The sequence below is a fragment of the Haliotis rubra genome, unplaced genomic scaffold (assembly GCF_003918875.1).
Source record: "Haliotis rubra isolate DU_JTF1 unplaced genomic scaffold, ASM391887v1 Scf173, whole genome shotgun sequence".
NCBI classification, from domain to species: Eukaryota; Metazoa; Mollusca; class Gastropoda; order Lepetellida; family Haliotidae; genus Haliotis; species Haliotis rubra.
The window spans coordinates 264,517-381,159 of record NW_025765703.1 but is presented as its reverse complement, the minus strand read 5'-3'; the positions used below and the strand labels follow the sequence as shown (position 1 = coordinate 381,159).

Sequence of the window (116,643 nt, the reverse complement as noted above, 5' to 3'; positions counted from 1 at the left end):
AGTGACACCTACTTGCTGTTGTTGATGGCGGACTGACATACTTGACATGTATGACAATGAACACAATTCACCTAATTATGCAGTCTCACCTTGTTAGCTTTCAATCAACCAACTGAAGCTCCCAGCACCACTCTCCTAGAGTGCCATTATAGAGCGTATCCCCCGGAGTATTTGTATCACGTTCTCCTTCAAAGCAAGCAGGGTGGTTCTGGCTCGTCATGCTCCAGAGGTTGTGTATAAAACGAGAGCTACTTTCATCAGGCTTTGATACAGCTGTGAAATGTCTCCGTAGAAACGATTGACATTATTGTGTATCCCTGGATGAATTTAGAATTTGTTTGAGTTAGTGGATCCATGTTTACTGTCACAATCTGTAACAAGATAACTATTACCTGTGTATGTTGCCACTTTAATTACTTGTGTATGTTGCCACTATAATTACCCATGTATGTTGCTGCTATAATTACCTGTGTATGTTGCCACTATAATTACTTGTGTATGTTGCCACTATAATTACCTGTGTGTTGCCACTACAATTACCTGTGTATGTTGCCACTATAATTACCCGTGTATGTTGCCACTATAATTACCCGTGTATGTTGCCACTATAATTACCTGTGTATGTTGCCACTGTAATTACCTGTGTATGTTGCCACTATAATTACCTGTGTGTGTTGCCACTACAATTACCTTTGTATGTTGGCACTATAATTACCTGTGTATGTTGCCACTATAATTACCTGAGTATGTTGCCACTATAATTGCCTGTGCATGTTGCCACTATAATTACCTGTGTATGTTGTCACTATAATTACTTGTGTATGTTGCCACTATAATTACCTGTGTATGTTGCCACTATAATTACTTGTGTATGTTGCCACTATAATTACTAGTGTATGTTGTCACTATTATTACTTGTGTATGTTGCCACTATAATTACCTGTGTATGTTGCCACTATAATTACCTGTATATGTTGCCACTATAATTACTTGTGTATGTTGCTGCTATAATTACTTGTGTATGTTGTCACTATAATTACCTGTGTATGCTGCCACTATTATTACCTGTGTATGTTGCCACTATAATTACCTGTGTATGTTGCCACTATAATTACTTGTGTATGTTGTCGCTATAATTACCTGTGTGTTGCCACTACAATTACTTGTGTATGTTGTCACTATTATTACCTGTGTATGTTGCCACTATAATTACCTGTGTATGTTGCCACTATAATTACCCATGTATCTTGCCACTGTAATTACCTGTGTGTTGCCACTATAATTACTTCTGTATGTTGTCACTATTATTACTTGTGTATGTTGCCACTATAATTACCTGTGTATGTTGCCAGAGAGTTGTGGAGGGCAGACTGTCCTCAAGGCCAGTCCCACTATAATTACCTGTGTATGTTGCCAGTGTGGTGTAGTTGGCAGTGGATTAGCAGGGCTCCTTGGGGACTGGCTTGGAACCAACACAGTGGCCTTGGAAGGACCTTCCATATCCCTGGGGCTCCAGTCTGACTGTGTTCTTGGTTTCCCATATCCTCCTGGGTGGGGCTGCAGGGAACACAAGCCTTGTCCCTCTGTGTTTATTGGATGTGAGTTTGCCCACTGTCCTTGACTTGGAGCAGTAGGTTTGGTTTGTTGTATCTCTCCATCTCTAGACTGAGGTGGTGTGGGATGCTGTGTGTGTCTTGCTGAGATGGAGTGGGTGGGGCAGGGGTGGGCGTGGGGGGTAGGGGTGGGAAGTGAAGCCCATCCTCCCTGTACTCGTGATCGCTCACGTCGACGCCTGACAACATTGTCACTGTTCTGCATCTGTAACCAATGTTCACCATCCTTCTGTAGCTGCATGATATTTAAATAATAGAAACTGACACAGCATGCAGAGTAGGCGACTGTTTCACACATTACATATAGACATTTATCCTAAAATAAAGAAGTACAACAAAAAGCTGAAGAAAACTGGTGTTGAGGACACACATAACATTGTGGTACCTAATAATATAATTGGTTATTGGAGAGTGTCACCGTTACACTAAATTTTATCAAAGAGGTTACAAGTTATACATTACTGATGAAGTATTTGACATTTTCCTTATCAGAAACATTCATAATGAAACTCAAATCTGGGGTATGGTTTTGTATGTTGAATCTTGCATTACATGCAGGGATGAAAAACTCAATAAATAATATTGCCACTGATGATTATCTAATAAATAATATTGCCACTGATGATTATCTAATAAATAATATTGCCACTGATGATTATCGAATAAATAATATTGCCACTGATGATTATCTAATAAATAATATTGCCACTGATGATTATCGAATAAATAATATTGCCACTGATGATTAATATTGCCACTGATGATTATCTAATAAATAATATTGCCACTGATGATTATCGAATAAATAATATTGCCACTGATGATTATCGAATAAATAATATTGCCACTGATGATTATCGAATAAATAATATTGCCACTGATGATTATCGAATAAATAATATTGCCACTGATGATTATCGAATAAATAATATTGCCACTGATGATTATCGAATAAATAATATTGCCACTGATGATTATCGAATAAATAATATTGCCACTGATGATTATCTAATAAATAATATTGCCACTGATGATTATCTAATAAATAATACTGCCACTGATGATTATCTAATAAATAATCACTGATACTGACTACATGTACATGAATGCCAGTCACCCATCACAGGCGCTACACTGGGTATCATACATGCCCTGAAACCACAATCACAACTCATCAGTATGTATACCATGGGGACGTGGTGGGCAAGCTGTCTAAGGTGCCAGGTGAGTGATCCAGCGAGCTTGGAGGTGCCTGGATTGAGCCCATCTGTGACCCGGTGTAAAAACCTTGGAGTCAACTTTGCTTGCAGACTCTTTCAGTGTTGTCACAACCCCTAGTGTACAGTACACAACCCTGTGCACTTAAAAGAACCCACACATCCATTGGTATATGACCAGATGGTGGCCACATGAATATGTGCAAACACCTAGTTGCGGGTACAGCAACGTGCAGTAAAACTTGGACAAAGTACTTTGACTATGTGTCCCAGTCCACCCAGCTGTGAATGGGTACCTCCGTAAGGATGGGAAAAGCCACATTAACTCGGTGCGCCTAGTGGCTGCAAGAGTTGTATGATCCCCAGGGAGTTGAGATTGATAATAAAATGTGCCATTTGAGATTGACATCCAATGATTGAGGGAAAAACAAAGCGCCTTTGAGCAGGTGATCTGGATATTGGCGCTATACAAATATATATAAATATATATAATATACATACATACTGATTATACATATTTACTGTAACATATACATCTTGTCCAATAGATGCTGCTAGGATAAATGCAATCCCGTGATAAAAACACATTTTCTCAACGAGCAGGAACCAATTTGAATATATCTTTATAAAAAAATACCTTAAACGCCGTTGATAAGATATTTTACCGCCGCTTCATCAACCCATGAACTGATTGTTTGAAACTAAATCCACCGTGGAAAAATGCATAATTTTAAGTAATAACGTAACAATCCAAATGACCACAACATGACACGATATACATGTATATGAACGCAACCAACCAAACCTTAGACATGTCAACTGGTAAATCATCTTACACAGTGTGTTGCAATCAAATCTGCCAGCTAATTCAACAGGGGAGGTAATCTACTCTCTATATTGCCTTTGGTTACCGCTAGACAATACCACAAACGACAAAAAGAGATTGGACTCACAGGCCCTCGTGTCTTTGCGAGGATTAAAGATTTATAAAATATTGTTTTTGAGATGACCCCCGACTCGAAATGCTTTACAGTACATACACATCATGGGTATCATAAAATGCCCTGAAACCGCAATGTATTGTAATGTGAAGCATTTCGAGTCGGGGGGTCATCTCATAATTTTATATATATATTTAAAAAAAAATCTTTAATCCTTGCAAAGACACGAGGACCTGTGCATCGCACGGGACCGGTGAAACATATCGGTTTAGAGGGATGTTGGTTTACAGGAATTTTTTAGAAACTCAATCCAAGATGAAACCACACACAGACAAAATTAAACGAACAGTGAAATGTACAAGTATGTTTATATCAATGGCTCTTAATAACAAATATCGTCTGTGTAATAAACAAATGACAAAAGTTGTAATTATATTTAATGATGAACAAAGAAGTCAGTCATGGTGGTTTGGCGGGTGGTAGGAAGTTTTTGCTCAAGGGCACTTGGGCACAGCTTTTGAAATGTCGGTTTAGAGAGAGTCATGTTTGCACTAAGAACATGTTTTTGGACCGGATTTGAGTGTCGGAATTCAGAATAGAGGGATGTTGGATTAGAGGGAGTTTCTTATATCATATTAATAGGGACAAATTCGGAACCAAATAAATATGTCTGGAGTGAAGATACTCCAAATATCAAAACACAATTCTAACTAAAACAAATTCAACTTTTACTAAAGGTATTAAACTACACAATTTACTATCTTAATGCTTTTACACACCTTTGTGTTTTAAGTCCACTTTTATAGGTGAACAACTAAGTTGCTTTTTTGCAACATTTCTATTCTAAATTCCCGTATTGGAAATGAAATATTATTACAGTCCGTTTGAGTCAGAAACGGAACGATGAATTGCAAATTTGATCATTGTACAAAATTGCCACAGAAATATAAATAGTACACATCATTTACTAATACCCAACAGCTTTCTTATATTTGAAAATTTTCCGGACTCCACCAAAAAAAGTTGTTTAAGAAACTATCATTGAAAACGCAAAAGTTGTTATCAGATTATAGTTATAGCTAAATATTTTTGTGATATAGCGTCATTGTTTTTGTCATTGCATTATCCTATGTCGAGATGTTTCGACTTTTACCGGCAGTGTTGCCAGTATCTACTTGATTCAGTTTCATGCAGCTAACACCGTAAAGAGTGAAGTATTTGTTCACTGCAGTAATATTTTCAAGCCAGGGCCCTGTTTCACAAAGCTCTCGTAAGCCTAAGATTTCGTAACTTTTATCGTAGCATTCGTACCTCCTATGTTATAGCATAATAGGTACGAATGCTACGAGAAAAGTTACGAGATCTTAGGCTTACGAGAGCTTTGTGAAACAGGGCCCTGGACCACGCTGTCAAGTTGTTAATAATATAAGCAACGATTCACGACTACGGGTCACGGTGACACGCAATCACTGTGGCCGCCCGATCCTCATTAGTAGTTTCTGACTTGGCGTTGCATGTGTTTGTGACTGGTGTCACCAGTGGGGCAGGATAAGCTGACCTTTTCGCGAACACCATCTATCAGGGTTTGTCGAAATATATTATGTTGTAGACACTTCAGGACAACAACGACTAGAAAACCTTCCTTCTACGAACTGATTTAAGACTAATCGACTCGCCTCGTCGTTGTCTGCCTGCTTCTACCACTAGTGCTGTTCCCATGATTCACGAGAATCTCGTGCCTTACTCATGACATTGAACTGTGACACACACTGGGCATGACATTGAACTGTCACACATACTGGACATGACATTCAACTGTGACACATACTGGGCATGACATTCAACTGTGACACATACTGGGCATGACATTGAACTGTGACACACACTGGGCATGACATTCCCACGCCTGTGTGACGTGCTGTGTGGGGCCTGGCATTCTCCTGTTGAAACAACTCCCTCTGGCGATCAATGATTGGAAGGAGGTGTGGGCGTAGGATTTCGTCACAGTACCGTTGAGTTGTCAGGTTGCCCTGGATCATTACCAAATCAGTTCTCCTACGGCAGGTGATCTCTCCCCACATCATAACACTGTCCCAGCCGAATCTGTCCACCTGGGGAACGCAAGCGTCGGCGAAACGTTCACGTCGACGTCTGTACACCCGCATTCGTCCACTGCGTCGTTCCAATAGAAATCGTGAGTCATCACTGAACCAGACTCTACGCCAATTCGGTAGGTTCCAGGCCAGAACGTTGGTGCACCATTGTACTCGATGTCTACGATGTTGTTGTCGAAGCACAGGGCCAAAATAAGGTCTTCTGGCACGTAAACCAGCCTCTCTCAACCTGTTCCTGACGGTCTGTGCAGAAAGCCTCCTCAATCCGGGTATTTGTCGAGCGGTACTGGTCACCGTAGCTGTTCGATGACGCAGGTGATGTACCCGGATGTAGCGATCCTGAGCCGCAGTGGTCGCTCGAGGTCGCCCACTACGAGGGGCGTCTGCTACAGCATTCTGCCGGCGATATCTCTCCCAGAGCCGTGAAATGGTGCTTTGGTGAACATTCATGCGTCGGGCAACTGCACGCTGAGACTGGCCAGCTTCAAGCAAACCAATGGCGATAAGACGGTTGGCTTCACTCAGACGTGACATTTTGCGTTCGTCAACAATATTCCAAATACAGTGCATAATCGACAGACAGCGATCAACCTTTTATACATCATTGAGACTATCTGATCCCTAACTTTCACGTGCATTGCATGTGATTTGTGTATTCTGTGACACTACACGCCGAAATTGAACATCATGCTGTTAAATACGGGTATTTTACGGATGGTGCGTTTTGTTGTGATGTTTCAAAACATAAACACCATAGGACTCATAAACAGAGCAAAACCTTTTGTAAAATGAATCACGTTTTTATTCATTGCTACATGAAATTGCTATTTTCATGATGCGTTTCTTTTTTTTTGGAGAGTATATTTCTGTTCGTTCCGATTTCTGGGTTAACCTTCGCCAAACTCGGTAACTAATTTCTGCAGAGGAAAGATTACCAATGACAGCTGATTGTGGCATTGTCTGCAAAACACTGTGATGCAATTACAATGGGGCGATATATCCCTGGGAGACATAATAATATTGCTCGAATTCACCCAACCGGTATCTGCAGTGGAGGCAGTTTTGACCGCTAAACAAACTTATCCCTCGATCAATACAAGCAGCGCGTGAATATTACACCCTGTGGCACAAACAGCTTAACTGTTTCTGAAAAACTCGTTTTAATTAGGCTTTATTGTATGTATTAATTGACAAATATTGAAGATCAAATGAGGTTATTGTGATGTTGTCAGCTCTCCGTCTACAGTTTCAGTTTATTCTTTCTCAACATTCGAGAACATTCACTCAGTAGGCTGTGGTATCATACAGCTTGTGTAGGATGTTGTATTAGATTTGCTATTTCTACTACATTTACATTTTCATTTCCATCTGTTGCAAAATAACAGGTAAGAACCATTACATAAATTAGTAAATGTACATGCTAAGACCATATGCTTCCTAATATTTGTCGTTTTCTAAACCTGAATTAGAAGAAATCATCATATATATATATATATATATATTTCTGTAGATGACCAAACCATCAACATCTTACATGTTTTCAAAGTGTAGATACCAGAGAAAAATTGGGTACAGTATCATAGACATGCCTACTTTGGAGACCGGAAGTCGACCGTGTTTATACGATGCACCTGCATGATAATAAAAAGTGTCTCAAAACAAGGGACAGCAAGACCTCACAAATCAAATTCCCACTGTTGAAACAGTTCAAGAAACCGGAAGAGGATGTTTCAGAGAACTGGGAAATCCGTTCAATTTCAAAACCCTACATTTTAGTGACATCAAAAGTCAAATTTGTTTCGGCGAAACTGCAACCATACGCAAAACTTACAGTTTTTAAATCTGCAAGTGGAACAAGTATCGCAACAACCCATAATTTTAAAGGTATCAATATGTTACCATTAACAATAGCAAAGGAACCCATCCAAACCTTAATTTAACTTTCTTGATAAACTGGAATAATTAAAGGGCACCTGTAAACGTAAAATGCACGAAACACTATTTATAGAAGCAAACATGGCAAAAAAATGAGTCATTATGTAGTGCTGATAACCATGATCGTTTGACGTTAATAAGTGCAGTCATTTTCAAGATTCCAGCATACAAAACCTCAAGAAATCATACAATTATCAAAAACCGAGCACAGTGTCAATAGCCAACTGCAATAACATCCCTGACCCTCCTCCTCATCACTGCATCAGACATCGAATTTGACGCTGGGGTATTGCGTTCCATTTTTTGTTCCAATACATCAAGATTTTGTAGTGGAGGATCTCTATGGCGTATTCTGCTACACATAATGTCCCAAACACGCTCTAAGGGATTGTGATCAGGATTCCTGACGGTTCAAGGTAGAGTTGCTACCAACAGCACGATGCGGATTACATTGTTGTCTACGGAGACTGGCCTTGTATTCGGAGGATGATCATCGACATGTGGTACACGACCCTGTCTATGATGTCAGTGATGTACCGTTGTCCATTCAGATTTTGTCCCATCGTTACAAAGTGAAGTTTACAGTCATGGAAGAGGCGTCCTTACAGCATCATTGAACCCCCGCCAAATGGTACTTGCTCCAAGATATTCCGTTGTGTATGCATTCTTCCTGCGGCGCGGTTATCAGTCATGAACAAAAGAAATCGACTTTCGTCCGACCAGTAAACACTTCCCCGTCACTTCAAATTCCAGTTAGTCGTGTTGCTTTGTGTTCTGGGGATGACAATGGCTTTCTTATAGGTCGTCTTGATCTATACCCGGTCGATTTTCAGTCATTCTTGCTTTCATGGAAGCTGCAAATTACGACAAAGGCGTCCTGATGTCTCTTTTGACAGCATTTGAAGGTCATGTGGGGTGTCATGAAACTGTTAAACAAAAACTCTATTACAATAAATGCCAGTTAAAATTCGTTTATTTCAAACCATTGTACACGATCGTATGGACGGAATATTGACAATGTACATAAAGAGATGCATAACCGTCTTAGACCGCTGGGTAAGACTATCTATCAGTTACAGTATTTAAAATGTCTTTGAATAAAATAATACACGTCAATTGAGTTGTGAGTTGTGTGTGACTTATGTTCAGAACCCAAAATAGGATATGACGTCAAATTGCACTCTGCAATTCCGAGAAACCAGGTGTTGAGAACATATTGATGTGAATCATTTAACGGCTTGTATTTTAGAAAGACCAAGAATTCCGAAGAAACAGAATATAAAGAGTTGCCCCCTCTCTTTCGCAAAACATCGGCAATAAAAGCAGCATGATGAATTTTAGATATTTGAGTATAGAACACTTCATATTATCTTATTCCTGAATAGTTGAATTTATCGTGTCAGTAGAGTAATTTTTCGCTTGACTTTTGTAAAAGGGGATTTGTGACAGCTAAATAACCTAATCAAATTATACAACCACGTCAGTTTCTGATCCAATCCCCGGCATAGTTTCTGGTATGTGCGGTGAGGTTCATATTTCACAAGAACAAAAATGTTGGATATGAAACTCATATCCCTGTCCCATGCCTTGAATGACTTCTGGCCTGGTCCACTACATCCCATGCAGGAGTTTACACGTGTACGTCGTGCACGCCGACGATGTAATACACGTGTATTGGAAAGCTGAACACGTCTCCAGGGTGAAGCAGTAGTAAGCACATCCGGTCTCCGAGGCGACATCTATCTGAGCTATCTGAAAACTCGCCGAGGGAAGGGCAGATAACACCGGTGGTACCAGTCTCTCGAACAGCTGAAAGTGGTCGCTTACTGCAGAATGGTTAGCGATCGAACTGGTTGAGTACACCATCGACAAAGCTGTTGAAATATAAAAAAGAGATTTTGTTATAAACAATTCATGTTCGCAAAACCGCTATCGACATATGGTCAGACATGTTAAGAGAATGCTGAAAAAGGGAGACTTTACAACATGCATGTTTGAGCGACATGGATGGCTCCCAAGGGACCACCAATAGATTGGCAGAGTTGCGTCCCCTAAGCCACCAGGATCCGCAGTATGTTGGTTTCATGATTATTGAGTTGTCACTGCAGTGGGTTTCACTAATACAGCACGTAGATCTGACCTTTCAATTCGCTTTAAGCTAACGCTCTCACGTCTACCAAACGCTCTACTAAAGGAGGTGAGGTGAGGTGAAATTGGTTTTTTACGTCGTGCTTGAGAATATTTCGCTCATATGACGACGTGCATGCGTGTGTATGTGTATGTGCGGCTGGTTGTACTAGCCCAGACTTAAGCTGGTTTTATAGTGCTAGCCCACTGAGATACCATGCCGCAGTGAAGCATGAATACCCCACTCAGACACATTATACTGACTCCGAGCCGACCAGTCCTTGTTGTACCCATTAATGCCGAGCGCCAGGCAGGGACCAACAAGTACCATATTTTAACGTCTTTTTGGTATGACGCGGCCGGGGATCTCTACTAAAGGAACGATAAATGGATAGATCACCTGATCGGAGACGTCCATGCCTAACCGAAGGGAGTTTCAGGTGTGCACGTGCATTCTAGTGTGTAGGTACAATATGCACACATTGCTAATATTGTTTGTTGCTTAAGGCCGCACGCAGCAATATTCCAGGTGTATGACGGCGGTCTGTCAATAATCGAATAGGGTGATTGACGTCGATCAAGAAAAGATGCCGTGTATCAACAACGTCAGCGAGACTGACCATCCGATCCCGTTAGACGCCGCTCACAACCTTCACTGGTGACATTCGGTGTATGCCATTTACAGTCAACATATGGTGATCTGGCGGGATGCATCCAACAACGATGTTCCAGCTCCAAGCGTGGGGAGTATAGTACCACATAGTATTCAAACAAGGACCTCAGATTTTAGAAGAGCATAAACATGGGGCGACGTACCTTTCTTACACACGTAGGCCTGAGCATCCATGGTGCAGTCGAGGAAGGCGTAGTTGCCAATCCCTTTCAACGCACCACATTTGTTTGTCTTGTTCCCGGAACTTCCTGTTCACGGAAAAAGACAATATATGAAACTGCTGTTACAACAGTGTATGTTTGAGCGACAGAACCGATCGTTCCGCAACTGTTGTGAATAAGTCTGAAACAGCAAAGACCACCTGCACTAGCTAGTACTGCCAACCGTAATTGCAACAATAACAGTTTAATTCAATATTTATATACCAACCGTCAGTTGTAGTTGAGATGAGTTGAGTTGGGTTTTACGTCACATAGGCATTATTCCAGCCAGTTGTAACATGGAAAGATTAAAAATGGAAAGTTGAATATATTACTTTGGTGGAATTGAGAAACTAAGGTGTTCAGACTGTTTGAAAATTGATAAATAAAATGAAAAAGTCAAATTTGTTAAGAATGTAGATACCTGTAGTGCCTAAAACAGGACACGATATTACTGCTTGCTTTTGCGTGACATACTTTTCTTAATCAGTGTTGTTATTTATAAATAACTGCCTACTCTTTTGCATTATGTTTTGTTGTAAAAGGTATAGGAAACCTGCTTTCTAACCCCGGAAATAGTGTACATCAGCCGGTGTACATACGACGGGGCGCTATACACAACACACAGTGTCTGCAGAAACAAAAACAGCTATTGATTTCCTCGTTGCATCTACGTTTGCACAGCAATTAAATACATATACATTAGTTGTATGGACAAGACTTTAAGAACAACAAATATATCTTTCCTGATAGTCAAGATCATTGATAACGCTGAACAGCGCCAGGGAGGCCAGTCATGGGACCGACACCTCCCTGTCCTTACACCTGGATCGATTCCACCTCATCCCCTTCAACGCGGCCAATCTGCGAAGGGCGACTTGGGGGACTAGCACAGGGGCGGACCCAGAATTTTACCTGAAGATCATTTCCCCCCTGGCCTTTGGACTTCTTCATGAGCTATGTGCACACCCTACTTCAACTTTACATCCATTAAAGGGGATATACGCAATTTGTGGACGTGAAAGTGGAAACGAAATACAACGTTCGCATCAGAAATACTGTATTCATTTAAGTGAGTGAGTGAGTGCCGATAGGCTCATCACAACCTCGGTTCACCTCGGGTATGTATAGGTTAAATAAACTCACCCTAACAAGGGTATATGTAGTTATTTAAATAAACTCGGCGAGGGCTTTAGCCCGAGCGGTGTTTATTTAAATAACTACCGTAGTGAGGGTGATTAAACGGCTGACGCCACGAGGGCATACTCATTTAATACGCGTGTAATGCATTAGGCATGATGAAGATTATCAAAATAAGTACAATTTTATTGTTTTTAAATAAAAATAATTGCCCTAGGGCAGTTATTCAGTTATGCTAGTAAAACACTTCCAAGAACAATGGACATAACTTTCCCTAGAGGTTTACGCCCAAAGCAAAACACAGGCTTCGTATTCAAACCGAAGTGCAGAAACCTTTTCACAAGTTGAGATGTCGTACAAATGGTGGATACAATTGAAGTGTTATAATGATGGTTCGCTAATACCATATTATTTGTCCCGTCTCTTGGAGAAGTGACAGAAAACATCCCAGCCCCACTCCCCAAGGATATTACACAGTCGGTCTCTAACGGGTCTACATATCCCCCTAACACAGTATCGTCTCCCTGGTTGTACGACTAGATGTGACACGTGAGTCAGTACCTATCGTCTCCCTGGTTGTACGACTAGATGTGACACGTGAGTCAGTACCTGCCACCGCTGTAGCTATGTGACTTGGTTTATATTGGGAGCCGTCACGCCACGCCCAGTCGTTGTCTGCAGTACCGTAGAGACCGTGCCAGACAAACCCGTCCCGTGGGGCCTCGGGCTGAAAACATGGCATCACCTTGTTATAATGATAACATTCATGCAAAAACAAATCATTAAACAAACAAGCACAAATTACTCAGATGTTTGATATACTGCATTTTATGATGATATTGTTAGCGTACTGTTCAACCGATGTTATGTCCATTTCGATGGAGGATATACACCAATTGCTGTTATTGAACATATTTATGCAATAACTATTGAAAACAGGTTTCATTGAGCTAAATGAGCAAATGCCGATTAGCGTATTTTCACCCTGACTTTTCAAAACATTTTTAAAATAATAAAATTTAACTGACAACAATAATTGTGAACAATTCTAATCGATACTAAGTATAGCCCGACTCTAGTAACGGTATTTCACACTTGCTACCCTTTTGTTGGTAATTCTAAGATGCCTAGCGGTTAGAACAATCGAAAAAAACAAACATTATCAGACATTCTAAGATGCCTAGCGGTTAGAACAATCGAAAAAAAATACATTATCAGACAATAAAGGTATAGTTTTTTGATGACGTAACAATTGAATGACGTTATCCCGTCACTGCGCCATTCTAGTGTGCCCCCTCGTAATCGAACCATTTTACATTACGTCACAATGTAAGCGACGTCACGATGCATGTCAGTTGTCATCGCCTCGTACGGCCTCCTTCAGTAAACTACACCGTTGCATCCAGTTTCTTGGTTTGCTGTTGCTTCACGCAGCTAACATCACTGGTGGAAACATTACGTTTATGTTTTACGACGGTTAAAATGTGTCATTTCGACTCACAAGTTTTCAGCGACACGGTAACGTTCGTAATGTTTACATTCCCACAATGCAATTGTGGAATGTCGTTTGACTACTCAGCTTCATCTGGATGTACTGATCTAAACTTACGTTGGTAGTAGAAATGCGACGTTCATATTACCCCATGTGGTTTACGTTAACGGCAGATGTAATTAAAATAATTCAGAGAAGATATTTAATCTGAATAAACCGTCATCAAACTGTTATCATTTGTTTTTTGTCTGGTAACGTTCGTCTTAACGTGGGGAGGAGGGCAGACACATCAATACAAATAGAGCAGCGCGCCAGTTAGCCCTGTGCGAGGATTCTTAATTTAGGTCACCGACACCGTCGTTTGTTTTCTGCCATTAATCGTAATTATCCTTCGAAAGTATTAAATTTGGCATCTTAGAAAAGAAATACAGTTCGCTCTACCACCATGTATATAGTGTAATAAGCGTCCTTGTACTTTAACTATAATAGTTCAGGGCGAAAGTGTGTTTTATTACACTATACATGGTGGTAGAGCGAACTGTATTTCTTAATCAAAATGCAATTATTCATAACAACCAGTAAATAAGAAGGAGATTGTAGTCACCGGTACAATAACGCTGGCACTATGCTCATTAAGCTAAGTATGTCATCAACTTTAATGTGATGGAAATCCAAACTAGTTTTCCTGTCTGATGAGAGCATTTACTGAAATAACTTGGTAGAATAGTTTCCTAACGACGGGCTGGTAGAGTTTATTACTGAACAAACCTGACGTCATTTCCTCCGCCGAGACTCCCCTGTAAGCACGGGGATTGAAAGGGGATGGACCAACCGCCACTATCGGCGGCGTCTGGGGTATTAGATACATTTCTCGACGTTTATACACCAGCATCAGTATGCAGACTGTGCACAGAATTACAGAGTTGATACAGAACATTCGTCTATATTGATTTCTGTATTGAAGCATGAACCATAAATCGTCAGAACATGGCGATTTCATATAGAATCCTGAGAATGAATATACAGTGGAACTTCATTAAAATCACTACATCAGGGCTATAAATACTACTTCTACACATCAGAATCTATTACACTTGCGGGGTCGAATATCGATGGCATTTTACTACACACGCACGGTACATCAAGCAGGAATTGATTTAGAGAGTGAGATTGGGTTGACACATCCTTGGGCTTCATTTATATCAAGGCATCATTGTTAAGGTAGACCATACGCAACCTAAATGGTAAAATTTTACTTCTTTAGGGAAATGAATGAATGTAAGACATAAGCGCTAGATAATAAGCAGTTTCAATGAAAGTTACTTGAGTGGAACAAACACAAACGAACAGTAAAGAAATCGAGTGTTCGCAAACATATGCATGATGCTAACAAATAAAAGATAATACTCTGGAGGACTATGGTAGAGCATGGCGATCCTGGCAACTAAACGGGGGTAACACTGCAAAGCGAGTCTCATCTTCTTACACCGACGGACATCCATGTCCCATCAATGCTAAACGTGACAGGTGGTTAACACCTTCAAGGCTGACTCGTAAAAATGAGAAATTAAAGTTGGCTTAATAGTAGTTCCATTTAAACTATCAACATTGTCTCCATGGAGACTGTTGCTCGAGTGCGTGTATGTACTAGCTTTACCAAAAGTGAACATAGCGAGATCGCCTAAAACAGTATCACCTATGTGTTTATTGTGAACATAGCGAGATCGCCTAAAACAGTATCACCCATGTGTTTATTGTGAACATAGCGAGATCGCCTAAAACAGTATCACTCGTGTGTTTATTGTGAACATAGCGAGATCGCCTAAAACAGTATCACCCATGTGTTTATTGTGAACATAGCGAGATCGCCTAAAACAGTATCACCCATGTGTTTATTGTGAACATAGCGAGATCGCCTAAAACAGTATCACCCATGTGTTTATTGTGAACATAGCGAGATCGCCTAAAACAGTATCACTCGTGTGTTTATTGTGAACATAGCGAGATCGCCTAAAACAGTATCGCTCATGTGTTTATTGTGAACATAGCGAGATCGCCTAAAACAGTATCACTCGTGTGTTTATTGAGAACATAGCGAGATCGCCTAAAACAGTATCACCCATGTGTTTATTGTGAACATAGCGAGATCGCCTAAAACAGTATCACCCATGTGTTTATTGTGAACATATCGAGATCGCCTAAAACAGTATCACCCATGTGTTTATTGTGAACATATCGAGATCGCCTAAAACAGTATCACCCATGTGTTTATTGTGAACATAGCGAGATCGCCTAAAACAGTATCGCTCATGTGTTTATTGTGAACATAGCGAATAGAGAGATCGCCTAAAACAGTATCACTCATGTGTTTATTGTGAACATAGCGAGATCGCCTAAAACAGTATCACTCGTGTGTTTATTGTGAAAATAGCGAGATCGCCTAAAACAGTATCACTCATGTGTTTATTGTGAACATAGCGAGATCGCCTAAAACAGTATCACTCATGTGTTTATTGTGAACATAGCGAGATCGCCTAAAACAGTATCACTCATGTGTTTATTGTGAACATAGCGAGATCGCCTAAAACAGTATCACTCGTGTGTTTATTGTGAAAATAGCGAGATCGCCTAAAACAGTATCACCCATGTGTTTATTGTGAACATAGCGAGATCGCCTAAAACAGTATCACTCATGTGTTTATTGTGAACATAGCGAGATCGCCTAAAACAGTATCACTCATGTGTTTATTGTGAACATAGCGAGATCGCCTAAAACAGTATCGCTCATGTGTTTATTGTGAACATAGCGAGATCGCCTAAAAACAGTATCACCTCATGTGTTTATTGTGAACATAGCGAGATCGCCTAAAACAGTATCACCTCATGTGTTTATTGTGAACATAGCGAGATCGCCTAAAACAATTATCACCCATGTGTTTATTGTGAACATAGCGAGATCGCCTAAAACAGTATCACCCATGTGTTTATTGTGAACATAGCGAGATCGCCTAAAACAGTATCACCCATGTGTTTATTGTGAACATAGCGAGATCGCCTAAAACAGTATCACTCGTGTGTTTATTGTGAACATAGCGAGATCGCCTAAAACAGTATCACCCATGTGTTTATTGTGAACATAGCGTGATCGCCTAAAACAGTATCACCCATGTGTTTATTGTGAACATAGCGAGATCGCCTAAAACAGTATCACTCGTGTGTTTATTGCGGGTTTGGAATGGTTCATACGTCCAGCTAAGTAAGTTATGTGTGCATGTGAGCGTGTGTGCGTGCGTGCATGCGTGCGTTATATATGTACAGATGTGAGTGAACGAGAGTTGTGGTATCCGTATATATCACACTTTGGAGTTGAATGTGTACAAACTTGACAAGAATCTGAAACTGAAAGGCGCGGTATCCCAGCTACATCGTGAGACCATCTACAAAGACATAAGCATGAAAAGTCATATAGTTTCTAGTACCATTAGTTTCTTCAGTCAATATTCTGTCATATCTTAGTCAGCTGAAAACGGCACCATCCTAAAGTTCACTGACTACGGTGGGGGTCGGTCAGATCGATACATCGATCTACACTGAGGAGAACGTTTCCTAAATGTGATTGAGATTCACAAGCAAATCCTCCTTCATGGTCTCTCCCGCCTGTTTGGGGAGACTGCTGCCAGCCTGTGGTGTAATTGGCCAACTAATCGTACTTGAAGGGAGTCTAATCAACTTACAGAGACTATGCTCTAGGTGGCTATGTCTGAATGAAACATGGCGTACTTAACTCGGTCGTCGTTTGGTTCTGACAGAATCAGTGACGCCTGTCGTTATAAACACGGCATATATTATCATTGTCTTTCGGTCATGGTTTCTAATCAGCAATTTTATGAAGGACGTATTTGTGAATAGATGTGTGAATTAATGTGGGCGTGCTGAAGTTTTAACTATGTCCTTCTTTTCTATGATGTACATCGTGAGTTTGAAATACAAACTAAATAAAGATATATTGACTAACGAAATATGGGGTTTGAATTATTACAGTGATATTGAAAGAGTTCAATTGAAAGCATGTAAAAGATTTCTTGGTGTTAAATCCAATACGATGAATACAATGGTGTATGGAGAATGTGGTAAATACCCGATGCATTTATTTACAAATATCAGAGTTATAAAATACTGGTTAAAATTACTGAAGATGCCTTCTTATAGGCTACCAAAGAAATGTTACAATATGATGATGCTATTCGATAAAAATGGACACACAAATTGGGTTTCTGCTGTTAGACATTTTCTATTCTCGAAAAGGTTTGGTTTTGTATGGAACGATCAGTATGTTGATTCTGAGGGTAAATATATACATATATAAAGTGACTAGGTATTTACGTATTATATTCATAATATGCCTAAAACTAAAAAGAACTCTGAACAGAGTGTTTTCTAATGAACAAACCATTCCATGTTTTATGGCCAATACAAACATGACCACTGCGTCATAACTATAATAATTGGTTATTAAGGGTGTTCATATTGCGAGACTTGACCCGGGGTTGAGGTACATGGTCTAACAAACTCACCGGGTGTGTGTCAGGTTTTGACGCCCGTATGCCATGGGCACTGACTAACGAGAGAATACTCAACAACCTACACACAGCTTCAGAGTTGGCCAGGAGTACGAGAACCGTAGCTCGAGTCAATAAGGGCAGTCGATATGTCTAACATGAGAACAATTTAAGAAAATCACGTCTAAAGAGGAAATCCCTTTTCTAAATCAAATCGTTTAGTGTCCGGCTATCGTGCCGCGGGCATCACGTTCCGAGCAATGGCTGCGTAAACACTGTTCTGGAGCAGGGACAGTGTCGGGCTGCTCTTGGGCTGAAATATGATATAAATAGAATGCCATTTTATTAGCTTTCCTTCGCCAAATTACGGTTCAAAGCAAAATTTCCTTTTATGTATTCTCGAATACTCAAGGTTTTTCAAGAACTGTCCTCCACAACCTTTCGATATTAAAATTTTCTTTGAAACTAGCCATTATTTCCATTGACAGTCAAGGATTGGTCGACAATGGCTGCTGTGGAAATGGACTTGGAAATCAGAGAGACGACTGAGTTAAGTTTGTTACCCTCATACCGTAATCTATGTACAGACACTTCAAATATTTGGCATTTCCACAGAAAACCTGTATAAAATAAGGATCACTTCAATTTTTCAGAAATCAATTTTCCCTTCGTGCCAGTCAGTACACCCTATGACCCGGAACATTTGGGTCCACATCTTACACTTCTTGGGAACATCAGTATCTGGAAATATTTGCAGATGCAGATGCGACATTTCATTTTGAAAATACTTCAACTGCTCTGTTGCGTTTCCGAGACATGGCGACCTGCATTACCAGGGACTCTCAGTTTCCAGATGGCATTTCCGACCTTGTTTGAAAATATCGTCCGATTGTCTAAGGCCTTCAAGTTTTGTAACGAATTGCGCGCGTTTGTCATCCTCAGGAGATTTCACATGTCTAGGTTGACTTTATCTTCTCTCAAGGCGGGTGTTTACCGTTGGACAGGGCTCTATCAAGCTTTAACTGAACACCCGATGTATTAATTGTAAATGTACAACGCCACCACAACATATATGTTTCACGTGTCAACTTCCAGAGCCTAGTGTTTAATGTATTCATTTACATCAGTATCGATGTCCAGTTCATACATATACACTTCTACCAGACCCAAAGTTCCTATGAATTTGAAGAGTCCGTCTTGTTTGGACATGGTCTTTCATGTGGAAAGATAGGAAGAGCAATGCCATCAATTGATATGTGTAAGTGGAGACGCATCTCCCCTATGTGTCTGGTTACTATTGCTTATAATGGAACAGGAATAATTATATTTGTTTCTGCGCGGAATCTGTCCTCCTGTGTGGTGGGGTCACATGTATATGATACTATTTAAACCTGTTTTCATATCACGAAACGGAAGTTAGTAGTTCAGTGTAGTAAATCCATCAACTTTCAACAGTGCATAAATGTCTTTCTCTGGGTATTATTAGGAGTGGTTGCCTTCCTGCACTCCGCACAGCTCGTTACGTCAGGAGGGACAGGGATATACCGGCTATAACGCCACGGCTGAGGACTGGATAATATGGATATGTGTGAAGGAATGAGGCTGGCAGAACGACGTCCGGCAGTTCCTATTGATTCCCTGTAAGGAGTACCCGAACTGCCAAATAACACTCAGTATCATTCCCAGATAGACGAGCCCTCTAACAGAAAGACGTGCTTAAGGGGCTCTTTTCAGTACAAATTATTGCAATATTTTTATTTACTGGCGTTCTGAAGATATAATTACACATTGGGCAATATCAACGGAGAAATCGTTTTTGCATAGTATTTTAGTGATGTTTTTAGTTGGGTGAATGAATATTCCAAACCACGCACAGTGCTACAGATATGATGGTGGATCGTCATATAGCAGTCTGTTGTGAGGGCATAGTTGCTGAGGGCATAATCTCACAGTCTCTCAGTTTATATTTTGACACGTCTACGAGCGCACGTGGCAATCGGCCGTTTGTTCTTGGAGTATTTAGAATTACACAGGAGACAGCTCGTTAGTTACCTTTATCTTCATTCTACCTACAATTGCTAAAAGGTTATCACTTGTCATTGTAGCTTATTGTGCGGACTTGCAGAGATGTTTTATCTGGACATTAGCTGATTAAATATTTTTACTTCATTCCCTAGATTTGTGCTGCAAAGGATGATGTTTTAGAAGATACATTGATGGCTGACACAGGAACTGACTCCCTCTGTATCACTACGCACTCGCACTGTACCCCTCCGCACTTACCTTCCACAGTTTGTCCACAACAAAGTCCCTCTCCTCCCCACCCCACAGACTGGCCAAGTGAGCGTCTTTCCCACTGCACGCGCTGATGGCAGGTGCCACATCCCCCTCCAGTATACCGAAGTAGTAGCAGTGGTGGTGCAAGGCCACCCAGCCATCGTCGCAGCCGTCGTGGGACAAACCTGAGTTACAGATAGCACAATATACCTTTGACAGATAGGCATCTTTGTATTTACTGAAGTGAACAGATGAAAAGGATGATACCACCAACATGGGTAATGGTGATGGTGACATCCCGGTGGGATTAGAATTAATGTCATGTCTAGGTGATGTTTCTGGATTCTGTACACGTACTGAATATGAGAACGTGAAAACCTTTCCAATGACAATATGGCGACCCAGGGTCCGTGGTTTCTGATTGTAACAATGTAAACATGTATAATACGACCAGTTAACATCTTCACGACAACAGTTTCCCTTATGTATAGGTAGCATAATTAGTTCCTTTATACATGATATATTCGTTTGAACAGATAGCACGGCGAATGAACTATCTTTTAGCGAAATCACTTTCCTTCAAGGAAAATTCTGATTACGCATACAATTAAAAATTAAACAATGAATAATATCAAAAAATACTATTTCGACTTGAATGCAGTGATTTTGATATCACTCATGACTTCACCAGGAATTAAGAATCTGATTTTCATGTTGAGGTTTCAAACTCAGAAATATCAATACTCAAACAATAAAAATAAATTGATCTAAAAATAAATCTTCCTATAACAAGCAGAACTGATCAAAACCATTTAATCAATACCAAGAGGCCCCTTGTTGAGCCGAGGGCTAATGTAATTGGACCCAAGACCTTGTACACGTGACTGACAGGGAATCTTTTTAACTGATTGCAAGAAGATCCTATCGTTTTGCGTTTCATTTTGTTTCCTTCTGCTTTAGGTGTTCGTCTAAACTCACACTGTCCTATTCTGTTCTTCTGTAGCCACACATGGTCGTTGTGGCATTTGGTCGGGGAAATGATTTGATGAGGCCTATTTCAAGACTCCCAGGAACAATAAATAATCTCCTTTGGCCAAGATAACGAGACTCAATGCTAACAATCGTTCCCTTTATTACAGTGTTCTTGATTACAGCATCAAACTTCCATTAATAAACGGGACTACACAAAGTACCATATCTGTCAGGAAAGAAGATAACATTGACCCGCTTGTCTCTCTGCGCAGTCATAAACTTCTTCATATGAGTTCTGTTTGTCAAACAAGAATTTTAAAGATTTTCTCTTCATGAAACCCAATATAACATCGTTTGGAGTAAAATGTGGAGTATAAGAAATGGTTATCAAACAACAGATGAAGGAGTAGAATGGAAACACATGAACACACGGCATTACCATATACACATCATTAGGAACTGCGGCCGATGTAGGCTGTAGCTGGCGCAACCAGTGTTATGGGGATATATTGTTCGATGCCGTTACCAGCAAATTGATGAGGAGCGCATTAGAGTCTGTTTCGCAACCATAATATAACACTAATATGTCGTTAACACCGAAACTCTTAAAACGATCATAAAACCACCAAATCCTGAACTCAGACAATTCATGAACGTCGATAAATACCTCCAAAATAATTTAAAAATATACAATGGTCGATCAATATTGGTAGTTCCAATAGTTTAAAGTAAGCCAATGTGAGCCATGAATATACGACAAGAATCAATGTAAACTGAAGGATTGTTTGCCGGCTGGGGATACTGGAATGGTAACTTACCCACTGCAGTAGTCCACAAGAGAGAGATGAAAGCTAGCGTTCCCTTCCCCATCCTTACCATGGTCTCCCTCTGCAGGGAACTCGCCCTGTACTCGACCCCTAACACAGCTCCTTACCGCATGTATCATTGCGCGGTGGCGTGCCATCAAACCTCACAGATCGATACAAATACGGCCGCTCTTTCTTCCACACTCCACATGGTTCACCCCGCTATACAGACAAACATTCGGACTCGAATGTTTACCACTTTAAATCTGTGACGTCCGCGCATTGAATGTACGCTTAGAAACGTCTTCAATTAGAAGATAGAGTATGATTTGAAGGAAAGCTTATAAACGAGAATGAAATGTACTTCACTGGAGAAGCAGTTTTCTTGCCTGAGTTGACACCCGTCGGTATGCTAGTTTCGATTCCCCATAAAGACCGCCACAGGTTCCGTTCCCAATGTAATTTCTTCTTGAAGACTTGGTGATCAACATTCAGTTGAAGTCCTTTGATTCCAGCCACTGTTTAATGACCCTGCGACAAGAAACGCCGTGGGGTTATCAAGGATTCTCTACGTGACCTGCCTGTGTAAATGTTCCGCCGAAATCGTCATCAATAGATACGGCGTTCTGAAGTATTTAAGATAAATGGAAAAGACAGCAGCCTCGCAGACTCCGGCGGCTATAGTTCCCTAATCTACTACCTCGTCGAAGCAGCGTCTGAGTTAATGCCAGTGCAGTCATGTTGACTTGACTTCGCCAACATACACACGCTAATTGAAGTCCTTGTTGGGCAGAAGTTGTTTTGTCAACATAATACCCACATGAGTGAGCGGGTGAGTGAATTTCTCACTGCCTTGAACTTTATTTCAGGAATCGTAGATCGTGTCAGTTTAATGTTGGAGGAAAGCCATGAGAACGTGGAAATCGAATCCCCGATCATCGGATCCTGTTCCGCCTCAGGGACAGAACTCCAAACTGCGCGCGTTGGTCATTTAGCCTTCGAGAGCGATAGTTGCGGTTGCGGTTGGTTCAGGGGGGTTCGAACCGCATTGAAGTCACATTGAAGTTAATGTTTGGCATTTGCAAATTGCTGGATCCGCCTATGTTGGTCATTTAAACAACAAATGCCACACGACTCTCGTCCTGAATACACAGCGCTCCTCTGAAGCACCACTTGTTGCAATTACCAGAGGTATGAATCCGACAAAACATTGATGGGTAATATCATTAGAACCTGTCACAGCATGTGATATATCATTGTCTGTAATGTCCTGTGACACGTGGTGTTCCCCTGACTTATGGAATCATGCAGTACATTCATAATACAGGAACTTCGTGCGCCTATATCCGCGCTGCATTTGAACTATAATCCTGCATATTGTATAGTTGCATATGTGCGTTTTGTGCGATTGGATCTTTGTAATAGGTACATTCGTAATGCACGTGATTAGAATTAAATCCTGAAAATTATATTTGCATTGAATTAGAAAAGGCATTGCAGTATTTCCTGTTTTTAATTATAGCGATGACATAATATTATTATTACTAACATTGACCATATGTTTTATGCTGACATTGCGTGAACACCCCATGACAAGTAAACCATCAAGTCATTACAGATATTCTACAGTAGAGTGATGTCGTAGCTGTATTTTATTTCAAGAGTTAGTGAGTGAGTGAGTTGGGTGTAACGCCACTGTACACAACATTCCAGTTTCTTTTGCTTTATATGCAGCTTTACGTGGGAGGAAGTGTTGTACAAGATGTTACACAAGTGTTCTATACGATAAAGTCAGTGTAGCCATAACAGTGGAACTGGCTCGGTGACACGGCGGGAACTGTTTGTTCTTCACGGTCAATATATGGCCGACCTTTCGATATTCGGGGGATTACAGCCGGAACAGCATGTTTCTGACCGTTAAATACACATAAATATCTTCCACAAAAACATACAAGTACATGATGCTAATAATTATGTTTATTTAGATTTGTGTTAGTGCAGCTGCAGCTGAACACATTACCAGTCTCCATGGAAAGTCTCAGGCCCACACTACAAATCAATCTGAAGACCTCAAAGCCTACCTTCAACCCCAAGACCACATGGCCACTACTGGCTATGGCTAGGGATACGACAGTGCCATCATAAACTCTGAGTAGTGTACAAAAATAGTTTTATGGTTGACGTGGGTGTTTGGAACGCTCGATTTCAAGGCGTTTGGCTGATATTGATAAAAAGTTCAGGTTTATTTTAGTATGAGCTTGTCAGTATAGTAATTCGTTTGTAAGTTATTTATGGAGAAGACAAAACATGACAGGTCAATAACACAGGTTTACTGCATTAGGGGTATCTCTGTATCCACACAAACTGAAAAAGAGAAATTCAAGAAAGTCCGCAGAATAGGTTGGTACTAAGGTCATCAACTAATTGCTGTTGTGCCATGTCCTAACCGTAGCATGTGGAAAAAACTAACAAGAGGCCGTGAATCCTTGATCTCAATACTACTGAATATTATCACTGAAGACTCGTCGCTGTTCTCAACCGGCAAGGTACCAGAGAATCGCATACTAATGCAGGGGCTTATGTAGCAATAAATGCTTTCCGTGGTAAGTGCATGTTAATTTTTGGAACCACTGATTATTGTGATCAGTATTGCATATGGATTCAGAAAAAAACATGGTTCCATTTTTCTGCTGATTATAAGTGTCATTCTGGGGTAACTGAACGTCGGTACCCATAATCGAACTGCAACACCAATGTGAGAAAAACATATTTTTATAAACCTATCACAACATAGGCATGTAGTATATCAAAATGTACCTTGTGATGGGTGTTTTACAACTATCGTTATATATCATGAATCTCAATAATATATGCATGCATAATAATCACTATGATCATAAGTGATCCTGCCAAAACCGAAGGTTTGTTGCAGAGGGTATGCATTCAACCCTGTTTGTGTGTGTATATGTTTATGTGTTAGCATATTTACTCAAATACTGCTTGATGGATTTCAATGAAACTTTCTGTGTCTCTTGGGTATGTCCCCAGGACAAATCAATTAGATGTTGTAAAAGTAGACTCTTCATAAAAAAGAAACGCAAAAGCAAAATATCATTGAAAAATTTGGTCTTATTCAATTATGTAACTCAACGAAAATAAACGATACAGCATTGAAATTATGTAGTGCAATATATTGGTATCTCGTGCACATTTCGCAAGAATGATAGCCATCGTAGTCATTACTGCTGTCCACGAGGTGACGTTGACGTTACTGCTTTGTATGGCCACCTCTTATTGCTAGAACACCTCCTTGACACAGACTGAATCGGTTGTTGGATGTTTCGTTGTGGAATCCTTCTCCATTGCACCTGCAGCATTTTAAACAACAGTTACTGTTAAAGCCTCAATGGCTGATAACGACGTTGACATTTACGTTTATCCATCTGATCCCACAGGTAATTAATTGGTTTCAGATCCGGGATCTGGAGGGCCGGGGGAGGACATTGATGTTGTTATTGTCCAGGTAGTCCACTGTAGCAAGTGCTGTGTGAGGTCTGGCGTTGTCCTGTTGCTACAGCTTCCTTTGGCGGTCGACAAGACGATGCACGTGAGGACAAAGAATCTAATCGGTATATCTCGCGGCCGTAAGATTGCCTTGGACGAGCACCAATTCCGATCCGTAGGTGTATGCGGTGGCTCCCCACATCATCACACCATCTTCACCATCTTGCCTGATGCATTTGGATGCACAATGTTCATTGCGTGGTCTGTAGACACGTTGTCTTCCGTCACGTCGCTTGAGGTGCTACCTCGATTCATCACTGAATCATATGTGCCTCCAGTTTCCAAGGTTCCATGGCTGCACCGCGTTACACCACCTGACTCACGGACGTTGATGTAATCGTGTCAGTGAGAGGGCAACGTCTGGACGTCTGGCACGCATACCTACCTCTCGGAGACGGTTCCTGATTGTCTGGTCGGACATTCTCCGGGCTCCAAACCGTTCTTGTGCTGTGTCCCGGATGTAGCGATCTTGGGCTGTGTGGTGACTCACGGTCTTCCTGGTCTTGGATGGTCATTTGTCGAAATGGAATGCACAAAACGATCCCACTTCGAGTTATTGTGCTGGATGAATGCTGAAGGTCCTCGCCACGACACTCTTGGATTCGCCAGCTTGTAATCGTCCAATGGGCACCGTTGAGACGTCCCATTTTCTCATCCAGTATTTGCAAGGGTCTTGGATGAATTTGCGAGATGCATTTGGGTCTTTTATAGTCATAGGTTGCGCGCGAAAAGCAATAATTGCGGCTTTTCGTTGTGTTCCATACCAGTCAAGCTCATCATGACAATCATGATCGATAAAACCATTCAAAATCGTTTATGGTTGCATTCGCTCACGCATGTTCTTCTAAACCACACCAACAACAATATTCAACCCTCAAAACATGCTTAATTTGACATTTGCGTACAAAATTTCATTTTTTCAAATTTTATTTTGAGTCTCTTTTTCTTTCTTTTTTGGAGGAGTGTATGTTAAAGTACATGCACACAGAGGTACTTTGAAAATAATCGCAATGTTAAATAAATGGAGAATATGAATAATATCTCAATAAGTTATGGACGGATTTGAATGAATCTTAGTGGTTATGTTAGGTATAACACAAGGGCTATCTGCGTACGGTTTGGTGAAAGTACATTAAAGTACAAGTACACAGTAGTACTTTAAAAACGTAATAGTGAAAGGAAATTGCTGTGCAAGGCGGAGACATGTTCTCTAACGAGGGCCCTTCTAGTTTCCAAATTAAGAAAAAAAAAGAATTCATGCTTGTGTTTGGATGATAAATAATGTCGAAGCTTGCATTTCAACAGCATATTTTGTTCTTGCAGGTTAATGACGGATTGATTGACTATGCAAGTTACTTAATAATGTGAAAGTTAAAATAAATATACTAGTGAACATTATATATTTCACTTGCATACCCCACTTGTAACATGTAGTTATCTGTTTACTGTGATATAATTTGTCACTCCTGTATTAATACATTCAGTTTGTATTGACTGCAGATTTGGCTTTATGTCATTTGTCATTTAATTACCCAGGCACGAGTGTCAGTGTGTCAATTCTGACTGTACTGGAAGTCCTGATTTGGCACTTGTGCACGACTATATGATAGTCACATTAACCTTATCTGGGTACTATTAGTACTACGTACATAGGTGTGTCATGGTAGTATATATTATGAAATGGGAGAATACATTAATTGAATAAATGGTTTTCATTAATATAGGCCAATACTTACAATGTTGGTGTCCGATGAAGGAAAGACAATATTTGATTAATTCACATGATAATGTCATATTTTATGTCAATATATTGAAATTAGAAGCATATTATGTGGTTATATCTGTGCCCTACATCATAAGCTGCCTTGTGATATGCTACATGACTATGTTGTGATAGGCTTATGAAAACATGTTTTGTCTCGAAATAGTGTCGCAAGCAATTTTGGGAACTCATATTCAATCACCCTACAAAGACACTTATAGCAAACAGAAAAAATGGAACCATGTTTTTCCTGAATCCATACACAACATTGATTACAATTAGTATTGGTTCCAAAAATTAACATGTAATTCACACGGAATTACACAAGCCCCTGCACTATACGCGGAGGCTTCAAAACTGGGAACTCGCTTTGGAGGATGTGACATCTTCAGAACCCTTCCTGTAGACACCTCAGAACAGTTTGGGGTAACATCATCAGAACCCTTCCTGTAGAAGACACCACAAAACATTGTTAGGTAACATCATCAGAACCCTTCCTGTAGACATCACAGAACATTGTTGGGTAACATCATCAGAACCCTTCCTGTAGACATCACAGAACATTGTTGGGTAACATCATCAGAACCCTTCCTGTAGACATCACAGAACATTGTTGGGTAACATCATCAGAACCCTTCCTGTAGACACAACAGAACATTGTTGGGTAACATCATCAGAACCCTTCCTGTAGAAGACACCACAGAACATTGTTGGGTAACATCATCAGAACCCTTCCTGTAGACATCACAGAACATTGTTGGGTAACATCATCAGAACCCTTCCTGTAGACATCACAGAACATTGTTGGGTAACATCATCAGAACCCTTCCTGTAGACACCACAGAACATTGATGGGTAACATCATTAGAACCCTTCCTGTAGACACCACAGAACATTGTTGGGTAACATCATCAGAACCCTTCCTGTAGACACCACAGAACATTGTTGGGTAACAACATGGGAACCCTTCCTGTAGACACCACAGAACATTGTTAGGTAACATCATCAGAACCCTTCCTGCAGACACCACAGAACATTGTTGGGTAACATCACCAGAACCCTTCCTGTAGACACCACAGAACATTTTTAGGTAACATCACCAGAACCCTTCCTGTAGACACCACAGAACGTTGTTGGGTAACATCATCAGAACCCTTCCTGAAGACACCACAGAACATTGTTGGGTAACATCATCAGAACCCTTCCTGTAGACACAACAGAACAGTGTTGGGTTACATCATCAGAACCCTTCCTGTAGACACCACAGAACAGTGTTGGGTAACATCATCAGAACCTGTCTGGTACATACCAGTGGGCCTCCATCGCGAGTTGTTTACTGTATGCATATATGTGTTATTGAAATAACCCCTTCTATACCATCTGAACATTCCTACATTACTTGTATGTTAGCGTTACTTGTTTTATCGCTGTGTATGTAACACTGGGGATATAATAATCAGCTTGTCTGTCTGCCCATCCGTCTGTTAGTCTTCTCGCTCGTAATTGTTTTTGTCCGGGTCGCATGTCTATTCTTTCATGAATGAACACGTATATCTTCAATTCTGACCGTTATTATTGATATGTAAATCTAATTAAAGATATCGCTAATAATTCTGAACATATCTCCCTATCAATTATTATATCAAGTAGCAATATAAGTTACAGGAAGGAATTATTCCGATCCCCGAACAGAAGGGAAATAGTTTTAAGATATCCTTAAATTGTCCCGGTTCCTAATATGGCGGCAAACGGTAACTCTTTACACATCACAAGTTGTGGAAGCGCACACTGAGTCGGGAAGCAGACATTCCGGCTTGACAACGGGACAAGAATCAGTGTCGAACGTTCTTATTCATAAAATATGTCATTATTGTACTTCCCAATTTCTGAAATGCCACTCAAAGTTTCCAGAGCATGTCTCCAAAACTTACCATTACTACTATTATACCACTTCACTTCAGTGCGCTTATAATGACCAAAATGTTCACTGCTGCTTGGAATCTTTGACAGAACTTCAGGTAATGATGACATGTTCTAACTCATATCTTTGCAAAATCAATGATATTACTTACAAATATATAGTTCCAAATCCCAAATTGTATTGTTAACTTTTTTTGTGAACCGACAGACATATGAGACAGGATTATTCTCATTCTCGAGGACTTGCTGTACCAATGGGATGATTTGTTGTCATATTTGTACTTGGACATGGGATAATTTGGACCACACAATCCAGTGATGAACAACTCTGTACTAAATTCGACTACAATGACACACAATCCACCAAGTAAACGTGCCTGATCATCTGATCTGCTCGTTGCATGGTACCTCTCTGATCCGGAATCCCCTTAGGGGGACAACCGCTATAGGGGTTCCAAACATAACTGAAGAAGTGGTTAACGCTGCAGTCAGCAATATCAATAACGTGCCAGGAGAATCAGTGACTTAAAGCACAAGAACCCACACCATCTGGGCTTGAGTACACGCACGCAAATGCAGCCATAGTTGCCGATCACATTCAGACGACAAGCTGGGGTAACTGGGACCACTTCTTCCCTGGAATATTCAAAGGGTTTCTTGCCATGAACAACTAGCGTTTAACTCAGAAAACCAGCCCTGCAAATGTGCATGCAGTGGATATTACCATAACAGAAGTTACTGCCATATTTGGAATATTATTTATATCATCGAGACCATGCTCGATACTCCAGCTAATGACATGCCTGAAAACATGAGAATCATTTCATTCTACATCCCTCCGAGGTTAGGTGGACTTGGGTTTATGCAGTGCTCATGACTGTTACATATCAACAAAAAAATGTGCGTGCGTTTGTGTGTGACGTATGCCAGTGTTATAGTGCTAGCCCCATGTCAGAATTCAACATAGTCGGGGCACTTTGCCACGGTATGCAACTCCGAGGCGACCAGTTCTTATTCTAGGCATGGTAACACCCCTTTGACGCACAGACACATATAAATACATCATAACAATGTGCCATTTGATGTGACTAACAGTTCTGATTTATAGAACTGTTACCAGAGGGAAATTCAAAATGTTTTCTGAATTCATTCTACCTTTAATAATGTGTGTAAGTTTTACTTGTAAGAACACATTTAGGCACAGGTGCATACCAGGTAAATCGGGCATTTAGGCACAGTGTGCATACTAGGAACACATAGGCAGGCACAGTGTGCATACCAGGTAAATTGGTTGAACACATTTAGGCACAGTGTGCATACCAGGTAAATCAGATGAACACATTTAGGCACAGTGTGCATACCAGGTAAATCGGATGAACACATTTAGGCACAGTGTGCATACCAGGTAAATCAGATGAAAAATCGGATGAACAGCATACTAGGTAAATTGGTGAACACATTTAGGCAGTAAATCAGATGAACACATTTAGGCACAGTGTGATACACATTTTAGGCACAGTGCATACCAGGTAAATCAGATGAACACATTTACAATGTAAATCGGATGAACACATTAGGCACAGTGTGCATACCCAGGTAAATGAACACATTTTAGCACAGTGTGATACCAGGAACACATTTAGGCACAGTGTGCATACCAGGTAAATCGGATGAACACATTTAGGCACAGTGTGCATACCAGGTAATCGGATGGATGAACACATTTAAATCAGATGAACACATTTAGGCAGTATGCATACCAGTGTGCATACCAGGTAAATCGGATGAACACATTTAGGCACAGTGTGCATACCAGGTAAATCAGATGAACACATTTTAGGCACAGTGTGCATAAATCAGGTAAATGAACACATTTAGGCACAGTGTGCAGGTAAATACCATTTAGGTACCAGGTAAATCAGATGAACACATTTAGGCACAGTGTGCATAGTGTGCATACCAGGTAAATCAGATGAACACATTTAACACATGAAACACATTTAGGCACAGTGTGCATACCAGATGAAAGGTAAATCAGTGTGCATACCAGGTAAATCAGATGAACACATTTTAGGTAAATCGGATGAACACACAGGTGTGCATACCAGGTAAAACCAGATGCATTTAAATTGAACACATTTAGGCACAGTGTGCATACCAGGTAAATTGGTTGAACACATTTAGGCACAGTGTGCATACCAGGGTGAACACATTTAGGCACAGTGTGCCAGGTAAATTGGATGAACACATTTTTAGTGCATACCAGGTGTGCATTAGGCCAGGTAAATTGGTTGAACACATTTTAGGGCAGTGTGCATACCAGGTAAATCAGATGAACACATTAGGCACAGTGTGCATACCAGGTAAATCGGATGAACATATTTGCAAGTGTGCATACCAGTAAACAGTGTGCATACCATAGGTAAATCAGATGAACAATTTAGGCACAGTGTGGCACTAGGTAAATCAAGATGAACACATTTAAGCAGTGCATACCAGGTAAATCAGATGAACACATTTAGGCACAGTGTGCATACCAGGTAAATCAGATGAACACATTTAGGCACAGTGTGCATACCAGGTAAACACATTTAGGCACAGTGTGCATACCAGGTAAATCGGATGAACACATTTAGGCACAGTGTGCATACCAGGTAAATCGGATGAACACATTTAGGCACAGTGTGCATACCAGGTAAATCGGATGAACATATTTAGGCACAGTGTGCATACCAGGTAAATCGGATGAACACATTTAGGCAGTGTGCATGTGCATTTAGTGTGCATACCCAGATGTAGTGTGCATAATCGGATTAACATATTTAGGCACAGGTGATGCATACCAGGTACCAGGTAAATTGGATGAACATTGGTTGAACACATTTAGGCACCAGGTGTGCATACCAGGTAAATTGGTTGAACACATTTAGGCAGTGTGCATACCAGGTAAATCAGATGAACACATTTGATACCAGGTAAATCAGATGAACACATTTAGGCAGTGTGCATACCAGGTAAATTGGTTGAACACATTTAGGCAGTGTGCATACCAGGTAAATCGGATGAACACATTTAGGCACAGTGTGCATACCAGGTAAATTGGTTGAACACATTTAGGCAGTGTGCATACCAGGTAAATCAGATGAACACATTTAGGCACAGTGTGCATACCAGGTAAATCGGATTAACATATTTAGGCACAGTGTGCATACCGTTCTTTCATGTCTATATCTCACTAAATGCACAACATATTGAAGTCCACTCAGTATATAAATATGTCAACAATAATAACCACACAGACTGAATATTTATTAAACAACATATAAACATCTGCTGATGATAATACAAAATCAGCACCTTATTGAACACATTCTGTTATCAGCCAATAAAAATCATTTGGCTAGAGGGCATGGCTTGACTTTTTCAGCTCATAGCAAAAAGAATGGCTTGCAAGATATAACTTGAAATTTTCTTATGTAAAATTGTATGCATACAATTAACAGTATAAAATGCTTGACACAAATAAGTGGCATGTGTAATTATCACTGAGGTAATTACAGTAACAAACTTTAACAGTGCAGGTTCATACTGGCAAAATCATTAGAACTGTCAATAACATGGGGGAATTGGTATACACCTAGACCCACATTGAATATGACGTGATAAGACATACCCTTAGAAATCTACTAACATAGTGGCACTTTGAGCATAGTACACACACCACAAACACACTTGCTATCATTAGCCTTCCTAACCAAACCCGATACATACACAAGAGCAAACACCCAGACACAGACATTCACAGATGCAGGTACACACATTCTGCTAGTCAGGTAGATTCAGGTACCATCAGTAACACCTAAATCAGTACAGTGCACCATGGTCATAATGCCAAACGGATATAATGCCATTTGCCAATGTTTTTTGGAACAAACGTCATTTTCCCCTGGTTATAATGTCAATTACACTAGCTGCATCTAGTATACATACCATAATTGGTTAATTGACATAACCCAGATTAATTGAACAAACTCATTAATGCTTTAAGTAGTCAACACATGCGACAATACACTTCCTGCCACCTACAACAACAAGTCACCTGCAGCCCCTAGATGCTGGGATTATCCAGTCACCTGCAGCCCCCGAGATGCTGGGATTATCCAGTCACTCAAGGCTCATCACAGGAGACATGAGCTGAATCACCTTGTTGATGGCATAGACAACACCGTACCACCAACAAGCCTGTTGATCATGATGTCCTACCTGGTTACAATGCCACCCTGGATATAATGCCACCCTGGATATAATGCCATATTTTCTCCTGGACAAATGGTGGCATTATAACCAGGGTATACTGTAATTACAAGCTGACACTGAAGATGTCAGTATAACTGTCATACGACACCGAGTCTACAATGGAAGTGCCATCATGTGAAAGTGAGGCACACACAACAGAAGACCATGACCGTATGAAGATGGGGAATCAGTTTTGATTTTGCAATATTCCAGGTATATGGTGGTGGTTTGTAAATAAAGGAGTCTAGACCAGACAACCCAGTGATCACACAGCATGAGTATTGATCTATGCAGTTGAGATATGACTCAGTGAGTCTGACCACCTGATCCTGTTTGTCGCCTCTTAAGACAAGCGGGATTGGGAATCAGATAAAAATAGGTTTCATAACCATCATTATTTCAACCACTACAAAAAGACAAAATATAATATATAACTGAACATGAATATACCATGCCAAAGAATAAACTGTCTCGACTACCTGAAACAGATTCCACTGTAAGAAATAAGAAAACTTGGGGGTAAACTGAACCTAGGGACCACTGAAACTCCAGGTTGGCACCAGGTGTTCACTAAAAGGGCCAGCATGTCCTGCTCTACCTCCAAGTATTGCAAATAATCATCAGACTATCGCAACAATCAGCTGTCAAAGATGTGCAGATTCTTCAGCCAAAACGATACAGATCTATGTCTACTAGTCACAGATCCTCACAATGATTTTGACTTAAATCTAAATACTACTCCAGTTTTCAGGAAAGCAGGAATCAACATGGCCTGTTGTGTAACTGTAGTGGGATTTTTAAACCATGGACCTTCTGATTGGACGCCTTGTCCACATGACTAAAGTGGGTAACCCTGTCGGCAAACTCACAAGCTAAGGATGTCATCTGTGGGATGCCTCCGCTCCCCGCTACAGATCTATAACTTATACACATAAAGAAGAAAATGATTCTCATAAAAGCAAATTATCAAAATAGCAGAAGTTGAGAAAGTAATTCTGTTTTCCTTGAACATGAAATTAACAAATTGTTACCCAAGATAAGACATACCAAAAAGACCGTGACACAAAGTATATATTCTTGAATACTGCTCTAGAATTATTAAAATTAATTCAGTTCTCTGTCAATCAACTATCCATCTTCAAGCAGTCTGCGAGTCGTGCCTTGAGGTCACCTGTTGAAAACACCCCAAACTCGGTGATGACGCCCCCAGTGATGAGGCTGGCAGGGGTGATGTCGAACCCTGGGTTCCAGCAGTTAATTCCTGGACAACAAAAACAACACCGGTACAAGGAACTGACCACTTAGTGTTTGTGGAGGGGAACAGAATATCTGCTCTCTGCTTGAGGCTTTACATCACACTCTGTGTACAAGCAAACAATTGTAAATATACTGTAATATTTCATAAGCTGAAATGTTTGGCAGTGTCTGACCTTCACCCGACATGCAGATACTATTTTCTACACACTATGTAAATACTTTCGGCATCGTCAGTCGCTTCCATTTTGTAGTCATAAGTACAGGGGAGATAACATGAGAGCAAAATCACTTCCATGTTTTGCTTTGACAATCAGTTTCCATAGGAAAACTAACTGGTAAATGAATTCCTGTGTAGATTTTCATTTAAATGATACAAATGATAGTGAATCTGGTTCAACTCTTAGACCCAAAATACAAGGACACAGAAAATAAATATTGCAAAAGGCATTGTGTATGTATTGTTGTATCCATATATATACCGGAGTGTTGCAACTTTCAGGACATGAAGCATGTCTGGCGAACAACATTTTAGCATGTATCACATGTGGAAATGTATTTTATCCACGTACTTGTCATTACCTTATCTTCTTACAACAGTGTCTCCTACTCACCAAGAGCTGCAACTCGGACTCCCTTCACACTAGTCATCTCCTCGCTGGCTCGTTCCTCTATCTTAATCTCCTTCCCTGAGGCTAAGGTCGGGTCAAAGCTTGTTGAAGGACAAGCAACATAGAATGGCACGTTGTGATGCTTGGCCACTAAAGCCAGTTGATATGTCCCTATTTTGTTGGCAGTGTCACCATTGGCAACAACTCTGTCTGCACCAACAACAATGGCTGAAATATCCTGTTGCTCCAAGAGTAAAGCTGCCATGCTGTCACAGATTAGAGTTGCAGGAATCTTGTCGTGGACTAACTCATATGCAGTTAGCCTTGAACCCTGGTTGTAGGGTCTGGTTTCAGTGCAGTATGCATGTGACATCTTCTCTCTCTCATGAAGGGCTCTTACTACACCTACAATAAATTAGAATGTCTCATGTCAACTGTGAATTCTTTCAGTCAGTTCTGTGAAGGAAGGAAGGAAGCAAGCCTTGTGTTCCTGGCCTGAAACAGATGTCTGCGATGGTTGGTAGGTTTTCCTTCTGCTGCAAAGGAACTATTCACCATCAGGGAGAGCTGACCTTCGAAGGAGGACTAGTTTGGGGTTACCATTGTAGTTCATAGCAGATCTGAGTCAATTCAATACAAGTTTCCTCGGAATATATTGTAGACCATCTGCTTTCAGAAAATAGCTGCTCACATTGCAAGCAGGTGACATACACAATTCAAAAACACATCCCTTCCCAGCAGTTATGCCCCTTTGAAACCACTAAATTCAACCCGCTACAATTTGACGATAAACCAAAGTGTTTAGACACTTGTGTAAACCATAACAATTCTCTAACAAACCTATGAAACAAATAAATTCAAAATAAATACATTTTGGATGTAACAACCATCTTTTAAAAAATCCATTTTTGTTCTCATCATTTCATATTGCAAAAAGTCAGATATAAAATCACAAGTTTCAATGTTGTTGAGTCTCAGGTCACATATACTAATAACAAGTATCAAGGTTACGTTAAGACTGAAGCACCTACCCAGCGCTGTTCCATAGCCTCCAGTAGCCAGGGAGCCAGTGTTGCAGTGGGTGAGGACTTTCACCGGTTGATTCTTGGACACTGTCAGCAAGTGGTCAGCACCATATTTTCCAATATTCTTGTTTACAGCAATGTCTTTCTCCAGCATATCCTCACATTCTTTGATAAACCTGCAGACAAAACATATACATATACGTCCTTTCACACTATTTGTTAACAAAATATACTAAAATTGCTAAAATTCATTGTTATTTGTGCTGATAGGGTACTAGTACTACAGATATGTACCCTGAGAACATTTCTGTATTTAGAAATGTACCCAGCAAAAATCATAATACAGAGGAGTACCTGGTGCCCTAAATGAGTCCATATTCCTCGCCCAAACTGAAATCAGTTCATGATGGAGTTCAGGCGTGACTGATTATGAGTAATGGTGGATAAAACTGTGCATCTTGGAATATGAGCACTGTATCAGCACTGAATATGCTTGTATAGTCCTCTCTATGTCTCTTAAACTTTGCTATGATAGTTCCGATCGGCTGAAGAAGATCTTCCCTGTCCTGAGTCCATGAACTGGACCCGCAGTGCCGACTCATCCTACTGTAGCGTCCTGTATCCTAGTTCCTCTTGTCTTGGGTACACATACAGAGATGTACCTGGGATACATACCTGTAGTGCATGTGCTGACAACAACCCCTGTTGCAATATTTGTCAGAATGCTCAATGTTTGACACAATAGATTAAATGGTGTTGTCGGGTCAACCTGCCTTTCTCTCAGAGTGTCCACTGTTTGTCCAGACTCCGCTGCCATGTCCTTCACGAGGCTGGTCAGCCTCTTTGAAGCCTCCCCCATGTTGACACCTGTGGGGCGAGCTGTCACCAGATACTGCAGACGGTCACAGATGAAGTGAGCCAAGTCACCGACTGTGCTGTGTTCCCCATCTTCTGCCAGTTCCACGGCCAGACTCAGACAGCCAACTATTGCTATAGCAGGTGCACCTCGGACCTTGGGGAGAAACATCATCAGCATAAACAATGAACAAACATTTGCTGATATACATCCTCTTGAGCTGCTGACTAATACAGATGGCTTCGTGTAACAGCTCAAAATTCCAGCTATATGATGACATTCTCTAGATTATCAAATCTGGACCATTCAATCCAGTGATAAACATCATGAGCATCAAAATGATTGGGATTTGGATGACATGTTGTCTACCTGAGTCTGACCACCCAATTATTAAAGTCTCCTCATTGGTTCCTATAGACCTATATTCTTCCACGGGATCTTTACTGATTGATGTAGAGGTGATTTTACTAATGAAGTGGAACACTTTTTATGGATAGACAACTTCTTTGTTGCAGTAGTAGTTGCGACGTTTCGGTGTAGATCCTAACACCGTTATCAAGTATCATCATTTGCTTGATAACGGTGTTAGGATCTACACCGAAACGTGCAACTACTACTGCAACAAAGAAGTTGTCTATCCATAAAAAGTGTTCCACTTCATCATACCAGCTTCTAAATGCCACTTAAGGAAGATTTTACTAATGCTTTGATCCTTGATGGCAGTCTGCAGAGTAACACCACCACTGACGTGTGAACTGATTATGTCTTAATACCTGACAAGATATGTTAGTTTGTTACTATGCATATATTTAAAATGTTCATGCTGTATACAAGCACTGAGGAGGGGGACAGTACAAGGCCATACCAAAATCATTGCTCCTATAACCACATATCACGGCATAACGTCATAGATGTCTTATTATGAAAAAAGATGAGAGAATGTATTGAAAATTATCGATGTTACTGTTGCGAAATATGTGCCTGAAATATTGCCTTCAGAGGATTGGGAATAGCTTTGTGGTTAACACATTTAACTGCTTTAATCCAACATGTGTACGACCATACACGTTATGTTTTTGCATTTAGATTTATACAATTAAAAATAACTGTGTAGATGCATGCATGTACATGGTCATGCTCTCATCTATTTCTACAATATCGATACCAAACGGATCAGTTATGCTAACGGGAAAAATAAATGTTTTGAGTTGATATCAACCTTAAACTTTACGCGTTATTACTCATAATTTTTAGATGGACGGGGGATGGTTGTGGTTGAAGGGTATTAAATTTGATACATGCATGTTCGAAATTAACAAAATAATCATTTTGATAACGCCATCTCAGAGTTGACATTGAACAGATTGTCATTGTACAGATTGACTTGACTTGAGATGGTTTCAACGGGCAATAGTGGTCGTCCCTGTCTCATCTGGCAATACTGCACAATTTGCCTGTACAGTATCGGGATTGGGCCTCTTATATGTCATACATGATGATATTATCTCACCTGCATTTTCTTGATGACATTCCAACCATCCTCGGAGTTGGTGACTGGAATATATTTGGATTGCGTGGGCAACAATAACTGATCTAAGATGTCCAAGTTGCCACGAGAATATTTGATTGAGAGCAGTGCCATTTTGTCAACAACGACACGCGTTTGGGTCATGGAACATTAGAGTTACCTCCCATGGATCATATTTCCGTTGTCCTTCAGATAATAAAAGAACTGATCCTAATGTATCGTTCTTTTGGTAGTAGCGTTTGAAACACAAATTGCAATTAAGAGTATGTAAAATGTGGACACATCTTTATGATCAGTGTTGATTTTTTTCCCTGTTTGTCATTGTTGCGGATTTTAAACCCAGCTAACACATATGTCTTCATAAGGTTTCAAACTGGCTTTTTTCAAAAATATTTTCGTCAAAACGTTTTCGTAACGTTATAAAAATGTTTCTCAACTATTTCAAACGTTAATGAAATTTTTTTAAATACATTTTTTTCACTCCTTTTTTTCACAGATATTGTGAAGTCAATTATGTTAACAAGAAGACAAAGTCATCAATATCCCCCGCAATGGCAAAATACTCTTCATGGATGTGTCTGCTAGTTATGATTAAGTCAAATGTTTTGGTGTGTATATAGCAAAGTGGGAGGAGAGTATTAAAAAGTTTTTAAGTTCTGCTATAGAAAGGAGCCCTACCGCCAATTTCAGTGGAAGCAAACTTGTTGCCATGGAAACACAAACAATATTTTATTTAGAAATCCAAAACTACGAAAGGCACCAGCACACCACCAGACCAATCTATGTGCCAAGTTTGGTGAAGAAATATTGAACAGTTTCAACGATCTGCTCCGGAAAAGAGCACTACCACCAATTTCAGTCAAAGTCAAACTTGTTACCATGGAAACGCAAAACATATTTTATTCAGAAATCTAAAACTACCAAAAGGCACCAGTACATAACCATATCTATCTATGTGCCAAAGGTCGTGAAAAAAAATTGAACGGTTTTATAGTTCTGCTCCGGAAAAGCCGAATGTGCACGGACGGAAGGAGTCCATTTTAAGGGCAAGTTTACACGAAAATTAACCTTTTTGTCTTCCACTTTTTCATCATAAGAAATGTTTGTCAAGTAGTTTTATAGCCAAAACAATACAGATATCAGAAGTAACTAATTTATGTTTTGCGTTATATCCATTCAAAGTTTCTACATTAACCGAGAGTTCTATGTCCACAATGAACACACCATGGCTGTTTTACTCCACCTGTTGCCTGGCCGTCAGCTGGTTATGTGGTCGGTTCCACACTGTTACATGGTACAAAATGTAACCAAATTGTATAACATTCAACCTGAGTCGGTCGTCTTTCCAACCAACAGTGAAAGTCACATGGATCGTAAATCTAGCCAGTCTTGACACTAAATCGTAATTTATAAATGTCGAATTTCACTCGGAGAATCGATTTAAAAAAACAAAACAAAAACAACAACAACAAAACCAAACAAACACCCCTCCCAAAAACCCCAAACAAACAAAACAAAAACCCCAACAAAACAAAACAAAAAAACAACAAAAAAACCCCACCCATATCATTGTGATGACCTGTATATTTGTTGTTTGGTCGAATCACCAATGCTCGTTCTGAAACGTCGTCGATGAACCGCGAATCGCTGAGAATGTTTAGGAAAATACACGAACGTGGAATTAAGTGAACTTTCAGCCAGAGTGTTTATAAAATCACGTCACACATTTTGCATTTTGGTAGTCGTTAAAGCGTTCGCTCGTCACGCCGAAGACCCGGGCTCGATTCGCCACATGGGTACAACGTCTGAGGCCCATTTTTTGGTGTCCACGGCCGTGATATTGCTGCAATAATACTAAAAACGGCGTAAAACCATACTCACTCACTCCAATTCATGTTACGTTCTTAGCTGACAGCGGTACGATAATCTGTACCGAAACGTCGCACTTACGCAATTAAATAATTTGTTGTCCATTTTTTTTCTATATTGTATTGTGAAGGGGTGAAACAGTTTGAAATACTACTAGATTCCTTACAATGAAAATCAGTGTTAAACCAAGAATAAATCAATTGTTATCCATGGGCTTTTCGAAATTTCGATATTTTACGTGCGCATCAGTGACGAGTTAATTCCCTTGAATAGAAGGAATTGTGGGAAGGACATGTGCTCTTCCTTTCCGGTTCAGCCATTACGAGGCATAGGTACACACGTTTGTCCCGCGGTCTGTTCAGTCCATATTTCATTTGTTATTTAAAAGTTTGATGATCTTAACTCACAGAAGACATGTTTGTCATTCCAGGTCGAACATAAGACGTCAAGATGCAAAACGAAGCAGGTGAATTCGTTGATATGTACATCCCCAGAAAATGGTAAGCGAACTCTTTTGAAAATGAGGTTCTTTGAAAGCCCTATCAACATATCTCAGGGCAGTTATCGTTCAGAATTGTTTAGAAATATATATTACAAAGTCCGGAAGTCTCACAGTGCCACTTATTGATTTCGGCTCCACAGATCGCACCACGCTACTACAGCAAAATTAATCATGACCCCAATTCGATACTAATTTGGTTGAGAGCACATGTAATGAACACGCATTATCCAATATACTGTTTACTGCCAGAAAGTTTGTTGCAGAGTGAGCACGTCAATTCAGAGGTCCAATTTCATATTGGCCTCACATGGTTTAAGTCTGTATGAAATCATAATATGAAAAAAATATTGTTATGTACAGATTTGTATGACAAAATCAAGACGAAAAGAATCCGTGAAGATCCAGGTTATAATTGATCTTTAGTAACCCATGGTTGTCGTAAGACTAAGAGGCGACTAACAGGATTAGGTAGGGAACCTTGCTGACTTGGTTGACAATTAAATCATGTCATCATATCCCAAATGTGTCGGTTGATGCTGATACTGTTGATCACTGGCTTGTCTGGCACAGGCTTGATTATTTACAGACTGCCACCACATAACTGGATTATTGCTGAGTGTGGCTTTGAACAAGAAACAGAAGATTTGTGATACTGGAATATTGCTGAGTGTGGCTTTGAACAAGAAACAAAAGATTTGTGATACTTTCGCAATGCAGTATGATATTAATCACATGGTTACCTGTAAAGGTTCCAAAAGTACAATAACACGAACACAACATTTGGTCTGGTCATGTTCATCACAGGCTAGAGGGCACTTTACCAGACGCAGCCCTTGCGAATCGGTGCAGAGCAATTATCACGCTATATAGCACCCCGTGCACTAGCGTTGTATGGCTATATCACGGTAATTGCTCCGACTGCTTTAACTGCTAGTCTACAATCAACATATATGTACATCAACATATATTTGCCAGATCACATTTACTTGTGAATATTATCAAAAACAATAATCTATACACATGTACCTATCAAACATATGAGACCAAGCACCATATTATTTTACATCACATGTTTGTCAGTGCACAGATAAAACTTATTAGACAGTCACTTGAACATCATTTTCTCTTTTCACCTTATTCTTGGCATACAGGTAGCCATCTGGAAGGGTGATCGGAAAAAAGTCATGTGAAAAATTAACTATTATAAAACATCCTGTTCTTCAGTTATATACTTTGCTTATACTGAATTTTATAAATACTATTTGTTTATCTAATGAAATGTGATTATTCACCACTTAACTCTAAAGTTGCCACATTTATCAAAACTGGACTTTGTTAATGTTTTAATATGTATCAATATGCTGTATGTTCTCTGTGTGACAATATGTGATTTTTAGAATAAAATTTCGGTTCTATTCTGTTCTGTTCAGTAAAAGGATTAGTAATATGTTACTATACTCAGTAGTGACTCTGGGTCAGCTCATTAATTAAATAGGGGTGGACAGCATGGCTCAGCTAATTAGTGTACTCATTCAGCCTGTCTTATGGGAGGTCTGTCTTTTGGGAGTGAACCTTAGGGTTAGAGTTAGGGTTAGGTATCCTTTCTGATTAATTAATCTCAAAAAGTATGCCTGGAAAAGTCCACTACTCCCTCATCACATAATAGAGCATGCTGATCTTGTTACAAACTTCACATTGGTACACAATACATTGCAACAGTAAAATTGAGTGAAAGTAATTAAAACCTCAAATAGCTGCATTGGTTCACTTAGGTAGCCAGGGTTGATCCCCAGTGAGAACACCAGGTTTTATTTACTTTTACTCTAGTAATAAGGGTGTGTGATTGATGGACTGACATGTCATGATATGACTGAAATACTGTTCAAAACAGTGTTTGTTATACCCTGTAGTTTGCTGACCTATGACTACAACAAATGTTGAAGTTGACATGTTGAACCTTGAAAGGGATGAGTGATTTTAAATCTATTCTTCTACAGCTCTGCAAGCAACCGCATCATTGCTGCTAAAGACCACGCCTCCATCCAGATCAACGTTGCGAATGTGAGTGAAACTACGACTGGTAGCCGCCATTGTACTCGTATAAGATTGGGACAGAAGTAGGCTGACACATCTTTGTTACTGATAATAGACCAGAGTTAGGCTTTGCAATTTCTGCATATAAATTAAGAGAAAGTTATGACTGGAGAGACAAGAAATTGTGTTTTTTGTAACAGGAAATGATGCAATATGCTTTCCATCGTTGAAAGATCTCCAAACGTACCTTTATGGATTGAATTTAACAACTCACTGCTGAGAATGCCCCCTGATTCTTGGTATCTGAAGACAAAAATGAAATATAAAGAGTGTTGAAATGTGAGAAAATAAGAATTATTTGTGATTTTTGTCCCAGGTGGATGCTTCAACTGGTCGCATGACAGGCACCAACACCACCTATGCTATCTGTGGGGCCATTAGGAGGATGGTGAGTAACCTGGTGACATTGGACGCACATCACTGCCTAGGGGTACACACCATTGTGAAACCCAACAAGGTGGAGGAGACTGAAGTCAGAACTTTGGTCATGTAAAATAACTAAATATTGGATAAAACAAGTCCACCGAGCAAGTTACTAGTCTTAGGACCAGTGGCCATATCTGTCCTAACTGGTATTGTCAGTACTACGTTTGTGTGTATAGATTACCTTCCTGCACTTCTTAGAGAAGATGCATTGTTATTTGTCTCACTGTGTGTATGCCAATCGTGAGTGGATGGGTGATCCACAGGAGTACCATCTTTGGGTGATCCTCATGAAAATCCATGCTTGGATGTGGGGTGAACCATGAGGAAGACATTGGGTGTATAAATGATCAATAAGAAATACAATGTACCATCCATGGGCGAAAAGATCATCTGAGGGACAGACCCATCCTTGGCTTTATGAGAGATCCACAGGAATACCAGCCTTGGGTTGTGACCTGTTGCCATTTGACAGGACTTGAAGTGGAATTGTATTTTCAGTATTCTTGCAACCCATGGGGATTCTGGGTAATTATGCAGCTCTCATCCCTGGCCTTGTGCTACACTTACAGTAGACTGTCTCAGATTGCAGATGGAGTGACTTGGTTAATTGCGTATCATCCCAATTCTTTGGCTTGATGCTCATGATATCAATCACTGGATTGTTTGGGCTAGACACATTATGTATAGATGTTGTCATTCATAAGTCATGCCGTAAATAAAAAACAACAACAGATGATGCAGATTTGCCATTAAGCTAATGGTAAAAGTGGTTGTTCACAAATGTGTCACTAGCTTTTACTGAAGGCATGGTCTTGCAGACACATGCTACTTTCAAACTATGCTCCTAAGTACTTCTATTGTAACCTGATAGGATTCTTCTGCTGGACCAGACTGTGTTGTCCTGGAAGTGACAAACTGTTATTATCCTCTTGATGGAGTGAAACATGATTTGTATAACTGTCTGAATGCAGCAATGAATATGGTCTTGACATTCCAGTAAGCACATGCTTTGGATGTTTGTTGATGGATGTTAAGTGTTGTTTTGAATGTGACAACAACTGTAAGCTATATATGTTCTGTTGTATAACTTGTGGTTTTGTTACAGGGAGAATCTGACGATTGCCTGAACAGACTGGGTAAGAGGGATGGCATCGTTGCAAAGTGAGTAGTAATTAATTTTCTTTCAACATGATTTCCATGTGAAGCCTACTCTTGTTGTCCCCACACGCCGAAAACCTGTGTTCAATTCCCCACATGGGCACAATATGTGAAGCCCATTTCTGGTGTCCCCCGCCGTGATATTGCTGGAATATTGCTAAAAGCGGCGTAAAACTAAACTCGCTCACTCCTGTTGTCCCCCTGCTGATGTATTGCTGGGACATTGCTTATGGCAACATTATGCTCTGCCATGTCAATTTGGTCGGTCAATCTCACGCTAATGGTAAATCATGAGAAGTCAAAGAAACCCCCACTAGCCTTCATCTGCCCACAGCTGTAACCAGTCATCAAGTACATGCTCGCTTCGAATAGTTGCAGTATTGCTGATGCAGCTTAAATAAACATTTACTCAAGTACATGTTGGTATGTTACCATGGTTAGATAAAACACTCTTGCTGTTGGCTGGAAAGAATATTTGGAGAAACATTTGTGATTTCATAATTCATTGTTAAAATATGTATCTCCAGTTGTGAAGATGATACATTTTTTTGTGGAATGTAGACTTCATTTATCAATATTTACGATATGGATTAACATGTCACTTACCTTAACTAATGATGTGTGGTGTGACTAATTCTGGTCTTTGTGTTTTCAGGAACTTCTGAAGGTTAAGAAAGGGGGAGAAAAAAAACAAATGCCTGTAGTGTTGTTAATGAATAAAACATAACAGGTACAAAGGACTGACATCATTGTTTTCATTCACTTCATCAGTTACAAAGTCATGGAATGTATAGCACAGTGTTGCATTTTGATGAAATTTAGGTTTGGTTAAGTATAGACAAAGTCCAATGATATGTTCAATTTCGTTTTACAAAATACCCTTTATTTTCTTGTCTCTTATTATTATCCCTAGTATTTCGGCTTGAAATAAAAATAAATATGTATAGATTGGATCACCCTGTCTACAGCACCCCACTTTGTCTTAGACCGTCTCTGTGGTGTAGTGGTTACAGCGTCCGCCCGGAGAGCAAAAGATCGCGGGTTTGATCCCTGGCCTCGTCATACCGAAAGATGTTAAAATATGGTCCTTTTGGTCCCTGCCTGCCGCTCGGCATTGATGGGTACAACAAGGACTGGTCGGCTCAGAGTCAGTATAATGTGTCTGAGTGGGGTATTCATGCTTAACTGCCGCATGGTATCACAGTGAGCTAACACTATAAAATCAGCTCAAGTCTGGGCTAGTACAAGCAGGTGCACATACACAGGCATGCTGGTCGTCATAATGAGCGAAATATTCTTAAGTGCGATGTTAAACCCCATTTCACCTCACCTCACTTTTTCTTACTTAAACGGGCGGTGGGGTAGCCTAGTGATTAAAGTGTTTGCTTGTCACGCCAAAGACCCGAGTTTGATTGCCCACATGGGTACAATGTGTGAAGCACATTTCTGATGTCCCTCGCCCTGATATTGCTGGAATATTGCCAAAGGGGTGTAAAACTAGACTCGCTCACTCTTACTTAAACATACATGTTCATACCTAACTTGATACCATTTGCTCTTTGGAGGAACTGTGATAGGGTGGATGCTCTTACTGACAGTGTACTATATTAGCAAAGCTGTCATATCATTCCAGTGTGATGTCACTGACTCCCTGGCCAGGACCAGCGAAGATCTGGGTTAGATTAAGAATTGGTCTTCAGTATTCAGAATTGACAGTTCACACAAGATCTTAGCAGTTGGCATAAGGTCTTGACAGTTCACACAAGATCTTGACAGTTGACATAAGGTCTTGACAGTTGACATAAGGTCTTGACAGTTGACATAAGGTCTTGACAGTTCACATAAGATCTTGACAGTTGACATAAGGTCTTGACAGTTGACATAAGGTCTTGACAGTTGACATAAGGTCTTGACAGTTCACGGTTCATACACGATCTTAAAACAACCGGACAAAATAATTGTAATCCATGTTGACTGTAGGATGGTAATTGCTCATTTAAAAACAACCCCACCGATGTTGATACAAAACCATGTCTGTACAAGTATGGCCCTGAAATGTTTAATGTTGAATTGATAGGTGAATGTGAACATTCAAAATGTCACTCTGCGTGTCTTACACGATTCAAGGTCAATACCGAGTGTAACCACCATGTGACTGTATGACAGCCAGCACTCTCCTCATACCCCCTGTCAGCCTCCTGATCCTCTGAAGGGGCAGTCTAGTAGACGCCCTTCCTCGTGTAAAGCAGCTTCCAATTGGGCCAGGTTCTGTACAGGAGGATCCCTTTGTTGCACACGACGACCAATCATGTCCCAGATATGCTCCAAAGGCTTAAGATCGGGGCTCATTCAATCATGAGATATATCAGGGGGTGCTTATCTAAGTTCTCTGTGTATATGTTGAGCTGCTATTGTTAATATGGTCCTGATTCCATTCTGTGTGAACCAGCCTTTTTTCTAGTTTCATTTTATAGAACTGAGATAAGCTGTTGCGGTGTAACATGGATACCCAACTCAGAATACCAACCAATCCTTGTATCACTTTCTAGGGGCGGTGGGGTAGCCTAGTGGTTAAAGCGTTGGCTCGTCACGCCGAAGACCCGGGTTCGAATCCCCCCATGGGTACAATGTGTGAAGCCCATTTCTGGTGTCCCCCGCCGTGATGTTGCTGGAATATTGCTAAAAGCGGCGTAAAACCAAACCTCAGTCAGTCAGTGTATCACTTTCTGCTCTCTGGACAGACGTTCTCTCCACTGGTCCACAGAATGAAATACTCTGGACAATCCCAAAAGACTGAAAGGACTTTCATCATGCGACAATGAAGGACATGCTGGTTTCATTTTCATCCCTGTAGGGTGTTCTTCAAACTTGGCATACAGCTTCTTATTGACCTGTGCAACATAATTTCAACCGATTTAAACAACACTGAAACATCCATTGTGTTTGTATGAAAGACCTGATGTCAGAATTTAATTATGCACAAAAAGCATTTTTCTGGCACACTTTTCTTGAAAATGTGTGGCTGAGTTTGCCATATTATTTCAAGAGCCATCTTGAACAAAATGTCATTATCATTTACGCGCAGTATTTGTCGAACATTGACACGAATCCAAAACGCGGGGTGTCATGATGAAAAACAAGTGATTTTACTTCGATGAAATCTGATGTCGCGACCGCCTCCGTGGTGTACTGGTTAGAGCGTCCTCCCGGAGAGCGGAAGGTCGCGGGTTCGATCCCCGATCGCGTCATACCAAAAGACGTTAAAATATGGTACTTGGTCCCTGTCTGACGCTCGGCTTTAATGGATACAACAAGGACTGGTTGGCTCGGAGTCAGTATAATGTGTCTGAGTGGGGTATTCATGCTTCACTGCGGCATGGTATCTCAGTGGGCTAGCACTATAATACTAGCTTAAGTCTGGGCTAGTACAAGCAGCCGCACATACACATACACACGCATGCACGTCGTCATATAAGCGAAATATTCTCAAGCACGACGTAAAACCCAATTTCACCTCACCTCACCTCTGATGTCGCTGCGCTGGGAAAGTTCTGTTTCGTCAGGAGGATCTTCCAGTACAAAATCTCGATGTATTGGAACAAGCCCGCCAGCAAGAATGGAATGCAATAACTTTAAATTCAACGTCTGATAAGTCTTTGAGGAGGAGAGTCAGGGCTGTGTTATTGTAGTAGGCGTAGGTTACACCAGATATTGCCTTCATTCTTGGTTAGTGGCAACTACAAACTATCAAGACTTAAAATCTGTAATGTTCTATTTCAAATATGCATTCAAGAGTAGAAATTAAATGTGAATCTTTTGTTTAATAGATCCTATACTGTGCCATGTACACTTCATGTATATGGGCCTATGGCCTTCAAAACATTTGATTTGATACTAAAAAGATGTCTTGAGGATTGTTTGCCAGAATCTTCAACATGACCTCACCTGTAAACGTCATACGATCATAGTTATCAGCACTACAAAATGAGTCAATGTTTTTCTGGTTGCTTGTCTAAATAGACTACATGTTTTCGTGTTTTCTTTCCGTTAGACTTGCGAGTTAATTACTCCATGTGGGCCAATTAATCCTGATATAGTTAAAGTCAGGTTTGGATAAGCTCTTTTGCTGTGGTTAATGGTAACATATTGATACTATTTTCCGTCTGTATATTAAACATCGGACAGATGTCAAGGTTCCCAGTAACCAAACTGTATCTCTTTTGGGGATTCCGGGCCAGAATAGGTCCCCAGTAACCAAAACTGTATCTCTTTTGGGAATTCCGGGCCAGAATAGGTCCCCAGTATGCAAACTGTATCTCTTTTGGGAATTCCGGCCAGAATAGGTCTCCAGTATGCAAACTGTATCTCTTTTGGGAATTCCGGGCCAGAATAGGTCCCCAGTATGCAAACTGTATCTCTTTTGGGAATTCCGGCCAGAATAGGTCTCAAGTAAGCAAACTGTATCTCTTTTGGGAATTCCGGGTCAGAATAGGTCCCCAGTATGCAAACTGTATCTCTTTTGGGAATTCCGGCCAGAATAGGTCTCAAGTAAGCAAACTGTATCTCTTTTTGGGAATTCCGGGTCAGAATAGGTCCCCAGTATGCAAACTGTATCTCTTTTTGGGAATTCCGGCCAGAATAGGTCTCAAGTAAGCAAACTGTATCTCTTTTTGGAATTCCGGCCAGAATAGGTCTCAAGTAAGTAAACTGTATCTCTTTTGGGAATTCCGGCCAGAATAGGTCCCCAGTATGCAAACTGTATCTCTTTTTGGAATTCCGGCCAGAATAGGTCCCCAGTATGCAAACTGTATCTCTTTGGGAATTCCGGCCAGAATAGGTCCCCAGTATGCAAACTGTATCTCTTTTGGGAATTCCGGCCAGAATAGGTCTCCAATATGCAAACTGTATCTCTTTTGGGGATTCCGGCCAGAATAGGTCCCCAGTATGCAAACTGTATCTCTTTTGGAATTCCGACCAGAATAGGTCTCCCGTATGCAAACTGTATCTCTTTTTGGGAATTCCGGGCCAGAATAGGTCTCCAATATGCAAACTGTATCTCTTTTTGGAATTCCGGGCCAGAATAGGTCCCCTGTAGGCAAACTGTATCTCTTTTGGAATTCCGGCCAGAATAGATCTCCAATATGCAAACTGTATCTCTTTTGGGAATTCCGGCCAGAATAGGTCTCCAATATGCAAACTGTATCTCTTTTGGGGATTCCGGCCAGAATAGGTCCCCAGTATGCAAACTGTATCTCTTTTGGGAATTCCGGGCCAGAATAGGTCTCCAATATGCAAACTGTATCTCTTTTGGGAATTCCGGCCAGAATAGGTCTCAAGTAAGCAAACTGTATCTCTTTTTGGGAATTCCGGGCCAGAATAGGTCCCCGGTATGCAAACTGTATCTCTTTTGGGAATTCCGGCCAGAATAGGTCTCAAGTAAGCAAACTGTATCTCTTTTTGGGAATTCCGGGTCAGAATAGGTCCCCAGTATGCAAACTGTATCTCTTTTGGGAATTCCGGCCAGAATAGGTCTCAAGTAAGCAAACTGTATCTCTTTTTGGGAATTCCGGGTCAGAATAGGTCCCCAGTATGCAAACTGTATCTCTTTTGGGAATTCCAGCCAGAATAGGTCTCAAGTAAGCAAACTGTATCTCTTTTTGGAATTCCGGCCAGAATAGGTCTCAAGTAAGTAAACTGTATCTCTTTTGGGAATTCCGGCCAGAATAGGTCTCCAATATGCAAACTGTATCTCTTTTGGAATTCCGGCCAGAATAGGTCCCAGTATGCAAACTGTATCTCTTTTGGGAATTCCGGCCAGAATAGGTCCCCAGTATGCAAACTGTATCTCTTTTGGGAATTCCGGCCAGAATAGGTCTCCAATATGCAAACTGTATCTCTTTTGGGGATTCCGGCCAGAATAGGTCCCCAGTATGCAAACTGTATCTCTTTTGGAATTCCGACCAGAATAGGTCTTCCGTATGCAAACTGTATCTCTTTTGGGGATTCCGGCCAGAATAGGTCCCCAGTATGCAAACTGTATCTCTTTTTGGGAATTCCGGGCCAGAATAGGTCTCCAATATGCAAACTGTATCTCTTTTGGGAATTCCGGGCCAGAATAGGTCCCCAGTATGCAAACTGTATCTCTTTTGGAATTCCGGCCAGAATAGATCTCCAATATGCAAACTGTATCTCTTTTGGGAATTCCGGGCCAGAATAGGTCTCCAATATGCAAACTGTATCTCTTTTGGGAATTCCGGCCAGAATAGGTCCCCAGTATGCAAACTGTATCTCTTTTGGGAATTCCGGGCCAGAATAGGTCTCCAATATGCAAACTGTATCTCTTTTGGGAATTCCGGCCAGAATAGGTCTCAAGTAAGCAAACTGTATCTCTTTTGGGAATTCCGGGCCAGAATAGGTCCCCGGTATGCAAACTGTATCTCTTTTGGGAATTCCGGCCAGAATAGGTCTCAAGTAAGCAAACTGTATCTCTTTTTGGAATTCTGGGTCAGAATAGGTCCCCAGTAAGCAAACTGTATCTCTTTTTGGAATTCCGGCCAGAATAGGTCTCCAATATGCAAACTGTATCTTTTTTTGGGAATTCCGGGCCAGAATAGGTCCCAAATATACAAACTGTGTGTCTTTTGGGGATTCAGGTACATGATTGCGTGTTATATTAACACAGCTGCTTGAACACCCTTTTCATTTCAAATGTTGCTGCCCCGTGTTATTGCAGAGCCGTCATACGTCGAGTATGTATAACTGAATTACCGCGTTTATTCGAACTCCATCGTGACAATGCAATTTTGCTCAAAGTGAGATGGAACACGCATTAACACAACCACCACCCCACAAAACAGCCCGTCCCCAAAACCAACCAAACAAAAACACAACCAAAGCCAAAACCAAACCAACCAAACAAAAACAACAACAAAAAAGAGAAAAAACCCCAATAACCCAACACTCCCCAACCCCACCCACCCCAAAAGACAAAAAACCAAAACACCCCACAAACCCCAAGCAAAAAACCCCAAACAAACCAAAATACACACACAAAAAACCACAAACAAACAAACCCAAAACCCAAAGACAACAACAAAAAAACAAAACAGAAAAGAGAAAACAAAAAACAAACAAAACAAAAACAAAACAGAACTAAAACGAAACAAAATACCCAACATCATTATGAACATAACGGAATCGAGCCTCCATTGCCGTGAACTACTCCTGGGCCAAATGTAGAGATAGCATCAACATCAGGTAATATGATACATCCAGCCTTATCACCTATAATGCATATCTTGACCATGTAAAACACCGGTGCTTTAGATCATGTGGTTAATACTTATACAGTTCGCCTATGAACTTGTGGACCACTTTTTCAACAGTGGGGTAAACCTTGTTTGTTTTTAGTAACCTGGTACATTATGTGGCTAGTTCAATATCAAAAAGATGTTTTGGAGCGTGGGAGGTGTCATACTAATTACTGGATAACACCTTTACTGCTGCTGAGAGATCCTGAAAGATAGGGACCTTTTTAGCATTTGGCCTAGGACTGAAACGATGACACTTTATGTTGAATATAAGACGCTATCCACTGCCGCAGCGACCTCGACTGTAGTGACGTCATTAGGGTCTTTGTCCTTGCGGAACTTCCACCCAGACAGTGGAGGCCATGCTTTCCCTCTTTACACGATTTTTATAGATAATAGCTGACTGGAGAAACTTGAAATTGAAACGCTGATCCCCTTTACTGAAATATGGCCACAAAACCAACTCAACGTCAACCAAACGTTACATATAATCCAATTTGTCCTTCAGAGTTGTTGCCAGAAGTGACAGGGTATAAGAAGCTGATTGTTGTCCCCTTCTTCAGGCCATGTGCCACAGCGTTGACGCTGACAACGTCGGCGAGGTATTAGTAAATGGCGACGGCTTTTCGCATCTCACTAGTTTCTTATATCTGGTGAGAGTTGTGTGACAGGATATTTGACTGTTTTTTTGGAAGGTCTGATCAACCACCTCAACAACGGAGAAGTCATCTCGACATTCTTTAGCACCCGTCACTTTTTCACAAACAGCTTCTTATATTTGGATACTGCGCTGGGGATTAGATATTAACCAACTAAACTTCTGTAAGTGCCCCATCAGTCAAGTAGTGTCACAGGGGTCAGGGTAGTTCCGGGAGATCAAAGCGCCGTTATTCCATACCATCGTCCCTCGTCCCCTGCCATGTTTCTATTACCATGGATCCTAGATTCACCCTGAATGGTAGAACGGCTAGTATGGGTTTTCCAAGAGTATGGTAGTATGGGTTTTCCGACCTGTATATAGTCGAGTTGGATACCATGCCTCTGACACGCAGTAATATAACAGAAATGTTTACCAGAGCGACGTTAAATCCATCCCACTCTCACTCTGTCATATGAATAAGTCTAGCAGAGATACCATTTGCAGCAGAAGAAATACTCTCCAGAAGCCTTTCCACTTCGCACTCAAATGTATGCACATGCAACAAAGAAACGCAACACCCCATATTTTTCAAAGTATGAACATGTTACTAATATCCATAGCAAAGGCACTCATCCAAACTTCAATTTAACTTACTGTCGGGGTAAATTGGCTCGCAACCCCACACCATCAGTAAAACCCTGCCAAACGGTACTTACTCCAAGATATTCCGATGTGCATATACACTGTTTCTGCTTCGCTGTCATTCATGAACAATCGACTTCCGTCCGACCAGTCCCCATGTCTTCCAGCGACGTCGAGCCTGATACCAACGTCGCCGTACTGCTTTGTGCTCTTGGGATAACAACGGACATCTGATAGGCCGTCTGGCTCTATACCCAGCAGGTTTAGGTTTCAGGGGGTTATTGGCTGTGTTCTACATCAAATCTTCCAAGCGCAGACAAAGCGTCTTGTTACTACAGACATCATGTTTGACAGTCTGAATACATTTGTTGTACTAACATTAACAAGCGTAGATTTCAGAAGCTCTCCCCGACAGACGATCATTCCTGTCTGTCCGTTGTATGAAGTTGCCAGGCGCGTAGCAAGCCATTTGTGTTCGTGTAAACCCGATAGTTTGCAAACCTTCATATTTAGATAGTATTGAGGGTTTGTCCAACCTTTTAGCAACAATCATGTGTAAGCCCGGGCTTTTTTAATGATGGTAGCTACGCCCCTGGTTGTCCGCAGCTGATCTTTCGTTCCCTAATATAAGAATGTATAACCTTCCTCCTTTCACAGATTAGTCTCATTTATTAGCACAGTAAGCTCTTATTGTTTAAGTCTTTGAAAGTTAAGATATACATATTTTTCAATTCCAATAAGGAACATCAGCATGAAAAAGCAGTGTCTTGCATATATTAGACATTATCGCGAAAACTACCTTTTATCGTTAAATAATATCACAGCTATTGTTACATATTTTCCTATTACCTTATATACCGTACAGAAACACTTTCTGACATATGTACTCTTAAAAAAAATAGGGGAACCTGAACTTTCAATTTGTATAGGAAGTATAAGCGTTAGGAAACTTTCCAAAGACCTTCATCTTATGAACGCATCACCATTTCTCTTTATCACTATCCCGAAACACAACGCATAGCATGCAGGTGCACCATGCAGTAGACCCATACACGTGCATGGGATGTCATTCTCGATTTTTTACGGTTTTCAAGAATGTCGATAACACATTGTAGACCATGAATTTTGACAATCATCTTGCATCACACAGTTGTTAGTGTTTGTATCTAGCTGGGGTTTTTTGGGTTTGAAAATGAAAATCGTACACATGCAAATTCCACTTCATACACCAATCATCTTTGAAGAGCGATTACCGTACAAACAACTATGGTCATAAGGAAGTGCAAGTGGTTATGCACTCTCAAAACATTCTTTATTATCATGTCAACATTGATTGACTCCGATATATCTCCCAATTTTTCAATCGTAAAATAAAAATGAAGTTCCCCTACTTTTTTTCAAGAGTATAATTTATCATGAAGGATACTTTCTGCGTTACCTGTACACATTACACCAGTTCGAACAAGGCCTATCATGTGCCCCAAATTTATCCGCCAATGAAATTAGCACGTGCATTTGCTGCTGCACGAGCTGTACCTCTATAGGTAGCGTGTCATTGTTCGTTAATTGAACAGAATCTTCACTATCGCCAGTCATGGCCTCTGGGTTAAACACACGTAAAAAACAAGTGTTCAGATTGTTAATCGACGACTTCATCTAATACTGTGTCAATAATGGATCGTTGTGAAAGCTGGTTTGGTAAACGATCTCTCCGAAGCAGCAACCATGAGCAAGGCAACTTTAAGGACCGGTTCATCCCTTATCGCCCGGAACTCAATGTGGAAAGCGCACATATGCAGCTTTTTTCCCGTAGCCCAAATGAGAAGAGTTTGCAGGGTGGGGTCGAATCTCCAGGGGTGAAGGAATACAGTCGGCGCTTATCCGTGGTTCTAAATGAACAACACGGAATTCTACCCACCCACGGATGTGGATCAACATGCAACTCGCCATCGCGACCCACCACCACAAGACGTAAGTACTGACCACAGATTGGGTTAAACAAGGGTCGTTACACGCTCCCATGGTAGGAGAAGAGCAGGGTTGGGGCTAGTGTGTCTGTAGAGCTGTGCCACTAACGTCACTCTCTTTTTTCACATTCGGACATTTTCTAGTTGATCGGATATACTACAAGTAAATGTTTAACACCATTATGAATAACTTAATTTGTTGACACATTCATAGTTTCCAAACGGAAAGATTTCCGCCCATAAACCCCGTTTTTATCATTCTATGCCTAAAAATAGATGGTTTGTTTTATACAAAGCCCACCCTAACCCTAAACCTAACCCTAACATAATGCTAAATCTAAATCCTGAACCTAAACCCTAACCCTTAGACAGGTTGGGGAAACCTACCGATCGGCCTATAAAAGGCCGAACGGGATGTTATAGGCCGTTCTGCCTATTTTGCTATAGGCCGATCAGGCTATATTTGACCATTATTATTAACAGTTCACAAACTATCAATTTCCGCACGAAATGGTTTTATTAAATCATAGAGATGAATAGTTAATGGACCTGCTCAGCTTGAAAAAAATAAGTTTTTGGACAAAATGGAAATTTATATAATGTTCAGGAAAAGATGTTTCATTTAAAAACACAATTTTGCACAGATTTTCATTTTGACAACTAAAACTGAATATCTATGTCATTAATTTTCAGTGAAAATTGTCAAAAATATTACAGTCTTATATTTAATTAGCAATTTCCAAACCCCTTTATTACGTGATGAAAATGCTCAAAAAGGGTTTGAATGAAAACCTTTGGACATCAAAACTTGAATGATGTTAATATCCTCATGCGGAAATGCACTACTTCAAATTTATTTGATAAATATCATAATTATAGGCCAATCGGCCTATAGCAAAATAGGCGGAATGGCCTATTATATCCCGTTTGGCCTATTATAGGCCGATCGGTAGGTTTCCCCAACCTGCTAGAAATCATCATGATAAATAGAATACATTTCAAGCGGGGGTTACGGGTGGAACTCTTACACATTTGGTTTAACCTCGGAAATGTTTGCCAACTGACTTGGATGTGATATTTGATTGAGCGCATTAATTGAACTGTCGCTATCCCTGACATACCGAGTTATAATCGGAGTGTATTCACCAGGCAATGCTCGTTGAGTGTGATGTTCTATCTAGACGCCACGTCCTTGGCTAGAGCATGACAAATTCACATTCTTACAATTGTGTGCTTTTATAAAAAATGTGACTCAAAATGTTTGTTTACTTCGATATTTTTGGTACAATAAGGAAATACTGCAAAATATATATTTATGAAAGTGGTGTTATACCTGTATGCTAGTACTGACGGCGCGACGTTACAATCCGTCGCTCTATAGAATGTAGAATGTGTTCAAGTCAGTGGGAAGATTGAACTTTTTACAAAGCACGCACGTCTGATTGATTAACAGGCACAGCACTTTGAAGGAAATACTCACACTGCACCAGTGGTAGACGACATCCAACATTCATGGCTCAGTCAGTTCTTCATGCCATACCTTCGCAACTGAAATATCTGAAGAAGTTAACTGACACTGCCGACGATTAAGATTAAGTCACAATGTTTGAACTTTCGGAGCTCTTTTCGCGATTGATGATGAGTTAAAAGGAGTGTTTCTTTCAATAAGAAGTTGTCTATTTTAATTAGATACTGAATTTGAAATTAAGGAAGTAAAATGGGTAAGTGTTAAAGGATAACAGTTACCGTGATGGCGAAGACCTGATTATCTATTTAGCCTCTTAAACGCTCCATCAGGAGGCACGAATAACCCAAGTTGCGTCCCTTAGCGTGCAAGAATGTGAAGAGTTGCCCCGCCGAGGCGTCACTTACACACATGAGCTTTGTTTCGATTCCCAGATTCGTTAAAACTATTATAGAAGTCTGGAATATACCCGTGGGCTTGAATTAAGCCAAAGTGTTGACCGTCTGAGACCTCCATCATTTCGGGCTTTCCTCCTCGAAGCAGACACTGTTATGTTACAGAAATGTTTTAGAAAGCGGCGCTCAGCCTATTGTCATATAGCATCTCGTAGATAAACTGAGATAAGTAAGTATCATACCCGATCATCAAATCAGTGAATACACTCATCCTTGTCCACGTCAAGTATGGGGTGTCCTAGAAACAGGCGTTATAACGAGGTTTCCTATAAGGTGGGGCGATGTCCGACTTCAGTTACCTCCATGGACACAATATGAGAAGCCCAGTACTTGTGTGCCCCTCGCCGACACTGCTGGAATATTGCCAACAGCAATTTACTCTGACTGTACATGTTGTAACAGCTGTTTGTATCTGTACAGGTTATAACAGCTGTTTGTATCTGTACATGTTGTAACAGCTGTTTGTATCTGTACAGGTTGTAACAGCTGTTTGTATCTGTACAGGTTGTAACAGCTGTTTGTATCTGTACAGGTTGTAACAGCTGTTTGTATCTGTACAGGTTGTAACAGCTGTTTGTATCTGTACAGGTTGTAACAGCTGTTTGTATCTGTACAGGTTGTAACAGCTGTTTGTATCTGTACAGGTTGTAACAGCTGTTTGTACAGGTTGTACAGGTTGTACAGGTTGTAACAGCTGTTTGTATCTGTACAGATTGTAACAGCTGTTTGTATCTGTACAGGTTGTAACAGCTGTTTGTATCTGTACATGTTGTAACAGCTGTTTGTATCTGTACAGGTTGTAACAGCTGTTTGTATCTGTACAGGTTGTAACAGCTGTTTGTATCTGTACAGATTGTAACAGCTGTTTGTATCTGTACAGGTTGTAACAGCTGTTTGTATCTGTACAGGTTGTAACAGCTGTTTGTATCTGTACAGGTTGTAACAGATGTTTGTATCTGTACAGATTGTAACAGCTGTTTGTATCTGTAAAGGTTGTAACAGCTGTTTGTATCTGTAAAGGTTGTAACAGCTGTTTGTATCTGTACAGGTTGTAACAGCTGTTTGTATCTGTACAGGTTGTAACAGCTGTTTGTATCTGTACAGGTTGTAACAGCTGTTTGTATCTGTACAGGTTGTAACAGCTGTTTGTATCTGTACAGGTTGTAACAGCTGTTTGTATCTGTACAGGTTGTAACAGCTGTTTGTATCTGTACAGGTTGTAACAGCTGTTTGTATCTGTACAGGTTGTAACAGCTGTTTGTATCTGTACAGGTTGTAACAGCTGTTTGTATCTGTACAGGTTGTAACAGCTGTTTGTATCTGTACAGGTTGTAACAACTGTTTGTATCTGTACATGTGGGAAGGGTATGTGGATTGTTTCAGGCTGTTTGGAAGTGGCGGATAGGCCGCTATAATGTAAGCTTTATCTATCGAGGTTTGAAATGTTTCGTGTCCATTTCTGGTGTCCCCGCCGTGATATTGCTGGAATATTGCTGGAATATTGCTACAAGCGGCGTTAAACCAAAGTCACTCGCTCACTCACTTATATTTTGTGTATATTAACTGTAGACGGGTGTGGTTCTCATGAAGGTTTGGTAAAACTACTTATAATAGTGTATTCCATGTACGAATAGCGAGGAACACAGGCGACTTATGTCGTCTTTTGGGACTTGGGTCAGTTGAATCATCTGAAAAAGGGTGTCCCTGAGGCCGGCGGAGGTTTAACAAATCTAATAAATTAACTTCATTATGGCCTACTTGTCTGACAGACAGGCCTGTAAGAAGTCTTTATGTTGACAGTTATTTCCACAAAATCGTGCTTCCAGGCCCCGCGGGAACCTTTATGGCAACAATCACGAGTTACCTCCCATTGTACGCTTACTTCTATTTTGTTGTCTTTTGCTCGGCCTTGTCCGTCAAATATTTGAAGCGCATTTAGAAGTGGAATGCATAAGAAAAGAAAGATTTATGTATGTCAACTTCTTTATTGTGAATAACACGACGTTTGTCAATGCTTGCACCTTCATCAGGTGAGACTTCTTTATTGTGAATAACACGACGTTTCGGGTGTATGCTTGCACCTTCATCAGGTGAGACTTCTTTATTGTGAATCGACGTTTCGGAGTGTATGCTCCATCATCAGGTGAATGGTCTCACCTGATGAAGGAGCAAGCATACACTCCGAAACGTCGTGTGGTCTCACCTGATGAAGGAGCAAGCATACACTCCGAAACGTCGTGTGGTCTCACCTGGTGAAGGAGCAAGCATACACTCCGAAACGTCGTGTGGTCTCACCTGATGAAGGAGCAAGCATACACTCCGAAACGTCGTGTTATTCACAATAAAGAAGTTGACATCCATAAATCTTTCTTTTCTTGTCCGTCAAGTCTAAGAAAAATGTTGTGATTTCACCGTTTGTTAGTGGAGTGTATATTTCTGACTGCTTGATGTTACATTTTTGCCATATCCATGTTAAACGATTTCAAAATTATTTACCTTTATAAGGCGTAATTACAACTACTTGCAATGAGTAATACTAAAGTCCAATGTGTAAGCAAGATAGTGTGGCATAACCTGTTTTACTCCGTTATAACAAAACGATTGAAAAAACAACAACATAAGGATGAAGATTAGTCAGTCCCTCATGTCACAAAATGACATCTCCTACCTGCAGAGATACACGTTTAAGGACAGGCAAAAAAATAAAAAGGCCTCCTTTCACAAAGCACTAAGGTGATCGTAAGTCACTAAGGTAACCTTAGCGCAATGTTAAAGAATGGGAGTTGAGGTTAACCTTAGTAAAGGTTGCTCCATGAAAGGAGCCCCTGGTCAACGCTGTTTTACTTTGTATTTTGATAAAATATAAGTGTAGTAAATGTACATTTGTTATTCAGCTGCTCTATACCAGTAATTGGTAGCGAGAATAGAACGACAACCGTCATAAAAGGCAAAGAATTTTAAATTCGATCTCGTTTGAAGCGTATTCTTATCATAAGGTACTTGAAAGAAATTGTAAAGACATTTTAAATATGATTGTAAATAACTGTGTTTAAATTTGATATGGTGTTTCATCAGATGATATTGATGGCTGTGTCTCCGGGGTTGAAGTACGAACATTTCAATTCGGGATGGGATTGGGTCAAAGTAGAATGTACATGTAGTTTGGATGTATGCCAAGAGGGTAATATCACTACTCATATATGCCCCAGAGACGCCCCTGGCTGTCCCTTTCTCTGCACTCCTCCCTCGTAACAAATAGTGAACTGCGTCAATATTTTAATGATAGATTGTTAAACAACTTTTTTATTTTTAGGACAAAAATTCTGCAAAAACCTCACAGAGTTGGTATGATGTTTTGATTATGATCAGCGTTCATTGAGTATTTTATGTTTATTAGTTTTCGAGTTAGATTGCAATTCATCGGTCCGATTTTGAGCCAAACGGACTATAGTCTGTGAAGTTGTATTCAAATCCATACATGATTTGTTACGCAGTACGCCCCAAACAGCTACCGCCTCCATAACACCTCACCGGGGCCAGATAAAGCGGTGCATCACGTTTTGAATTAGTGTCAACCTCTGCGGTATTTTATCTGGTAAATATGTAGAGAGTTGATGTTTGTTCAAATCTGAAAAAGGGAACTTCAGTCAAACTTTCATCCCAAGCGGTTTATTTTTTTAGCTTTCAATAATCCTTTTATGAATTGTTATAATGATTTATTGTTCCTATGTTTGGGACTAGGGAATCATTGATGAGATATTAGAAAAGACGCCAACATCATAACGTGATCGACTACAAAGCTATATGCAATGATATCACATAAGGAATTGCAATAATATTTGCAATTTCAGTCCTTTAAACAATTGCATGCATTTCCTGCGCCTATGAAACCCGAAAGCGTAAGTTGTAATTTAAAACAATCTGTACTATTATTTTACAAATCATATTCAGTCGTATATATACTACCCATCAAAAGTTTAGACTCACTTAAAACATTCACTATATGTTATGTATCTATATATGGTTACAACGAAGATGAATTTCTCCACTAACTTAGGGGAAACAACTGCAAACCTTATGCAGATTAATTGCACGAGGATCATGCATCAAACTGCTGAAAAGTATATGAAAATATCGTGCATGTGAACAGCTGCGTTTTGGTGTAAAGTTTTGATAAGAATTTGTCATTTTTAACCGAGGTTCATCATTTATTGAACGCATGACAATAATCTTTTCAACGTTATGAATTGTTTTACAATACATCAGTTGATGTATAAACAGCACCTTTAAACAGTATGGAATATTTTGCAAAATTTAGTTTAGAACAGTTGCCTGAAGTAAGTGGCTACATGTACACTAGCGAGTCTAAACTTTTGATGGGAGTATATACCATTACACTTTGTTATAAAACAAACATCAACGCCGATACCCCATTGTCGGTGAAGTCGACTTCACGTATACGCGATTGGCTGACTATCCCCGGTGATCGATTGCTTGCCCTGCTACACAGATGACGGTAATCGGGATCTTCCTGTCAATCATTGGTTTGCTTGGTCCAGACTCGATGGGTGGGGGTGAGGTGAATGAAGGAGTGGTCGGCTAGGAGTCGGCATCAGTTAGTACCATAACATCTCCGTGTGCTATACGGCATCAGTTAGTACCATAGCATCTCCGTGTGCTATACGGCATCAGTTAGTACCATAGCATCTCCGTGTGCTATACGGCATCAGTTAGTACCATAGCATCTCCGTGTGCTATACGGCATCAGATAGTACCATAGCATCTCCGTGTGCTATACGGCATCAGTTAGTACCATAGCATCTCCGTGTGCTATACGGCATCAGTTAGTACCATAGCATCTCCGTGTGCTATACGGCATCAGTTAGTACCATAGCATCTACGTGTGCTATACGGCATCAGTTAGTACCATAGCATCTCCGTGTGCTATACGACCTCATCAGTTAGCATCTCCCATAGCATCTCCGTGTGCTATACGGCATCAGTTAGTACCATAGCATCTCCGTGTGCTGTACGGCATCAGTTAGTACCATAGCATCTACGTGTGTGCTATATACCAGGCATCAGTAAGTACCATAGCATCTAGCGTGTGTGCTATACGGCATCAGTTAGTACCATAGCATCTACGTGTGCTATACGGTATCAGTTAGTACCATAGCATCTCCGTGTGCTATACGGCATCAGTTAGTACCATAGCATCTCCGTGTGCATATACGGCATCAGTTAGTACCATAGCATCTCCGTGTGCTATACGGCATCAGTTAGTACCATAGCATCTCCGTGTGCTATACGGCATCAGTTAGTACCATAGCATCTCCGTGTGCTATACGGCATCAGTTAGTACCATAGCATCTCCGTGTGCTATACGGCATCAGTTAGTACCATAGCATATCCGTGTGCTATACGGCATCAGTTAGTTCCATAGCATCTACGTGTGCTATACGGCATCAGTTAGTACCATAGCATCTACGTGTGCTATAATGCATCAGTTAGTACCATAGCATCTCCGTGTGCATTAGTCTGGACCAGTACGAGCAGCCATACATTTACGTCACCACATTCCTCAATGAGACCTTACAATCCATTTCACCTGGTCTCTCCCATATATTTGGCCTGGAATTAACGAATATAGCCTTGCTTTCAAACTAAATATATTGAAAACATCCAATATATTCCTGATTATTGAATACAAGGTATCTGCTGTTACTCCGCGACAAATATTTTGAATCTACTTTCCTAGTTAGAAATAGCCAGATCTGTGATAAAGGAATGCTCGTCACTAACTACCTGGCAATACTGGACCGTATTCAGAGTTACAAAAGTCGCGAGGACAATCGTTTTTTCTGGATTATCTGTACAGTTCTAGCATTTAGCTCAGATTGGGGGATTTACTTTCGAAACGTTACCAGTAGGAACTCTGCATAAGGACTGCTGGAGTTACCATGGCCCCATTGCGGTATTCGCAATGCACTTCAACTCTACCCGTTGATAGAGAGAGACTTCTGTGCAATGTGGAGACGACACCCACCACTACACCTGCACCACTGACTCCATCTCATTCATACAAATGTTTCATAAAGTAGTAACTGACATTCGTCAATATATGTATTTATTCCATTTGCAGAGTTTTATCGACTTGTGATAGAATAATTAGAAATTACTTCCACGCAAGATAAAGGCATCTGTTATGTTTGTTTAATGACATGTTTTTTTCCCCTAGGGTCCTCTACCCCTTGGTTGATGGACCTGGGAGAAGAGGTGTTCAGCTCCCCCTCCCCCCGGGCTGCCAAAAGACACGTGTCCACGGCCCCGGACCGAGTGTTAGACATGCCAGGGCTCAGAGATGATTTTTGTAAGTTTAGCATTTTTTGTTTAATGCAACCTGTATCCAATTCAGTTGTTTTTCCATTATTGTTTGCCTCAGAGACCACGCTAATGAGTTTACATTGTACATGAGCTGTACCGTTAGCTTGCACATCAATGAACTGCTTTATTGGAATGCAAATTTAATACACATTTTAATTTCATGGTCAGATTGTAACGTATTAGACTGGGGCCCCAACGGCTGCATCGCTGTAGCACTGGGGGCTAACACCTACGTGTGGAACGTCAAGAATGAGGAGTGCAAGCGACTACGCCTGCATCTGCCCGAGTTGGAGGACTTCTACGTATCATCCGTGGCGTGGAGCAAGGTGGGAGAGACGCTGGCTATAGGAACCTGTCAGGGAGACATCCTGGTGGGTACACGCTGCCTCATCCCGTCTGTCTGTAGCCCTCTCCGTGGGGATTGCATGGTGGACCTCGGTCCCCGACAACCTATGTAGTAGGTTACAAACAAACCAGATCACTTGCCTGTCTTCGTACTCGGACGGCGCTTCTCGTTGCTCAGAATATCGATCACTGGATTGTTAGGTCCAGACTTAGTACAGGTCGCCCACATATAGCCGGAATATTAAAGAGCGAGTCTTCAAGAGAACGTGTGGAGACATGCACACACTGTTAATGTTTCCCTGGAAATACTACTGTCACGTAAGAGCAGGGGGTATGGGTTCGGCCCCAGGTCGACCATGCTTGTATTGTTGATACAGATGGGGATCGGCTGGAAACAATGGAAGCATTGCTAATTCTATGATTTGTTTCTTAGATTCAGCTTAACTCTACAATTGTAAAATATTGCAATGTATTTATCGTTTATTCAAATATCCACTGAATCCAAATTTCTAATCCTGCGTATATTTTATGCTAACGAAATGTGTGAACTGTGAAATGTTCATTCCCTATAATACTTGCCATGCTGGGGCGTCCATATGTATCGATACAAAATACGAACAGAGGTAGCTACCGCAGGTTGCTGTGTACTCCATCAGCAGATAGGGAATCTGTAAAATCTTGGAGAGCCACGCCATAATGAGCATGGAAGCTGGCAGAAGTTCTGTATTTTCAGATAGGTATCCAATCCGCTCTAGACGTGGAGATAACACATCGCTCAGGTTGTAAAGGGCCTGGGATTGGCATCTTGGCGTATCAGTCGCCAACCTTCTTGACTGTGCCGTCAAGGGACTTAAAATAACATTGCCGCCGACCGCATACGACATTTTACGGGTGCTTCAATCATCGCTGCCACTGACCATCACTACAAATACAAGTGTCTCTACATTCACATGCACTATATAAACACATACATGCGTCATATACTGAACATGACCTCACGACCTTAACTGATTATTGATGAAAGCTTTAGTGGGAATATTTGTTCTGCTGAAACCAAATGCACAATTTCATTGATTTTAGACGTGGTTTAAATATAAGACAAAATATTATGGATCTCAACTTCTTTATTCTTGAATACCAACTTCTATATGCCTCTCAAGAACCGAATGATTAAAATACATTCGAATGCCCGTTTCGGAAGTATTAGAAAATGTTAGAGTTCAAACAGTTAGCAATTTCTAATTTATCATTTGGTAATGCGGTAGTTCATGGGGAGTCTTGTATCATCCATCTACTATATGAAAAGATTAATTTGGGCATGCTTAGCGACGGATCAAACATTCATATACAGTATTTAATCTTGATAATGTTAGAACATCTTGTCTCAGTAATGTGATGACTCTGCATGTATGTTGTCGAATTTCCCCCAAATTAGGTAATCAAAATGTGTTCAGTTTAGAAAAGAAGACTTGGTTATCAATAAGTATCTTATAGTTTTTGTTCGTCAATTTCATCAATATCTTACTAATTGAAATCAAATTGTTATTCAAATATTTTCATGTCTTATATTTTTAGGAATGCATTATCCTTTAAGAGATGTATACATATGTTTCTTTGTTTCGTTGGTTTGGTGCCTTTCTCAAGGACCATCTCTGACCAGCTTCACAATGTATCTTGCAGCTATGGGATGCTACAAGTATGAAAGTTGTCAAGAATTTCCGAACACGTGACCACTGCCACGTGGGAAGTCTGTCCTGGTCCAAAGATAAGCTAATGAGGTGAAAATAAAACCCACTCGTTCAACATAACTACACATGCTCATCGACCGCCTCCGCAGTGTAGTGGTTAGAGCGTCCGCCCGGAGAGCGGAAGGTCGCGGGTTCGATCCCCGACCGCGTCATACCAAAAGACGTTAAAATATGGTACTTGTTGGTCCCTGCCTGGCGCTCGGCATTAATGGGTACAACAAAGACTGGTCGGCTTGGAGTCAGTATAATGTGTCTTAGTGGGGTATTCATGCTTCACTGCGGCGTAGTATCTCAATGGGCTAGCACTATAAAACCAGCTTAAGTCTGGGCTAGTACAAGCAGCCGCACATACACATACACACGCATGCATCTCGTCATATGAGCGAAATATTCTCAAACACGACGTTAAACCCAATTTCACCTCACCTCACACATGCTCAACAGTACCCTGTGATCGCAGTACCTCGTGTTCAACTGTACCTTGTGATCGCAGTGCCTCCTGTGCACAACAGTACCCTGTGATCGCAGTACCTCGTGCTCAACAGTACCCTGTGATCGCAGTACCTCGTGTTCAACAGTACCCTGTGATCGCAGTACCTCGTGTGCACAACAGTACCCTGTGATCGCAGTACCTCGTGATCAACAGTACCCTGTGTGTACCTGGTGCTCAACAGTACCCTGTGATCCCCCTCGTGAGTCGTGATCGCAGTGCCTCGTGTGCACAACAGTACCCTGTGATCGCAGTGCCTCGTGTGCCCAGTACCCTGTGATCGCAGTGTACCTCGTGATCAACAGTACCCGTGTGATCGCAGATCGCAGTGCCTCGTGTGCACAACAGTACCCTGTGATCGCAGTGCCTCGTGTGCACAACAGTACCCTGTGATCGCAGTGCCTCGTGTGCACAACAGTACCCTGTGATCGCAGTACCTCGTGTGCACAACAGTACCCTGTTATCCATTGTACCTCATTTATGAGGACACCCGGCATGATGGTGATGGTGAAGGTGATGGTGATGGTGAAGGTGAAGGTGATGGTGAAGGTGATGGTGAAGGTGATGGTGATGGTGAAGGTGATGGTGATGGTGATGATAGGTGATGGTGATGATAGCCATGAAGTTACTCATACTTATCTGGACCCAGCTGATTATCTATAGCTGGAATATTGGTTTCTCTCTCTTGGACAGTAATGTGTATGTTGTTTTTACAATATCACTATCAACTACTACACCTGGGCCTTCTTTCACAAAGCCCTAAGGTGATCGTAAGTCACTAACGTAACCTTAGTGCAATGTTAAAGAATGGGAGTTAGGTACCTGACTCTGAGGGTGTGGTTTCGAATCCCAGATGGGACTCAACCCAACAAAAGTACTAGTATCTGTATTTTACTAAGAAAGTGTAATCCCAATATAGCATATGTTACATTTGACCACTTTCTAAATGGCATTGTGTAATCAATGGGAATTTAGGTTAACCTTAAAGGTAAACTTCGTGAAAGGAGCCCCTGGTGCTTAACATTACGCTATATAAAACGTTTGTCATTACGTATTGTTATTGTGCGTTGTTACGTTGGCAACCCGTGAACATGCAGGTTAGAATTGGTCTTCAGCAACCCATGTTTGTAAGAGGCGACTAACGGGTGGTCAGGCTCGCTGTCTTGGTTGGCACATGTCATCGTATCCCAATTGCGTAGATCGATGCTCATGCTGTTGCTCACTGGATTGTATGGTCCAGACTCGATTATTTACAGACCGCCACCATGCAGCTGAGTGCAGCTGAATACTGCTGAGTGCGGCGTAAAACAACAAGCCAACCAACCACACGTGTGTCTTGACATTGAATTGGTCGAATCTACTTAGTAAAGAAATTACTGAAGTCTACAGGTTAAAACCACTTAATCAGAAGACATTTTTACATTTTCAAAAATGTATTTTCAGTGGATCGCGCAAGGGCAAAATTTCAATTTACGACCCACGTGACCCTGTTGTGTGTAGCAGCTTAAGCGGCCATAAGCGTGACGTCACGAACTTGAAATTGTCCACGGATGAAGAATTCCTGGCCAGTGGTGGGGATGATGGGATTGTCAACATTTGGAGCATGCGCAACAACTCGGTCTACAGACGGATTGAGTCACACAAGGCATGCGCGAAGGTAAGTCAGAGCAATATGTGCCAGGTCACAGACAGTCGCCCATGTCCTTGTGGATAGAACTTCTGTCCGGAGAGGTGACGGTCGGGCATACTGAGACTTGAAGATATAAAGTACATGTTGTTTCCTTGCCTGGTGCTCGGCGCTTGAGGATAAAACTAGGACATGTCTCCCCGAAACCAGTACACAGCACTCATTTTTAACTGCAGAATGGTACCAATTTACTACCAATATTGAACCATCTCGTCTTAGGGCAGATCATGTAAGGCTTACTGACTTGTGACAGAGCCAATTATTTATTCTACGGATTTTCATCTCGGATTATTTGCCATCTGCTTTAGCACCTAAATATGGGAATAGGTTCCTAATAAGGATATGGCTATAAATATTATGTTTTCCGGACAAATCGATGGACACACATTCGGCAGCTGTCCACATGGAAGACCCGCGGTGTCTCGCTGCGGTAGTGTAGTGGCAGATAAACGGACTTGTGTCAATGATCAAAGAGTCATTTAAAAACTAACTTATATTGCCGTGTGATCTACCAATAGAACGTACATGGGTATGTGCGTACTCACTAGCGAAGAATCACTATTCTTTCCCTAAACATCCGAAAATGGCAACTTTATGAAATCGCATGTTCCTTACAAAGTGACTTGCTCATATTGAAATACTGAAACCAAAATCGATAGTGTAGCCAAATATTTTGTAATTTCTCATTGTAACATTGTAATAGTATTTGACGAGGCTGTCAACAGTTTCCTCTGCCTGTGTCCTGTCCCCTGGGAGATACGTGTTGAGGCAAAGGAGTGACAACGGCTTACTTAGTCGGGCCACTTGATGAATTTAAAGTTCGTAGTTTGACACCTTGTCAGTCATAACGCGAAGTAAGATTGCTTATTCTTCAATCACAACTTTTTACTGCCACAAGGAAGAGGCGTGATTGAGACCTTGAGTGTAATTTAAACCCGCTATACCTCTGAATCTACAAAGAACAAAAAATGAATTATGTTCAGTCACGATGCATAACTCCCACCTGAGATGAAGCCAAGTCATTGAGACCTACAAGAACGTGGTGGTGTTCTGATGAGGTGTCAAGCTGCATCCATGGTATGTCAGTCATGTGGATATTACCAAACAATGTTCGGAAGGTCGAAATGTTTCAATATACGCGTCTCACATTTACAGACGGCCGCCATGTAGCTGGAATACTTCCGGTGTAACCGTACCCAACAAACACACACAATCCATTTCTGAATCGGCGGAATTAGCATACGTATAATTCATACCTACCGCATGTTAAGGAAACAACTGAATCTCTGAAGATAGTTCGTAGGCAGTCGTCAACTTGCCATTTTAATAACCTCTATTGAGTGAATTGTTCTTCTGTGATACAATATTACAAACTAACTAATGGCTACTTCCTAAGTATTGAGAAGCTTGACATAGAACATGTACATCGGTATGATATGACAATAAAAGTATGAAAGATGACTAGTATTCATGACGGAATAGTTCATGTTCTGTCTGCTAACAGACAAAACGTTTGGCACCATTCTTATGAGAAGTCCGGCAACATGAAACACGACGTTTTATGCACACACCGTGAGTGGTTGGGCACCACATGCTGATTTGGTCTGGCGAGCTGACTTGGTTGACACGCATCATCGTATCCCAATTGCCATGATTGATACTCATGCTGTTTGTCATTGGACTGTCTGGTCCAGACTCGATTTTTTACAGACGCCGCCATATAGCTGGACTATTGCCGAGTGCGGCGTTAAACAACAAACCAACCAACCAATTATCTTTGAACTGTGCGACATTAACTCCATTTCATCTCGAGTGTACATATAGGGATGGAACTTCCCCCACAGTTGACTGCCTCTGATCTGTGTGCCTGAGTTTCTGGTTCCACAGACTGTGTTGTGTATTGTTCGCGTCATGGGTATAAACGATTAGCCGTCATATTCCTCGTCTGTCCCTAGGGAGGTGAGTGCTCAGACAAAGTAGTGACACTGGATTAAGTAGATGGACCATTTGAGGAATTAAATATTCACATGTTGACACCATGTCAATCATAGCGTGAAATAATAGCGTGATTTCAATCAAGACCTTTAACTGCAACTAGAGAGGGAATTAATTGTGATCATCTGTGTAACTTTCTGACCCCGAGGACAGCTGTAACACCCACAATGTGCCAGTATACCGTGTATCTATACACCAGAGCTACCTACAGCTGTAACACCCACCACGTGCCAGTATGTCCATGTATCTATACACCAGAACTATTTACAGCTGTAACACCCATCATGTGCCAGTATGTCCATGTATCTATACACCAGAACTACCTACAGCTGTAACACCCACCATGTGCCAGTATGTCCATGTATCTATACACCAGAACTATCTACAGCTGTAACACCCACCATGTGCCAGTATGTCCATGTATCTATACACCAGAACTACCTACAGCTGTAACACCCACCATGTGCCAGTATGTCCATGTATCTATACACCAGAACTACATACAGCTGTAACACCCACCATGTGCCAGTATACCCGTTTATCTATACACCAGAACTACATACAGCTGTAACACCCACCATGTGCCAGTATTCCCGTGTATCTATACACCAGAACTACATACAGCTGTAACACCCACCATGTGCCAGTATGTCCATGTATCTATACACCAGAACTACCTACAGCTGTAACACCCACCATGTGCCAGTATGTCCATGTATCTATACACCAGAACTATCTACAGCTGTAACACCCACCATGTGCCAGTATACCCGTGTATCTACATACACCAGAACTATCTACAGCTGTAACACCCACCACGTGCCAGTATGTCCATTTATCTATACACCAGAACTACCTACAGCTGTAACACCCACCATGTGCCAGTATGTCCATGTATCTATACACCAGAACTACTCTACAGCTGTAACACCCACCATGTGCCAGTATGTCCATGTATCTAGACACCAGAACTACCTACAGCTGTAACACCCACCATGTGCCAGTATACCCATGTATCTATACACCAGAACTACATACAGCTGTAACACCCACCATGTGCCAGTATGTCCATGTATCTATACACCAGAACTACCTACAGCTGTAACACTCCACCATGTGCCACTATGTCCGTGTATCTATACATCAGAACTACCTACAGCTGTAACACCCACCATGTGCCAGTATGTCCATGTATCTATACACCAGAACTATCTACAGCTGTAACACCCACCATGTGCCAGTATGTCCATGTATCTATACACCAGAACTACATACAGCTGTAACACCCACCATGTGCCAGTATGTCCATGTATCTATACACGAGAACTACCTACAGCTAAAAACACCCACCATGTGCCAGTATGTCCATGTATCTATACACGAGAACTATCTACAGCTGTAACACCCACCATGTGCCAGTATACCCGTGTATCTATACACCAGAACTACATACAGCTGTAACACCCACCATGTGCCAGTATGTCCATGTATCTATACACCAGAACTATCTACAGCTGTAACACCCACCATGTGCCAGTATACCCGTGTATCTATACACCAGAACTATCTACAGCTGTAACACCCACCATGTGCCAGTATGTCCATGTATCTATACATCAGAACTACCTACAGCTGTAACACCCACCATGTGCCAGTATGTCCATGTATCTATACACCAGAACTACATACAGCTGTAACACCCACCATGTGCCAGTATTCCCGTTTATGGATACACCAGAACTACATACAGCTGTAACACCCACCATGTGCCAGTATTCCCGTGTATCTATACACCAGAACTATCTACAGCTGTAACACCCATCATGTGCCAGTATGTCCATGTATCTATACACCAGAACTATCGACAGCTGTATAACACCCACCATGTGGCAGTATGTTTATGTATGTATACACGAGAACTATCTACAGCTGTAACACCCACCATGTGCCAGTATGTCCATGTATCTATACACCAGAACTATCTACAGCTGTAACACCCACCATGTGCCAGTATGTCCATGTATCTATACACCAGAACTACATACAGCTGTAACACCCACCATGTGCCAGTATGTCCATGTATCTATACACCAGAACTACATACAGCTGTAACACCCACCATGTGCCAGTATTCCCCGTGTATCTATACACCAGAACTATCTACAGCTGTAACACTCAGCATGTACCAGTATGTCCATGTATCTCTACCAGAACTACCTACAGCTGTACCACTCAGCATGTGCCAGTATGTCCATGTATCTATACACCAGAACTACCTACAGCTGTAACACCCACCATGTGCCAGTATGTCCATGTATCTATACACCAGAACTACCTACAGCTGTAACACCCACCATGTGCCAGTATGTCCATGTATCTATACACCAGAACTACCTACAGCTGTAACACCCACCATGTGCCAGTATGTCCATGTATCTATACACCAGAACTACACCAGAACTACAGCTGTAACACCCACCATGTGCCAGTATGTCCATGTATCTATACACCAGAACTATCTACAGCTGTAACACCCACCATGTGCCAGTATGTCCATGTATCTATACACCAGAACTATCTACAGCTGTAACACCCACCATGTGCCAGTATGTCCATGTATCTATACACCAGAACTATCTACAGCTGTAACACCCACCATGTGCCAGTATGTGGTACCCAGTATGTCCATGTATCTATACACCAGAACTACCTACAGCTGTAACACCCACCATGTGCCAGTATGTCCATGTATCTATACACTACAGCTACAGCTGTAACACCCACCATGTGTAACACCCAGTATGCCCATGTATCTATACACCAGAACTACCTACAGCTGTAACACCCACCATGTGCCAGTATGTCCATGTATCTATACACCAGAACTACATACAGCTGTAACACCCACCATGTGCCAGTATGTCCATGTATCTATACACCAGAACTACCTACAGCTGTAACATGTGCCACCATGTGGTACCCAGTATGTCCATGTATCTATACACCAGAACTACCTACAGCTGTAACACCCACCATGTGCCAGTATGTCCATGTATCTATACACCAGAACTATCTACAGCTGTAACACCCACCATGTGCCAGTATGTCCATGTATCTATACACCAGAACTACCTACAGCTGTAACACCCACCATGTGCCAGTATGTCCATGTATCTATACACCAGAACTACCTACAGCTGTAACACCCACCATGTGCCAGTATGTCCATGTATCTATACACCAGAACTATCTACAGCTGTAACACCCACCATGTGCCAGTATGTCCATGTATCTATACACCAGAACTACATACAGCTGTAACACCCACCATGTGCCAGTATGTCCATGTATCTATACACCAGAACTATCTACAGCTGTAACACCCACCATGTGCCAGTATGTCCATGTATCTATACACCAGAACTATCTACAGCTGTAACACCCACCATGTGCCAGTATACCCGTGTATCTATACACCAGAACTACATACAGCTGTAACACCCACCATGTGCCAGTATGTCCATGTATCTATACACCAGAACTACCTACAGCTGTAACACCCACCATGTGCCAGTATGTCCATGTATCTATACACCAGAACTACATACAGCTGTAACACCCACCATGTGCCAGTATACCCGTGTATCTATACACCAGAACTATCTACAGCTGTAACACCCACCATGTGCCAGTATGTCCATGTATCTATACACCAGAACTACCTACAGCTGTAACACCCACCATGTGCCAGTATGTCCATGTATCTATACACCAGAACTATCTACAGCTGTAACACCCACCATGTGCCAGTATGTCCATGTATCTATACACCAGAACTATCTACAGCTGTAACACCCACCATGTGCCAGTATGTCCATGTGTATCTATACACCAGAACTACATACAGCTGTAACACCCACCATGTGCCAGTATGTCCATGTATCTATACACAGAACTACGTACAGCTGTAACACCCACCATGTATCTATACACCAGAATGTCCGTGTATCTATACACCAGAACTATCTACAGCTGTAACACCCATCATGTGCCAGTATGTCCATGTATCTATACACCAGAACTACCTACAGCTGTAACACCCACCATGTGCCAGTATGTCCATGTATCTATACACCAGAACTATCTACAGCTGTAACACCCACCATGTGTCCATGCCAGAACTATCTACAGCTGTATGTCCATGTATCTCCTACAGCTGTAACACCCACCATGTGCCAGTATGTCCATGTATCTATACACCAGAACTACATACAGGCTGTAACACCCACCATGTGCCAGTATGTCCATGTATCTATACACCAGAACTACCTACAGCCTGTAACATCTCTACACCATGCTGCCAGCATGTCCAGTATGTATGTATATACACCAGAACTATCTACAGCTGTAACACCCACCATGTGCCAGTATGTCCATGTATCTATACACCAGAACTACCTACAGCTGTAACACCCACCATGTGCCAGTAACATCCATGTATCTATACACCAGAACTACCTACAGCTGTAACACCCACCATGAGCCAGTATGTCCATGTATCTATACACGAGAACTATCTACAGCTGTAACTCTCAGCATGTGCCAGTATGTCCATGTATCTATACACCAGAACTATCTACAGCTGTAACACCCACCATGTGCCAGTATGTCCATGTATCTATACACCAGAACTATCTACAGCTGTAACACCCACCATGTGCCAGTATGTCCATGTATCTATACACCAGAACTATCTACAGCTGTAACACCCACCATGTGCCAGTATGTCCATGTATCTATACACCAGAACTATCTACAGCTGTAACACCCACCATGTGCCAGTATGTCCATGTATCTATGCACCAGAACTATCTACAGCTGTAACACCCACCATGTGCCAGTATGTCCATGTATCTATACACCAGAACTACCTACAGCTGTAACACCCACCATGTGCCAGTATGTCCATGTATCTATACACCAGAACTACCTACAGCTGTAACACCCACCATGTGCCAGTATGTCCATGTATCTATACACCAGAACTACCTACAGCTGTAACACCCACCATGTGCCAGTATGTCCATGTATCTATACATCAGAACTTTCTACAGCTGTAACACCCACCATGTGCCAGTATGTCCATGTATCTATACACCAGAACTACCTACAGCTGTAACACCCACCATGTGCCAGTATGTCCATGTATCTAGACACCAGAACTACCTACAGCTGTAACACCCACCATGTGCCAGTATACCCGTGTATCTATACACCAGAACTACCTGCACTACCGAATGTATACTGGCCACATAAAGAAACTGTGCACACAGAAAATATAAAGATAGGCAGACAGCGTCTTTATGCATAAATAAAGGTGTGAACATAGCAAGTATTGAGACAATCAAACGCTCATGCAGGTGCCAGGCGACGTGACGTCATTGATGGTGGCCTATGGACTTGCAATGTGTTACTGCACGTGCAGCCTGTGCAGCTGCACACAACATGTGAAACTCAGAAATTGATGTCACTGTTGAAAGCTTGATCTTTGGTCATTCAAACGTTCACCAAATTCACATGAAAGGCCACATGCACATCATGCCAAGATTAACATGTGCTCAACGTCATGAAGCCATTGGAATGGTTCGAGCATGAGCCAACAACAGGTGGCAGCACATTTCAATTGCCATCGTAACACGATATCTGCATTTGTCAGGCGTTAGGGACACAGTAATGACGTCGCCGACCACCCACGTTCTGGGCGTCCCCGAGTAACGACGCCAAGACAGGACAGATGGATTCGGGTGACTCATATCAGACACAGGTTCCAGACGGCAGTGACCACGTCCCAAACCATTCCCCAGGCCTTCATTCGGAAAATTTGGCAGCCTCTATGCGTCGTCGATGCACTGCTGTGCTTCACGCGCATGATGGTCATACCCGTTATTGACTTTGTGACTTCGCGGTGTGACCCCCCACTCAATTTTGAATTTCTGACGTCATCGTTACGGATATTGTTCATGTTCTTTTGAGGCCCGATACTTCAGCTTATAAAGTGTCTACATCATGTCTTTTCTGTGTTGTATTCCAATTCTGAAGGAATTTTCTGTGTGCACAGTTTCTTTATGTGGCTAACATAGGAGTTCCACTCTTTATGAGCATGATTTACAGAAAACTAATATTGAGCTGTAAACCATTTAATTTGAAATATATTGACTGGGGTATATTGAGGAATTGACATTATTTAGTAATATCATAATAAATATTTTGTGTGTTTATCTAAATATCTGAAAATAAAACCGGATTTTAGTAAGAGTGCGTAGTAGTTCTTACGTTTATATACTTTATTCTTACAAATACAAAGGCCAACCAGAATGACTTTGTGATTTTGTTTATTCATTGTACATTTAGATAACAGAAATCAGTGACATCATTCAGCGCCGTAATCCATCATTAGTTTTCCCGCCAAATCTGTTGTCAGATTTTCAGGAAACCGTAAACCACAGGTGGTCTGACCTAATATTTTGTTTGGTTGATGGGAACATGAACTCAAAGGCCATGAAATCACTTATTATTTATTCATACTCATAGCTGACGTTGGAATTTCTCGTTCGATAGTATAACTCTAGTTCATTGGCTTGTCATGTGACTAGATGTGAACACAGACCAACTAACCCCCTGCGTCCACGCGTAAAGCCAGTTTTGTGTTTGGACCCCTACAACCCTTACGTTGAGAGCAATCACGTGTCACCGTCCCAATACAGTGTTGTACTCTTCCATCTTTCTTCCTTGGTGTAATACTGGTTGTAACGATGTTAAACGAACCCTCCCCTTTGTAGAACAAAAGAAGGGCGTCTACGTACCACGATGGAGCATTCAGTTCAACCTCGCAGTTCATTACTTCACTTTATTGTCAATAGACCACCAATGGTGGTATAAGAGTACACATTACACACATCAATTATTACATACAGTCAAAATGGCGGCGGAGTATAACAATATATTATAGAAAATCAGTTGTTGGTATAACGTGTCTATTATCTAACTTTTGTTACAGTAGAAAAGATAACATTTATAAACTTTGCTAGTTTTTTTGCAGTAAAATCTAATGTAGTAAACAAAATTCTATAAGATGCAATATTTGAGTGTTTGAGCAGTTTGGTTGGTATGAATTTTCTTCTAGCTTCCTGAAAAGCAGGACAGCGAAATATATTACGGAACGCGTCTGCAGTTGCTGGCGAGTCACATAATTTACAAGTTCTTTTTTCTCTTGGAGTATTATCCAACGCCCTGTCTCAATTGGTAAACAATGAGGAGATGTTCTGAATTTTAATAGTGAATGATAATATATTTTTGCAATTAGAGAAAGGCACCAAGTGATGGTAGGGTCTTAATATATTTATAGTATTGTCCCTTAGGACTTATTTCTATGGCATTCCTCCACTCTTGATAAAAGTGATCTTTTAACCTACTTTCTACCATATTCAACAGCCATGTTCGACTAAAATGTCCTGGGGACATATATACATTACTGAGCCCGCATGAGTTTAGGATATTTTCAACAAATTTAAGCAAAGAATAGGAATGATTATTTGCCACACTATCTAATGACATGAAATTATAGATTACCTGCGATAATTTGAATTGGGACAAGGGCGTGGCGAGTTTATGCCAATAACTAATAATTCATTTGGATACATAAATGTTGATATGATATCTTCCAAATTCACCATATAAGAAATAATTCGGTGTAGTCATTCTGAGACCAGAGGCTAATTTTAGAAACTTGGTATGTACGTTTTCCAGTATATCTAGTTTACCATGACTCCCAAATTCAGAGCCGTACAACATGATAGGTAAAATCATTAAATCAAACGCTTTAAGTCCACAATCAAGTGGTAAATCATTGTTTCTTGCCATTTTCAATCACAAAAACATACATTTCTTAGCCTGTGTTGCTAGTACATTAATACCAAAAGAGAACTTTCTATTTTTGTGAAAGCTAAACCCCAAGTAGTTATAATTATCTACTGTGCCATAGTGAAACGATAGCTTATTTACTCTACATAACAATTTTAGTTTTATCACTATACAGTCAGTCTCCATTTCTGGCAATATACATGAAAATGGTCCAGGAACCTTTGCAGGGCTGACGCTGAAGTAGCAAATAGTGTGCCGTCTGCATATAAAAGAACTGGCAGCTGTATGCAAATTACATTCATATCATAATTATTGATAGGTATATCAACACCATTACAATCAAGTATTTTTAACCATGATTCTAAATCATCTATAAAGATAGAGAACAATAACGGAGAAAGATTTTCTCCTTGTCGAACCCCCGAGAAACTTGGGGAAAGAAGCAGACTTTTCATGGTTAAACTCAATACTGGATATAATGTTAGAGTATATATTTTGAACTAATGTAAAGACCTTACCTTTGATACCATAAGACAACATTTTTTACCAAAGACCAACTCTCCAAACATTATCGAAGGCTTTAGAAAAGTCAATGAAGGCACAGTACAATTTATGTTTATTGTGTTTTAGGTATTCAATAACTGTTGTCGGTTGTAGAGTAACCGTTTCGAAAACCGGCTTGGCAAGAGGACAGTAAAGATCTAAAAATCTGGATAATCTATGGTTAAGTATGCTAGTAAAAAGTTTTCCAAGACAACTCAACATTGTAATAGGTCTATAGGAACTAGGGTCACATGAGTCACCTTTACCTTTGTAGATGGGTTTAATGACCCCAATTAACCAAGATTCAGGAACTTCACCTGTGTCGAGGTCAACATTAAGAAGTTTTTCTAGAAATGGAAGAAACAAGTCTATTGAGTCAATCATATAATCGTTTTCTACCAAATCTTCACCTGATGCTTTATTTCTCTTCAGCTGTAATACTGCTTCAGAAATTTGATTCTGTGTTGAGGCAACATTAAGAACTGAGCAGTCTAAGGGTACATGCATCTCATTAATATCTTCAGGAACTGTATCATTACACCCTTGTGCGTTTATTTTTAAAGTATTCACATAGCTCATATCACTATGAGAAGAATCATTATGTGTAGATTTTCGTTTATGCAGTAATTTCTAGTAATCCCTTGGGTTCTTCTTCTGCTTATTTCTGATTTCAGTGGCTACTTTACACTTATATCTATTCACATACTTGTTCATACATTTCTTATACTCATTAGCTGCGTGGCGGTAGTAGATATGATTTGCTTAAGGGAAACAAAACTCCCAACTTTTAGTCGTCACGCCATTATTTTTAGCCCGCGAAATCCTCGGATGCCGATTAGCGCCAGCCACCCAGCAAACTGGGTTTGGACAAGAAAGGGAGTGCCTCCTGGAACGCCATGGAATCCCCTTGAATTCTCAGATTTGATCAAATTATGCTAACGAACACCTTCCGCCCAGCCAATTCGCACATGTGTGTAAATGTTTATGTAGAATTATGTACCTCATTATACAGCAATTTCGTGGATGTACTATTTTGCAACAATGAAGTTTACTTAATGTACTCTTAACAGCGATGACAGGCACAAGGCATACAATAAAACAATTACCACGAACCTTTTGTCATCCGTGTTTTATCGTACAAGTCCCACCCTTGGTGTGTATTGCATTACAAATGATTGTATTTCAAGTATTAATTAATAGTGACGACATTCGGATGATATAGTCTCTGCAAAATAGCTCAATAAAAGTTAACCCTTACCTCTGGTTGTGTAGTGGACAGCAGCCAGTGGTTCGCATTTTGGCGTACTTATTCAATCTAAAACATGGAAATAATAAGGATTGGTGTGGTGAATGTATTACATGTTATTGTAATATGCACGTGGCAGCGAAGAGATTACGTTCGCGCCGTACTTGCACGTCGTCATATGAGCGAAATATTCTTAAGTACGACGTTAAACCCTATTTCACCTCACCTCAAATAATTAGCCGATAATATGTTGATTGAATGTTCAGTGTTGTCAAAATATATAATTAAAGTTTTTAAAGAGCCGTGAACACAGAAGTGTGTGATATCCCAGCTGACCAAGGGTATACGGCGCCTATGTGCGAAACAGGCGAAGAAAATCATTTGAGAGACGAACACCGGTTAAAGCAACACGAACGCTTTAGATAATATACATAATTTTAAATATTATGTTGTTACAAAGACACCTGATATCGAACAAGTGTCTTTGTCCTGCTGCAGATGTATGGGATATTGGCCCTATGTGTGGATACTGACAGATATTTTCCAAGAAGAAGATACTTGTAACAATTTCGGTTGTAATGACGAGTTTGAATTTCGTTTTCATTTGCTGTAGCGGGAAGGCATGGGGTCTGTGGTTAATGATCCAACTGTTCCACACGCGAACATTATCCGCCAATAGCAATCACTTATTCTAAAGTGCGATTATTACTATTATTAGTATTTACTAAAATTATTTAGTAAAAACTGCAACTCAATAACTAGATATTAGGATAAATAATTTGTAATGAAATATCATATGTATTCGATCGTTGCTAGAAAAAATGACTATCTTAGATTTCACATTTAATTGACCAAGTTTATCAGCGGTTCGTCTCCTCTAAAGGAAGTTTTGCTGTTTTATTGTAATACTGATAGTCCTCGGGAGGTTCACACTTGGTGTTGTATGCATTTATCAACAACAAAAAACATGTCAGTTTGGCTGTGTCTCTTTATTGTATACCCTTTGTCATGATACAGCGTCTCATTCGCCGACCCTTTAATAGGTGTCTCTTCTCTCGATGTTACAGTCTATGATAAGCGAATTTGTATTCCGGGAAAATGAACCGATCCACACATAGACGCTTTCAATGTTGGACTTCAGTTTCCCTATAACCTTTCTCATTTCTGTTAAATTCAAGTAGCGAGTATTTGCAGGTAAATGAACTAATCTGTAACCATAAACAGGCTTGTGTAACTGACATAAACCTAAATCACAATATCCTTTAAAAGGAAAGAGATTCGTTACCACGCTCCAACATATCACATTAAAGTGTTAAAGTGCGTGGTGATCTGTTTCGAAACCGCCATTGTGTGGGTAACCGGAAGTAGTTTCCAACAAAGATGGCGGACATTGTTAGATTGAGTGGCGAATTTTAAATCATTACTGGTGGCTACAGTGCGACTGGAACATTGGTTGCCTATTCAGCCTTTATATCGCTCCTCCTAACTAAACCATTTAGCTTAAGTACTTCATTAGCCTACATTACTGTAATAGGACATGAAAAAAAAAAATTGAGGTCGTACTTTTTGTTGACAGGCACTTGCGTGGTGTCCATGGCGACCAAGTGTGATTGCGAGCGGTGGCGGTTCAAATGATGGCCACATTCGTCTCTGGCACGTGCATACCGGAGAAAAACTGACCGAGGTGGATACGAAGTCTCAGGTGAGGTGTCGCAGACGCCTGCAGGTCCATTTGAATCTTACTACATACTTATTTTCACACTTTTTGATTTAAAAGAAGAATATTATGCTTCTCAGACAAGCGTCGGCCATCCTAGACATGCATGTATATTGCAGCAATGTTATATGTATGTAATTTTCTCAAGCAGTACTTCAGTATCAGAACTTATATATGTGATGACAGTGTTTTTGAAGATGGACAGTATTCCACAATGAATCGGATGGGCTTCGGTCTGAAAGACCAACACTGTGAGATATCTGTGTAGTTCGTAACTACATTCACGATGACATTGTTCAAAGAGTTCACCTCCCTCCCTAAATGTTTTGCGGACTGTTATAATTTTACTTGGAACGTAAACGTTATGAAATCTTTCAATATGCCGAGTATACGTATGGCTGAATGAATGTGTCATAAGAAGTTTGTTCCCGACATTACGATATCAGATCAAACAACTTACAGTGAGCAGCTGTTGTTCACAGGGGACAAAGCGGGTCTGTATGACGTCAGAGGTAGACATTAGTTCGCTATTCGGCCATGAACCTTCTGAGTGCCTGAATACTGAAAGTGTGGCTGATGTTGTAGTGATGGGAAGCGTGGTGAGGAATACTCCCTCAACGTTTACTTCACCTACAGCGTACACTCCATATCCAGTCTGTAATCTGTCGAGGGTTTATTCATCTAAATCGCTTTGTTGTCTTCCAACTATTTTTCTTAGCTTATTTAATACCGCACCAAGCAGCATTCCAGCTATATGGCGGTGGTCGAGTCTTGACGATCAGTCGTAGGGCATCTGACCGCCCGATCTCTTGAGGCGCCTCTTACGACATGCGTGGGTAACCAATACCATATCTGACACACACCAGTCTTCGCTGTGTTCCGACTATATGACTTCTATGACGCTCGTGTGGCAAGCCGTTTACTGAGAAACCGCTAATATCTTCATTTAAAAAACCCCTCACCCAAACCCATCTGTATTATATCTAAAGACATCCTTAAAGATATCGGTAAATAATCATATTAGTAATACATGATGATTCAATATATCTTGAAACAATTCATACACACACGCGCATTACCGATATCTTGAATTCATTTAGATATTTCCTCATTAAATTCACGATATCTTCGTCCCCAAAAGGGCGGAAGATGCTATGCAGATATCTTCATTACTCCTGGCAACGTATTCGCAAATCATTTCCATTCCCAAATGGCGGCAGACGGTAACGAGTGAGCTTGTCACTGTCTTTACTTCTTGCAAGTTGTTCCAGCAGTATCCCCTCACTTAGCCAGACCCTGTCGAAACAGGTCTCACATAGCCAGAGAGGGATTTGGCTGACAAGGGTTAGTGTTTTGATAACACTTAGTCCAGATGAGCCATAGTCTGTATCAACAAAATGCTCAATTAGCGAGATTAGTGAAATTTGTATGAAAGTGAGATACATGTACATTGATATGGTATTATTTGAATATTGTGTGTGCGGGATTTCAGGAAATGCTCAATTGGTGATATTAGTGGCATTTGTATTTAAGTGAGATGCATTGATATGGTATTATTTGAATTCTCTTTGGGGATTTCAGGAAATGCTCATTTAGTGATATTAGTGAAATTATTTTAACTAGTCCAAGATTATTTATGCAAAAATAGTTATTTTTTCCGAGCACAAACATTTAGGCCTCTGGTTTCAAAAAGACGCAAATTGGACCGCACAGATGCATTTTGTACTTGACAAAGTTTCATCAATGATAAATTGTTTAAGGAGTTACAAATACCAATTTCAGCACACATTTGTTCGGGAACCAGACCGTAAGCGACAAATCATTTCGATAGGATAGTTATCATCCTTTGGATTAAGATCATACATTCACAATATCAATAATTATTGACATTGGCACTTAATTGCAAGATATCGGGAATCGTATGACAGATATCACGACAAACACAAGTTTGTCTTTAAATCCTATTCTGATATTAATCCAATTTATGATATCAGCAATTCTTTTCAATATATCATGAATATTCTTTATCATGTCCGTCATTCATTTCGTCATTGTTCATTTCGAATTTAATTGTAGTTTTATGTAATTTCCTCTATTCGAGATGGGTTTTTTCAAGTTATCTGAAAACAAAATTGTAGCAATTTCGAAAAATTGTAAAAACGGCCTGCAATATGTTGGTTCCAACATCTGACATAGCCAGACCGATACGGTTAGATGTCGTGCCGTGCACATTTAAGATACAAAATATCTATCATATGTCAACGTGTATTGCGCACTTTCCAATTAATAACTTCATAGGTCGCTCAGACCATGATAGATCTTATTACCCCGGTCACAGTATTAAAGTGCATCCTCTGCTAATAATTTTGGCCATTTGAGCTCAAAATCCCCAAATGTGAGAGTTTAGGATCTATTACTGACTAGCCATAATTGTGTGCGCAGGTGTGCAGCCTCATGTGGTCGTCTGTGTGTCACGAGCTGGTGTCCAGTCACGGGGTGCCGAATGCCGACAAGAACAGCATACATCTCTGGCGGACTCGTCTGATGAAACTGGAGCAGACGACACGACTGCAGCAGCACAGCAGACGACCACTGCATCTGGCAATCAGCCCCGACGGGACAACACTAGGTGAGCTCAGCTCATTATGTCTCCCCACGAAGGGTCGGGAGACATTTTGTGTTTGGTTGAGTTTCCGTCGACGTCAACAATCTTCACCAAATTTGCTATACTGCCTATTCATATCATGTAGATGTGCCTTTTGGGATTTTGTAATTTTCTTTCAATTTAGTTTTTTTCTGTTTCAATGGCAACAAATTTGGACTTGTTTTTTTTTAAGGTAGAGATTTTGAAATTGAATGAATCAAATGAATTGTTTGAGGTCTCAACGTTGAATCGGAAGGGGGAGACATCTGTTTATACCAGTAACTAGTTAGTTGTAACTTTGTTACTCTGGGCACCGATTACTGGTTTGTTTGTATGTTGACGCAAACAACATTAAGCACACTGGAACTGTAAACAGACCCCAACGTCTCACTGATCACAATGTTGTTTGAGCATGTCACAACATCGGAATCCACACCTTCTTAGATGTCAAAATAGGGGTACACGCAACCCGTTACTCAAAGCCTTCGTTGTGCACCCCTTGTCTGCTACCCTTATCTGCTGGAATTTCTAAGGGTTCGATAAAGACCTTATTCTGTTTTATATTACATTCAGTATTAAAGTATTTGTTAAATGTTTCCATGTAATACACTTCAGCCACATACGGTAGTTTTAAATTGAAATCTGGAAAGACCGACCTTCCTCGTATATATTAGTATTAGAGCATCGTCGCAACAGTGATGATGCGGCTTAAAATAATATTTACTCAATTCCGTGAGACACTGAGATAAAATGCAAACTGTAAGACTGCTCACCGGGGAGAGATATTTAACTCGCTGCTCATCAACCAACAGGTCTTTGGAGTCTGGGGCGGTTATCTGGTCAGGTCGGAATACCGGATGAATCTTTTTCACTGTCGTAAGTTGTAACACTGACAGAAGAAAAATCGAAATAGACTGACAGAGCAGTGAACTGATGGCTGTGGACTGACTGGACTGATGGTTAACGAACGCTTTGATTAATTTTAACCACAGATGCGATTTAACTAAAGTATCGCCATTGCATATCCGAACTTCAACTCAACTCCCAAGCAATGACAAGCGCTTTTATCAATCACACGTTATACTAACGAGGACAGCATGATAACCGCCACGCCCCCTCCAGCCGACTTCCGCTTCACTAAAGTAGGCTTTTACGAAATCGGTTAAGATGGACATATCATTGTCAATCACTATCAAATGGGGTGGAAAATTAATCCAACCAGCGATAAACACAAATAAGTTAATTAACAGATATACATTAAGCTATTTTTGTCTCCTAAGTCACACGAAAAGTGTTGAATATATTTGTACCCTGTTATACATGACGTCGACCGAGCCCTATACCACGCACACCTGGAAGCCTTGTGCATGGGCATTTGAAGCAGTTATGTCATCCAGGTGCGTGGAAACATTGAACAGATACTTTAATACTGAATGTGATACCCTATAATATAATGAGTGGTAGGGATGGGGGTGGCGGTGCGGGTTGAGATAGTTTAGCGTTCAAAGGCTTGGCTTCGTCACGACGTTGTATTCTCCATATGGTGCAGGTTGTAATATGGTGGGATAAGGCTAAATGCACCGTGAAATCGATCATCAATAACCGCGATACATATGACAGTCACTCGTCAGTGCAGGTCTTGTCTACCTGGGCATGAGAGCAAACACGTATCATGATCTCCCGAACATGTCGACAGTATCACCTGCCTGTAACGCTGTTGTCATGTGGTAACACAAATACCTGAGCTAATATCACCGTGTCTTGGATAAACATGATTTAAGATTCGGTTGACAACTAATATCTAGTTTGTATAGGGATCCTCTTATCCTTTCCTACAGCAAACATAATGAAATGGCTTTGACCTTTTTGTTCCCAGCTTTAACGACAAATCACTCATGTTGTAAACACAATGAAACTGGCGAGTGTGGCCGACCCAGGCCCCGTTGTTTGTGGCTGAAATGTCGTGGTCATTGATCACGTTAAACATTCACCAGATTATCGCTACAACAAAGATTTGCACCTACGACCGGAAGTCAGATGAACCGGAAATGATAAAATCACCGAGCTTTGTAAGTAATGGCTGGCTGGTGGCGATCGATATGTTTTAACACATGCCACAGGTTACACGTGAAGGCTTACATACACGCCTTCTCAAAACACACCAGCCTCAGCTGCATTAAGGAAGGACCAAGTCCAATCAGACGGATAAATATTATTGAATACCTTTCATTCAGCAGTAACTGTCAGGTAAACAGTGTCGACACGTATATATTGACTGTACTCAAGGCAGATGGACATTGCCTTACAGCACCAGGAATAAACATGGGAAACTTGCGTGTAGGGTTTTATTCTGTGATCAGGTAATTTGTCATCACTCTCCATTCGTTATGTGGAATGAAGTGAAGCAATGATTCATCCCAGCCTATCTTCCTGGGTCAGTGCCCCGTGAAGTTACTCACCACGCGTTGTATGAGAAGATTTACCAGGTTTACAAATAGTAGAATTTGTAAACTGGTGTATTTTCATCGCCTTAGAGACATAATATGTACGTGTTCAGATTTGTTCCCATGTAAACCCATCAATGATTTGTTTCTTAACAGCTGGGTATAAATAACTTCTTAAGTCGCCCATCAAAATACGTGTGAGCATCCATTAGGTCGATAAGATTAAGCCTATTTAAGGAGTACTTTCCTTTCTTGAAGTAGTGAATAAATTGCCCTAAGTCAAAATCATCTACAGTACGTAAGAAAACGCACTTAACACTTTAGTGTGACAAAGCATTGCAAAATCTGGTCATTTAAATGCGCCCGCTGGCAGAGACTGTCAGTTGGTCTAACCACTGCCCTCACTGTTGTCTCTTAAAGGGATGATTGGATCATTGTGATTGAAGTGATATCCGATTCCCAGGATATACTCTTTGTGTGAAAATCTTTCACGAGGCAATTTATGCAAATATATTTTCATTTTCCGATTCTGTTTTTTCTGTTACTTTGATTATGAAAAAGAAACAAACATCGTGTTTTTGTGTGTACACATGTGTGACGTACTGTGTACCAGGAGGCCAGTGGTAGCTTCCAGGTGGCTTCAAACACGAGAACACCAGTTCGGTTGTCTTCAGGTTGAATGCGGGTAGCCACCATATATCACACCCCAAAGGAGTCTAGGACGTTTTGGATGAAAACATGAAATTCTAAGAATAATTCATTTTGATACCTCCATTTATTTGTAATGTCGTTATTGACACTGTCTGCTCCTATAGCCATTAGAGTGGACGAGTCTATATTTAATGTGGAATCGGCATTGTTTCAGTCATGTAAGGACGTACCCACCAGAAACTACCTGTAGTCTTGGCACACTAATGATATGGCAATACTTGTACTCCAGGATGCATTGACATGGGAGAGTATCAAATAATTATGAAAAGTTAAAAGTTTGTAAACTTTAAAGGTTTTATTTGACTAAAAATAGATTGAACTATTTTGGTTCCGTCCTCACTAGTTGAAAACCTCAGTATCTCAGAGAAAGCTGTAAAATGGCTTGGTAAGTGGGAATTTGGAGTGCCAGTAGAACACTTGGTGTGTACAACATATACTGCAAAGAAAACCTGAAGCTAGTTCGTAATCTTATGCTGTTGTTAAATAATCCTATATGTGTTTTGAGGGTGAGCTTCTATACGAAGGCGATCTTACAAGACTTAGTACGACCCTTACGAGTCATGGTGCCATTGACTATGACAGTATATCTTCCACCGACGTGCCCGGTTCAAAGCATAAACTACCCCATGGCAGATTAACTATACCAATCTGTGGAGGTGCGGTCAAGACATCATGGTGTTCAACTTTCTCTGTGATCACGAACTTTCTTGTGTATTCGAGAAACTATGCTCGGAAACAGTTACTTCGGAGATTCTTGAAATATGTCCCCTTGCTACAGAGAACTACTAATGGCTGCTGCAGTGAAACTGAAACAGGTCGAAAATTTCAACTGACATAAGACTTTCACTGAATTGGAACACAAATATATGCAAACCATGCAGGACACGGATATCCAATTAAGAGTTTTCTGCCAATCTGTTTACTTTAACAAGGCACCAGAACAATGGCGGCGAACGTTCAACTCACTGCAATAATGGCGGCTAACTCTTACAACCCATTAGTAGAAATCTACGTAATGCATTGTTGAAAAGTTTTCTCGTTGCGATACAGACAGAATTTAAAGTCCTTACATGGGTACAATATAGCAAACTGTTTGAGTCCACCGTAGCAGATCTAGAAAACCACATACTCACTGACTCAGCCTTGCATGCATCTTTGGTTTCAGCATCTCTTGGGGCAGACGAGAATCTGTGTCTGTGGAGGTGCTTCCCGTCCTCCACACCCAGAACATCTTCAACCGATCACGATTCGCCGCTCCAGCTCACCAAGTCCATCCGCTGAACATACAAACAATAGATCGACAAGCATATGTAAACAGTGAACATAATAAATACTTCTACATTCATGGCAAATGAAATGGCGTATGTCCGTTTGGTTTAATCTGATGCTGATGCGTTGCTTCAGACTTCAATGTCTTTTGATATATTATTTACCATTCATTAAGAAAATATTTTTCATAGTAATACTTATGACTGTTTTGTTTGTTGTTATGTGGGAAGTGGTGAATGTAGTCTTCCGGCACTACTTCCTGTACTACTTCCTGTACAACTGTTAACAGGGGGTTGAGGCTATGTAGAGCCAGCACTGAACTACGGATAAAGTGCTTTTCGTTTGGAAATATTTCATTACCAATAATCCAGTACAACCAGAATGGAATTTTAATGGATTATTGAAATAATTATGTCAGGTGCCAAATTGTTTAGTTTTGTTGTATCGGTAAGATGTTCCTGTTACTATTGACCAGGAACTCTGGGGGCTAGCTTTGTTGTCAGAACGGAACAATGTTTTGTAAACAAATACCAAATTATTCTAGGTTCAATAAACTTCTCTATTGTTATTTGACACTGTTGTTTGTTACTGCCAGCATACGTTGAGCACCTCAAGGTTCAACAGGCTTGCCGTTTGATGACCTTACACAGAGGGTTGGATACTGCACAAAAATGCATGACGCATATCAGACAGTAACTGAGACACGTTCTCATATGTGTTGTTTTGGCCGTTTCTCTGAAGCAAAGAAAACTTAACCAAGCTTCATTAACACCATCACCCGCCTTCACTACACTTGCAATCAGCTGATGCCCATGTACGTGGATGGTAGGTTTGGTTACATGTCCTCATGTTGGTTTCAGGCAACAGTTCATGACATGGCCCACATTGCCCGTATCATTCGAATGTGTTTAGGATTCATTTCTATGATTATTGAAAATGATTTCTTCGCTATTATGTAGGTTATGTTTGTTGAACTGCCATCACTGGTGTTTTCCCACTTTACAGCCTGGTATTTGTTTGTAGATCGAGTGGTCATGCTTGATTAGTTTGATAGCGTGGCTCAGTCTCCCGACGCCGTGTATTATTGGTACTCACGGTGCTGATCATTGTTTGGTCCAGACACGTGTTTACTGACCACCGTCAAATGACTTGGTGTGGCGATAGGCACCCAATCCTAACAGGCTGGTATTTTTAACGAACACCAGCGGACATCACTGATTTTCAGGGACGCGTGAAGATTTGAGATTGATTGCTCTGCATTGTTCACGTTTAGTATTTTCACTTGCTCAACCGTTACCTTCAGGATTCCACTCAGAGTTATAATTTACTCGTTACTTTCACCAAGTTCGATACACTGTTCGGGTCGGTTCTAGCCTGGCTCCCAAAAGTTCCGAATATCTTGGTATGATAAGATGTATCCACTTTTTGTTATTTGAAATATCTTCCATTGGAATTGCAGGTTTTAAAACTTACTGTGAAGAATCCCTCCTCCCTTTAGAGCAGAACATGTGTCGCTGCGGCAATATTTCAACTATATTTTAACAAATGTCTTGAAGAGTTGACTAGGGAAATAGCGCATCGACTAAACACGCCAGTCTCTCATTGTCTTGTCTGTCGGATCTCATGTTAACGTTTTCAAGGAAGAGAAATATATTTGTAAGGGGTTTGTGAAAGGTATTTTGTCACAATATGTCATCCAGTTCGTCGCACGTAGCTATATCATGTTCTGAAAGCTAATCTTTGCAACAAGCTGAAGATCTGCCAGTATACAGCGAAACATATCTCCATATGGATTCTCGTGACGGGAACAACTCTGGCAAGGAAATCGATATCGATGTACAATAGCCCAGCAATAACATTGATTAGGTGTTGTGGCAATTACGACAAACAGTGGGATGCTATGTAGCTCAAAGTTTAATATGTTTCACTGCAGCTTTTCTTGATGGCCTAATAGCGATATGTGATCGTCGCCACATGAAAACATCACGAAGCTTTAGAGCTTCAATGCTGGGGACAATCACCCACGGATGAGTGAATCAACTCGCGGACGGGAACTGTTCTTTGAAAACATCGATTATTGTTCCGGTTGTATTTATAAATCACATGGGCCAGCTGTTATTTGATGTCAATCAGACATGCAATTGATTTGGTTTATGTAGTATTTTATGGGAGTGAGTATTACGTTTTTTGGCATGTTCCAGTCCGTGGAGACCTCATACAGTGTACCTGTCCAAGAGCGGTTGTTTTGGTACCCTCAGCTGGTAGTTTAGGATGGCTGAGGGACGGAAGACTAATGTCACGGGTGGAGTTGACGACAGCAGACATTTTGGGGAATAGTCGTAAAGATGGTACAAGTTCACTGCCAAGGCGTGGCAGAACGCGCACCGGGGCCGAGTGGCTAATGTTCCCGGTGCGGAGACCCACTCTGTTACTCGCTCACATGCAGAAGCTGGACGGCGATTCTTCATATTCGTGTAGTCGTTGGTGAGGCGATGGCCGTGTCCGACGCCTCAACAAGCAGCACAATCGGTCCGCTTCTTCTGTTGATCAGGGCCCGTCTCCCTGTCCGGATACCTTTCTGACTGATCATGTCGTCAGGTTTATACATGTGTTTGTTGAATGCTTAAACAGAACAAAGGATAGAGCATTTCACTGCATATATTGAAGCAATTAGGTTGTTTGAATGAACTTTAATGAAACTTATTGAAATGGTTTTCACTATAACAAACCCATGCTGAAGATCCACCCCCTGGCGACATTCAAGCTTGAATCCTTGTTGGGTCTACGCCGTCATATTGGGGGAAGAGTATTAACAGCGGCGTAAAACGTTTCAAACTTTCAATGTCAGATGACGTAGTATGTCACACACAGTACCGCCAGTTGGGGAAGAAGACGTGGGGGCCGTGTTACAGGGAGCTATAGTAGAGTGGTGCTTGAACAACAGTGGGTGGGCTACCACGATCCCAGCCGCAACATGAGGAGGCACGCAAGATGTCGGGGGACACATTGTAATTCATCATTATTGTGAAGCCAGTTCCTATACTGTAAGCCTTTAAAAACGCAATTGGTATTTGTTGTCCTGAAACTCACAAAAGTTCTATTGAAGATTTTTGCCTGCGATACAGAGGATGTAGGGATAAAAGGCTGTTATTCTGGCCCATTTCGAGTTCGAGTCCCGGAGCATTCCTCTCACATGAACTTTGATACTTAAAACTGAACCTTTGACATTTCTCGTAAACACAACCACATTCATGAAACACGTTGTGCACATGCATTACCTGCACCCAGGCCCTGTAAAAGCACAAGGAATTGTGGAACTCAATCAATTTGAGAAAATGCCACACTTGACACAAGACGAAAGGAATCAGGTTATCGGTATGGCCAGTCAAGGTGCTTCAGATGTGATGATTGCCAGGCATCCATCCACTGTAAGTCGACCCAGACAACGTTTTCGGGCTACCGGAAGTGTTGCTGATCGTCCGCGACCTGGTGCACCACCTGTGATAACAGCTCGACAAAACCGCAATATCAGAGTTTCACACTTGCGAAATCGGTTCCAAACAGCTGATGCTGAGGCAAGGAGGACAATTGGGACAAGTCAACGTCATTTCAACGCCCAAAAGGTGCAAGGACGCCTAGCTCCCTTCAACATCCGGTGTCGTCACCCGTACCGTGGTCCAACCTTATTGCATAGCCACAGACTTGCCAGACAGCGATGGGCAGCAAATGGGGCCAATCTTGGCAACAGGACATGGCCAGATGTCATTTTGTCAGATGAATCCAGGTTTAACTTATCCTTTGCAGATGGACGTCCACAGATTTATCGACGTAAAGGAGAAAGACTTGCGCCAAACTGTGTCCTTAAACATGATCGTTTTGGAGGGGGTGGTGTCATGATCAGACCACAGACCATCAGAGGCTGCAGACCATCCAACAGCTGTTCCTGAGAAATGTGTGTCTTTCAATGCCCCAAAGACTGCGAGCATGTCTTGCAGCGCACGGTGGACACACACGATATTGACTGCAAGTGACCCCTCCTTTGTTTGATGTCGTTGTTGCGTCACTGATGTTGTTGTTGACTGGACATTTTCAGATGAAATTATTCACAGATGTTCACTTAAAACATATCTGCTAGTTAGGTTTATATATGTTGAAATTGGTGTGAGTAAAGAAAGTATGAATGTCAAATTGCGTTTTTAATGGCTTACAGTATATGTAGAAATAAACAACTATTAAACTACAACGGAAGCCCACCCGGGCCACATATCTTGAAAATTGTATATTGTATCTTGAATTTTCAAAATGTGTAAGACAGTTTTCAAGATAAGTTTCCGCTTATCAAATTGAATTAATTTTCAAGACTGCGGCTTGCATTTCTTACTTAGTTTCTTGGATATTTGTATCATAAAAAGGCCATCCGGTAATGAGTTTCAATAAACTGAACAACTGCTTTTCGTTTTTCTTAAAATGATCTATGCAATCAAAAGGAAACTCCGCCAATCATGAAATGCAATAGGATGGCCTATGCATGCCTGCCATACAGCCGAGGTAGCAAGAAATAATTAGTTTTAACACAGTTTATCCTTTGAGCCACTAAACCCTAACTCATAACGCCCGGCCACAAACACTAAGCTGTCTCGGAAAATTGTTGGCGAACCTCCTTATCATTAGACTAACCAATTTCCTCGGGATTAACCATATTATATTTCCCGTCAAGTTCTCACAAAGTATTTTCATGTAATAGATTTGGTTTTTGAGGGCCCAGTCATACGTATTAAACCTAAATATGAACAATTGTGTATTGTGCAACATCATTATTGTGATATACATAAGTGTTATATAAAGGAATGTATTTACATGTATATTTACATAAGCTGCCAACATGGGATATGTCAAACATATCAATTCACCTTTTGACAGGACTTAGACATTCGCATCTGTATGTGTGAAGAATAGATTTATATAAATACATATTTTTGACGTAGACAGAAATGCGTCATTGTCTGAAACGGAATCAATATGCTTGCTTGATGTATCACATTGTGAACTGATTTGACAAATTACTTGCTTGACACACCTGTCAAGTTTGAGATTGAGATGAATTTGGTCTTTTCTGAAAGATAAGCGATATTTGAAGATTTACTTTGTAAGTAATACTTTAGTTGGTAGCTCGTTAAATTGTTCATGTAACGATGTGCGAAAAATGGCCATATATTCCGATGGACTGTGGGGTAGAGATTTTGTTCGTCTAACTTTTCTTTTAAATAGTTTTCATGATATTTGGAGTATGTTTGGTTTTCAGATTTTATATTTTGAAGATTGTATTCTGGATGCACTGACATGCTGGCAGCCATGGCTGATGGAGAGCACACATAAGGTGGTCTCAAACTTATATTGTCGAGGCCAGATCAAAGCTTATATTATTGAGGCCAGATCAAGGCTTATATCGTCGAGGCCAGATCAAGGCTTACATTATCAAGACCAGATCAAGGCTTATATTGTCGAGGCCAGATCAAAGCTTATATTGTCGAGGCCAGATCAAAGCTTATATCGTCGAGGCCAGATCAAGGCTTATATCGTCGAGGCCAGATCAAGGCTTATATTATCGAGGCCAGATGAAGGTTTACATTATCAAGGCCAGATCAAGGCTTATAATGTCGAGGTAAGATCAAGGCTTATATCGTCGAGGCAAGATCAAGGCTTACATTATCAAGGCCAGATCAAGGCTTATATCGTCGAGGCCAGATCAAGGCTTACATTATCAAGGCCAGATCAAGGCTTATATTGCCGTGGCCAGATTAAGGCTTATATTGTCGGGGCCTAGATCAAGGCTTATATTGTCGTGGCCAGATTAAGGCTTATATTGTCGTGGCCAGATCAAGGCTTACATTACCGATGGGAGATCAAGTCTTATATTGTCGTGGCCACCCACAGCATACTCAATTCCTTTCTCCTCAGGAAAGTCAAACTAAATGTGTTTTCGGCAGCTCACTGATATATGTCAATGGTTATTTGTAAACCGACAGTATACTGGCTAAAGTGGTGTTGTGAACTGGGCAGTGTTTTCTATACGTCTTTATACTAAAACGATTTTTCATGTCGTTTGCTTCTTTCACATAATCCCATGCCAGAAGACCTCACCGACCAGATCTTGGAATTGCGCAGTACTTTCTGGGAATGATTTGATAGTGTTTGTCAGCAGTTTGCATTTTGTTACAAAAATACATGCCTGGACCTTATTATTGACTCAGAAGGTCGTTTTTGCTTCCAGACATCACGCTCGGGGCTGGAATGTAGTTTTATTTTGCATATTCATAATGTGGATTTCAGATGGAGTGGGATATTTACAATGTTGCACACCATTTCCTTGCCCGACAAACGTAAGGAAAATCTCCATTCCTATCTATCTGGTATATGTTACTACACCCTTTAGCACACAGGAATCCTATGATCCTGGGTTCTAATCCCGATTTGTCCTGAGTTTGATTCTAGGTTTGTCTGCACCATGCCGTGATCGTGTGTTTGTTGCTGTGTAATACTGTGCTGCACTCCGGCTCTCCTCCCACATCAAGCTGGCACCCCCTGAAACCGTAATATTGTTACAAACGGTGCTAGAGTCCTCTCTCAACCCCCCACTCACTCACTCGCTCACTTACTCACTAAACATACAGAGCTACATATCTGTCTCCGGGGGTTAAGGGCTATTCTTTAAAAAATGTAAGTAAAGGTGATTAAATATTTACTTAGAAAGACTATGTGAAAAGCTAACCTTCCTTATTGACTCCCTCTATGTGTAATTTGGTTTGAAGACCTGGAGACGAAATCAGTAAGTATTTCCATGGGCACATATTCTGCTCCCCTTCATGTGGACAGGTCTGTTTGTACTGGCAAAAGCAGAGAAAGTCATGCTGACAAGTAGTTGGTGTATCGGTGGACTGATAATATTCAATATCTTCACTGACAAACCTGAACTAGAAATGAAAGAGGCAAGTGAAACCACCTCATCTTGTCATATTCAGATCCATATGTCAACTGTCTTTATGTTGAGACACATCCAGCCTTTGATGACTAAATTTCACAATTTAGCACAGCTATAATTAACGCTTGAGAACTACTGTTATGACTGTGTAAAGCGGTCAGTATCGGATGTGAACGTTTGCTCGAGTGTGAACGCAACATTATGTTTGACATGATCAAATACTGAACTGAACATCTACAGTTATCACGTTTTATGTAGCCTTGGCGAAATACAGCACAGTTTCAACATCTACAGTTATCACGTTGTATGTAGCCAACGGCGAGAATGACACACAGAACAATGTGAAATGTTATCACGTTTTATAACGGCCACACGAGAATGACATATATGAGCATGTCTTATTCGGTTAATGGAAGGATATGTGGAAGGTCTCCAGTCTGCAGAAATCCAGCATCTCCAGCACACCCAGTTTAACCACTACCCACCCAAGGTAGTCGACAAGAATCATCAGCACCACCATCCATCCAGCAAGTAAATCGGAAGCCAACAATGCCGAACCAGCACCCATCCGTATCTTTTCTCCCTTCATAGGAAAGACCTCCAACCACATCAGCCGCCACTGAAGCGACAAGCCGGCAAAACCCCACTGACAGCTGATGGCAGGAACCAGTGTATGAATTAATATTGAAAGTTACCGGTCAGGAGGTCTAGTTAAGTAAAACTGTTGCCAGTCACACCATACTTCACTGGCCCTGCAAACTATTAATATCAAAGTGCACATCGGTCAGAATTGGTGTGATGTTTGGTAATTGAAGATGACAAGTTATTGTCGGACCTTGGAAACAATATAAATAAAACAAACAGAAAAACTAAGATTTCTTTCTTTATTCCTTAAATACAGGTTGGAGAAAACACTGCTTTAATGTGCAGCTCACTTTTAGTGCAAAAGATAAGCTTGAAACCTTAATAACTGACTTCATCATATTCATGTGTATTAAATAAAGAACAAATTATCTGAGATTTTCAGCTAGCCATACGGGATAGCTTTAACAGTACATTATTAGCCCGATTCACAATCAGCGATTCACAATCTGGCTTAGCGAGCCAGTAGCTCGCTTCAAACAACATCAACCCAAAGGTGTTGTCTACACGATCAACTGTGACTGCGGGAGGGCCTATGTAGGTGAAACCTCCCGTCCCATAAACATTGGAACCAAAGAACGCTTAACATCCACCACAAAATCAGACCGAAAATCAGCCATCTCAGACCACATCATCAACTTTTCTAATCACAACATCAAGACGGATAATGAAGGAATATTTAAAAAAATAACTCCAGGACTTCACCAAAAGAAAACTGGCAGAAGCGGTTCAAATCCGCCGACACAAGCCCTCACTCAACAGAGACCAAGCATATGTCATGCCATTTCCGCCTACAATGAACTGATAAAAACAACAGAGCAGAGCACTCCCGCCATCATTGCTAATTAATTCAATTAGCTATGGATATTTTGTTCCGCCTCATGAACAGTTGGCTTCCTCCTTTTGTTACTGCATTAATTACCAATATCCGTCCTGGTTGTTGTAAATCCCTTTGATGTATATCACCATGTTGTCTTACTTAATCCCTGTCAGATGTATATAACCCGTGAAGATCCGGATTAGAATTGGTCTTCAGCAACCTATGCTTGTCTTTATGTAACATATGTTGTATTTGGGATTACACTTACGGCCGTGGGAGCCGTGCCAATTTACACCTACCAGCGGGGTACACAAAGTCCGCAGTCAAGACTACCAGTTGTCCGACTTCCAATCTTGTGGAAGCCGCGGTGGCTGAGTAGTCTAGGCGGTGGCTGAGCAGACTTTGTGTGCTGGCGATTAGGTGCCTGTCTCTGAGGATGTGGGTTCGAATCCCGGATGGGTCTCAACCCAAATAAAGTACTAGAATCTGTAATTTACTAAGAAAGTGTAATCTCAAATACAACATGTGCTACATTGGACCACTTTCTCAATGGCACTGTGTATCCTATGCTTGTCTTGTCGTAAGAGGCGACTAACGGGATCGGGTGGTCAGGCTCGCTGGCTTGGTTGACACATGTCATCGTCTCCCAATTGCGTAGATCGATGCTCATGATGTTGATCACTGGATTCTCTGGTCTGGACTCGAGTATTTACAAATCGCCGCTATACAGCTGGAATAGTGCTGAGTGCGACGTTTAACAACAAAGAGACAAACTAAAGACGTATATAACTCTATTCTGTGCTGTACTACTTCATTCTTGCTTGACAGCGGTAAAAGAATCTGTACCCAAATGTTGCATCATAATAAAATATAATGTCCATTTGTATTGCGCTGGGTTCCATCCACAAGGTGCATGCTCTAGGAGCTACATAGGTCCCAGGTGGGAAGTTCACGGAAGGAGATAATCACTCGGGATACATATTCTGAAGAGAAAGGTTATTAGGCTGGTTTTGAATATCTCAAGGGTGGGGATTCTTTAATGTCCTGAAGTAGTCAGTTCCCTAACTCAAGTGCTGCTACTTGAAACGATCTGTTACCGTAGGATTTTAGTTTTTAGGACTCTAAGATCAGTCTGTTACTGGGGTGTCACGTTGTATGGGAGGTTGATGGACCCAAAGATCAATCTGTTACTGTAGGAGTTTAGTCTTTAGGACTCAAAGATCAAGCTGTTACTGTAGGATTTTAGTCTTTAGGACTCAAAGATCAAGCTGTTACTTGGGTGTCACGTTGTATGGGATGTTGGTGAGGTGAGGTGAGGTGAGGTGAGGTGAAATTGGGTTTTACGTCGTGCTTGAGAATATTTCGCTCATATGACGATGTGCATGCGTGTGTATGTGTATGTGCGGCTGCTTGTACTAGCCCAGACTGAAGCTGGTTTTATAGTGCTAGCCCACTGAGATACCATGCCGCAGTGAAGCATGAATACCCCACTCAGACATATACTGACTCCGAGGCGACCAGGCCTTGTTGTACCCATTAATGACGAGCGCCAGGCAGGGACCAACAAGTACCATATTTTAACTTCTTTTGGTATGACGCAGTCGGGGATCGAACCCGCGTCCTTCCGCTCTCCGGGCGGTCGCTCTAACCACTACACCACGGAGGCGGTCGGGAGGTTGGTGGACCCAAAGATCAATGTGTTACTGTTGTGTCACGTTGTATTCTAGGTTGGTGGACTCAAAGATCAGTCTGTTACTGGTGTGTCACATGGTATGGGAGGTTGGTGGACTGAAAGACCAGTCTGTTACTGTTGTGTCACGTTGTATGGGAGGTTGATGGACTGAAAGACCAGTCTGTTACTGTTGTGTCACGTTGTATGGGAGGTTGATGGACTGAAAGACCAGTCTGTTACTGTTGTGTCACGTTGTATGGGAGGTTGATGGACTGAAAGACCAGTCTATTACTGTTGTGTCACGTTGTATGGGAGGTTGATGGACTGAAAGATCAGTCTGTTACTGTTGTGTCACGTTGTATGGGAGGTTGATGGACTGAAAGACCAGTCTGTTACTGTTGTGTCACGTTGTATGGGAGGTTGATGGACTGAAAGACCAGTCTGTTACTGTTGTGTCACGTTGTATGGGAGGTTGATGGACTGAAAGACCAGTCTGTTACTGTTGTGTCACGTTGTATGGGAGGTTGATGGACTGAAAGATCAGTCTGTTACTGTTGTGTCACGTTGTATGGGAGGTTTGGACTGAAAGAGTCTGACTGTTGTGTCAAGTTGATCTGAAAGACCAGTCTGTTACTGTTGTGTCACGTTGTATGGGAGGTTGGTGGACTGAAAGATCAGTCTGTTACTGTTGTGTCACGTTGTATGGGAGGTTGGGGGACTGAAAGATCAGTGTGTTACTGTAGCGTCACGTTGTATGGGAGGTTGGTGGATCCAAAGATCAATCTGTTACTGTTGTGTCACGTTGTATGGGAGGTTGGTGGATCCAAAGATCAGTCTGTTACTGCAGTGACTCTATAGTAAGTTAAATAGACAGTTTCTAAGAAAGAATTTCTATTTCTCTAAAACTGAAAAAAGTCATTTGTAATGGAATTATCAGCAGCTCATCATTTAGGCTAAATAAACAAATAAAAAAGTCCAGTATTTTTTTCAAAATTGTTATCACATTCTCAAATATGCGATCGATTACTTTGTTCAGTGCGAATACATCGCTCTTGATCCAAGGTGTAATCAGCACAGCGCCCATCAGTGGAACATTCATCACAACTGACTGCATCTCCAACGCATCAATAGGCTTTCACACTGGTATTCAACCCAACTGTCAGTGAGAGAGCAGTGGCTGCCATTCATTCATACCTAGTACACAATGAACATCATTGGCCATTGGCCCGGAGGTATATTGAATCTGAATGTAGTTATGTGACTTGCCATTTATCATTTCATATTGTTATTACATACAAAACAATTGAATAAACAACAGTTATGCAAATGAGATCCTGCAATATTTACTAAACGTTTTAGAACGTTACACAAAGACATGGACCCTATCCGTGAACCAAGATAAAACACATATAGTTTTTTTCAGAAAAGGTTGCCCAGTTGCGGCAAGAGAAAGAAGGAGTTTCGATAATCAACCTGTAACTGTAAGAAGTCAGTACACATATCTTGGTTTTATGTTTAATACAACCATTAATTTGAAAAAAAACGGTTGGAGAACTAGTCTTGAGAGCAAAGAAAGCATTAGTTTATTGTCAACTATGCATAACTTTGGCGTGTAGACGCCCAAATTATTTTTAAAGTTATTTCATTCACAAATACAGCCTACGGATCCGAGATATGGGGATTCCAGCGTTTTGAATGTATCGAAGTAAAAATCTAATGGCTGTAAAATGGTTCTTGGTGTGGGACAGTTACCAACATGTATGGTATATGGTGAATGTGGGAGATACCCCTTGTATATCAAATCTTATATTAGATGTATAAAATCCTGGTTGAAAAATATATGTATGCATGAAAATAGACTACCTAAAAAGGCTTACAATGTGCTTGTTCATCTGGATGATTTAGGTAAAGTAACATGGGCATCTCATGTAAGAAATCGCCTATTTTCTCATGGTTATGGTTTTGTTTCCCTAAATCAGTCAGCTGACAATGTGGATCATTTTTGTATCAATTCCGAGAAACAGCTATGAATATACTTAATCAAGATTGGCATTCAGTGTTAGATATGATTCCTATAGAATGTTTAAAACCCTACTCCAACCCGAAAAGTACATATCACACATAACATCCAAAAAGTTCATTAATACGACTTAGATTAGGCCTATCAAACTTAATGATTAATGAAGGAAGACCTATGTCCATCGACAGATATAAAAGAAATTGCCCATTATGTAAATTATCTATTGAAAACGAAATAATTTGTTGGTCAATCTTACATAGATTTAAGTAAACAATATATTCCTGCATGTTACCTCTCCAAGTCACCTACTGTAGCATTTAAACAATTACTGTCTACTTATGACAACTGTATTAACTCAAAACTATCACAATACATCTACAATGTAATGTTAAATCATCTCTGTATTCAAGCTGTATGTGATCGTATAATGAACGTAACTCCAATGTATATTGGCCCGAGGCCTGAAATACAATTAACATCTTTTGACTTTGACGTAATCTATTTCCCAACCACACAAGTGAAGATACACTAGAACAGAGCGTGTCATGCAGTAAGAAACGCCGTGCTCCATCTAAAACACATATTTGTTAAACTGAATGTTTGTTTTCTTGATCAGAGAGATATCTTATCAAACACAAAACAACCGGTACTATCCGCTTCTTCAAGTGAGAATTTCCTGCCGACCCAGAGACTGCTGCCAGTCCGCTGTGATGGTTGGTACAGTCAGGATGGAGAGGTCTGTCAAACACTTGACGTTGAGTGGGAAATGAGTATATCCCGTCTATTCACCGACCAACAGACCGTGCTCGTCACAACTGAATGTGGGACGATCAAGGTTGCTGAACGCCATGGTACTGCCAGTAGTTGGAGGGAACCAAACATATCTTCGTCCTGGAGGTGAAACATCTAGTCTAATGCTACCTGGTGTCTGATTGCTCAGACGGGTGTTTTGTAATGGGGATCTCATTACCGAACACTATAGATCAACGTATTCAGTGGTTTTGTGTGACAGTTGCTGGTTTTCGTACCAGCCTGTTCAGAGGAATGGAATTAGTAGACGAAAACCCAGTCAGTTGGGACGGACACCATCTCAATGCCCATTACAACAGATGGGGTTTGCAAACATTTGTGGCGTATGTGTTTGTAATTCGAACAACATATACCATTTCGTTACCGCTGTGGAAATGTGTGCTTATCTGAATCTAAGTGATGAAACTAAAATATTTCTAATTTAGGGGCGGTGGGGTAGCCTAGTGGTTAAAGCGTTGACTCGTCACGCCGAAGACCCGGGTTCGAATCCCCACATGGGTATAATGTGTGAAGCCCATTTCTGGTGTCCCCCGCCGTGATATTGCTGGAATATTGCTAAAAGCGGCGTAAAACCAAACTCAGTCTAATTTAATATACACCTCTTATTCCCCCTCCTCTCCTCCCCTCTCTCTCTCTCTTCCCGCTCTCTCCCTTTCTGTGTAGGATGGTGTAGACGCACGTGGGCTGTGGCTACGAATGTGAATGACCGACATAACTTTGTATATATTCTTCCTTGACGTCATGTACAATGAATAGCGTCAGCTTTAGTTATTTGTTGCAATATGATTATAACGTGACGTTTCCAGAAGCCGACTCAAGAACAAATGACGTATGACGTAGACCAGTGCACCACCTTGCAGTATAATTATGACAAAACTCGGTGAAACTAAGCGAGTCTCGTGTCGTTATCCGTGACCCTATGCGTATTTCACAAACCTACTGCATAAATGATAACACCCATCTGAGAACATCCCGAGGGCCGTACTGGAACCTCTGTCTGCTGGTGTCATCTGCTATGTATATGGAATGCAGCCAAAGTCCTCGAGCCGACAATTTCGAATTGTCACAAAACACAGCAGCATTTATTCCTGGCATTCCCCAGAGCTGCAGTTCTCTGTCTGATCCCACGATCTCGTGTTTCTAAGCTCCCAGTAATAATGGAGCAATGTTAGATCTTTGCGTCGATATCAACTCATAAAGATAGGTCATTTTACATAGAAATTCGCTGTTAAGTATGATCATATTCCAGGTAGGTATTACAATCTGTAGAATCAGATTGTCCAACGAAGCATTATGTCTTGGTAGGGTGATTTGAACTTACAACACTGCTTATATGCAAGACAAACTACAAACAGAAAATATACCAGATATTGACATGATTTTATGAACTCCAGTGCCAATTGTACAATTCAGACTACATCGTGAACACATTCCCTGTATCTGTATAAGCTAGTGATGATACCAGGATATCCTGTCCCACTGGCGTCTCCAGTCACAAACACATCCAAAGGCAAGTCAATTGTCCCCTGATAAAATACAAGATAAAGAATTGCAGCAGAATTGTTGACGTTGGTCCGTCAAATATATGACTTGTCCTCCTCAGGTCTAACATTAAATTTACAAACCAAATAAGCGGTCCATAAGAAAGTAAACATAATTGGGCCTAAGGGAGTAACAGAAGAAACAAGGTGAGAGGTGGCGATGACGTATACCTTGTGTCTACAATATGGAGCACAAGCTGGGCCACCACCGGTATCTTCTAAATATTCGCCATGTTCAGGTTATGAAGAAACAACGTTCTCTGCGGATCTTGAGTCCAACAACGCAGTACAGGAAATTAGAAGCGCGAAGGCCTTGGGAGTGTTCTTTTTCCTTGGAATTTTCTTCCTTGTGTCTTTCTTATTTTTGCATATATTGTACACTATGACAGAAGAGCACTACCTCACTTCATCCCAATGCAGTCCATACTTGTGCATGTTTCAACTGGACTTAGCTAGATGTCAATCTAAATACTGATGGTTGTTATCACCAAGGCGTATCCCACAACTGGGCCCCTACACATATGTAATATACAGGCTGCTGTTTATCTTTCCACTCTTCTAAATTCTTCGGAGGACGGTGGGATGCTTCAGTAACTATCGAGAAGGTCTGATGGAAGAACCCCGTATTCATGTTTCTCTGATGTATCTTGGCCTTCATGAGTTTACGAGTAGTTAATTTTGTGAGAATTTATGTATGTCACTTAGGTATACTGTTTTAGCATTCTATTGTTTTATTATACACTGGGGGGATCCTGGTGATAAGTACTGACATAGTTCCTTTGGTGATTTGATGATTTCTTTGATGACTATGTACAGTTTACGTTTCATGTTCAGCTGTAGTCTTTCCATGTTTATTTGGTGAGTAAAGCCTCACTCACTCATTTATTTGGATTGCTTAAACTCGTAGACATATGTGTAAGTACATTTAACTCCAGACTGCACCAAGACGTCGGCCACTGATACCCTGGTTAACGGTTCTGACTCGATCTTTGTACCAGTGATCCTAGTGTAGCTAAGGCATACACTTGTATGTTGTATCTTGGCTTCAGACCACGAGTGCTATCATCCGTAACAGACACGTTTCAGTCAGTGATAAACTGCATCGATGGCATCAGGTGCTGGATGAAAGCTAATTTTCTGAAGCTCAATGATGACAAGACAGAACTACTCATTATTACACCGAGAACAGCAAAATCTCAAGCCTTGTCACACCAACGACTGACTATTGGCAACTGCAGTATTGTACCAAGTGATTCTGCAGGAGACTTAGGGATTGTTTTTGATTCTGCCATGAATTTCAAAGACCATGTCAGCAAAATTTGCAGTAAGTCATACTGCCACATCAGGAACATCAGCCAAATCCGAAAGTATCTGAGTGAGGAGGCAGTCAAGACACTAGTCCAAGCTTTTGTCATCTCCCAGCTGGACTACTGCAATAGCCTAATGTATGGCATAACCAAGACTCAGTTGGTCAAACTGTAGCGGATACAGAACACTGCACGGGTTCCCGGAAATTCGACAACATCACTCCAGTACTTAAAGGTCTGCACCGGCTGCCAATGAATGAGCGGATACATTTCAAAGTCCTGGTTCTGGTATTCAAGGCACTCCATGGGTTAGCACCAAGCTACATCCAGGAGCTCATCAAGCCATACAGGCCAAGTAGAGCCTTAAGATCGACATCAGGCTTGACTGTCACTGTGCCAGTAACACGAACAGCAACATATGGAGATCGGTCATTCTCCAAGGGTGGTGCTGACCTCTGGAACAAGCTCCCTGAAGATCTGCGATCCACTGAGACAAGGAAACTTCAGAGGAAAACTGAAAACATTCCTCTTCTCGAGAGCATATGACTGAGCGCCTTTGAGCAGAGTCCTGGATAAAGGCGCTATATAAATATCTATTATATTATTATTATTATATTTTACAGATTAAAGATGAAAATTCAGCAGAGAGGGTTCGGGTGATCCTGGCACAGTCAGGCTGGGAAGGCTCATCATCAGCTCAGGGCCCTAGCCCCCTCTACACGCAGCCCAGACAGCGAATGGGACTTCTCCAGTGTACTAAAGGTATACAGGCTGCCTCTGAAGGTAGTGGTCTGACCAACTGCTGTATGTATACAGTTACCGGAAGGTCTCAGTGTACTAAAGGTATACAGGCTGCCTCTGAAGGTTGTGGTCTGACCAACTGCTGTATGTATACAGTTACCGGAAGGTCTCAGTGTACTAAAGGTATACAGGCTGCCTCTGAAGGTAGTGGTCTGACCAACTGCTGTATGTATACAGTTACCGGAAGGTCTCAGTGTACTAAAGGTATACAGGCTGCCTCTGAAGGTAGTGATCTGACCAACTGCTGGCATGTATACAGTTACCGGAAGGTCTCAGTGTACTAAAGGTATACAGGCTGCCTCTGAAGGTTGTGGTCTGACCAACTGCTGGCATGTATACAGTTACCGGAAGGTCTCAGTGTACTAAAGGTATACAGGCTGCCTCTGAAGGTTGTGGTCTGACCAACTGCTGGCATGTATACAGTTACCGGAAGGTCCCGGTGTACTAAAGGTATACAGGCTGCCTCTGAAGGTTGTGGTCTGACCAACTGCTGTATGTATACAGTTACCGGAAGGTCTCAGTGTACTAAAGGTATACAGGCTGCCTCTGAAGGTTGTGATCTGACCAACTGCTGGCATGTATACAGTTACCGGAAGGTCTCAGTGTACTAAAGGTATACAGGCTGCCTCTGAAGGTTGTGGTCTGACCAACTGCTGGCATGTATACAGTTACCGGAAGGTCCCGGTGTACTAAAGGTATACAGGTTTGCCTCTGAAGGTTGTGGTCTGACCAACTGCTGTATGTATACAGTTACTGGAAGGTCACGGTGTACTAAAGGTATACAGGCTGCCTCTGAAGGTTGTGGTCTGACCAACTGCTGTATGTATACAGTTACCGGAAGGTCTCAGTGTACTACAGGCTGCCTCTGAAGGTAGTGATCTGAAGGTATACAGGCTGCCTCTGAAGGTTGTGATCTGACCAACTGCTGGCATGTATACAGTTACCGGAAGGTCTCAGTGTACTAAAGGTATACAGGCTGCCTCTGAAGGTTGTGGTCTGACCAACTGCTGGCATGTATACAGTTACCGGAAGGTCCCGGTGTACTAAAGGTATACAGGTTGCCTCTGAAGGTTGTGGTCTGACCAACTGCTGGCATGTATACAGTTACCGGAAGGTCTCGGTGTACTAAAGGTATACAGGTTGCCTCTGAAGGTTGTGGTCTGACCAACTGCTGTATGTATACAGTTACCGGAAGGTCACGGTGTACTAAAGGTATACAGGCTGCCTCTGAAGGTTGTGGTCTGACCAACTGCTGGCATGTATACAGTTACCGGAAGGTCTCAGTGTACTAAAGGTATACAGGCTGCCTCTGAAGGTTGTGATCTGACCAACTGCTGGCATGTATACAGTTACCGGAAGGTCTCAGTGTACTAAAGGTATACAGGCTGCCTCTGAAGGTTGTGGTCTGACCAACTGCTGGCATGTATACAGTTACCGGAAGGTCCCGGTGTACTAAAGGTATACAGGCTGCCTCTGAAGGTTGTGGTCTGACCAACTGCTGTATGTATACAGTTACCGGAAGGTCACGGTGTACTAAAGGTATACAGGTTGCCTCTGAAGGTTGTGGTCTGACCAACTGCTGGTATGTATACAGTTACCGGAAGGTCTCAGTGTACTAAAGGTATACAGGCTGCCTCTGAAGGTTGTGGTCTGACCAACTGCTGGCATGTATACAGTTACCGGAAGGTCTCAGTGTACTAAAGGTATACAGGCTGCCTCTGAAGGTAGTGGTCTGACCAACTGCTGGCATGTATACAGTTACCGGAAGGTCCCGGTGAGAGGGATATGTCAGAATGTTGTGATGGGTCAGAAGATGTTGACAGGGACGTTAACCTTTAACTGACTACTCGGTTATTGCCCGCGAAGATGAAGTAGCATCCACAATTACTTCCAAGTATTTCAGAACAAACTGCCTACTCTGGATCAAAGTATCAAAGTCACTATGACATTTATATGCTATCTAATTAGTGAAGCCTTGATGTGTTTGCGAGAGAGATTCATTGTACGCCAGACTACCTATGTGGCGTAGCTAATGTCAATCGAATGAGGGATTTAGTAAATGATACCCATCCTGGGAGTAAATATTAGAGGCTAAATGATACTATGGCAGACACCGAAAGAGGAAGAAAACATCCAAGAGACTAAATAATGAATTAAATCGAAATGTGTTTATATTACGCACATGTAGTAAAGCTTTGTTGTCAAATATCTGTAAAAGTGTAGAAATGTCAATAACACAAAATATCTTGATAAACATATGACAGGAAATTGTTCAGACGTAAAACTTAGGGTTAATGATTGAAGACTGCTCTCCGTGAAGCACCTGCATGACCTATTAATGTATCTGTCAGAATTCATTTCTAACTTATACATCAGTATTCCAAAGGTAATACATTTCCTCTGATATTCTCTTAATCCGGTGTTCGAAATGTCGTCACACAAAATACCTTTAAATCTGATCAAACAACTTTGATCAAGAATCATGTGTCGCCCTCTCATACCTTCGTACAAATACCATGTCGGCTGTACCTCGACTACTGCTGACTGGAGCAGAAGGTGGTCGACTGGAAGGGTACAGTCATCCCTCCCATCCCGTACAGTTTGGTTGAATCACTCTGAATTGTCATGCATCTATCTAAATATGTACAGGGAGGTTTCACCTGATGCTGCTAGTTCAGGTGGGTAAATCAGGTAGATTGGGAATCTGCAGTTGAAGGATGTATGCCTAACGATACAGCTGAATCTCTGAAGTCCGACGTCATGGTCACGTTCCTTTGTCTGGCTTTTGCCAACCCTATCAGAGACTCCTATTCGTGTGAGAGAGCTGGAGGTGTGTTGGTGGTTATATACATATATGAACGGGCACACAGCATAGTGGACAAACGTATAAACAACATTGGTGGATAAAAACTATTATTATGATGATTATGCAAATATTTGTATAACGCCAATATCCAGCTAAGCTGCTCAAAGGCGCTTTGTTTTTCTTTAGATCATCGGATGTCAATCTCAAACGTCACATCGTATTATCAATCTCAACTCCCTGGGGTAAATATAATATGTATCAAAGACAATAGTGTTGATTTTGTTTTACTTTAATGATGATATTTAGACAGGTTCACCCGTCCACAAGTTATCCTATGGGATTGATAATATATTACGTGAAAATTACCTCCTGTGTGCGTGGTATCCGTTAGTGCTGAACAGTTACGTGGATGCGCATTATAGTTGTTTGTTTGTTTGTTTGTTTGTTTGTTTTAGTATCCCATCACACTCGACAAATTTCGGCTATATGAAGAAGACCTGTGAATATTCGAGCCAGATATACAAGTAATTTGGGTATTTGGCAAGATATGAGATGCAACCAACGACATGACTGCGCCCGGGGTACATACGTACGACACTTTGTTTGACCTGGAACAATCACAGTGTTGTCGTGTCATCTTTACTGAAATACCACCTCTCCATAGCTTCAGTTTACGAATGAACAAGGCATGTACATTTTACCACCTCCTTTAAATATTCAGTTTTTTTCCCAAACCTTAAGCTCTGTTGTCGAAATAACAACTAAATTGACACTAGAACAAGTTTTAAGTGCTTCAATAAAATAATTGCAGTACAAAAAGAAACGAGAAGAACCGAGTCTTCGTTTGAAGAACAAGCTCATGGCAATGCCCTCGCCGTATGCAAGATGCGTTCTTTCATCTTGTGAAATTGCTGTTCGTCGGATCTGTAAAGTGAAGAACCAATTCCACTAAGGTTGCCGTATACAGGTTCTGTTTACATCAGTGACTTAATACAAGTCTACCAACATCATCAGTTTGTTTCAGTCCCTACACAACCTGCAGCATCGATACAGATACTAGCAACCGCAAGTATGGATATAAAACGGCGCCTGACCGATCAGATAATTAGACGTTTTAACGACTTTTAAAACGACTTTTAAATCTTAAAATCAATGCTCATGCACTTCGCTTTGCTGGTTTATGAATTGAAAACATACAATCACATTTACTGTGAAATATTCCATCTCAGTGAACTGACAGTAAGTGAAATGGTAATTCATTAAGACATCCCAACTCCCGCTATCCAGTAGTTGAAACACGATGATTGACACCCTGGGGTGTTAGCTTTGTATATAACGGAATATGGATATCCGATCTCATGGAAACTGATTCTAATCTGTTAGGAGTTAGTTATGCACCCAAAGTCAGTTAAAGATGTTTTGTAACAGATGAGTATGTTATTGTCATTCACAGGTTACTGATTATATTAGTTACACATTTATCACTGTGTCACTGTGTTATTTTAAAGCTGACAACGACAATGGAAAGTGAAATATTGCTCCAGTGTGATTGATCGGGGATAGGGTCTCAATAATACAGGCTCATTACATGGGATGACGGTTCTAGCACGCAGCTGAGGTGGCTACCTCATCGAGTCTGGACTGTAAATAACCGAGTCTGGACCTGACAACCCAGTGATCAGCGTCATGAGCATCGATCTACTGTGGCACGATGACATGTGTCAACCAAGTCAGCTAACCTGACCACCCGATCCCGTTAGTCACAAAGGTATCATATATCGTGTACTCGCAATCAGGGCCAGCTGTGGGGTACACCTGCCCAGTCTGAGGTACCATATATCGGGTACCCGCAATCAGGGCCAACAGTGAGGTACACCAGCCCAGTCTGAGGTACCATATATCGGGTACCCGCAATCAGGGCCAACTGTGAGGTACACCTGCCTAGTCTGAGGTACCATATATCGGGTTCCCGCAATCAGGGCCAGCTGTGGGGTACACCTGCCCAGTCTGAGGTACCATATATCGGGTACCCGCAATCAGGGCCAGCTGTGGGGTACACCTGCCCAGTCTGAGGTACCATATATCAGGTACCCACAATCAGGGCCAGCTATGGGGTACACCTGCCCAGTCTGAGGTACCATATATCGGGTACCCGCAATCAGGGCCAGCTATGGGGTACACCTGCCCAGTCTGAGGTACCATATATCGTGTACTCGCAATCAGGGCCAGCTGTGAGGTACACCAGCCCAGTCTGAGGTACCATATATCGGGTACCCGCAATCAGGGCCAGCTGTGAGGTACACCTGCCTAATCTGAGGTACCATATATCGGGTACCCGCAATCAGGGCCAGCTGTGAGGTACACCTGCCCAGCCTGAGGTACCATATATCGGGTACCCGCAATCAGGGCCAGCTGTGGGGTGCACCTGTCAAGTGCTTCCATAACTTGTGAACTTGCAATCAAAACATACCAGCAGTGGTACCCGAAGGTATTATATATCGAGAGTACAAATTCTATACATCTGTTGTATCGCGCATCTGTTTCATCATGCCGAACCTTGGCAAAGTCAACCTAAGGGAATTGGGGCAAGTTTAAATGCAACTTTTGGAATAACGATGATCTGATATCGTCCAATAACCACCAAACACCAAATTCGCTTTCACCATTGCCCCGCCCTGAACAAGGAATTAAGTTTTAGAGTGACCCATCACACAGTACACAGAGACTGTATGACAAGAAGGATGGCATCAGATTTCCAATATTCTACTTTTCAATATACACGTTCACCTTGCATGTAAGTCTCTATATCGAGAAACACCCCTAACACGTTGGCGTACGGACGCCGGGGCCACACAGTAGCTAAAGAAAACGATCGATACTTCCGGTTCCGGGAACCCCGGTATGATTCTCCACATGGGTACTGTGAGTAGAGCCCAGTTCTGGTTTTCGGGGCCGTGGTAATGGTGGTGTATTGCCGAAAAGTGTCATAAACCCATACTCACTCATTTATGTTGCATGACAGCCTGGGCTTCCCTCCTCATCACGTCCACGTGGCCTGCCAATCTGCATATACTGTTACGCCCCCATACTGCTACAAGCGGCGTGAAACTAAACTCACTCACTTTGCATGTCAGTCCGCATATACTGTCACGCCCCCAACACGCCCTTTACACTTCACTCTGTTCTACAATAACATATGCCATAGTTTAAACCATCTCATTGTGTGTTTTATGATTGCCACATCTTTAAAAAGTTCTCTCATAATACGCCCTTTGTGAGAGGTTTTGGTTTAAGAGGGAGCTAGAAATAAAGGTGAGTGTGAACAAGGGAGTGAAGGGCGTTCACGAGGCATTACATCCTTTCACCTAAAGTGTTTTTATGACTGAAGAAAGAGTATTGTACGTGCCACCTACTTCGTCGTGAAATCGATCCATATAACTGATCTTCGACACCCCCACATTAGTAAATCTCTTTCATCTCAATCATGTCCAATGAGATGAAGCGCAGTTTAGTACAAAACAATGGAATTGGTGAAACATTGATTTGCTTGTCACGTTTGTATTTGTGATGTGCTTTATGTGAACATTTCATTTCAACCCTACTCCGGTGGGACTGTTGCACAACGGTTCTCTAGCGTGCTGGGAGGTAATCGCGCGTTCAATCTTACGTTAAGCTCAAACGGTTCGAACTGTAGTGAACTCTTAATAGTGTTAGTCAAACCCTTTTATCTAGTGCTTTAACATCTCGTGGACCCTTGTACCGATCAACTAATCCAAAGGTATGAATTAACTACATCATTGGCACGACATTCCCACGACTGGGATTTTGAAATGTCTACCAAATGAAGCAATACTGACAGGCGTGTTTAGCATCCAGATCATCCTAGAAGGGTTTGCTGCAACAGCATCAGGAACAAGAGACGATATAACATCAAACAGAATGCTAGATTGTCGTGCAGCCTACTGTAGGGACATTGTGTCCATGCAATAATCCTACAACGTAACAACTATTATGAGCCTTTCATCTTTACTCCACTGCATTGAGGGGCACCTTTAGTATTTACTGTTTCACACGCCAATGCTTGAATAAAAATAAAGTAAATGTAAAAGGTAATATCTGAATGTGTCCCTTCCGTTTTATTGAGACTCATAATTCGTTGCTTATGGCGATGCTACTTTAATGAATCGCTGTGCCCCTGTGGGATCGGCTATTACAGTCGCCTTCAGTCACCTGTATATTTCACCCGGCACAGAGAACATTATTAAATCTGCGTCCCGTCAATTTGTTTTCATGCCTATTGTTCAGCATTGGTTTCGAATAGAAAGGTTTGAACACTGGATAGAGGAAACTGAAGACAACCAGTCTGATAACATTGGACCCATGGCATCCAGATCGATACAGGTCAATGGTTACCCGTTACGTTACGGATTTGAGAAACATAGTTTCCTGTAGAGAAATGTATCGAGACGCTCCGATAATGTTTGTGTTTGTTCATCACCTTTACATCGTAGGATACACGAACCATGATCATATTGAGTACAGGATCCTTATCCTTATCGTGTTAGCTCGCATTCGTGACCTACCTGGCCTGCTATCAATAAAGCCATGTCTGCAATATACTTCAGGTATTACAGACCCTAGACTACGTGAATGCAGAGCACACGAGCGACGTCTTTGATGCATTACCTCCCTTTGTATGCCTGCGTGTGATGTTGTCGTTATCACAAAGTGATTAATACAAATGAGGGAACTGCCCGCCTCGCTTGACAAAATGCCGTTTGTAACAGCTTGATGCATTGCAAGATAAAAGATGCCTCGTCTAGGATTGCATTTACCTTTACAAGCGTAAGCTTTTATGGGGACAGTCATATCACGCTGATTCAATGTTGTCACGTGTTTATATTGTATAACTAATCAGCTTCCTCTTTTCCTGAAAATATAAAACTGTTATATCCATTTTCCGTTCAAACATACTCTCACAAAAACACTGGGGATTTGAAAATATCAGAGGTATCGAGCGTTGATAATGTACTTATAAGGTAAACATTATTGTGACACACAAACACCAGACAGAATCAGTGTTAAACTATTCAAAGCTGTCAGTGGCATGTTAATACATGGAATGACAAGGTGTTGAAACAATCAACTGCGCACCTGGTATATACAAATGAGCCACTACACAAGAGGGCGTTGACAAGCAAGTTCCCAGGGTCTGTAACGAACACAAAAGTCTGGCAAGAACCTGCCGACTTGCATTCTCTTCCCACAGAGGTTACTTGTCATTTCTTCCTACGTAACCTCTGTTCTAATACGGCCATATTTCCCGGTTCTCGTAAAATCCCCTAGCGGCAAAGATCGCAACACGAATTATCTCCCTTCTTTCTATCCAATCAGAACACCTGTTACATCGACTTAGATTCAACTTGACTAACACAAGCAAATGTGGGGCCACAAATATCCCCCCATCTGCCGGGGACTTGTGTTGATGTTACACACAAGACGTATAATGGCTAGCTTGTCCGTTGTCAACGAGGGCGATGGAGACGCCACTGATCCGCCATAACATAACTGAGTTCTGTCTAGAAGAAACGTTTGCGCATCGCGCAGGGGAAGAAGTTTAGTTTTCTCGAAGCATACGGAAATTACCGAGGCCTTGCGAATGATCACTTTTGAAACAACGTCGCTGATTGCACAACTAAATCTGATTGTCTCCAATCACGAGTCTTGAACGCTCACACCATGAAAGGGCCGTATTAGAACAGAGGTTACGTAGGAAGATATGACAGGAGTAACCTCTGTGGGAAGAGAATGGCCGACTTGTTAACCACAGTAAGGCGAGTGGTCAGCGTGCATTCAGGCGGTGTCTAATCGTCTGGTCAGTAACTCAGGTGGCCGGGCGGAGGTGAACATTAACATAATTCTCTGACTGGACTTGATGTCTTGAAGCTTGGTTACTGTCATTTTGTTGTTGTCCAAGGGGCCAGATCAATAACAGTTTGTGTCTGCAGAAACCTGTTCAAACGTCTGCAAATCACAGACTGTGACACATCGTCAGGTTGGCAACCTCTCGCCGAGTTTTACCAATTAACAGCGTTCCACATGCTCCTAAACTTACGGCACGTTGTAGACTACGCCTTCTCAAGATGACCACAAATACTGAAGTAACGAAACAGTACTGAGCTTACCCGTTACTGTATATAATGAAAATGATCAATATTTGGCTCAGAGCAATTTGAGGACTTTTCTCCAAATTAAAAAATGACACCCTAACCCACGTGCTCGAAGACTTGCAGTGCCCACGTCCAGTGTGTCGGGTGTGTTGGAGCTCTAGGGATGTGGAGTGGGGTTGGGGATTTAAAGTGTGGATTTATGGAAAACAATAAATTGCCCTAAATAAGTAGATACAAAAATAGACGTTGGTAAAAAAGATGAAATTGTCAGCCACAAAATACATTATTGCAAAGCATATATTTTTAGTGATGTATAGCCTTCCTCTGTCAGAATATCATTTGGTCGGTCGCTTGGGATTTGGTTCCGTAAGCGCTCCATCTCTGGCATTCGGTTTTCAAACCTGACCTTTCTTCCGACGATTTTTTAAATATTTTTGTGAGAGCATAGTTTATTTGCGTCTCCATCTTATGCGTTTGTATGTTTATGATACAAATTATACACATTAAAAGGTTACAAAACGACGATAGTAATTAAACGGCAATGAATCGTGTGCCGTTACCCCCAAAATAATTGTAGGACTTTCAAAACGTACCCTTGCCCAACACCGTAGCCTGGCAGACCTCCTGAATAATACATGTATATATAAAGCAATGTCATCCTATAATGAACCCATCTCTCATAGGACATAGAGACAGGTCCAGGCAGGTGTGACAGTAGTCATAAACAACCCTCTAGAAACATGCTCAAATTGTAACATAGTTCCCATGGATACGCAGAAAGCAGTAAAAAATGTCATCGACACAACAGCTGTTCAAATAATGGGTACGCTCTTTACAAAAAAAAGAAACGCAATGGTGATTTTGAGAATACTGGACTCATGTAGCTGCGGCCATAACAACACAAATATACTATTTCTTTCCAAAACGTCATCTTTGTGTGATTGTAAACAGCTTCAGCGCCAAAACGCGGCAATTTTAACTTTTTCCATTGTTTTAGAAGCGTTTGAAGAAATATTTTCCAAAAACCTCACCAAGAAAACATGCAAAGCAAAATGCACGTGCATGTAAGCGGGAAAATCATGCGGTATCGACCACTATAAAAAAGGCAAACGCGGTGTTTAATTTTGTCATCCTGGAAAAGAGGAAATCATCAGGCCACGACTGAGTGCCGCCAATCCGAAGCTTGGGAATTGCAGTGTTGCCCGACGTTTCAACGTTCATCAGAGCAACATATCTCGCCTTTGTGATCGTTTCCTGCAGACCAATTCCACCCAAGGTTGCGCCTGAGAAGAGGTCGTCCAAGGTAACCACCCAAGTCCAGAACCGCTACAGCCGGGTTGCTCACTTGCGTCATCGTCTTGCCACAGCCGTGGAGACTGCAAAACGCATCCCTGTTTTGAGAAGAATTTCTGACCAAATTGTCAGGAATCGATTGCGTAAGTGGGGATTCGACCAAGAAGGCCAGTTGTCGCAATTGTTTTGAGAGGCTTCCATCGGCGCAATAGCTTGCGATGGTGTCGTAGAATGCGGAACTGGAACCTTAGAAACTCGAGGCGAGTCTGGTTCAGTGAAGAATCACAATTTCTTCTTCACCGGGGAAATGGAAGAAAGCGTGTTTACCGTCGGAAAAATGAACGTTTTGCCCCAAATTGCATTCAACAGGTCGACAGATGTGTGGGGGTGAGATATCCAGCACACAAAGATCTGATTTAGTGGTGGTTCAGGAGAATATGACAGCAAACCGGTACATCAACGAAGCCTTTGCACGTCACATGCTTCCGATTATGGACCGACAGAGGGAGTGGTTCCAGCATGACAAGGCTGCTTCACACACAGCACGCCTCACGGTCCGCTACCTTGCCAATTCTGACGTCAATGTCTTGCCATGACCTGCCCGATCACCAGATCTAAACCCGATAGACCACCTATAGGATGAACTCGATCGACGTGTACGTCGACGTCAAAACATGCCTCAGACACTTCCACAACTGGCCATCGCATTGCAGGAAGAGTGGGGAAGAATTACGCAAGAGCGACTTCGTCGACTTATCGTCTGTGCCGAGCAGTAATTGCTGCCAATGGTGGCTATACAAAGTACTGACTTTGACGCCATCTTGTGGACTCAAGTAAACAGAAAAAACAACAATGAAGACTGCTTTTGTGCTGGCGCATCTTTGTCTATAGACGTGTGAATTTTCACCTTCTTTGTTTCTTTGTTCTTATGCGTTTCTTTGTTTGAAGAGTGTATAAGAACTGAATCACGGTTAGACGTGATATACAATACCAGTCTGCTTGACGCAAGGCCTTTCTGAATGACGTATTTTGAAGTTATACTTACAAATGAGAAGACAATGCTTTAGACCATATGCTTCTTAAAGAAGATGGAATTCCAGTGATTATAAATTTCGTGTCGTAGAGTATACAAAAGGTATCAGCTGCACCCGGCTGTTATCTATGCAAATCTGTTTATGTCAATATTTAGGAATACCGAAGATGTTTGAACCTTTCCATCCTGATAACAG

At 41.3% G+C, this 116,643-nt stretch overlaps 4 protein-coding genes and 1 long non-coding RNA gene across 5 annotated transcripts; 3 read left to right on the top strand and 2 right to left on the bottom strand.

Annotated features, from left to right (window-relative positions):
• Positions 1 to 8,775: 8,775 nt before the first annotated feature.
• On the bottom strand, positions 8,776 to 22,156 carry LOC124272777 (killer cell lectin-like receptor subfamily G member 1). The gene is made up of 5 exons (XM_046707979.1): positions 22,079 to 22,156; positions 20,295 to 20,473; positions 12,570 to 12,687; positions 10,764 to 10,868; positions 8,776 to 9,694 (listed from the first exon to the last, which is right to left on the bottom strand). Exons 1-5 carry the CDS (start codon positions 22,137 to 22,139, stop codon positions 9,432 to 9,434), a joined length of 726 nt encoding a protein of 241 aa, XP_046563935.1. The 5' UTR covers positions 22,140 to 22,156; the 3' UTR covers positions 8,776 to 9,431.
• Positions 22,157 to 30,591: 8,435 nt separating this feature from the next.
• On the top strand, positions 30,592 to 31,149 carry LOC124272776. The gene is made up of 3 exons (XR_006897425.1): positions 30,592 to 30,717; positions 30,974 to 31,014; positions 31,088 to 31,149. It is a non-coding gene; the product is annotated as an uncharacterized LOC124272776 (long non-coding RNA).
• A 1,457-nt stretch (positions 31,150 to 32,606) lies between these two features.
• Positions 32,607 to 39,016, bottom strand: LOC124272786 (methylthioribose-1-phosphate isomerase-like). Its single transcript, XM_046707988.1, has 5 exons — positions 38,865 to 39,016; positions 37,272 to 37,510; positions 36,505 to 36,674; positions 35,477 to 35,878; positions 32,607 to 34,869 (listed from the first exon to the last, which is right to left on the bottom strand). Exons 1-5 carry the CDS (start codon positions 38,994 to 38,996, stop codon positions 34,733 to 34,735), a joined length of 1,080 nt encoding a protein of 359 aa, XP_046563944.1. The 5' UTR covers positions 38,997 to 39,016; the 3' UTR covers positions 32,607 to 34,732.
• A 1,978-nt stretch (positions 39,017 to 40,994) lies between these two features.
• Positions 40,995 to 45,668, top strand: LOC124272784 (40S ribosomal protein S21-like). Its single transcript, XM_046707986.1, has 6 exons — positions 40,995 to 41,083; positions 41,182 to 41,251; positions 43,251 to 43,314; positions 43,664 to 43,735; positions 44,879 to 44,934; positions 45,587 to 45,668. The coding sequence occupies exons 2-6, from the start codon at positions 41,202 to 41,204 to the stop codon at positions 45,594 to 45,596; spliced, it is 252 nt and encodes an 83-aa protein (XP_046563942.1). The 5' UTR covers positions 40,995 to 41,083; positions 41,182 to 41,201; the 3' UTR covers positions 45,597 to 45,668.
• Positions 45,669 to 55,065: 9,397 nt separating this feature from the next.
• LOC124272783 (cell division cycle protein 20 homolog) lies at positions 55,066 to 89,121 on the top strand. Its single transcript, XM_046707985.1, has 8 exons — positions 55,066 to 55,494; positions 63,649 to 63,780; positions 63,963 to 64,165; positions 65,820 to 65,917; positions 67,821 to 68,034; positions 81,345 to 81,470; positions 83,928 to 84,114; positions 88,450 to 89,121. Exons 1-8 carry the CDS (start codon positions 55,197 to 55,199, stop codon positions 88,563 to 88,565), a joined length of 1,374 nt encoding a protein of 457 aa, XP_046563941.1. The 5' UTR covers positions 55,066 to 55,196; the 3' UTR covers positions 88,566 to 89,121.
• The last annotated feature ends 27,522 nt before the right edge of the window (positions 89,122 to 116,643 follow it).

Excerpts from the sequence above, each read along its gene's own strand:
- LOC124272777 (XM_046707979.1), bottom strand. The coding sequence starts at position 22,139 with ATGGTAAGGATGGGGAAGGGAACGCTAGCTTTCATCTCTCTCTTGTGG. Across the intron at positions 20,474-22,078 it reads CTTGTGGACTACTGCAGTGG|GTTTGTCCCACGACGGCTGC; the intron begins GTAAGTTACCAT and ends TCTGTAACTCAG. Across the intron at positions 10,869-12,569 it reads CATAGCTACAGCGGTGGCAG|GAAGTTCCGGGAACAAGACA; the intron begins GTACTGACTCAC and ends TTCCGTGAACAG.
- LOC124272786 (XM_046707988.1), bottom strand. The coding sequence starts at position 38,996 with ATGGCACTGCTCTCAATCAAATATTCTCGTGGCAACTTGGACATCTTA. Across the intron at positions 36,675-37,271 it reads GTGGACACTCTGAGAGAAAG|GTTTATCAAAGAATGTGAGG; the intron begins GCAGGTTGACCC and ends TTTTGTCTGCAG. Across the intron at positions 34,870-35,476 it reads AGTCCGAGTTGCAGCTCTTG|GAATTAACTGCTGGAACCCA; the intron begins GTGAGTAGGAGA and ends TTTGTTGTCCAG.
- LOC124272784 (XM_046707986.1), top strand. The coding sequence starts at position 41,202 with ATGCAAAACGAAGCAGGTGAATTCGTTGATATGTACATCCCCAGAAAA. Across the intron at positions 41,252-43,250 it reads ATGTACATCCCCAGAAAATG|CTCTGCAAGCAACCGCATCA; the intron begins GTAAGCGAACTC and ends ATTCTTCTACAG. Across the intron at positions 43,736-44,878 it reads GTGGGGCCATTAGGAGGATG|GGAGAATCTGACGATTGCCT; the intron begins GTGAGTAACCTG and ends GTTTTGTTACAG.
- LOC124272783 (XM_046707985.1), top strand. The coding sequence starts at position 55,197 with ATGGATCGTTGTGAAAGCTGGTTTGGTAAACGATCTCTCCGAAGCAGC. Across the intron at positions 55,495-63,648 it reads GCGACCCACCACCACAAGAC|GGTCCTCTACCCCTTGGTTG; the intron begins GTAAGTACTGAC and ends TTTTTCCCCTAG. Across the intron at positions 64,166-65,819 it reads CCTGTCAGGGAGACATCCTG|CTATGGGATGCTACAAGTAT; the intron begins GTGGGTACACGC and ends TGTATCTTGCAG.